The following is a 142,081-nucleotide window of genomic DNA, read 5'->3' as shown; positions in this document are numbered from 1 at the left end:
TATATATATATATATATATATATATATATATATATATATATAATTAAACTAGAAAAAAATCACCTGGATTATCTGGTACAATGTTATAGGATGCAGAATATTTGCCACTTTGAAATGATATATGCATTAGAGGCCAGATCCTTAGCTAGTGTAAATCAACATAACTCTACAGAAGGCATACCAGCTGAAGATCTTGTCCATCTTTATAGAAACCATTTTTTCTATTAAATGTAATTACTTCCCAGTGATGCTTTAATTCCAGGGCATTTTAAAGTAAGGATAGCTTGTATTACATCTAATTACTGTACTCCCCCACCCTTATCTGCTCAGTAGGGATATATGATTACCAAACTGCAGCCAAGAACATTGTGCCACACGCTCCTGATGTCTTTGCTCCCAGTGCAAGCTAGAAAAATTACACCACTCGGTTCCATTTCTTGTCACCCTATGATGTACTGACTTGGGTTTTGAGACAAAAAATCTAAAATCTACGAAATGCAAATTTTTAAGGAGATTTCACATCAGTGGAATTAGAAAACGTTCACATAGTAAACGACAAAGAACATGAGATTATACTTAATGTCTCCTTTCCCCCCCAAATTCCCTTTCCTGTACTGAGACTTCTGCAAAAACATGGCAGGAATTGGACTAGCAGTAGCAAAAGAGGGTTGGTGTTGCAAAGTGTAGAAGCAGAGAGTGGGAATACTGAGTTTTAAAACCATTCTGGAAAAGGGATTCATGGACAATATATGCAGGTATTCAGGTTCTACTCCCACATAGCTCAGACCTATTGTACGAAATAATTTCTCCTCATTGAACAACACAACCAAAAGGTAAGAATGATGGCTATCTAGCAAATCCATGCAATGAAAAGAGGATAATTCAACTGGAAGGAAGTCTCCACTTCTACTGAATCACCTCAGTGAGTGAAGCCTCTTGTAAATATATATGTATATAAGAAACAAAATGACAAGCTATGGCTCTATTGATATATATGACTACTATCTGATAATAAACTGAATAGCATGAACCTTAAACTAGTCATATTTTCCCTGGGAATATGAAACTAAACTAATTGTACAGAACCACTTTGAATGTGTTTTCTACTCTGTGTATAGTTTGAAAAACTCCTCGTCCCCATATAGCGTATTTGAGATGAAAACCTATTTTTAAGTGTTGTTTTTCTGTACACAAAGAGCAACTGCATATTTTCAGCATGTAGGTGGTTTTTACTTTAGATTAAAAAGGAACAAAAGTAAAATCTCCAGACGAGAATTCAGTGCAAAATTATTTTGCAAAAGTTTCAGCAAGTAAGTCAAAATGGCTGCTGTCTCTGCACACAGGTGGAGTTGTCCAAAATGTAAAAGCACAGAGCACAGAAAGCAATGGCAGGATATTTCTGGCTAAAGATATCCTGCAAAGTTTTGTGTGTTAAATTGCACAGTAAAGGTATTGCTATTAAATGAAAGTGGCTATTAACGGGAGGACGTGCTCAGGTGGATTCTGTGCACATGGGTATTTGTGGACGAAGGCAGGAGCCAGATAGAAGGAGAATAGTAAAAGTCTGGGCAAAGGTTTACAATATGATTTCAAAATTTTGAAAAGCATATTTGGACACTGAAATAACAATGGCTGAATTGCAAAGGAAGAAAAACGCAGCTAAAATAAACTATTTTAGCTATTTGTCTTTCTGCATAATAATGCTGCAAGGGGTCTGAAAGTTTGTGTGTGGTTGGATGAATGAAAAGAAAGGGGATAGTGTAGAAAATGACCAGTGGGAAGCCCAAAGGAACCTCTCAGTACTGTTTAATAGCTGTCTAATTCTTCTGATATTACCCTGCCGTTCGGCTGGTTACATGAATAGGGTGCTGGAACTAAGAATACTGTGGGTGTGGCAGCACCTCCTGGCTTGAACTGATTTCCATCATGTACAGGGCTTAAAGTTTTGTTAAATGGCTTTCAGCACACCCACTATACAAATTGTTCCAGAACCACTGGTTACATAGATGAAGGTCAGCTTTTATTTATAATAGAATATTGTTTTAACTTAATAAAAAGCTTTGAAGCAACTTATTCCAGAATGAGAGCAGCTCTCTATAAAAACCAGTTCTTTCACTGTTTGAACGTGTTTGCCTCTTCTACAGTATCTCTTTAGCTCATATTAGACAAGTATCCCGACTATCAAAATGGATCAAAACAAATAGCCCCTGTTCCTCATCATTTAACTGACGCTGTCTCCCTCAGCAGATTTCTGCACTGACTTTTTGCCTCTGGACACCTACTGTAGTTCGTGAATTTAGTTTCATTCGTAGTGCACTTGTTGTTTGTACAGATCACAAAACCTCCAGGCAGTTCAGCGCAACAAGCAGTCAAAAAAAGCCTAAAGGCAGAATAGCAGGTGTGTTTGAGATACACTTACAAACTAATATATACAGGAATTGTTCCACATAACTAATTATTATACCTGACTGTAGCTAGCTTGATTAGTCCCTCAATTCTGTGTTTAATAATCCCAAAACTGCAAAAATTATACATTTTAAGTACTTGCTTTACAAGTGCCATATATGGCAGGAGAATATAGTTCTTTCTACCTAGTAGCAGCAATGTATTTAAAGGGGAGAGAATAAGACTGGAAAAGGAAAATTGAAAAGAGAAGGGAGAAGTCAGTTTCTTTGTCATATTCAATTCTTAGATATCACTCACTTCTATTGCAGTAATGTCTGGTCAATGTAATCCTTCCTTCAGGGAACAGGAATTTCTCTGAATGCTAGTCTGGGTTGAGGAGGGTTATGTGCATATCACTGTGTGAATGTGCAGACCACTCCCACTTCAAACTATGCAGTCATCAGTTTCTTTACACACACTCACATGAACACATTTTCAGAGTAACAGAGACACGTCATTTCCTCAGATAAGGACCACACGTAAACATGAATTCTGTTGGTATCTTATCTTACCATTCCATCTAAAGGTTAACTGTAGGAAATATTAAAAATTAGGTCAGATAATACAACAAAAAAGTCAACAGCACCAGAGAACTCAGCCAAACCAGACTCTTGTGTTTCAAGGCTAGATCCTCAGCTGGTGTTAACTGACATTAATCATTTGATTCAGTGGAGCTACACTAATTTATACCAGCTGAGGGTCTGGCGACCCACTAGCCTAAACTTGCCATAGGCTTGTGCTGTGACCGTAGACAAGTCATTTCAGCTTCACTGTGCCTCAGTTTATCCCTTTGTAACCTGGATGCAATAACAATACCTTACCAGAGGGGGAGGTGGTGGTATACAGCTTAGTGTTTATAAAATTGCTTTCAGATCCTTAGATTAAAAGCACTACAGGAATGCCAAGTAGTTTTTAAATACTAATGACACCTCTACCCTGATATAACGCTGTCCTCGGGAGCCAAAAAAACTTACCGCGTTATAGGTGAAACCGCGTTATATCAAACTTCCTTTGATCCGCCAGAGCATGCAGCCCCGCCCCCCTGGAATGCTGCTTTACCACGTTGTATCCGAATTTGTGTGATATTGGGTCGCGTTATATCGGGGTAGAGGTGTATTTTTATTTATTGTAATGATGATAAAGTAAGAAATAGCCAGACGGTTCTCCACTGTCCCCCTACAGCATAATTTGGCATTCAGCAGGGATTGCACTGGACTGCTATCAGGGTTGCTTCTCCTCCTGATACCATGAACAGTATGTGCTGAAAGTTCTTGCTCGTTTCTCTGGCAGCTTGATCTTTAAATAGCTTATTCAACAGAAGATTAAGGGGAAGGAACAGTCTGGTATTGTTTACTGTATATTTGCATTTCTCAAGTTGAAAGGCAGTGCTGACGTTGGCCAGAATTGCAGCAGCGTGTTTGAAAGGACACTCCTCCAGCTTTGTTTTGCCTCAAGAGAGCGAGTAAGCCCTTGTCAACATACTAACTTGGTGTGGTTTAGGTAAACTGATGCAAACCCACTTACTCCAGTTCATGTTAGTTTATTTTATTTGAAACCTGTTCCTGGTTAACTTAACAAAAATAAGCCACATTCTGTACTAGCTGAAGTTATCAAACTGTTTTAGGTGTATCCCCATTAAGTATGCATTACAGTAATCCAATCTGAGACCAATTGGATTGTTCAGTTCTGGGTGCTCCATGCCTGAGCATTTTTACTTCTATTTGGTCTAAAAACTGTTACATTTGAGCCACTATGTACAATTCCTGTGCACTTCACAGTTTCTATCACACATTCAGTGTCCACGATCCCATTATTGTTGTTAGCTGCCCAGACCTAAACAAAACTTGAGGACTACCACCAAGCTTTGGTTCTTCAATTTGCTGTCCGTCTGTTTTTCCCATACTGAGTGAGGGATGATCTTTATGTACTTGTGGTACTCTGTCCTGATTGGCCTTGAATTTATAACACCTCTTTTTGTGACCAGTCTTTTCATCGTACCACCAGTTTGGTGAACTGCTTCCCTATTTTTTTACGATTGCAAATCTCTTTGGTTTTACTAAAGAAATTTAACTATTTTTATAGCACTTCGAAGATATCATTAATTGAATTAGAATCTCCTGTCTCATCATGTCTATTAGACACAGTTTTGTATGAACTGGGCTCATTTGGAACATGGTGCAACAGAGCCACCTGGTGACCTCTGCCATAAGAATAGGCATAAAACCTCCCACACAGGCAGGACTGGCTCTGGCTTTTTTGCCGCCCCAGGCAAAAAAGCCTCCTGCTGCTCCCCCCGCAGCGCGGCAGGGGAGGGCGCTGAGCCCGGCTGCGGGCTGCTCTCCCCAACCGGCCGGAGCACCGGGGGGAGGGAGGCGAGCCCGCCGCGGCTCCGCTGGCGGCCGGAGCCCTGGGAGGAGGGCGGCGAGCCCGGCCGGGGCTCCGCTCTCCCCGGTGACCAGAGCGCTGGGGGAGGGCGGCGAGCCCACTGCGGCTCCGCTCTCCCCGGCGGCCTGAGCGCCGCGCCGCCCCCCTCCAGGTGCTGCCCCAAGCACAAGCTTGGTGGGCAGGTGCCTGGAACCGGCCCTGCACACAGGGATGTTGTGAGGCCTAATTAAGATTTGTAAATGTTGATCAGCATTCTTCATGGATGCAGGGAGCAGGACTAACCAGGGCACCGCTCTCCTGCACGTAGGAGGTGCTTAATTCCTAGGACTGGCATCATTAATCATCTGCTGCATAGTTGCTAAACGCTGTATAAATGCATTCCAGTGGTATGAGCACCACACGTTACTTTCCTCCCCTCCCCACCCTCACTATCCCAACCTCTGACAGCAAAGAGGAACTTGATACATAGTCAAGCTTCACTGCAAGGGGCTGGTCTACACATAGTTTTTGTGCCAGATGCATAATAAACCTTAATTCTGGTTTCACAGCTTCCATATGCTGTAAATGTAGTTTTTGTGTGTGATATCAATATAGCTTGGTAACCAACTGTATACTGCTATAACTTCAAGCTAGGTGACATTTTTCAGCCAAAACTTTTCCTTTTTTGGCCAAATAAATGCAGATTCGGGTCAACCATAATGTTTTGTGAATTTGTGTTGATTTCAGCAACTTGTTTTGATCAAAACAAGAAAATAAAAAAAATTGTTAATGTCAGAACAGTTCCTTTAGACATGTGCAAAATAAAATACTTGAATATTTTTGGGTTAGCTTTGGATGCCATTCAGAAAACCAAGGAGACAGAGAACCTTCTGTCCCCTGGTAACCTCTGGTCCAGTGGTTTGGACACTCACCCAGGATGTGGGAAATCCAGGTGTGAGTCCCCACTCTGGAGCAGGGACTTTGAACCTAGTTTTACCCCCTCCCAAGTGCGTGTGCTGACCCTCAGCGTCTCGAGTATTTTGGGCCAGGTCTCTCCTGTTCAAGCTGTCCACTTTGTATATAATTAAATATTCATTGGACCAGAGAGAGAGAGACTCTAGCCTGGTGGTTAGTTCATTTATTGGAGAGTGGGAAGAACACATAGTTTCCAGTCCCATGTGAAGGGAATATTTGATTATTTATACAAAGTGGAACAACTTCAACAGGAGAGGTTGAGGGAGCTCTTCTCCAGAATATGGTACAGCCTGGGAGTCAGGCTATATCCTACAGCCTGGGGGACTAGGAATGGGTTCATGTCCTTGCTCCAGAGCAGGGATTTGAACATGGGTCTTCTATGTCCCAGGTGAGTGACCAAACCACTGGGCTAAACGCTTTAAGGGGACCGCTACCACCTCAATTTTGTGAGTCTAGCCTCTCATATCCTTTAATTTGGTTAAAATGCACAAAACAAAATGTTTAATTTTGTCTCAAAAAGACTTTTTTCCCCAACGTTTTTGATTGGCCAAAAGTGCTGAAAAAATTGGTTTCAGTTTGGGTTGACCCAAATGTTTGTTTCTAGTTGTTTTCAGATCTGGCAACAAAATGAAGAGAGACAAGGTGGGTGAGGTAATACCTTTAGTTGGACCAACTTCTGTTGGTGAGAGAGGCGAGCTTTTGAGCCACACAGAGCTCTCCTTTCCCAGACCTGCAGGTACTCCCAGCATCACAGCTAAATGCAAGATTGTTTAGCATAAGTAGTTAGCACATAGTGTAAGGGATCATTCAAGTTAAAGTGGCCCATTAACACCTCTGCAGAGTTAGGACAAAAAGAAGGGGATAGTGGGTTACAGATTATTGTAATAAACCATAAATCCAGAGTATCCAGTCCATGATTTTTAGTGTCTAGTAATGAATTTAAGCTCCCATGCTCGTCTTTTGAAAGCGTTGTTCAGGATTTCCTTGATAGGTCAGATATAGAGTGATCATTTTGGGAATGACCTATCAAGCCAGGATTTCACCTATGTTTTAGTCTGTATAACTGTGTCCATGTTAAATGGAACCCACCTTCAGCCCCTTGTACAAGAAACCTACATAAGTAGAGTCTTCCCCCACCACAGTTTTGAAAGTCCAGTGGGTGAATGGAGATCTTGATCATGCAAACTGTTACGTGTGCATTAACACTCCCATTAACTTCAGTGGCACAATTTGGACATGTAAACATTGCACAGGTCAGTAAGGGTTTTTGCCGGATCACACAGTAGACTTATCATTCTGAAGAATAAAATAATCCCTTTTTCTGTTCGATTCTGATCATGCACAGCCCCAGTGATATCTGCTTAATTTATTTGAGGACAATGAAGTAATTACACTAGATTCCTGAAACTGGAATGATTTATACCATTAAGTTTAAAACGATGCAGTTGGTAATGCAATGAACTGATTTAGACTTAGCTTCCTTTGATAATGATTTCCTACAGTTAAAGCTCTTTATATATTTTTCCATTTCAGCTTACAACAGATGTTTACAGCATGAAAAAGAGCACTGAACTGCCTACTTCTACAGACCAGTAAAGCAGAGACTGTGATTTACAATCTGGAGCAAGAGATGCTTCATGTAAGGGAACTTTTACTAGTCTCCAAATTTATGAAGGGTAGACAACTTTATCACAGTTGCTAAAACAAGGTGGCAGTCTATTAAAATAAAAATACACGGACTTACTCTAGTAAGTAAGTAAGGACTTACTCCATCCAAATCAGTCAACTTAATGGCAGAGCTATAACAGGTCTTTAATTATGAGAGGTCTCTACAAACGCCACTGTTTCTCAGCTTCTAGATTTAACCTATTGTGACGATACTGCTTTCACCTCAGCAGCTTGTCTTTCGGATACAGAACGGGGCCCTGGTTCCTTGTGGTGCGAGGGCAGAACTAATCAAAGTGGGCCGAAACTCTCATTAACACAGCAGCATGAGCAATGTCAGAGGGTGACTTGCTTAGAGATGATGTCGCTCAAGTCACAGTGTCAGCTAAATGCCGTATTTGAGACTGCATGTGAAGGATGTATTAAGGGAGATGAGGACATTAATTAAATGACATTCTTTCTTGATGAATTCTGGGGCTCTTCTCTTTATTGGAAAGCCCTAGATAAATCCAGAGGAAGTCAGATGGATTAAAATTAAATCCAAGATTTAGTTTGGCAGATGTCTATTTCAGAGGGTTCGTGGGCTATTATTGGATTGCTAAATCATGCTACAGTTCTACAGCCCTTTTTCTCCATGTTTCTGTAAATATTATTGAATCACTATCCAGATCCCCTTCCCAGTCCCACTCCACCCACACTCGGCCCTACTCCTCGCCCCAATATTAGCAGTTAAGCAATGACACAACATAGCTGTCTTTCTTGGGACACGTGGTCTCTGTTATCGAACAGCTTGTTTATCAGGAGGGTTCAATTCTCAAGTGCAGCAAAGCTCCAGTTGACACAGCTGGGGTGTGCAAAGGTGGGATTAATTCACATCTCCAGTACCATCCCCCTTGAGTTGGGGGATGCTAAGGTACTATTCTGACCTTAGTGCAAGTTAGAGTAGTCCTAGGTGCAGTTATGTTGGCAAGAATCACCAGAATTCAGAGTGCTGCAGCCCCAGACCCTCCCACCCTCTACAGTGGGGGATCCAGGAGCCAACATACCCAGGGATTGTTCTATGGAAGGGGAATCCACAGGTGACCCTTTAGTGCAGCTTTAATTCATCTTTGTGCTGTCAGGATGTCACAAAGGGCATTAAGCATGGGGTAGAATAGGCCTTTAAATTCTTAAAATGTTACTGCCATCGCTTTCCATATAAATGACGCTAGTAGGCTGCCAACTAGTATGTCTGACTACATTTGCATGCATGGGAGAGTAAAAAGCCAAGTTTTGTAAACCTTTAATTAGCTGCAGCCATCTACCAATCTTCTTTAGAACCAGGAGTAACCTGAGAGGAAAACATTAGTTGATTTGGGCTGGAGTATGTAAGATCACGTTTCTAATATTAATTTATCAGGGTTTATTTTGGGCAACAACAAATTGTCAGTCCTTTTTTAAGTTCTCCCTTCCACAGGTTCCCCAAGAGTGAAATGCAAAAGTATCGAGTTACGAAAACAGCCCATTTTTTTAAATCACTATCCTTAAACTCTACCCTCTGTACTTCAGTGTAGTTCCTATCACTGATGAATCCCTGGGCAGTACAGTAGAATATTTCTTATAGCAGACTCCCCTCTCTTCTGATACAAACAGACCTGAGAGAAGGGGTGGGGAACTCCCTAAAATCTATTTATTTCTATGACTGGGATATTCTCCGAAGTCAGCCCAATACTCTACTGAATTCATTTTAACTTTTCAGTGTTTCACAGGTGCCATTTAAAGACCTGAATTAAACAAGCATACACTGTTTTAAGCTGGTGATACAGAACTGAAGATTTATTCTAGATTCTGGCCTAGAATCTGATCCAAGCTTCTTAAATGTTCAGGGGTGGTGGCATTAGTGTGTAATTTCTCCCCCCACCCCCAATAGTTGACTTATAAAATGTACCACGTTGGCTCTAGCAATGTTGTCTGGGGACAAGGTTCCCAGGTGTTCATTAAAGATGATTCCTTAAAAGAAACATAGTCGGAGCCATAGCCTGATCTTAGCTATGCTGGTGTAGAACCAGAGTAACGCCAAGTCAGTGGATTTACACCAACATAACTGAGATCAGAATCTGGTTCAGGGTTCTCTCTTCATTTTTATCGTCTGAGATCCAATTTCAAAAGAGAAGCAGTTTTGTTGAGTTCTCCCCTTCCCCCTAAACATAGTCCTCTATTCTTGTTGTTTAATAATATAATAGTTTCATATTGTAGGTTAGTTTTTTAAGTAGGTCATTGTAGAGTATAAGAATTGAGTAGTTACCCTTTAGATAGTTTGTAAGCCCTTTAGGATCCATCTGCACTGCAAAAATCAAAACCACAAAACCCCACAGCTGCAAGTCTCACAGCCTGGGTCAACTGACTCAGGTTCACAGTGCTCAAGCCACAGGCTTAAAATACTAATGTAAATGTTCCAGCTCTGGCTGGAGCCTGGGCTCTGAGACCCAGCTCCTTCACCAGGTTTCAGGGCTCCGGAACCTCTCCACTTACTATTTTTAGCTCGGTAGCATGAGCCTAAGGCTTGGTCTACACTAACCCCCCAAATCGAACTAGGGTACGCAACTTCAGCTACGTGAATAACGTAGCTGAAGTTCAAAGTACCTTAGTTCGATCTTACCTCGGTCCACACGCGGCAGGCAGGCTCCCCCGTCGACTCCACGGTACTCCTCTCATCTAGCTGGAGTACCGCAGTCGACGGCGAGCACTTCCGGGTTCGACTTATCGCGTCCAGACAAGACGTGATAAGTCGAACCCAGAAGTTCGATCGCTCGCCGCCGAACTACCGGGTAAGTGTAGACATACCCTAAGTCAGTTGACCCGCGGTCTGAGACTCGCTGCCAAAGGGTTTTTTGGTATTGGGTTTTTTTTTTTTGCGGTGTAGACACATGCTTAGTTTCTATGCTTAGAAACCTGCCAAAGCAGCAGTGTATATATGTAATTAATCATTGAATGTTGTATGTAGTTTATAAACATAGTTATGTGGACGTCACCCGGCCCGTGTGGTTCCTTCATTTTATCTTTGTTGTGTAAAGAGCAAGAGACCACATTCATTTGTGTTTTTATTGGGGAAATGACAAGTCTTGAACTTCAGTTTTATTCCTGAACCACCTCCAATGTTCACTGCAGTTTGATTAAATTACACCTATCTCCCTATAGCCTTAACCACCTTACAATTAATAAAGTACTGAGGGATCTTTGCTGGGCCTAGGACTATCTTGCATTTTAAATACTATGCCGCTTGAAAATTTCATCCTCGGAGCTGAAACTAACAGGGAAGCCCTGAAACATCATGATACTTAAAGGAAGAAATACTCCAAAGCCCAAGAGAGAGACTTTTCTGAGGTGATATGTGTGGTCGGAAGAGCATGGTGGTTTGATTGATGAAAGAGAAAGGGATTTTGTGACCCTGGATAGAAAGAAAGAAGAATGTTTCTGGGACCCAGAAGGGAAGGACAGGACATATGGTACTGGTCTGTAAAAGAATTGGGCAGTATGGAGCTGGGCCTGAAGAAGAGAGAAGTTTACAGGACCAGAAGGCAGGGTGCTTTATGGACCTCTACTGGATGATCAGAGTCCCGTCAGGAAAGAGAAAATGAGTCATTCAGGCCTGGTCTGGCCGGAGGAAGGAAGGTATAATGTGAGCCTTTTATGTAGGTGGGACGATCACAGTGACTTCTTGAGAGAGAGAGAGGGCCCCTATACGTTTGGATAAGCACCCAAACATTTGAGACTTTACCCATCAGTAATTTTATTAATGTTTATTTATGCAAAGGCTGAGCTCCATAAATTGAAAAAGGAGCCTCATTGTGGGTGCACCTATCATAATGGGTGCTCACAATAGATGAGAGCTAGTCACCTCTTTTCTCTTTCTGTCACTTGAATTCTTGTGCCTCTACGGCAAGCAAAATGTTTTTCTCTCCCTTTCCTGCATGTTTTGGCGTGCATAACGGGGAAGGTGACGTTGCAAGAATTGCAAAATTCTGTATTTGCAGGATATGAGAAAAATCCTAAGTAAATGATGAATGACCTTTTTTTTTCAAGGCAGAGGTTACTGGTTGGCAGGGAAGGGAGGAAGCTCACAAATATTTTAGAATGTTGAATTTTTTTCTTAAAATTTTTTCCTTAAGTGTCTATTAAGTGCTGTGAGCCAAACACAGCCTTGTTGTAAAGCTACTGAACTCAGAGGCCACTTACGCTACAAAGGCTAAATTTGACCCTGTATCTGTATTTACCATCAGCTGCTGCTACTTCCCATTTGGCTGCCGTTTTCCTCGGATCTTAGCTGGGATCTGTTTCATACTTTAATTTGCCATTAGTCCTGCCTTCTTATCCTTGTAGCTAGTTACTGATGATTCCCCTTTGGGTAGTTTAAGTTTAGTGTGTAATTTAATTCAGTTGGTGTTTTCTTATTCTTCATGGCTACAAAGTGGATTATAATTAGCATAGAGTAAAAATGACAGAGTGGTCTAAACAAAGAGATCTCAGCTAAGCGATCTTGCAAGATTACAGAGAATATCCTACCAGTTGCTCCTGTCAATATGTTCCTCACAGAGATGTGAGTTTTTCCTCAAAATATTATATTAATTAAGAAAACAGTAAAATATATTTTTCATTAAATTTCAATTTAATTCCAGGCTATTTCATGGCTCAACTGAAGTGTAAGAGGTGTGTGTGTGTGTGTGTGTGTGTGTGTGTGTGTGTGAGAGAGAGAGAAATATTTGTGAAAACATTTGGTGCTCTTCACACTGATAAAGACATTTAAAAATTTGCTTCAGTGAGGCAATATATCTTTGGAATAAAATTTAAAAACTCAAAATACTGGGTTTTCAACTTAGTTAAAATTAGGCTTAAATTTGAATAACAGTAAGAAAATACTAAATTGGTCCAGTTTAATCATTTACTGTTCTCTCTGTGTGCTTGGTCACCTAAATTACATGGCATTGTTTCTATTTGCTGATGGAACAATTCCTAACCTTACAAAAAAGTCAAGGTGACTGCTGAATAATACAGCATAAATGCCTATCTGAATACAAACTTGTTCCAGTATTCACAACAGTCAGTCTCTCTCTCTCTCTCTCTCCCTTCCCCCCCCCCCCTCTCCAAACAGTCTTCCAGACAAAAATTTGCTTGTACTTATGTCTGTGGGAAGCAAATAAAAGGGTCTGGAATACCTCTGAAACAAATCTGCAGTTCTTAGTCAAACAAATGGGAGTAGCATTAGCCCAATTGTAGTAATAGGCCACATTTATAATTATTAGAATCTCTGTGACTTGACATTTACTTTCAAAATTAGGCAGGTTGGGGAGGTAACCTGACGGGTAGTGAAAAAGAGGCCTGTAAGTTTAATATTTTGGGGGCTTTATTGTTTCACGCATTGCACAGTATACAGTATCTGTGCAAATGTGCTGTCTAGTAGATTCACAGCAGTATGCATAGCAATAATTTTGTAGCCTGTCATCTGTATACTTCTGTGCTGCACACCCTTAGGGGTGAGCTTTGCTGTCATTTGATGTCTGTGTTTGGTTGCTGAATCCTAAAATATAATAATGCCAATAAAAAGAGAGCCTAGCACATCAATCTTTTTGTGTCTCAGAGCAAACAATTCTACTCTCAGCTTTAGGCCAGCAGTTTCCACAGCAATAATAATTCACAAAGGGTGAAATCTATTCCTGGTGCACAGGACAAGCCTCACAATGGGGTTGTTAATGAGTGCCACTAGCAATGGAGGTGCACCCCCATCTCAATGAAAAGTGTGTACGTAAGCTGGCATGGGTAACCTGGGGTGGGCCACAGATCCAGTGGCCTCATTGCCTCATGAAATTAGTCTGGAGGGGCTGAGGCCATCATTAATGTCTGGAGAAAGATTACAGGAATGAAGGGGAGGATTTCACTCCTTTTCTACCCCCACAGAGTTTGAATACCTGAGCACTCTGTAGGTAAACTACATCTCACCCAGAATGAGAGAATGCAGTATTACCAACCCAAAGTATTCATAACATCCCGAGAGAGGCTTAAAAATCAGCTGGTTTTGCTAGACACATTTGTGATTTCAACATTTGCAGTAACCCACAAACCAAAGGAAGCAAGAGGAAAAACGTAATCATCTCCCTTCATAAAAGGGATAGGTGGTGGTAAGTTGACGTGTCTCTTTATTTTTCTCATGTTGTGCAATCAACATTTAAATATGAAACTCATTAAGAGTCTTTGTGTTTTCGCAGCTAATTCATTGGGTTTCTTGAACTTCTGCAAGTTAACGTAATTTTGTTACACTGCACAGGAAACTATACCAAGAAGTAAAATATGCTTTACAAATCTCTGATTCGCAGAAGTAGGTCAATGCAATTAGGTTAATGTTGAGCTTTGAGCTAACGTATTGCATAAATTCTCACTGACTTAGCTTCCACCAGTGTCAAAAGGGACAGAGTTTCAAAAATGTGGGGCATAACAAGCAATTATCAAAAGCTTTTAAGGGGGTCCATCATAAAAAAACGGTGTTTCATCTATGTCAGAAACAGGTGCTGAATGCTCTCACGGGTCAAAACCAGAGGGGCAGCGAGCACATATGGACCCAGCTTCTCTGTGGCACACTTGACAAGTTGGCTCATTGCAAATGTGTCCATTTGAAAACTGGTGATGATTACAAATCAACCCTTTTAAAACTTGAGATTTCCGCTCACATCACACTAGGCACTTTTTGTGATGCAACAAAATGCACCATCCTGTGAACGTGACAGCTACCACAGAAATCCTGCTGGCACATGGAAGGACGGTAAGTGAAGGAATTGTTTCTTTCAGGTTGCCGTTCGGGGCCCATGCTTTGAAAAGTTCACTGTTCCTGAAAGTAACTGATGTGGCCTGCCAAAATGTAAGTAGCACGGACTGGAGGCAAAAGATCAAACCATTAGTCTTATTACCATTGTGTTTTAGCAGCAGACAGCTCATAAACCACTCAAGTTAAAATGAATACTTTATATTGCGGGAAGCTGGGATTCGACTTTTAAACGGAACAAAGCACAGAACTCTAACTCTAATAGTTCTTCAGACAGCAGCTGTTCAAAGCAAAGTGGAAATCAAATAAGCCTGAATCCATATTCCAAATCCACATTGACTTGGGGAACACTAGGACTTCAATTACCAGATCAGAAATGATCTGACTCTGGAGCCAACCCAGATCTAAAACTCACAATGGGCTGTCTGTCTTCTGAGTTCTGAATCCAAGACATGCCCTCCACAGATTCCTCTTTCTCTGTACTGCTCTTTCTTGCTGGCTCTCACAGACTTTTCTCCTCACCAGTGTGCATCATCACTAGAAGCCTTGGAAGAAGATGGGTCTTCAGACCTTCAACCTCCTGCCGTCTCCCCAGATGGTTGGAAGCGGGCACCAGCTAACTTATTCTTCATACTTCCACTTTCCCCCAGCACTATTTTCAGGCGATCAGCTCAGGCTGTCACCTTCTCTTAATCTTTGTGGTATTCTGCTTGAGCTGGTAGGTGGCCCAACCTTCCCCCCCCCCACCAACCTCAACATACACAAACAGCAGGAAGTAGAACAGTCTGTGCCTTGCTGCAGCCTCTGCCATCCCTAGTAGACTGCAAATCTGAGAGCCTTCTTCCACAAAGTTGCCAATGGCAGGAGAATGGCTAGTGGGAATTCCTGGAATCCTTAGCAACCTGGGGTGGGATCCTCCTTATGAAGGGCTTCTAGTGGTGAGTGACTGGCATGTTGTAGGCGAGAGTCCTGGGTGCGGGGGTTGGGAGGAGGAGAGAGACAAATCTTGCAAAAATCAAACCTGTGATGCATGAGATTTTCACCATGTTCATTTGCTAACTGGATCTGAACTGATGTCATGGTTCAGATAAAAATCAGAGCTTTGATTTTTAACTCAAGGTGTTTCTGGTTGGGAACAAACACCTCGCCCTATTTCTAAACATAACCAGGAACAATTACTTTATGCTATGCTGTTGTAAAAGAGCGATACAATCCCCAGCTTTCTAGCGGTGTAAAGCCTTTTATTTTTCACCTTGACTTCTTGGTTTACAAGATGCTAGACATGAAGGGTCAGATTTTCAAAGGGGCCTCAGATCAGCCTCCAGTATTGTGTGCCATAATTTATCCCCCTACATTTTTGGGAACTTTCCTTTCAATGCCTCTAAATTTCTGGATGCAGAAAATTCAGGTGTGGGTGCAGGTAGATAGCAATATTCCCAGTTTGCACATGCAAATATGTTGCATATCCACATTTTCAGCTTCCAAAATGTAGGAGTCAAAAAGGACATACCCCAAATCAAAAGGGTACAAAATTAGGGCCACAAACTTGGAGGCTGCATCTGAAGCATTGATCCTAAAACTTTTGCTGCTGTCTCTGTCTAGCAGTGCTTACTTGGCAGTTTTCCAGGCCCAGGACTCAATATAGCAAACTGAGTGTCTTGGTCAAGTGAATCAAACAAGCTGCAATAGGGGCATGGCTAGAGATATGGTTGTTGTGGTTTTCAACACACATTTGTTATATTTTTATACCCATTGAGCTCACTGGTCAACTCCACATTCCAGCAGGATTTCTTTGTTGCCTGTAATGCCTCAGAATAACACATTCTGGAGCCTCATGGTAGAGCTAAAAGCAGCATAACACTGAGAGATCTAAACAAAAAAAAGATTAGTTTTTAGTTGATGTGCTGAATGTCCCTCTAATCCTGATTAGCGGGAGGCATTCAGCATAGACTTCTGAAGCAAATGAAATTTATGAATTTTATTTTCAGGTCACCTTAAGGTAAAAGCTTGGGGCTGAAAACAAACCAGCAGTTGAAGACCTAAAGCTCATTCTACTCTATCGGAAGCTTACAAACCATTAACATGATAAGGTTTCAAGCCCTTGAGTGCCTCAGAGATCCATAATATAATTTTAATGTCAAAATGGCATCTTAAAGCAGCTAGTACTCAGAACACAGAAGAGACTTTTGTGCTCTTTATGATCCTTTAGACATATGTAAGCATCACTGCGGTAGAAATTTGATCTAATTGAAGTTTAGGTGCCAAATCCTTGGTTAATGCAACTTGCAAGGGGATACAGTTGTAACAACAGGAAAAAGGGGAGCATGGCTGAAGGAAAGAGGGGGGGGCCGAGATACTCCTATGATACGCTGCAGTCATCCAAGTTTTTGAGCCCTTGTGGCCATTGCTACCCTGAGTAAGTTAGAGCAGTACTGAGGCTGCTCTAACTTGGTGCAGGGGAATAGGTTACCCAGGGGAATAGGTTACCCAGAGCAACTCCGTGTTCAGGGGAGTGCAAAGGTGAGGTTTTTTGCCACTATCTGATCTGAGCTCTCTTCAGTTTAGCCACACCCAGGTTCTGCCTCATAATGCCTGAAATAGAAAATGATTCTTAAAGTCCATGAAAAAAGTGTAAATCAAACATTACTATATTTTGTTTATATGGCATTCTGAAATGTTTCTTGTGGTTTGTAGTGATGCTTTTGGGTAGTAATATGTATATTGTGACAACAGTGCTCTCTAATATATTCACTACATTGTCATTTTACTCTGTTTAGTAGATGTACATGTAACTACATTATGAGGCATATTGTACAAATACAATTAAGAGTATAGAGGTTTTTCACATGTGACCTGAACATGTTGCACGTCTAACCCTTGAAAGGATTCACTCTTTCAGCATCATCTCTCAGCTTGGTTCTCTTTGATATTTGTGGCTGCTACTTAACCCTGGTTTTGGCAAGGGTCTGGAAAAGACTGAAGGGAGAGCAGCCATTTTGAATGGTGTGTGTGGGGTAAGTGTGAGAGTGTATAGACCTGAGAAACAGAGGCCAGATGGGCTTTGACCAAAAGGGTCAGATTTTGGCTAAGTCCAGAAGAGGCCTGACAGACTCTGGCTATGTCTTTGCTGGAAAAATATGTATTTTTATGAGATACCTACCTTGATTAAATACCTAGTCAAGACAAAGCAAAAGTAGTTTTTGCCTTGAGGTTGGTAGGTGAGGTCAGCCCTATGAAATCCACCTAGCATTGCCAACCCTCCAGGATTGGCCTGGAGTCTCCAGGAATTAAAGGTTAATCTTTAATTAAAGATTATGTCATGTGATGAAATCTCCAGGAATACGTCCAACCCAAATAGGCAACCCTACCTCCACTTCAGGTTTACCTCAAGTAGCTATGTCTACCTGTGCCTTGTCTCCATTAGGATTTGACAGTGAGATAATTATATCAATGTGAAAAATGCATCTTTTTTTTTTATTTTTTAAATCAAAACAAAGCCGGTGTAAGGGAGACACTGAGGTTGAGGGGTTCTGTCACACAGGGCTGATGGCTGTGTTTGCAGCAGGGCACCTCAGTTTGTACAGAATGAAATATATATATATATATGGTTTGGTTCATATTTCTATTTCTTCGCATTATATTACTGTTATTATTTGATTTTAAGTATTCTATTTTCTCAGGCAAGTACAAACTGATATTGCATCTCACTTCATTCACTGACAATTAAATTGAAGCTGAGGGTCACACGCCAGGAGGGCTCGCTACCTTATCTGGAACAGGAAGTGGGAAACAGATCATAGCTCTGTATCAGTGGCAACAGGGTTCCAGGAAAAGGAGTTACATAAGCACAGAAATGTATTGAATTCTATGTTTTGAAAAGTTGAGTTTAGAGATATTGTAGTCAGGGTTAAGATTGCTATGTGAATTGTTTTGATTCATGCTTACACATGAGTGTATTGATTGAGGTATTATGTTTGGAAAAGGAAATGATGCTAAACTTTTGTGAATGAACCTTGACTTGGAATTTCCTGCATTTTGTGTTTCTGATATTTAGAGTCAGTTAACACAGAATCAATAATGTGTTTGTGACTGTGTTCCTTAGAAGCGACAAACCAATTATTGAGTTATGCAGTTAATTCAAACAGAATGTCACAATCTACAAGGAAACCCTGGACCTTGTCTACACTTAAGACTTGCCACTTTAACTATTCTGGCATAGCTAGAGCAACAAAAACACCTAGATTAGATGCAGTTATACTGATAGAAAAGTGCCTTTACTGGTATAGCTCATTCTGGTTCAGCAAAGTGAAATAAACTATACGAGTGTAAAACACCTTATTCTGGTATAATTGCATATACATGAGGGCTTTTACCAGAATAACTATGCCAGCAAATGACACCCCTAACCGACATAGTTATGCTGGTAAAACTATTAATTGCAGATTGACTCATATTATAGGGGAGCTGGTCAAACTAGAGGTCCTGAGACCTCGCAGAAGTCTGGGCCTTCACATGAGCTCAGTGTTTTACAGCTGCTGAGCTTGTGTCCACAAAGAGGCCTGAGCCTTGACATCAGCCCAGCAGACTGTAGCTGTGGAGACAGTGGTGTTGCAGAAGCTTTTACCTCGACAATTCACTCAGCATGCTAGATGTGCTGAGCCAGTAACCTTACAGAGACCAGACATTTCTCATTAGACGAGCATTCTAGCAACTCTAGCTGAGCTCAGTGAGCCCACAGAGACCTGTGCCTTGACATCAACCAGCAAACCACAGTTGCTAAGTAGGTACCAAAGGGGGATCATGGGAAAGTGTAACACCCACTCCTCTTCTTTACTTCTGTTCAGTTTGGGGAAGCTCAGATGCTTCAAGAATTTTCTGCCTCTGTTGTCTTCACACTGTCTAGTGAAATGAAGTTTCATTGGGCAGGAGAATCCAAGTTGGTGTTTGGCTGAGGAATTCATTTCAGAGCCTTTCCTACTAGAAGATGGAAGAGCCCCAGAACCTGCTGGGAGAAGTTGAATTCTCCAATCTGGGAGTACCTTATCTACCTCCTTTTTACTGTATTATTTGTCACCCTTCTGGTCCTTGCTCCTCTCCAGTGGACTGAGAAGGAAGAAGCTTTCTGCTTCTAGCTCTTCCTCCCATCCAGGGGAAATGGGAAGGCCCTGTCCTTTCCTTCTACCAGTTGGATTCTAGAGGAAACAGAATGGCCCTCTGAGTTTCCTCTTCACTGCAGGCACCAAGATAGGTGATTCAGAGCAAAATTATGTCCCCCAACACCAGTGGGGTCCAACTTTCTCAGCCTGATGGCTGAACACATTGTTTCCAAAAGGTCAGTGATCACAATCAATATGCTCTCTTGTAAACTCTGTACAGAACAATTGTCCTACCTTATCCTCCCCTTGCTTTGCTTGTCTCTCACCTGTTCATTTCTGGCTGAATTGGAAATGTTGTCCAATGCACCTTGGCTAAGTTCACCTAGGTGAGTCATGACCAATATTTTATTATTAGATAGCTGAAAATGTTTGTTCACAGAAGTAGTAATTTCCAAAGCAACTAATGTAGCATTGAGTGAACTTACACAGCTGGTAAACAGTCACTTTTAGGTAAAAATTTCCCAGATGAAACAAGTTTGTCAGACGACTTTTTGTTTCCACCAATCCATCATACTTTTCCTTCAGTGCAGAATTACACTTCAACACTAGTATTTCCATACGAAGGCTGGAGACCACTTTTGTTTTTTATCTTCTGTGGCATACAGGAGAATATATTTTTGAACAAACATCACTTTCTAAAGAGAAGCCTTCAAAGCAGAATTGAAACTTTTTTGCAACATTTTCTTGCTATGGTCAAAGTCCATTTCATATTGCAATAGTAAATGCTTGAAATGGTGAATATTCTTGTTTTGCAAATGACTCAAAAAGAAGGTTAGACTAATTCTGAATGTTTCATCATCACCATTGGAGAGGTGAAGAAAATATCCCCTTCATATGATTCAAGTGTGAGGTAGTATCTGTGAGGAATGCAAAATCATTCAAATAGTCATCATCCTCTAATACTTTCAGTTCCCCAAATTCACATTTTTCTTTCATAAGCTGTATGATTAATTTTTAAGAAACCCAAATCAAGAGAGAGCCTTTCACCTTTGGCAGCATTCTCACTTTACAATGTATTAACAGTTCACCTCCACCAGCTTCCATTTCTTCAGTGACATTGCCCAGCTCATTGATTTTAGGCTTCTGCATATATTCTGCCACATTTGATTATGACAATTTTCTGTGAAGCTTGAATACTTGCTACACAGAGATTTTTGATGCAAAATGCAATGGTATTTGAACAGCAAACTGTTGAGGAATTTTTCCAAGAACACATTCAGAATGTCAGTCAGTAATCGTTGGGGCCCCATCATTCCAGATGCTTCCAAAATTTTCCAGTGCATTCAACAGAAACACGTCGTTCTTCAAACAAATATTCTCCTTTTGCTGTTTTGTGTTGCAATTGTAGGTCAAGAGGTGGTTGGGTGACATCAGAAATGTTGTCATTGCACCATATGAAAACATCGAGCTGTGTCATTTTGCAGACAATATTTTTGTCGACTCCCAGTGAAAAAAATGACACATTGACCCAAATCATTTGACTTGGTCAGACACATCTTAAGCCAATTCATCCAACACCCTGATTGTATTACAAGAGAGCAATTTCCTTGAACTGCAACTGCACTGAGGTGCTACCGACTTCATTTGCTGCAGTCATGAGGCTTTATTTCCCAATCTCTTCTTCATCCATAAATCCATGTTTCTTCTTAGCCAAAAATAATAAAATTTCCTATGAAGCTTTTGTTCACAGAAATTGCTTGGTGAATTTGAAGAAATTTGCAAACTGGATACCATCAGATTACGCCTGAATAAAGACTGGGAATGGTTGGGTCATTACAAAACCTAAACTTAATTTCCCCAATACTAATTTTTCCCTACTGTTACTCACACCTTCTTGTCAACTGTCTGTAATGGGCCACTCTCTTACCACTTCAAAAGTTATTTTTCATCCCTTCATATCCTGCTGTTAATCGATTTATCTCGTTAGACTGACCTCATAGTTGGTAAAGCAGCCCCCATCCTTTCATGTATTTATACCTGCTCCTGTATTTTTTTCACTTTATGCATCTGATGAAGTGGGTTCTAGCCCACGAAAGCTTACGGCCAAATAAATGTGTTAGTTTTTAAGGTGCCACAAGGACTCCTCGTTGTTTTTTCTTCCATTTAGTCCCTTGTGGAAGTCTGACCCAATTGGGTACTTATCATCACACGGTGCATGGTTTGGCTTATAACCATGTTCTACACTGAGCATCTGTGCAGTGTACATATGTAGTCCACAAACGAGATGCAGGTGTCTTGCCCTGTGCACTTATAAATAAACACTGCTCTTCCTACACAGGACTGAAATCACGGCTAAATAAATTGTCTTATTTTCATTTGCTAGTGATTTGTTTCTTGAAAGTCATGCTTAATCACTACTAGTTCAGACAATGCACCTTTCTGATTCCAGTGACTTGCTGACAGATGTACGGAACCAAAGAAAGCAGGTTGTAACACGGACCTTTGGAAGGTGTAGAAAATTGGATGTGTAGTTGTGCCAGCAAGGTGTGTACTTGGCAGATGTAATAAAAAATAGGTATCTCCCCAAACTTAACTTTCAAACTGAGTCTTCTTTCCAAGTGGGCTGTTGTTTCTCAGCTTCTTCTCTTTACTTTTCTCCTGGACTGCCTTGGCAGGGAGCCGTCCTTTGCCAGATGCTCCCCTAGCCTCAAACAGAGTCACTTAAGCTCCCAAACTCCCATCCTGCTCTCCCTGGAACTCTCTCATCCTGGCAAGGAAGCAGGCACTGGTGTAGCCAGAACAACTTCTCTTCCACATTGATGTGGAAGATGGCTGTAGGAAAGGGACAGCAGCTGCTCAGATCTGGCTGCTAACTCCTCCTGAAGTTGCAGGGGAAGCAGTTGCAGACAGCTGGGGAGGGGCTCCCTATACCACCTATGCATTGCAATGGACCCAATTCAAACACTTGAATTTAAAAAGAACTATATGACTCGGAACACATTTTCAATTCATAATCAAATGCAAACATAGAAACTTGTGGGCCTATGGGTTGGACACCGTTGTCCTCCACGGCACCACATTGTATGTGTGAGCAGACACTCTCTCTGTTCAAGTGGCTGTGGTCTTGCTTGGGGATGTGGACTCCTTTCTGATAAATGTATTCCCTCTTTCCCATTCTCTTCTCCCTGTCGTATTGCACCAAAAAAATGATCAAATGCCACCACCAAAGTGACATGTAACTACTAGAAATGGTGAACTCCTTCTCCTTTAACCACTACATATGCGGTTGCATATACGTGCATGTCCTGTCTGCAGACACACAATAGCATGGTGTGACAGAGGGCTAGTTCAGGGGTGGGCAAACTACGGCCCCAGGGCCGCATCCGACCCTTCAGATGTTTTAATCCGACCCCCGAGCTCCCGCTGGGCAATGGGGTCCAGAGCTTGTCCCACTCCAGCCAGGGGCTTACCCCGCTCCACGTGGCTCCCGGAAGCAGTGGCATGTCCCCCCTCTGGTTCCTATCCGTAGGGGCAGACAGGGGCTCCGCACGTTGCCCCCACCCCAAGCACCACCCCCACAGCTCCCATTGGCCGTGAACCATGGCCAATGGGAACTGCAGGGGCAGCGCCTGCGGATGGGTCAGCGCACCGAGCCACCTGGCTGTGCCTCCATGTAGGAGCCGGAGGGGGGACATGCCGCTGCTTCTGGGAGCTGCTTGAGGTAAGCACAGGATCCTGGACCCCTGACCCACTCCTGCACCCCAACCCCCTGCCCCAGCCCTGATCCCCCTCCTGCCCTCCAAACCCCTTTGTTCCAGCTTGGAGCACCCTCCTGCACCCCAACCCCATCCCAGAGCCCATACCCTCAGCTGGAGCCCTCACCCCCCTCTGCACCCTGCCCTAGCCCGGAGCCTCCTCCCATACCCTGAACTCCTCATTTCTGCCCACACCCCCAGCTGGAGCCCTCACCCCCTCCCAAACCCCACTTTCGTGAGCATTCATGGCCTGCCACACAATTTCCATACCCAGATGTGGCCCTCGGGCCAAAAAGTTTGCCCATCCCGGGCTAGTTGCAGCAGCCTGGTGGCTGAAGTTGCTGCAGCACAGAGATGAGTGAAGGTTTAACTGGAGCCAATCAACCTGTATCTGTTAGGGATTGCTGACGCTTGATAGTAATTGCTGGGCTAATGAGACAATTGGTTCAGTAACTGGGAGGATATATAATTGGGAGGAACAGGAGGGGGAGGAGAGAGGCTGTGTGGAAAGCTCCTCCTGCTGGATACCTGCTCTACATCCTGCCCTGTTTGAAAACAGAGGATTAAAGGTACATGTGATAGAAAAGAAATAAAGTGTGTGTGTGTGTGTGTGTGTGTGTGTGTGTGTGTGTGTGTGTGTGTGTGTGTGTGTGTGTGTGTGTGTGTGTGTGACTGAGATCATGAACACAGGCTAGGCAGTGCTGCTGCCTGGGTAGCTGAAAAAGTACCCTGTGACACATGAGTAATAATTGAGAAAAAATGTTGGTAATAAGCACATGCGTCATACATTCTGGGGATGGCACTATTTCTTGTAAATTCTCTTTTGTCCTGAGACTGCTACTCCTGCCAAAACCTCAGCAATCTTACTAAATGTGAAGGATTCTTTTTCTCAGCCAGAGAAGGAGATTAATATAACTACTGTACTGTGCATGCTTTTGGTAACACATTTCTCTTTTCCTTTAAAGAACTAGCAATTAGCACCCAAAAGGTGTTCTAAGTTTTTATGCTAGTATAATGAATATTGAAAAGATTTTCATTTTCTTGAAGGTTAATATAATGTGTTTAAAGGTTTTAAAAGTTGGAGAGTAAAAGTAATGAAGATGCAAGTCCCTTGGTCATTTATAAGGAAGATATTGCAAAAAAAGGGGGGGAGGGGTACAGTCCTGTTTCCCGCACTTCCTACACCAGTGCTCCTTTACCATGAGTTGGATCACTCTGATCTGGAAAGGAGCGGGGAAGCAGTTCATGGATTACATGCAGGCCAGAATTTGATGGCGCTGATTTTTTTTTTTTTTTTTTTTTTTTGAGCTGCTTTTAAGAGATTTTATTCTTAATACAACAGGCAGGAAGGGGAGGTTCCCTGCAGGAGTCAGCCACAGTTTGGGCCTAAACAATGTAGGATAATGCTATTACGCTATCTTAATATTTTGATGGTGCTGTAAAGAGGTTAATGGGTTGGATGAGACTATAATCAGATTAAATGCAATGTTCTGGAGCCCAAGCACACTGGGATTTTATCAGTGAGTGACTGTATGTGTGGTAGAGCTTAAACATGACGATGAACTTGATTATGATTCGTCACATGGAGCATTGATCTCAACATTCAGAAGTACATGAGTTGACCAATTACTCTCTAACTCAGGAATTAACATGCATCTGTATTCTTTCTTCAGGAAAAAACATGACAAATATTCCGGCACTCTGGCATGGTTCACAGCTTTGGCAAGGTTTACTTAACACAGAGGTTTGTATGCTCTGTAGCCAATGTAATCACCAGCCACCACAAGGGACCCCCTTCCAACACAGTGTGCTGTTTTGAAAGAAAAAAACTGACCTTTTTATGACTTTGGCTGCACACATTTTAACTGAACAGCAGTGCAGCAGATGACAGGTTTGTTCCATTGCTGCAGCTATCTTTGACCTAGATTCCTGAAATTACCCACCAACTCAGAGCTAATCAATGAGAACTAATTGTAGTTACTTGTAGTACAGTGAAAGCTACGCATGATGTGTAAATCAATGTGTTCGTATGTGTGTGTGCATGTGCAAGAAAATGAACTGTAGTAGGTCAGATATTATATTTGTTTCGTTGTGGTGCTACCAAGTACAGTCCAAAGAAAACAAAAACTTGAAACTGTGCTTTTTCTTGAAATTGGGTTTTATGCTGTCCCCAGGTTCTGGCAAAAGGTTAGTTAGTGTCCAGCAGTTTGAGTGAAGTGGACAAATTTAGGACCTGACTCTATAAGGTGTCGCACACCCTCAACTCTTACAGAAGCCAATGCAAACTGAGAGCGCCCAGCACTTCGTAACACTGAGCCCTAAAAAGGGCTTCTCATTCCGCTAAGCTACCCTACTCAGCTGTAACCTACAAATAGTCAGCCTGTTTGTAAATACCCGGACCCACCGTCCCAAATTAGCTTACAACTGGAAATATTTTTTCTGAAGTGCCGTCATCGTAACAGTCCAACAGGTTTGCCTGATACTGTGGTTATTGCTTTGGGGTTTACCACCTCCTTGAAGGAGATTCCTTGTAATGTTGTCTAAATTGGCACCATTCACCTGTTCAGAAAGCTGGCCAGATACAATTTTTTTTTTTTTTACTACAAAAGACCGTTGTCAGTCAAAAAAAAAATCTTTAAAAATTATATACATAAAAATTAGAGCTGGTCAGAGATTATTTGACAGAACTTTGATTCATCGAAACAAGAAGTTTCCATGGAAACGTATCTGTTTCAACAAAACTTTGGTTGGGAAGGTTCCTCAAGTCAAGGACAGACAAAAACAAAGAGAGACACAGAGATCAACCCATATCAGAATAGCCAATAGCCCTGTGGTTAGGGCACTCACTGGAGATGTGGTTCAAATCACTGCTCTACCTAATTTGCAGCAGGGACTTGAGTGAGTCTCCCACATTCCAGGTGAATGCTCTACCCATGGGGATGTAGAGTCTGTCTGAAAATAAATATGTAACTATTTATACGAAGTGGAACAGCTCCAACTGGAGAGACTGACTCTGGCCTAATGATGCAGGCACTCTGCCTGATTCAGAGCAGGGACTTGAACCTGCCTCTTCTACATCCTAGGTGAGCACCCTAACCACGGAGCTATTAGCTTTTTTAATTTGGGGGGAAAGGAGAGAAGAAGGGAAGTCTCATTTTATTGTATTTTTTACAACAATGTGAAAGGTCTAGGTTTTGTTCTGATGCAGCACAAAATGAAATATTGAAAACTCAATATTTTTGTGAACCTGAACTGTTGCTTTTCAACCAGCCCTAATATAAATGTGTAGTTAACTAACTAATGTGACTCTCACTGAGAAAATGTCTGTTGTAATTCCACCAAAGTCAGTGGATTTCCATTACAGATGGATTTGCTTCATTGCTTCTAATGATGGAACATGGAAACAGTTCAGAGGTCTATCTTAAGAGCTGTCATTAGGATGACTTATCTCCATTTTGTTTATGATCTAATTACAGCTTTGGAGTCTCTGGCAAATTTTGAGTTCTGTTTATTAGCATCGTAGGAATTGGCACTATGTTTTATTTAGTGTCTCTATAATGAAAATCCAATCTATAAGGGAGGGAACATTATCATTTTATAGAAACTGAATAGCTTTCAGAAGTCAGTAAATTACATGAAAACAATTGAATGGTGACCAAGTATATAGTTCTTGTGTCTGCCTTTCCCTAGAGGCAACCATACCCTTCAGAAATCCTTTCTCAGAATTTAAATGTATTGACTTGGCAATCTCTGATCAAACAGAGGCATAATACTGTATCCGGTAAGTATTAAACCATCCTTCATTGATGTTGATTCATATTAGATTGGGCAGTTCACAAATTGTTGTCAAGGGCAGGTTTATCCAGTTCTAGAGACAGGTGCAGTGCTGTTTCATTTAGATAAAAAGAAAAGAAGAACGTCTGCTTGGGTGAGTAATCTAGAAACACGGGATTTACAAAATACTTCTCACCACAATGAATTGTTGCTTAGCTTCTCTTTTCCCAAAGAAAACAAATGCAACTGCATACATTCTGTCCAGACACTCAGCTAAGGAGGAAAGTTCTGAAACTGGGTGTGCATCTGAACACTTTGCTATATGAGACTCTCCAGACAGCCAAATAAAGGTATTAATAATGTGGAACTCTTCTGATATATAATCTGTATATTGTATCAGACTTTCATCATATTACTTGTGCTTCCTATTTTTAATAATAGAAACATTGATGGCTGCTGAAATAAAGTGCAAAGAAATCCATGGAATTATGCTAATTTGTAAGTGCAAGCAACCCTGATTCACTGGGGTTTAGTTAAGCAAATGAGAATAATTTCAGGATGATTTTGGCACAGCGTAGTATGATTTTTGTGTCATCAAGCTCACTGTAGTTACTGCTGTTCCTCTAAAAAATATATCTGATTTGACCAGTCATGTTCTCTAGTCACCTAGACAAGATCCATGAACAAATTCTTGGCAATTTACTAATAATACACTGATTTATTTTTAAGTGAATCATGGCAAATCTGCTGCTTCCTGTTCAACACTAGACCTAAATTTAGATCTGCCCCAGCACAGCTAGCTGCACAATGTGCTGCCGGTTGAACAAAGCTGGGTGTACCCTGTCCTAGATCCCGAATTAACTGTCCCTCTGCCCCTTCATGGTCTGCTCAGGGGGTGCCCCTTTAGGTCTCAGGCCTCCAGCTGTCATCTCTCTGTGGGCAGGGACTTATGTCCCTCTCCCTCCCAGACCTGGGGTTTGGGCTTGCAGTCCAACTGTACTTCACTATGACTGTCCAAGTAGATCTGACCTTAGTCCAGCTCTTGTGATTTGCTTTCTCTCAAGGGAAAGTGACTGTTTTTTCTAATGACCAGCTAGCTTTCACAAAGCACAGTATTCTTTAAACAGGTGATACTGGTCACTATGTGTCAAGGCTGCTTCCCCACTTTGAACTTTAGGGTACAAATGTGGGGGCCTGCATGAAAACTTCTAAGCTTAACTACCAGCTTAGATCTGGTCCGCTGCCACCACTCCCAAAACTAATTCCCTTCCCTGGGTAGCCTTGAGAGACTCTCCACCAATTCCCTGGTGAATACAGATCCAAACCCCTTGGATCTTAAAACAAGGAGAAATTAACCATCCCCTCTCCCTCTTTCCACCAACTCCTGGTGGGTCAAGATCCAACCCCCTTGGATCTAAAAACAAGGAAAAATCAATCAGGATATTAAAAAGAAGGCTTTTAATTAAAGAAAAAGGTATCCTTTTACAATTCTCTCTGTAAAATCAGGATGGAAAAATAACTTTACAGGGTAATCAAACTTAAAGAGCTCAGAGGACCCCCTTCTAGCCTTAGGTTCAAAGTACAGAAAACAGAAATAAACACTCTAGCAAAAGGTACATTTACAAGTTGAGAAAACAAAGATCAACTAACACGCCTTGCCTGGCTGTTTACTTACAAGTTTGAAATATGAGAGACTTGTTCAGAAAGATTTGGAGAACCTGGATTGATGTCTGGTCCCTCTCAGTCCCAAGAGCGAACAACTTCCCAAACAAAGAGCACAAACAAAAGCCTTCCCCCCTACCCCCAAGATTTGAAAGTATCTTGTCCCCTTATTGGTCCTTTGGGTCAGGTGTCAGCCAGGTTACCTGAGCTTCTTAACCCTTTACAGGGAAAAGGATTTTGGAGTCTCTGGCCAGGAGGGATTTTATAGTACTGTACACAGGAGAGCTGTTACCCTTCCCTTTATAGTTATGACACTATGAAAGACCGGATACTGAAATAGATGGACTCTGGGTCTGATTCAGTATAGCAACTCCCATGTTAATGGGGAGATATCTAAGAACTACTTTGAACAGGAGTTGCAGAAATGATTTCTACCTTTTAAAAAAGGGCAGGGTTGAAGGAATGGGACATTGCAATAGACAATCTCTCTGCACCACCCTTATGCAAGATAAGTTTTCAGCAGAAGACGTACAAAATTAAAATATTTTCCTGAAATAGATTTAGTACAATCTCTGTATATTAAATTTGCTTCCTGACTAATATTTTAAGAATCACAGAAGTAGAGAATAAGTTAAATGATTCACAAGTAAAATTAAAGGGTAGAGATAGACCATATTGAATACCTCCAATCAAGTTAAGAGTCAAGGATGAGTACGCTAACTCAGGAAACAAAATGTAATGAAACTCTAGATTGTGCATAGTAATTGGAACTGAATCTGTAACTCAACTTTAAAACTGGAGAGAATTATACCTCACAGGGGTATATGAGTGCATATATTTTAATGTTTGAGAAACTACCACAGTGGTATGTATGTAGATAAACTTGTTGGAACAATATATGACAGCTATAGAGAAAGCATTTCCAATTCCACTGAAATCACATCCTCCAGACAGAACTGCTTCTGAAGGATTCAGATACTTAAATATTGGTTTTTATGCCACCAGAGTAGAAGGCAATGGCCTGGAGTATTAGGATCTGATTTCTGTCCTGTCTGTCTGAATTCTGAAGCTTTTTTTTACTTTAATAGTAATTTATCAAGGATAAAATTTTATATTTCTGGATTATATCTTTTGAGCAGTTAGAACCTTTGAAGTGTCGTAGCATAAGCAGGAAATAAAGGCAAAATTGGAAAGTAATTTGAATCAGGTTATTGCTGTTGCAAAGATTTATTTGGACCAAACAGATATTGGAAATATTTTTTCTCTCATTCTGTACTGGTTCAGGTGATTTTTAGAGTTTTTAGATAGGCACTAAAAGCTCTGTTCCTGCAAACAGTAAAGCACATGCTTAACTTTACTACTCTCAGTAGTCCCAGATAGGGATGGTGAAAGTTTTCTGACAGAACCATTGTTTCCTTGAATGGGACTTAAACCCATGCTTGAGATTGCCAAGAATGCCCATGCTTATGTGCTTTGTTGAATCCAGGCCCAAATGACAAACATACCTGTGTACAGTACAGTACCATTACTATTTCCTTCAAATGAAATGAAATGAGGAGACAATTGGAAAGTCCTACCTGTGTGTAGGGCATATTTTCCCATAATCATCCACATTAAATAGCTCTAGTATTTTTAATTCCTTATGAAGTATGCAAAGAAAGATAAGCTCTCGGCATTGTTTGGTATGGTGTATCCTGTAAAGGTCTGTGTGTCTTATTCATGCTGACTGTTGTTTCATGCTTAGGTTTGCTTAGCTTCTAAAATATCTAATGCACTGAGCAGATGTAGTTCACCACAGAAAACAGATTTAGAGACATCTATAGAAGATTGTGAGATGAAAGAAGAGGATGATGATAATGCGTATGTGAATTACATACCCTGCCATTCTAAAACAAATAAATATATGAATGACAGGGTATGTCATTCACATATCCATATATCTGTATGTCTTTGACGATTCTGTGAAACAGCAGGTATGCAGGAAATGCTCGAAGGCTGGTCCAAGTGATCATGAGGCTTTGCATTGACCAGATAAACTCTGATTTCTGGTATCATTTCATGGCTACTGCAGCCTTTGAAACAAATGCCATTTTCACACACAAACAATTGCATGTCCAAAATACGTTTAGCTGGACAAAATATTTTGGCTGACTACTATCTTTTGAATATCCAGCACATGTTTTATAAATAACTCATAAAATGACTAAGCAATGAAACAATGAATTGATTTTCTAATAAACCCATGAAATCAAATAAAACTTGATAGGATTGAGAGGAACTGATGTCTGATCTCATTAGGATCAATGCCATTAGCTGTTTGTTGGAGCCCAGCGGCTATTAGTGAAGAAGTCATTAGCTTTATTAGTTGCACTCCAATAATTTAGTAAGTTTTACTTAGAAAGACCAGTCACTGGAGTTTGTCAGTTACTTTAGGGTTCTTTGCTGAAATACTGTACAAAATCTCATTGTTGTCTTGTTGTGACTGGACTTATAGTGATGGAAACAGTGGGACTGCAAAGCACTTAAGCAGGTGCACAACCGTAGACATATGGTGAAGTGCTCTGCTGAACAGGACTGGGAAATTACTCACAGGCATAATGTTAGGCACTTGCTTATGTGCTTTGCAGAATCAGAGCCATATGAGGGACAGAAATAAAAAAGTAAAATGCAGAAGGAATGTAAGTAGTGTAGACTCCTGAGTTCTTTGTCTAATGCAAATGTAGCTCCAAGACTATTTTCAAGTAAAATAGGCTCAAGGAAAACACAACTCCTTAATCTTTTATGCTTAGGTTTCTTTGCTTGGTGCCTCAGTGGCTTCAGCAAACAGGTCTACAAAAACTAGGGAGAGAGGAGTCCAAGATCATCAGGGCCCTCTTCCTGAAAGCTGCTCTACACCTCCTCACCCTGCCCCACTGACTTGCTTGCACTATCAGGACATAATTTAGCCGCCTCCTTTTAAGACCTCTAGCACTTATGGGACCATATGCAGAGATCCTGGCACAGGGAGGTTTAAATGGTACCAGTCTAGCCTCCTGAGCCCAAGTGTTGAATGGGTTTTTCACCCTGAAGGATGGGAAGGCAGGGTTACTTACACAAATCCTAGGGTGGGTTTAGCTCATTGTCTTCAATGCTGAGAGAGAGAAACAGATAGATTTGTAGCACGCCGGTTCAGGATTTATGGTCAAAAGTGTTTATTAGACTACATGCTCTTTCCTCCTCAAGTTCTCACCTTCAGTGCTTTGCATGACTCTGCACTCCTTTCACCCTATATTGTGTTTTTGCCCATTACCCTCCTTTTTTCCTACTCTCTGAGTGCTTCTTTTGGGTCTTTCTGTTTTTGACTGTGTCCCACCTGCATATGTTTGAAACAACTTCTTTCTGAGAGACACATTGCAAGTTTTAACACAGCATGCAACTTTCATCTTTCCTGACCTGGGGCCCGTACAATTCCTTCATCGTTTTCTTTTGTCCCCAAAATGGGGGACTCACTGGAGACGTCATTATTGGCCAGGCTGGTAAGAGATTATTTCTAGTGTTATGGTTATTTTGACCACTGGTCAAATCAAGTCTCCTTTCTGACTTCACCAAAGTGTATCTATCAACCAAATAACAATTCCACTAGCAGCTGACTCTGGAGGCTTTGTGAAGTTCTGTTGGATTCCTTTCACAGCTAAACTAGTAAGAAAAGTCCCTTCCAGTAGCCACGCTGCATAGTCACGTGAACTAGCAAAATAACCTCTTTCTCTCTAAAGAACACAGATGGAGGGTTATCTGAGGAAAGTATGTATACAGGTGATAGCTCTGACTGACTAGCTCAAAGAGAGAGAACAGTTAGACTTTAGAGAATTTGAATGCCAAGTTACGATATAATGGAATGAGTTGAAAGCACTCTCTTCTATTTTCACCCAGAAGTCCCCATCTTCACCAGAGCTGATATGTGATCCCATGCATGGGGATCAGGTATGGAAAGAGAAGCTCACCGATCATCGGAGCAGAGGCAGAGGTGAGGTGAGGGGGGAAGGTCGGGAAGTTGCCAATTTTTCCCGGTGGGTGCTCCAGCCCCGGAGTACCCAGCCCCGGAGCACCCACAGAGTAAGCGCCTATGCTCATAGGTCATGTTTTCTAGACCTTTAATCATTTTTGTTGCTCTTCTCTGGGCTCTCTTCAATTTGTTCACATCCTTCCTGAAATGTGATGCCCAGAACTGGACACAATACTCCAGTTGAGGCCTAATCAGTGCAGAGTAGAGCAGAAGAATTACTTCCTGTGTCTTGCTTACAACACTCCTGCTTAATACATCCCAGAATTATGTTTGCTTTTTTTGCAACAGCATTACATATTTAGCTTGTGGTCCACTATGACTCCCAGATCCCTTTCCGCAATACTCCTTCCTAGTATTTCCAATTTTGTATGTGTGCAACTGATTGTTCATTCCTAAATTGAGTAGTTTTCATTTGTCCTTATTGAATTTGATCTTATTTACTTCAGACCATTTCTCCAGTTTGTCCAGATCATTTTGAATTTTAATCCTATCCTCCAAAGCATTTGCAACTCCTCCCAGCTTGGTATCATCCGCAAACTTTATAAGTGTACTCTCTATGTCATTATCTCTGGGAAAGGTTTTCTAACCAGTTTTGCACCCACCTTATAGTAGCACCATCTAGGTTTCATTTCCCTAGTTTGTTTATGAGATGGTCATGAGAGACAGCATCAAAAGCTTTACTAAAGTCAAGATATACTATGTCTACCACTTCCCCCCCCCATCCACAAGGCTGATGGGTCTGTAATTCCCTGGGTTATCCTTATTTCCCTTTTTATAGATAGGCACCATATTTGCCCTTTTCCAGTCTTCTGGAATCTTTCCCGTCTTTCATGACTTTTCAAAGACAATCACTAATGGCTCAGATATCTCCTCAGTCAGCTCCTTGAGTATTCTAGGATGCATTTCATCAGGCCCTGGTGACTTGAAGACATCTAATTTGTCTAAGTAATTTTTAATTTGTTCTTTCCTTATTTTAGCCTCTTCTGATCCTACTTCATTTTCACTGGTATTCACTATGTTAGAGGTCCAATCATCACCAACCTTCTTGGTGAAAACCGAAACACAGAAGTCATTAAGCACTTCTGCCATTTCCACATGTTGTGTTGTTGTTTTTCCACCCTCATTGAGTAATGGGTCTACCCTATCCTTGGTCTTCCTCTTGTGTCTAATGTATCTATAGAATGTTTTCTTGTCACCCTTTGTCTCTAGCTAGTTTGATCTCGTTTTGTGCCTTGGCCTTTCTAATTTTGTCCCTGAATATTTGTTTATATTCAACTTTTGTAATTTGACCTATTTTACACTTTTTGAAGGACTTTTTTTTTATTTTTAGATACTTGAAGATCTCCTGGTTAATCCAGGGTCATCTCTTGTCATACTTCCTATCTTTCCTACACAGTGGGATAGTTTGCTCTTGTGCCCTTAATAATGTCTTTTTGAAAAACTGCCAACTGTCTTCTATTTTTTTTCCCCCTTAGACTTGCTTCCCATGGGATCTTACCTACCAACTCCCCGAGTTTGCTAAAATCTGCCTTCTTGAAATCCATTATCTTTATTTTGTTCTCCCTCCTACCATTCCTTAGAATCATGAACTCTCTCATTTCATGATCACTTTAACCCAAGCTGCCTTCCACTTTCAAATTCTCAACCACTTCCGCCCTATTTGACAAAATCAAATTTAGAACAGCCTCTCCCCTAATAGCTTTCTCCACCTTCTGAATTAAAAAAAAAATTGTCTCCAATACAGTCCAAGCATTTTTTGGATAATCTGTGCCCTCCTGTGTTATTTTCCCAACAGATATCTGAGTAGTTAAAGTCCCCCATCACCACCAACTCCTATGCTTTGGATGATTTTGTTAGTTGTTTAAAAAAAACATTGCCTCATGGAAGTTGTCGTTTTGGAGCCTGATGCCTCCATCCTGCCCAATGGTCTGAATTTTCTGTTGGCAAATTTTGATTTTGTGGAAACTGTGTTTTCCATCAGAAATACATTTCCACAGAAAACTCCTGACCAGCTCTAACTATTATATCAGAAAGTGCTATGGAGATTTTCTTTTTCCTATTTCTGAAAATTGACTTATTTTATTGATCTCTTGTGCTTAAAAATTCCTGAGATGTTTTGAGAAATATTTTTATTTTGTACTAACTCTTTTTAAAAATTGTTATTAACTTCTTGAAAGTATAAACAAGATGAAATGTTAAATGTATTAGAGATTTAGCCTGATGAAACTAGTGATGTGAAGTACATTTCAGAAAACAGCAGAGACTTCTTAAGTGACACCTAGCAAAGAAGGAAATGTGTTTATATAGTAAAACAATGGTGCATTAGGGTTATTCATTTAACCAGTTTCTAACATATTTGTAATTTGATTTGCAGCTCAGAACCAGCTTTGTAGTGATTCATCCTCCACTTAACCAGAGGCTTTTAAAGTCAAGACAGATAAGTGTTTTGACATTCTCAGCTGGGAATCATGCCCTTAACTCTCATATTTATACATAGTCTCTTGACTGCTTGGATAGTATAGCTGAGTCTTTATCCAAGGGCATAATTGTCAGCCAGTGATGGGTTTTGAAGGGCAGTCTGCATAACATGTCAAGTGTTGTCTCCTCTGCGAGAAGTCTCTCCTCAGTGACAGCGCTGTCATAGTGGCACCTTGTGGCAATCTCTTTACAATGAAAGAAACCAATGGCTTTTTCTCAACTTTCTCTTTTTACTTGCAACAGTGCTCATCAATATGCATATGGAAATGCCACGATCTGGGTAGCTGATTAGCTAAGGAGGTAGGCCACAGGTTAAGTCTGGCCCAAGGAAAGTAGGTTCTGTTATATGTCAGTCAACCTATTATCAGATGATCCTTTGTCACACCCAGATATTTGTTTTCTCTTGTGATGGTGATGGTGGCATGGCAAGAGACACTGTATCTCCCATCTTCAAAATTTCTCTTAACAAGATCACTAATAACTGTTGTTTCTTTTGTACTACCTCGACTGGAGGGCAATTCACTCAAGTTATCAGCTCACCCTTGGCGACTGAAGATAGCAAAGCTGGATTTTTATAAAACATCTGTAAGTCCCCCAGTGGGCCAGTGGTTGTGCGCTGTAGACAAGTACTTCCCATTCAGTGGGGTGTGACCTAGATGCGGGTCACCTGCCAGTGAGTCATTGTACTGGCGGATGGGGCGGCGGGCGGGAGGGGGGGAATTAAACAAAAATCCCCTCATTGCCAGGACTCAGCAGGCCCAGGAGGGGACAGAAGGAGCCCCTCTCCCCTTGCCCCTGCATGCGTTCTGATTTCCCAACACGCAGACCCAGAGGAGCTGTAACCGCTATCCCATGATCACACTGCTCCAGGATAGGGCAAGTGAGCACTTAAGAGACTGAAGTGCTAGCTCTGTAGCTTCTTGAAGCAGTGACTTCTAACTCCCAGATTTCTGCGTTGTTCAGGCTGAGGTGAAAAGGACCTACAGCAGCATCCAGTTTCCACATACACGCACGAACTCCAGCATCAGCCACTGCACCTGTTACCCACCAAGAGCCTTGCCAGTCACCACCAGCCCCCCCATCATTTTTACTGACACAAATCCCACAGTCCTTTATGGCAAAGAAATGTGGGTAGGGTGGGTCACAAGGTGAAGTCATGATCATGTGGGGGGTTGCAATCCAGAACAAATTGAGAACCCCCTGCTGTAGACTTAGACTAGAACATGGATCATGCAGTGCTGAGTTGTAATGTCATAACTGGATTATTTTTTTCCTTCTTCCTGCCACCTTTCCTCCCTCTTCTCAGTCTGTCATGTTTCATTGGTATCTATTGTATCTAAATAGTGAGCTCCCAGAGGAGGGACCTTGTTTTCTTACTTGTTTGTAAAGCATCTTACATACCAACGATGCTATAAAAATAACAAAATCTGGCTCTGACAAAATACATTCTGGGCTGCTACACTATTTATTTTGTATTCCACTGGTAGGCCTAGAAGCTGGGCAAGCTTTTCTTTCAAATAAGAATTTTTCTCTCATAACAGATAACTTAGTTGTACCTCAGCCTCTTGATCTCAGTACAATAAGCTTTGGAGCCAGTCTGCAGATTGTTTCCAGATTCAAGTATTTAACTTCCAGTATACTTTTTATATGACCTCTGTTTCATGAATCTCAGATACCAGAGGATTCCAGGTTAATCAGCGATGTATTTCTTTAGTTAGCCACATACATCGAAAAGAAGTTTGCAGCAATTTTTTAAAAAGTGGACTTAGCAGCGGCCTTTAAAGAAGATTTAGTTTTACTTAGATAACTGCACTGGAGTTTCTTGGATTTCATTAAGAGTGTGGAGAATGTTTCCTTTCATTTTAATTAAATTTAAGCTTTATTTAAGGATTGACCGTTCTGAGAGAGACTTTATTTCAGGTCCAGACCGTTCACCGGGATAACCTTCCAACTGCTTCTATTAACTTGTACATAATACAGATCCTCAGCTGGGTGAACATCATTAAAGCGCCATTGATTTTAGCCTGGCAGTACTGTATCTTTCATAGTTTGGGATATTTTGGGAATGAAAGGCATTGTGTAAATGTAAAATATTATTTGACTCAACTTCAGAAATGGAACAAATTGTACCATTGGCAATTAGCTCTACTTGCTTCTGATGTGAAGCCTGATTCCCTGCCCTGGAAGGCCTTGTCTTGACTAGGATTTTAGGTGTGGTGTTAACGCATGTTAGCTAACACATACTAACATGTATGTTTTAAAGAGCTACTTAGAAAAGTCAAGCTGCCTGTGATGTGAATTTCACAATGTTTTTGTATCGTCACAGTAAACTCAGAATAATTTTTTGCGTTTTAACGAGATATGAAGTTGTATCAACTCCAAACAAACAAAACAAAGAATAAGCCTCTGCAGTAAACTCAGATTTGAGGCCTCATACTTTTTTGGTGAACCTGTGGCTTTTCAGAAATTGTGAGTGATATGTACTATAATATTTGGATATGTAAAAATTCCTGCACCCCCATTCCCCAATTTTCCTGCATAATCCATTCCTCTAGCTGTTGAAAAATACAAAACAGTTAAGTAAATAAATCAAGCACTACTAAAATAGATTGCTGAAGAGATTTATTAGTCAGCGTACGCCAAAGATAACCCAAGGGGAGGAGCAAACTCATAAAAAGATTTAAAAAGTGAAAATTCAATAAAAATATCCTCTCTCTGGGTAGCTTAGAAAAGTCTAGGGGTGTTAACTTTTTTTTAATGGCTTTCCAGAATCTGTGCTCCAGCTAATAACATTTTCCTGATGACACTTGTAAAGGTTTTATCACTAAATAGCTCTGACTCCAGTTCTTCAATGCACTAAAACTCGGCATAAAGAAAGTTACAGTTAGGTCTATGGAACATGTGCATTAACCCTATTGTTAAACTGGTAGGATTATTTGGGGGCAACCTCTTCATGTTTTCCCAAAGTCCTAATCACAGATTTCCTTAACATTGAACTATTTTATTCTTGTAATAAGCTAATTACTATCCAGTACCAGGTATTCTTCTAAAAGGCTTTTGATGGCTCCAATCATTCCTCCAAACTGGGACCAAGAAAGTGTTGGGGAACTCCTCCTTTTCCTATGAGCTCTCACTTTCCATCACTGATGAAAACTATGAGAGTGCTTGGGAAATCTGAGAGACACCATTGCCAACAGTACATTGATAGATCGAATCTGTTCTGAACAGATGTGTCTAATGCCATCACAAAGACATTATAATGCTTACATGAGCTCTGCACCTGGATGAAGAAGACTTTGTTCAGACTGAACTTCAGCAGGCCACCCAGAAAAAACTCATCTTTCACGTGAATCCATTTAGTAACCATTACATTGCACTTCTCTGTATAACACAATACACCTGTGTTCCAATATTTAGCCTGTATTTACTGTAGTCATGTCTTAATAAATGATTTCCAGGTTCAACTTTTTATTTTCAAAATAGTAGCCCCAGTTAGAGGGCCTCTTATCCTATAGAACAAGAGAGAGAGAAGATCAAGAGGACCCAGATTTTACTCCAGTGCTGACACATAAACTCGTACTGTTTTACAAACCGCTCCCTCATTTCTTTAGCTAGAATGCACTGGATGTGACCCATATGTTTTGCTTTCTGCTGAACTTCCATTGAAGCATTTAGAGACTAGTGAAAAACCATGTCTCAACTAAATGTGTTCATTTCCTGTTGTTAAACCGCAGTTTAAAGATAAGCAGCTTTGCATTCTATGAATCCATTGCAAATCCTTCCCTTTTAGATGAATCAAACACACTTGCATACAGACATTTATTAGCTCCCTGAGAATTCATACTCTGTTCTTGTGAACTTTGAATCCTATTGATCTCTTCTTTATCGAATATAAAGTGTTTAGACATAGGGTCCTAGTCTTGATCTCACTAATTTTAATGGGAACAATACTGGGCTGCCCAGATCTTTTCTCTTATGTTTGGGTTTGTATGTGAGTGAATGAGTTATTTTTGTCTCACCATTATTGTTTCAAGTCCAGACCATGTCTTCCTCTTGTCTGCACTCTCTCGCTCCCCCTCCTCATGTGTGTGTATATCTCTCTATTTTTATGGTAAATTTCAAAGGGAAGGAAGAAGTGGATTTAAAAATCTAAATCCAGTGACCTAAAAGTAACATGTAGCTAAACACACAAAAACTTAGATCAGTATTCTGCTGTTAGTGATATCAAGGTAAATGCAGTGTAACCCCATGAAAAATTTACTTTAGGGTAACTGACAACAGATTGGGACAATAAAATGTCTGTCTCTTGGGATACAAACCATGTTTTGATGTTTTGTACAATGTAAAGGTTTGGCAGCACTCAATGTGTTCCTTTATTTTTAAAAAAGCCTTCATGATAAAGAGAAAATGAAGAAAGAACATTGTGATGGTCTAGTGTCAGAACCATTGACAGCACCAAGTGGAAAAGTAGAACCATCTACTTTCTAAAGAAGTTGAGAAGAAAAATCAGCGGCTGGAAGCAGTGGAAACGATCAGTTAGGAATCTCTCCACAGAAATTAGCTGGTCATCATATGTCACTTGCTGCAGAGTTAATTAACCATTGTAAATGTCTGACTTCTCGAGCAGAGGCAGAAAAGAAAACGGAAATGTGGAGTCATCATCCACACTCCCTCCAATGGTGAAGGTAGCTGTGGCAGGAGCAACTGCATTGCTTCAAATGGATGCATTTGCAGAAAGGTGATAGGTAAGAAAATGGTAATGTGACATTTAATTTTTTCTGCTATTCTCTGCATGGGCTACATTTGACAGTTACGTCCTCTGCTAGAATTTGCTCAATGAGTTTAAATTAATTAACTTAAGATTTGGTTCATTCATGGTTACATAATAACAATAACATTCAGTAATCCTTTGCAAAGCTGCTCTTGGGCTCATGGCACTTTATTGGTATTTAGAGTGTAATCTGGTTATACTGACCACTGCTTTTAGTGATCATTCTACTGTTTGGAGCAAATACTACATTCCAAAAGCGAGTTTCCATTGCGGTTAGCATTTTTATCTGTACACTGATCAGCAAAGTGCAACTCAAAGTGGGAGAGGTCGGGCTTTTTAAATTGTTTGCAAAGGCAGAAATAATTTCATACCTTTTTGATTGTCATTTGGCTGCAATTTAAAAAAAAACAAATGGTGGAAGTTCTATTCAAAGCCAAAATGACTAACCTGATTTGAATTAAAATTCCTGTTAGAACTCTGAGTCCTGGCAAGATGAAGTCTTTGTTTCTATGCACATCACTTATTTGAAAAGATCATTGCTTTCTGCATCCATACATAGTGATTACTGAGGTACAATATTCAAATAGGAGATTGCCCAGATTCATCCTTATGACTAAAGACAGGCCTGAAACAAAACCTTGGAACCTGAATTTTTATTCCAAATCCAGGTTTGGACCTAAGTTTTGCACCTCTTTTCCAAATTGCAGTTCTTTTCACTAATAATTAAAGTTATAGAAACCAAGCTAGTTAGTCTCTCTTTGTATCGCCTTGCACCACAGCTCCCGTTGCACAATTCAACTTGTCAAAGGCTTGACAGAATGGTTTGTGATTTTCACAGTGCACTGGTGAACACCAGTCTTAATAACTGTTTTCATTTATTAAAAGCAATCTTGCACCCCTTCGGCCATATCCACTGCTTGCCACTTTGTACCAATGGATATAAAGGTCTTGTCTTATACTATAGATGAAAGTCTTTAAAAGCACCAAAATGCGTTTAATTAAAACACCTGCAAGTAAATGGAGTTCAGAAATGTTTTTGCCTAGAATGCCTGGAATATGATCGCAAATGTTTCAGCATTCATGGTGTGCCCCTGATATTACATACTTGGCGATAAGGAAACTAAGCACTTCTCTGGAATCTGTAGGTGTTTCTCTACAGACATCCTTTTAGTTAATTTATCATCAAGAAAACTAAACAGGTATGTGCTGTTTCTTTATATCTGTGTCAGGCCTCCAGGAAGAAGGGTTTTGGGAAGGCTCTAGGTAGTGAAGCAGACAGCAAGTGAATTGGTTTAGGGATACTGCTACTTTCCTTTTTCTGATACAGCTCCTTTTTCATTGTTAGTAGAAAGTGACAATCTGTAATTCTTTACCATTATCATGTGGCAAAATCAAGTCCTTGTAAGTTCTTGTGTGTAACCAATTGAAATATGCCAGGCACACTTGTAAAGTGATACAGCAGTCTAGGGTATTGTAGAATCTTCAGTAAATATTTTTTTACTGTCAGCTACACCTCAGAGTCCAGATCTAGTTTACATTGCGTAAGCATTCAGACAAATTGGGTTACTTACATAAGTAATCCCTGCTCGCATTGCAAATAAATCTCCCATAGTGGACAAAGAATAGTGTAATCAGATATCATTCTCACCCTGCTCCTACCACAGTGCACATACACACTTGAAATAGTGTCCAAATGTATCCTCTTATTGGGATCTCCTTTGCTCCTAACTTAATTAACAAACAATATACATTACAGCCTGAGCTTGACAGTTTCTAAGATTGTCTCCCTGCAGAACTGCTCTATCTCTGTGCTTGCCCCCAAGTTCTCTTTGCTGTACAGAAACTCTTTTGTACTCTTAGGGTGGCATTATTAGGACCCACCTGGTCTGGCTGCAAGGATGAGTTAACAGACTAGTACTGCATCTCTGTGCTGGGCCATATTGCTTGACCTGTCGAAGAGAGCTCTTATTGTGACTGCCCTGCTTTACTTTGACCTTATAATCACTTCATATTTGGACAGACTTGTCTGGTTTTGGTAGTGTGATTATTTGTGCTGGCCAGCAATTACTTTCCATATACATTATATATATTGGAGATAATTACTCAGTAGGTCACAATCTTCATAGATTTTGATCCACTTCCTCCCAGAGGGCATGTGGCACTGTCAGGGTTTGTTAAAAACTGGCTACGTTCCAGAACAAAATCTAGATTTTGTGTTAACATTTTATGGGCCCCAAATATGCATTGATTATAGCTCTGTCAGTGTGATCCGGGCAAAGCAAATTAGGGGCTAAAATCTTAGAGAGAGAGAGAAAAGGAATTTACCTTGGACTAGGGAAACTGTATAATCTGCCGTTAATAGAAGGAGAGCCTTTCAGATGAGGCCTGTTAGGAAGTCTTAACCTGGTTACTTTCAAGTAGAAAAGCAGAACCTCTCTTCTCCCTGTCTGTCAGAAGCCTAAATTTAAGAAGCCTTAGAGTCAAGGGCCAAACTGGCTTATATACAGAGACTCTTGGTTTGATTCTCCAGTACCTTGCCTTTGGTAACCATTTACACCTGTGTGGAGTTAGAGAAAAACACTACTTACCACCCTGCACAAATGGGCAAGACAGTGAAATATCAGGTGCTTTGTCTCCTCATTGACCCAGAGAGACTGGGTTTTTCTGGGACTGAAGCTGGTATTGTGGAAAGAGCAAGTTAGGGACTTTTTTTTCCCCTGAGGTCAAGAGATTGATCTTGTTTTCATTTCCCTGAGAGGCTCTGAAGTAAGGGACCAACTAATTGATATTGTCAGGAAACATTACAAGTAGTTGACTAATTCATTCCCTTGAGGACAAGGGACTATATTTAAGGGACCAACTTTAAGTCATTCTCCCCAAAGCAAGGTCCTAGTGAGGAGATAAACCTACACACCAGTCAAAGGAAAGAAGTTGTCATTATCTTCAAGGTATTGATGATCAGAAGGAGGGTTATGTAAACTCCTTTTTAACAAAACTGGCACCTACACCCCTCAAAGGAGAGTCTTGACTTTGATTTGTTAAAATAATTCTCCAGCCCATTTCCCCATGAAAAAAACTTGCAAATGTAAATCACTTGTTAGGGTTGAAAGGAATAAGGAGCTGAGCTCCACTTCTGCAGCGGGAAGCAGTGGGTGTTGTCCAGGCAGCACATAAAGATATCTAACCCTGTCCACCCTATGTGCATATTTGAAATGGAAAAACGAGTCCGTTAAATTTAGTATTTATCCCAAAAAGGGTTTTGCCAACCCTCTCCTAAAATCTTCAGCCAGTGGTGCACAGTGGTGTGATCATGGTGACTGGAATTAGATTTTTTTTTTCAGGGGGGTGGGGGGAAGGGAAGGGGTCAGGACGTAGGGGAACAACGGCAAACCAAAAAGGAATATTGTCCGCCCTGTCCAAAATGGATAAAGCTTGTTAAAACGCTGAGCCAGTTGCTCTGACTCAGGCAGGCTGCTGCCCCATGTGTGCCTGAAGCAGCTGCTGCAAGAGGAACTTCCATCTTGCGTCTCCCATTGGCGAGTCAGCCCCACCTTCCTTGCCACTTCTCCACCAGTGCACAAGTAGGGAAGGTGGTAGAATCAAGATGCTGCCGCTGCTTAACTACTTGGGAGTTCGGCAGCATGTCCCTGCAGAGACCCATTGAGTCCCATTTTTAACAAGTCTCCTTCAAAAATGTGTGTGTGTCTGTCAGTGATTCATGGCATTTGGGTAAAATTCTCCTTGATATCAATAGTGCTGCATGCATATGCAGGTATCTGCCTGCCCTGAGTTCCCTGCAGGATCGGGGCCATAGTTTATAAAGGATTTGAGGTTCTGTTGGATGAAAATCGTTATCATAGTTGTGCCATTAGCATTGTTGTACATATTTTGCTCTCTCTATTCTCATTGAGAGCCTCATAAAACAATGCATGGAGCCACTAGGAGAACACTGCTGAACTTTATTGATCACTCACTGCAGGTGTATTCACACAGCATTAAGGTCCAAAAGTCCTGCGCCTGCATGAACTGGGCTCTTTGCAAAATTTGGAATGTATTCTCTGTGGGCAAGTCTCTCTCTCATTGGTTGTTCCAAAGTTCTGGTCAGGGAAATGGAGGGGAATACCTGATGACATGTAATTGCAAACCAGATGTTGATTGAAGTGCTCCTGCTGCCTGAACAAAGTAAATAGATTGTAACAAGTGTGCTCTTCTGGTAGCTTTGTCTTCTGATCTGTGGAGGCAATGTCTGAACAAAGAAAAGTGCAGGGACTGCTCTATTCCCTAATCTCCTAGACATGCATGGCACCCCAAAGCAGGTGGGGTAACTAATAAGAACATCTGTTTACATTGACTAGTTATGGCCATGATCGAAAGCCCATCAAAGTCAATAGGTTCCCATGGACTTCAATGGGCTTAGCAATGAAGCCTTAGATATGTAACTTGGTGGTTCCAAATTGCTTTTCTTAAATATAAATCTTGTCTCTCTATTCATTTGTGTTTTTCTTATTTATTTAGTTCCTGACATTAACTGGTGTTGGATATTTTAAGATTGTTGAGAATCCAAGGAATATAATGAAAAGAATCTTTCTCATCATTCATCCAAATCTCAGAAGTGAGGTGAAAAAGACCTACAAAAAATAGATCATTCAGTCCATCTTATTATCAATGCAGGATTGTTCCATGCAGTGTCGTTTCTGGTGTTGTGTTTTGCTGAAGCAGTTGTTAATTTTCTTGCTAGAGACAGAGATTTTTAGCAGTTCATATTGGGGATTCATGCTCAACTCCAGGCCCTACTCTGTTGAGCCCACTGAAATGTAGACCAGGTAAAGGAATCAGGTGCTTATCTGATCCAGTCTCTCAAAATACCAAACCCCTTCCTATTTACTCCTGTCATCTGTTCCTGTGAAACAAATACCTGATAAAAGAATAATTTCTGCACTAACCATTTTTAAAAGCAGCGGTGCAGGTAAGAATAATGTGATGAAATCAAGAATAGAAATTTATAGCCTACATATCAGGAAAAACTTCCTGGGAGTGAAATGTGATTCCAGGCTCTGGAATGATTTCCCAAAGAAAATTGGTAGAAACTCCATTACCTGTAATGTTTAAAGCTAGACTGATCAAAACATTAATGTCCTGCGCTGGCAGGGAGATGGTCTGGAAGGCCTAAGCGATCCATTCCATCTCTAACATCTGTGATTCATTACTGCATGACTCAAATTTGGCTGCTGATTTCAAGTAAACTCCTACCATACTTACCTGCATTAAAGTTTCAACGCTGCAAGCACCGTGCAAATATGTTGCATACCCTGGTTGCACACTCAACTCGGCCTCAACCATATGAGCCCCACAGCTTACCCCTGCAAATGACAGGGTGCAAGATACCCTTGAAATTTGTAGTTAAGCTCTGGTGTTCAATTAATTGATGCTCAATCCATTATGTGTCAGTGTGGCAGAGTTGATGGATTTTCAGTATTGTTGTCATGCTTAATAGCTATTGGAACTGACAGTTCTTTCAGGCAGTGAACCTCCTTAGTTTGCCAGTTGAAAGTCCCCTCCCAGCTCTCTGCCATGTCCACAGGGTATCCCCTCCCCTTTCCAAGAAATTCCACCTCTAACAATTCCTTCCCCTCTCCAGAATTGATTCTGTAGGTGACTAGCTGAGAGTCTTGCTCTGATGAAGCACCTATTGAAGGATGACAGCCATTTGACCAGTAATGGGGTAAGGCAGCTTTGGTGTGGATCAAGGATTGACATATCCCCTGCTTGGGCTTCAGAGTACAAACTCCAGTCTGAACCACAACTTTGAATCACTGTCTGTACAGCTATTTTTAGAGAATTGTCATGAGCCTCTCTAGCCCAAGTTTGGCAACCCATGCTGGTAGGCTTGCTGCCGTGGGACATACCATCTGGGTACAGGGAGTTAAAGCAGTGACCTCACAGAGGCTTGGGGGCAGCGGGGGGAGGAGCAGAGCCTCTCTGGATACAGAGGTGAGGTCATGACCTTACTACTTTAAAATTTTATTTCATGGCTGATTTTTAATCTTTAAAATAGTTGGTGACGACCTAATTTTCACGTGTGTAAAAAGTCGGTGCTGTAGTAATATTCATTTGTGCTGTTAATTAATGCAAATGTGTTGCAGAAATCGGATCAGTATTGCACTGTTGTTTTTAAATTCAGTGGGAAATTCAGCTTAAAATCCTAATGGCGTGACATGGCCAGGTTATGACTGCTAGCAAAAGTAGTTACAGTGGAGGAACAGGACTACCATTTATTGTATTCACTTAGAATAACTCTCTGTTTTTCATCATGGCATAGAATGATTCCAAATCAATATGGTCTCATTGATGGTTAAGAAAATGCTAGAATAGGCAAAGCCTGATTTATTTGCCATACCCTTATTGCCTATTCTCAGTGGTTTGATGTCTGAGTTTCAGATAGGGACGTAGGGCAGATGTTGAGAGTAGGAAACCTTCATGGAGTTTTAACAGAAAGGCATCATCTGAAAAAATCAGGAGCTGGGGATGGTGTAAGAGAATGTGGAAGTTCTGGCAAGGGAAGGAAAGGAGCAGAAAAAGATGGAACAATAAAATGCATAGGACAGAAGCGGTGTCAGTGATGATAAAAGCTGTGCAGAAACTTGGATTTTTATTTTGGAAACTCACTTTAATCTGGATTATCTCGACAATTAATAACTGGTTCAAATTGAATCCATCCCACTTACAAATTTTGCACAACATAAGAGGTTTCATAACTATGATCCAAACACATCATAGATTAAAAAAAAAATCAGGAAATCCATCAGTGAATTTTCTGTGCAAAAAAGTGATTTAATGGCAGTTTATTAGAAGCAGCCTTCACCAGGCTCCTGAGGCAGTGCAGAGTGGCCATCTGAAAGTATGCCATGTTTGATGTCAACGTTCTTTTTAAATCTACCCTGCTGTTCATCTTATGAACAGTGCAGAATGTAATTGCACTACAAGATGGCTTCAGTTGTTAAGAGCTAATGTTGTAGTGACGCTGATTAGCTGTAGAACTGGTAGATCCAACCACTTACTTATTTGTTGCCATTTATACTACTCAGCCACAACTGATCACCCATCCCAAACTCTGCACACCCTTGACATTGTCTTTAAAAATGAACTCTTAAAATAAACAGACTGTCAATTACCCACAGATTGTAATACCACTGCCAATAACATAAATGTAACAACCCTACAACAGAATCCTTACCAGAGTTCCCCTGACTCCACTACCCAGCCTCACCCCTCTCTTTACCAGCCAGGGAAAAAAAGATGGTCTTTGCAGCATTCCCTTAAATTTGGAATATGAACATGGAATTGGAATAACATGCTTGGAATATTAGAAGCCAAGGGGGAAAGTAAATTCCTTGGCACTGTAATGGTGAATGCCCTGCCAGCAGACCCCTTTCTCTTTTATCAATCAAATTCAAGTTCAGCTGCTATGATCACCACTGGGCAGTATCGCATGGGGAGAGACATGATCTCTTAGATAAGTTGGTAAAACCAACACCTTAAAATCAAAGGGAAACCAACAGGTAAGGATAAGACGAAAGAATGACGTCACCTTTTTCCACTACATTAGCTATTGGCTGCTGACAGAGTTGGGATATGTAACTTGATAGACCAGTATGGTACTACATTCTTAAATACACTTGGCAGTTTGTGAGCATGTGTTAGTCATATGCAGAATACAAGACACACGCTGCTTGCTTTATTTAAGTTTTTTTGGGAGAATTGCAATGTATCTGAGACTCAGAGAATTAAGAACCAACATATATTTATATTCTCCACCTGGAGGATACGCCTTGCATTGACTGACAGTGGGTGCAGTGGGAAGGCTGGACTAGACAATCTAATAGGTCTTTTCCATCTCTAATGTCTGTTATTTCTCATTCTTCTGCTACTTCCTTTTCCCCCAGAAGTTGCTGTGTGTGGAGATGCCAATCCCAGCTCTGGGAGATCAAAGGGGAGCTGTTGCTCCAAAGAATGAACCATATGATGGACGTGTGAGGTAGTGCAAGAGGGAACGATAGAGGGAGCTGTGGTCAGGTGGTGGGAAGCATCACTATGATGTGGTTCATTTGAGGATAAGGGAAGCAAGGTAAAATTAGGGTGGAAGAGCAAAAGGAATTCTTGGGGTCTTACGAGAACCCCTGGCTTTAAGAGCCTCAGGCTAAGTTCCCTTAAGAATAGTCCTGCAGCATTATTGCTTGCACTCAAGATAGGACTAAAGTCCTTCTGTGGTTACAGAAATGCTTTTAAGGGGTTATACTGATTCAGGTTAAATTTCATAAAGGGAGATGGAAGGCTTGAGTTTTCCAACTCTTCAGTGGCCTAGGGCTCTGGATGGGAAATTAAAATAGTAAACCATGTGGTTTCTGAAGGACAACCAGCTTTCAGTTGAATAGGATCAGTCAACTGAGGAGCCAAAATAGCAGTCATTGGAAGACCAGGGGTGATTTTCTGTTGAATAGAGGCGTAAATACTTTTGATTTCAACAAACGTCAGTGTGGAAAATGCACTACAACAGGAAATGATTTTTCTTGCCAAAATGAAAAGGAGAAGTCTGAACTGAGTGGTATCAAACTGATTTTATCTATGGATTTCCTACTGTGTGTGTGAGGACTGTTCTGTGCTAAGGTTCTGTTTCAGTTGACATCGAAATAGACTGTATTGTAATTATTTTCTTTCCAACATATATACAAACGCAGATTGGGCTCGCTGCCCAGGGTGCCTTATGTGTGTTTAGAGCTTTAATCCAAAATTTTCAATAGCATCTGGGACCATAATTAGGGTCTTTAAAATCTATTTTAAATATGCTAAAAATATAGATTCAGACCACCAGTATTAAGTAGAGAAGCAACAATTCACTTGGAAAGCAGGATTAAAAAATACCTTACTCAGTGCTGGAAGTGTCTCTGCTTGCTTCATCCCACAGCCTCTCCCTACAGGCCCTCAAAAAATCCTTTTATTCTCTTGCTCCTCTGTCATTTTATCATGGCTTCACCGGCTTTCTGCTTTTGAACTGTGTGAGGCTGTGGAGTAGCCATCACTAAGACAGTCAGAGCCGACTCCCACCTGCCAGGTATGCTTTGATTTGATGCTTGAATCACCCTCCCCACAGTGAAGGAGGGATGGATTAGAGATAGTTCATTGAAGCAGGAAAGTGCTGTCTAACCAAAGGTTCTAGGACTCTATATTCTCCCTCTTCTGGGGAATTTGTATTATTCTTTTGAAGGATTTTGTGTGTCAGTTTCTCTCTGTCTTTACTTTTACTATTTCTGCTATACTTTGCTCTTTAGACTCTCAAGTCAATCTGAGTAATTTTTACTGGAGACAGTAGAAGTTGTACATATATACCTGTTGCATCTTTTGCTCTTTACGTGACAAACATAAGCTGAAGGAACCACACAGAGAGGGTGGGGTCCAAATAACTTTGTTTACTGAATACACACAATCTGCAGGGCCTGGCTATATATGCATACTACTGCCCTGGCAGGGTTCTGGTGGCTTTTAAAACATAGGACATAGTGAACACTTCTAGAGGGTTCACAAATTTATTTAAAGGGATACTATCCCCATACACTACAACACCTGTGTACAGCACGGGGGGGGGGGGGGGGAGAAGGGGTGTCATTCTTTGCTTTCCTGAAACAGGTTTGATACTGTGTGTTTCATTTTGGGGAAGTGGGGTGTTTTCAGCTATTCTGTTGGACAAGTTAAACTTGTACTGGTGAGTGCTGTGCCAGATGGAATAAGGATAACACAAACTCATTAGAATTAGATTGAGCAAAAGCCCAGAAACTAAAACTACACTCTTGACAGGGAACAGTTTATATACTGGAGCTTGTCTGCTTGGTGAAGAGAAGAAGTGGATTATTTGAGAAGCCTTCATTTGCTCCTACTGGATAGATGTAAGTACATGTATTAAACCACATTACTGTGACTAGGGACGCAGTTTAATGTGTGTTTACATGCTGTTACATTTATCTACCAGACGGGAGAAAAAAACACCAGAGCGTTCCTACATAATCTATATATGTAGTACATTACCAATGCCATTGATGCAGTTTAAGACGTACTGTACTTACAGCTGTCCATCAGATAACATAAACGTTTCCCACATGATCCTATTTTTTCCCCAAAGGACTCCTACATAGTACAAAGAGCTAAAATGGTTCTACCTACCACAGGCACAGTGATTATAGTAGATCAAAAAGGAAGGGGGAACACTCCAATTCTGGTGGTACTATGATGTCATGGGTATTGAAATCATGTGCTGAAGTGGCAGTGTAAGTAATCTGTGGCTATATATAGCACATGGAAAAGAATGGGCAAAAGGAAATAAATGTACCTGAAAGGACTCCATGCCATCAGCCAGGCCTACATCCAGCCAAACGTGTGTGTGTGTGTGTGTGTGTGTGTGTATGCACATGTTCATACATATAGAATGTGGTACTGGGTAGGGCATGGTCCCCTTGGAGAAGACGAAGGACTAACTGAGGGGGCATGGAGAATGTATAAATTAAGATGCATAGGCCTTTAACAACACGTGGTAGGCCTGAAGGGATCCATGATTGGGTTCATTTCCCTGAAGAAGCCTCAGCTTTCGTAAGTTTGAAAAATCCTGATACAGGAGATGCTCCCACACACGCTTCTGTGAGGTGCAAGAAAGGAGCAGCAACTGAAAAGGCCATTCTACTGTTGCTCAGAGGTTCTGGATTTGGGAAGGAAATCTGGTGGTAGGCTCTCCTGTTTCCCACAGAGGGGAGGGCATGTTATCACCAAAATCTCCTTTTTTCCCTCTCTGGTCTCCTGGAGAGGTGTGAGAGCCAACGGGGCAGATCTCCTTGTAGTAGTGAAAAATATAGGCAAAAAATTGGGATGAATAGATGTGTTGGCCTTCCAAGGTCATCTTGTTTTCATTCAGCTTTTGGTTTAAGGATAATATGCAGATCAACTCTAACATAGCCTTTATGGGTCCTATATGGCTCAGGGAACTCAATGTTATCTATGAGACTCTTCACTTCTACATCCCTTTTGCCAAACAGTACGGGTTGGTAGTGACTTTGAAGTTTGTAGCCATTTCATGTCATTAGTTTTAATGGGAATTGCGTGTCCAAATCCCTTAGAGATGAATGTCAAGGAGAAAATGAGTTCCCCATACTATAACCCACCACAGCAAATGGCCCATCTCCTACTGAATTGCAATAGTGAAGGGTCTATGGAAACAGAGTTGGTGTCTGAACACTGAGATACTCATCAGGGCAAGGCTCAAGAAAAAGGTCTCGATGTACTTGAGCTTTTATAACATTTCTATGGAAAGTAGCACATTTAGGAGATGCTGGGTTGTTATTGGCAGGTATACAGTGAAAGCACTACACATGAAACTGATGTTTTGCCATAACGTTTGGGATGTTTGTTCCATTGGAGATCTCTTGGGTGATATTTCAAGTTCCCTAGAGTTCACACTTAACAGGAATAGAAGCTTTTCTGCTAAGTGTTCTGGGCTAAGACATTCAAGAAGTGGTACATCATTGCTGCTAAAGGTATATTCCTTTGGGATTTTAACTGTTGCCAATCTGTCTGTTCAAGGACACACTGGAGGATCTTATTTTGTATCCAAGTATACTTCCACTTGCTTTATTCTGTAGAAGTTGAAGCCTTTCTAGGTAGGTCTCCTTTTTTTTTTTTTCCTCCACTGCTCCTAATTAAATCTGTAGAGTCACGGTGTAGTTGGGAGTAAGGATATATATATCCTAAATGTTTCTATTCCTAAGGCCCCTTTTCAATGTGTATAGCATTCTGAAACTTTCACCTTTCCAGTGAAACTTTCTTAGCCTAGTCTCTACCCAAGGGGTATTTTTTTAAAAAATAAAACAATTAAAAGGAAAATGTTGCAGTATGAGAACATTTGCCTAGGCTTGGAAAACTTCAGTAGGGAGGTTGAAAGTATGACAGTCACAAGTCTTTGTCACAGTCAAAACTGCTCTGGCAGAGATTATGACTTTTAGGGCTTTTTTCATAACACCCAGGATACCGCAAGGGCCTTCATACTTAGTTGAATTGCATCCTACGGGCTTATTCTTCAAAAGTGGGTCCTCAAGTTAGGCATCTGCGTCCATAGATAAGCAGCAGTGGCTAATTTGGGTGCTTGAAATGAGTATTTAACGTCGAAAGGTGGATTTGGCTGTTTAACTTTAGGTATCCACATTGGAAAATTAATTCCTTATCAATTAAGTGCTATTCATGGAATGCTGTCTGCAAAGGGTACACATGGGCTTTAGCTTGCAATCAATACACACTAAACAGCAACAAAGCATTTTACCTCTTGCATCAAAACTCAAAGAAATACTTTCGTTTTCAGATTTGTCCAAAGTCTAGATGAGAGAGAGAGAGAGAGAGAGTGTTCAGTAGATGGGGGGGGGGGGAGGGGGGTGAGAGGAAAGCTGCTAAATGAGGAAAGTTATCGGATACATTTTGTACACTGAAGTGACTTTTTAAAAAATATATTAGTGGATTGTAGGCTCAGTGCTCTCACTGCAGTAGGAGTATCAAAAGCTGTGGGTCATGATGGCAAAAATGCTGTGAGGAGACAGAAGTCCATTGTTTTAAACATAGCAATATAAACTTACTTATTTAAACTTTGCCTTCTTGACTGACAACATATTAGGCATGGGAGTTGTCCGATCTGTGTCAGTAAAAATAAAGGTGCATGTGCTTTTCAATACACTTTGAAATACCTTTGTGTGAACATAGGGTGTAGCCTGATGGATATCCAGAAGTCAGCTAAATCTAGCTTAACAACTCAATAGGGGCTACTTGATTATAAAATACAGCCTACATGAATACACTCCCTTGTCACACAGTGGATATCCAGCTGGCTCTCTAACGCAGCAGTGACTTGGAATGCATCTCAGGAATTAGCTCTCTGTAAGGCAAAAAATGAATGTGACCTAAATATATTCCAGTTCGTACTTCTTTCATACGTTGAGCAAGGCATGCTGGCTCTTGTCAGCTCTCAATTCTACTTCTTTGAAGTGAAAATGTGGTAGAAACCTATTGAAATATGTAGAAGTATTTTGGTTTTCAGTAATCTTGACTGTGTGAGCCTTGTCACTTGGGAGCATTTGCCATGTGACTCAGAAATAATGCTCATGCTAATTGGCAGGCCAACCTGTAGCTTTCCTAAAGCATTGACAAATTTCATCTGTAGCAAATCCAACCACCGGGTCAATCCACTTTGCTCATTGACGCATGGTGGTACTCCTGTTTTACGTTTCTCTTCTGCTTTAGGCTACAAATCAACAGATGAATTTCCAAATATGCTGCTTTATAATCCCATGTGGTACAGCACATAGAAAACAAAAGGATCACAGATTATCTTGTGATCTCTGACAATATAACATTTCTCTGGCTCTCTCCAGCTCCTTTCTGGCTTTGGCTACTAAACATCCTGCGATGTCTGGAGACACCATTTCTTTTCCTTCTGTAACATAATGCACCTATTCTGTGACTATGCACTTCACATACCTAATACTATTCGACGGCTGCTTTTTGTAAGTTAATAACCAGGCTCTGCTTGTGCACATTGTCTTGCATCCGGTGAAAATAGCATCATTGACAGAGGGCAAAAACCACTTTTCTTAAAAGGAGAGACTCCTGACATTAATATGTGAAAGAAAAACTCTTCATCCTGTTGAATCTATACCCAGTAGGATCTTTTCTGTGGTTTCTGCACTGCTCCTTTGATGTCCAGTCTGTTTGACATTCCATAGCTATGCACTCCATCCTATCTGCCTTTGCTCACTGGATTAACAGCGTTCTGGGTTTCTTGATGTGTTGGTCGGGCACTGTGCTTCCAATCTTAGGTTCCACAGGAAGCAGTGCTGCTATTTCAGTTGTTGTTGTTCTTTTGTCTGAAACTCCAGTGAACTAATACCCAATTATTATGCTGGGGAAGGATAACATTTTTCTGGAGTTGCCATCCTTCAGATGAGATGGAGGAAGGATGATCTTGTGCTTAAGACACTGGACTGTCACACAGGAGATCTGAGTTCAGTTTGCAGCTCTGCCAGACTTTGTGTGACCTTGGGTTTATCCCTCTGCCTTAATCTGTTCCTTGACACTTAGGCCTGGTCTACACTAGGGCGGGGGATCGACCTAAGATACGCAACTTCAGCTACGAGAATAGCGTAGCTGAAGTCGACGTATCTTAGTTCGACTTACCTCGCGTCCTCACGGCGCGGGGTCGATTGCCGCGGCTCCCCCGTCAACTTTGCTTCCGCGTCTCGCCGAGCTGGAGTTCAGCAGTTGACGGGAGAGCGATTGGGGATCGATTTATCGCGTGTAGTGTAGACGCAATAAATCAATCCCTGATAGATCGATCGCTACCCGCCAATCCGGCGGGTAGTGTAGCTGTATCCTTACTGTCTGTCCTCTGTTCCCTATCTGTAAAATGAGGATAATATTCAAATGCTGTAGTGATGGGGGCTGTATAAGCAGTCAGTATAAAACTGAGGTCTTGACCATTGGCGATCATTTAAAAATCCTGCAATGCTTTTTGCAAGAGTTAGGTGTTTGACCTCGGGTTCTGACCAAATTCCAACTGTTAATTATATTATGCCTACTGAAGGTCCCTGCAGCTTTAATTAGATACAGTAGTCTTCACAACTTAGCCTAAGCTGTTAAACAGCTGCCACTCTTCACCCCAATGGGGATACCTTTCAGTGGCAGATAAAATGATTCCAATGTATAGTATAGCGTGTACGTCAATTTGTTAGATTTGCCAAGCACTTTAGGAACCTTTGGGATGAAAGGTGCTATATAAATATAAAATTCCATTATACATTTTAAATCAGTGTGTTCTATTTTCCAAAAATTCATACTTTCTCTCCGTATTTTGTGTGCCATTCAGGCCTTTATTCTTTTATTTTTTAAATATCTGTTTAGTTTGGTTAATCCCTTAAATTGGGGAAGCAGCATCTTGACCCACATTTATCATTTCACCTCCTTCACTTTGAAGAACCTCCTTTGGGAACTCCTCTGCCTGTTGCTGTTTTATCCTGTCTGCTGCTAGTCTAACACACATAGTGGTTTTACCCTTCCCCGTTCTGGGGCCACGTTGCTGGATAATCTTCAGTGATCTTGTGTGCTGGCTCAACAGAGCACCGGAGTCAGTGCTGTGTCTAAAACCCATCCTCGCACATTTCCCCTCAGTCCCAACCACACTTTTGGGGATTATTATTATTATTATTATTCATTTGTTATTTATTGGTTGTTAAAACAACCTATTGGTGTGTTGCCTGGGGCCTCTTTCAGCCATTGTTTTCTCATGAAATGCTCCTCTTTTCTGACGTCACTGTGTGGCCATAGAAACGTACTTAATTTTTTCCATTTGCTAGATGCTAACTTCAATGGGGATACACAAGCATGTGCTGAACTTTAAGTGTATGAGTGCTTTCTTATATCGGAGTCGGATTGCTCAGTGCTTGTAGGACTGAGCCCAAGTACTGTCTGGTTGCATTAGCTAGAGGAAAATCACCAGACCACCTTATGTCCCAGACTTTGTTAGAGAACCAACCCAAACCTTCACCAAAACTCAGTCTGAACCCAAATTAGTTCCTGAGGTTTGAAAGTTATTTTGTTTCCATGCTGAGACCTGAAGAAGAGCTCCGTGGAACTTGAAAGCTTGTCTCTTTCACCAACAGAAGTTAATCCAAAAAAAATATTACCTCACCCACCTAGTCTCTCTCACTTTGTTGAACTTTCAGCTGACTCTTTCTTTCCTGGTTTCTGTTGAACTACCACACAATGAAACCATTTTCTCTTGGGATTCCAAACCCAGCCCAAACCAGGAAATGTGCTATGATCATTAGATTTTCCACTCCTAATCTGCAAAGCAAAGAGGTTTGGATAACCATCAAGAGGCAGATCATGGAGATCAAATGGACAAGTAGAGTGAAGAAATAAAGCATCAGGAAGATGACGAGGCAGAGCTGGCTGTAAGAAATAGCTGCAAATACAAAGCCTCCATTTCATGTGCCATCTTCAGGATAGAGAACCAGAAGCTGCCAAGCGAAATAAATGAGTTGAAACAAGATGGTTCAATAGTGCATGAAAGGTGATAAGGTCAGATTATTAAATGCTGTAACTTTGTGTTGATAGTAGTTAGGGCTGTCAAACGATTAAAAAAATCGCTTTTAATCACAAGATTTTAAAAAGTTACAATTAATTGCAGTTTTAATCACACTTAATGAAAGAACACCAATTTAAACTTCTTATAAATATTTTTTATTTTTTACATTTTCAAATATATTGATTTCAATTACAACACAGAATACAGTGTATAGTGCTCACTTTATATTATTTTTATAACAAATATTTGAACTATAAAAAGATAAAAAATTGTATTTTTCAATTCATCTTATACAAGTACTGTAGGGTAATCTTTATCATGAAAGTGCAACTTACAAATGTAGAATTTTTTTAACATAACTGCACTCAAAACCAAAACAATCTAAAACGTTGGAGCCTACAAGGAGAAGCATGAAGGGGTGTGTGAATGTTTAGCATATCTGGCACGTAAATACTTTGCAATGACAGCTACAACAGTACCATGCAAACGCCTGTTTTCACTTTCAGGTGACATAAATAAGAAGCAGGCAGTATTATCTCTTGTTAATGTAAAAAAACTTTTTTGTCTTAGCGATCAGCTGAACAAGGAGGAGGACTGAGTGGACTTGTATGGGTGCAAATATTTGTAATAAAAAATAATATAGAGTGAACACTGTATACTTTGTGAAAATGTAGAAAAACATCCAAAATTATCTATAATAAAATTAAATCGGTATTTTATTATTGTTTCAGTGTGATTAAAACTACGATTAATTGACTATTTTTTAATCTAGTTTAATTTGTTTTGCTAATCGCATGCATTAACTGCAATTAATTGACATCTCTATTAGTATTTTAAACATTTCACGTATACTTATGTCTGTATATTTCCTATGTACATTTGGTGAATTTGATTTTTGCAAATTAATTTGACTGCATACTGCAGAATGTTTTTCTGTTTCCAGCAAAATACATTGTAAAGATTTTTGGTTTTGTGAAAGTAAAATACAATCATATAAAGAGAAGCTTTTTATTACTAAACACTGTCAGTGTGCTTGCCTACATTTATCTTCATACACCTAACATACATTTGTGATATTAATAAATGTTGTGACCAGAGCAAACCCTCACTTTGCAAATTTAAATATCAAAATATATTTGGTTCTACTATATTTGTCATTTATAAAAACTCTATATCTTCTCTAGGATTCTAAAACATTAAATGACTTTTAACTGAATTCCCATTACCTTTATATCATTATATGCAGAGCAGGTAACACCACTTATTATTAAGGTTGCCTAATACTTCCCATTTGAAAATCCTGTTTTCAGTTGCTTGTTATAACTTTGCCAAACTTTAACCATTCAGGCTAAATTTTTGCATGCTAGTTGTCAGCTTGACTGTTTTCCTTTTCTTTTCTTTTTTTTTTCTTTTTTTTTTTAATGCAGATGAGGCGCTGGGTGGGAATGGACTGGCTGGAAAAGAAGCCTGGAACTGAGAACAAGTGAGGAAAGGGGAAGGAGAGACAGACATCTGATGAGGAGCCAGAGTGTGCTGGAAGAACTGGGACTGGCTGGAGGAAAAAAGACTGGGGCAAGTCACTTAAACCAAGCTTTTCTCAGGTGGTCAGTAATGGTGTGTTCCTCATTTTCTGGGTACCTGACTTGAGATCCTAAGGTCAGTTTTGCAAAAGGGCTGAAGAATCATAGCTGCAACTGAAGTCAATGAGACGTGCTTTGAACATATAGAATACTATGTAATGCTAAGTACTCTGAAAAATCAGGTCCTTGGTTTCTCAAATTGGGTACACAAAATTAGTGGATACTTTTGACCTTCTGTTCTCTATGCCTTCATTCCTATCTTTATCATGAGGGTATTAATACGCCCTCACCTCGCAGGGGTATTGTGAAAATAAGTTCATTAGTATTTGTGAAATACTCAAATGCTATAATGATCACCATAGAAAAACCCATGAAGAAATTATTAATTCTGTCTTCAGGGCAGGGTTTGAGTAGAATGCAATAAATAAAGCATGGGGCTACATCCTGAAGAATGAGAATAAAGCAAAATATTGAATAGCTGCTCTTTAACTGAGCGCCATCCATCCTGTGCACTAAATGAGGTAAAGCTCTTCTGCAAAATATAATATGTGATCATGTAATTAAAAACTATATCCTAGTGTATATGCACAAGGGGCCAAATAAAGTAGGCACAGGCACCTTAATTCTGGCATTTCCTAATTTCTAAGTGCTTGTTAATGTTCTTTTAATGTAGGGTTTTTGTGTGTAATATAAATTATGTTTATCTTAGAGACTGGATAATCTAAACTTGGATGATAAAATAACTTGATGACACTCTGGTGTACACTTTGGTGTAGTCTTAGGTGCTAACAACAATGTGATTATTTCATCCAACTCCTGGAAACACTGTGCCCAAGTTTATGAAAGTTACTGAAAGATTTTGTCTATTTTCTCGTCATAACATCATGATGGTCTAAATTCTCTCAACTATACATGGAGGATCTTTGCTGTGACATTCTGCCCTTTCTATGCGTCATTAACTCCCAGGGGGAAAGTAGGATATTGAATGCCAGGTTCACCACAGGCATCTGAGATGAGAAATTTACCCTTGATATAAAATAGATGAAACAGAGATATTTAAAAGAAATTTTTCTTGGCATTCAACATGTCATACACTTTGAAGTACCTGGAACAGTTGTCCCTTACCGTAATGAAGAGTTATGACCTTAAAATGTGATTGTGGTTGGAAAATGGTTATATAAAACAGCGATAATTCTGACCCTTAAGGGCCAGCACCAGGCTTAGGAAGCACTTAAACTCACTTAGAGGAACTTAAGTGATGTATAGGCTTTGTGGTGGCCTACTGCACATGGGTAAACTTCGCCAGTAAGTGTATTCCAGTAGGTGTCTACTGACCAACGTGAAGAGTACATTTTGCTATTCTTTACTCCTGCTAGCAATGCCGATCCAATACAGCTGAAAGAGTGAGTTGGATTATTTTTTCTGGACATATGTATCCTCAACAGATGTGTTAAATAGATTCCAGCGTTGGAATCTTTATTATTCCTGGTGATGCTTAACTCAAAAGGAACAGAGTTTTGACTTTCATATCCCATGTTGAATTTGTAGAGCTGGCAGTTAAAAACTTAGCTTTTCCACTTGTCAGCTGAACCAACTTGATGTGCTTGTCATTAAGGACCCAAGAAAATTCCCACTCAAGTCAGTAGAAAAACTCCTATTAACTTGAATGGGATTTAGCTCAGGCCTTAAGGGACAAACATGGAACCCACTCAATAACCCTTCTACGAGCTCCCTTTTCATGATATATCTCCACATCATCACCTCCTAACATCAGTAGTAGCTGATCTTTAAGGGTGGACAAACCTTCTGTTGTTGGTGAGAGTGAAATCCCCCCGCCTCCTATCAACTAAAAAAAACAAACCACACAATGAAACTAATTTTGGAATTTGACATCTATTCTTTTCTCTGGGCCAAGGAAGTATCACGTAGCGTATTAATTTTAAGTGCTTTCCAGGTCTCTGTGGCATGTTTTGGGGAGGTTCCTAAGGAGGTTCCTGATACAATTAGAGCTCAGCAAAGGCTCCTTATACTGTGCACCTTGCATCAGAGCTGCACGTTGTTTCTTTTCCTGGCTCCAGGCTGAGAGCCACCTGACTGATGTATTTAGAACAAAAGGCTGAGGGTCATAGTCTGCTGAGGGGAACTACTTAACACTTCACTGAACGACTTCCTGAGATGTGGCCAGGTGGTCACTAGCACTATGGGAGACTTGTTGGAAGATTTTAGGCTATCTGGCTAAATGAATTCTTCATATTTGCTGGTGAATAAGCACCTAAGAGTGATTAATCCATCTGTGGATTAATTAGATTATATTCTCCCCCCACAGGATCACTGCTATTACCAGGTCTGTAGTCAGATGATATTTTAAAATTCTAAAGCAGTCGTCTTGATCAGAGTATCCAGAGGCATTTGTTATCCAGCCTCTGTAGTTTGTACATGTTCTAATTAAATGTCACAGTGGCTTAAAAAGAAATCAATATTTATATTCCCTGAGAAAAAATATTGGTTGGAGTGTCCAGAATAGACCTTGTTCTCGCTCTAGTATATTCAGTTTACTAACTGGCCTTCCCACAAAAGATCATTTTAAAACTTTAGATTGTTTAGCTAGTGATTTAAATTAAGATTATAGTGGAGAGAAGTGATGAAAACCATTCTGTAAATTTCAGTTGTGTTAACTAACATCTCATCCACAGATTCATAATGTGTCCATTGCTACAATTTTAGGATGTCCATTCTTAATGCTGTATGCCCTAAAATCCTTCAGAAAGTCTCTCTCATTACAACTTAAAGTAGCTACATTAAGGACTCAGAACTTGTCCACTGGAAAATTCAGAAGAGTATTTTCCTCCATATTTTTGTCAATGTTCCAAATTTGTCTTTTGTAAGAAAAATCTTACTGGTAACTTAATATTAATAAAGTTTTACTTCATTCCATCCTGAGTGGTCCCTTCTTAAAAATGACAATGAACAGACTTATATTTGTGCTAGTCTCAAATTTTTAATGATATATCTATGAGTAGTCAAATGCTTCATAATCGAGAGTCTGTCTATCTAGGTTTTTATATGCTCCCTCAGCACTGCAGTATTTGGAAATCAGTAAGCTCTTGGGTATGTCATCAGTGTCTTAACAGCATCTTGGGCCTTGAAAAAGGCCTCATACCACTTGGAGGGCTGGACAACTGAGTCTGAACATATGTGATTCATATCTTTTAACTCTGAGTAGAAAAAAGGCTCTGTAAGCATATGATAGCTATTGTCTCAAATGAAGAACTATATTAAAAGCAAAGGTAAATCAGTGTTGTTCTCAGTTCCCTGACACACTTTTCTATTTTAATTTTATTTTCCCATGTAACTGTGTGTGTGAGAGAGAGAGAGAGTGAGTGTGTGTTGTTTGTGTATATGTGTGAGCGGGTCCCATGGGAGCCAGCTGAGGTCACTCAATTAGGGTGAACTGCAAAAAATGGGGTAGACAACCCCAAAGCTCATGGATATTCCAATACTTTGATTTACCAAGCCCATTTACCTTACTGGTTACTCAGAAGTCCAAAACACAGTTCCCTTAAAGTGACCCAGCCTCAGGCCTCCACCTAGTTATTCAAGTCAGATATGATGAGGACTAATGAAAATCTTATTTCATCATATAAAAAAGTTGTACCAATCCCAAAAGATCAGGCACATTACCTCCCAGGTTAATGAATATTCCAGATCTTACCCAAATACACGCTTACAGCGAATTCTTATTAACAAAACTAAAATTTATTAAAAATGAAAAGAGAGAGAGACTATGGTAAAAAGATCAATATACATACAGACACGAGTTCAATTTTTGAGGTTCAGATTTATAGCAGAGATGGTGAGCTTTGTAGTTGCAAAGAGTTCTTTTAGAATTTAGTCCATAGGTTATAATCCAATGTCCAATATCATATTCAGGGCATGCCAGCATAACTGAGATCTCATCTTGCAACTCAAACTTCCCTGGATGAAGCTTAAGGAGATCTGAGATGACAGGATCAGTACCCAAGGATCTTTTATACAATTCCAGGCCTCCTTTGACAGGCCGGAGTGCCTTGGCTTACAATGGGCACTTTGAAGTAGGTCCATCACCGGTAATTAGCTACACAAAGTAACATAAGGCAATTACCTGTTTTTCCACCATTTGCAGATGATTGGCTATACATTTCAAAGAGAGATGAATACAGCGATATCCTGTGTTTACAGTTCATTTAAATACTAGGATGTTCTTTTGAACTCTGAATTAATAGAATACAGCATAGACTGTTGATTACATTGTTAACCACTACCAATATATATGTAAATACACAAAAACACAAACATTATCTCCCGTATGTCTTTAAGGGTTGAATTTGAGTTATTCTTCCCACAGGACGCTTAACCCTTTCTGGTCATGCGTCACAATACGTAAATATCATGTAGCTATGTCTTCTTGACTGCAAAAGTTAGTATTCTCTCTCTCTCTCTCTCTCTCCTCCCCCCCCTTTTTTTAAGGGTAAAGCTTCTCTCTTTCCTTACCATATTAAAGTCTGATAGCACTCAGTGGGTTAACTCGAATAGTGTTCTGCAGAAGTTGGTAGATGGAAGTTATGAAAAGTTAATCAACAAAATGTTATCTCAAATGGCATCACTATGGGTGCATTCTGTTAGTCCTTGAGTATCTACTTTGTATAACTCATTTTCCGTTGACATGAATATGTCTAGCTTCTCCTTGGTAACTAATATATATGCTATTACTTGTTCTTAAAGGATTTTAAATCATTAGATTCTGAAAGATAGATCAGTTTTTAAATCCTTAACTCTAGAATACGGTCTCTTGAAATGTGTTGGCATGATGAGGATCAGTAAAAGTTTAAATAGTTGTTGCTACTTCAACTAATCATTGTTTTGGTGGAATTAATTATTGATTGCATTAGACCATTGACTTCAATGGAAGACCATTGAAAATGAATCTCTAGCAAGAGAGAGCCATCTTTTCAATTATGGTTTTCAACCTGTGTGAGCTATTCAACTATACAAGTTCCTGTACCACACACACATTTGTGGTGTAATCAAAACTCCTTCTCTGATTTCCTGTTTGTTATTCCATATGACGGCTGCACCATTAAGAGAGAATTTTCACCACAAAGTATTGTTTTGGGCTAGAATTTCTCATTCTTCAGACCAAAATTTCTTAAACCATATTTGAGTCATCTCAGCATGAAAAAGGTGATGGTGGCTGTGATAGAAGGGGGTTTCAGCTATTTTAAAACTTGTTTAGAAGCTTTTGTGCACTTGAATAGCTCAACGTTTTCATTTCATTGTTTATGGTATGCTTGGTGTTTTGCAGGCAAAATTAAAAAATGAGGGCCCACGCCAAAGGAGTTTACATTCTAAAGTTACACAGAGATACAACAGACATATAGGATGCGGAGATAACAGTGCATAAAACAAGCTGGATACAGCCAGAGAGGGCACAGTGAGTGAGAGGTAAAATGGGTTACATCATGGATTTCTGGTTATAGAAGTCATTTAATCCATTCCCCTGGATATCTAGACCGTCCCTGCCAGGTGTTTGTTTAATCTGTTCTTTAAAACATCTCGTGACTGGGATTCTACAACCTCCTAGGTAACCTGTGCCAATGATTAACTATCCTTGCAGTTCAAAAGTTTTTCCTAATATCTAACCTAACTCTCTCTTGCTGCAAACAAAGCCAATTATTTCTTGTCCTACCCTTAGTGAACATGAAAAAAATTGATCATTGTCCTCCTTATAACAACCTTTGACTTATTTGAAAACTGTTATTCCCTCTCCGCTTTCTCTTATCTAGACTAAACATTCCCAATCTTTCAACCTTTCCTCAAAGTAATGAATTATGCTACAATAGAAAAGTTGAGTTGATGGGCCTTGTGAATTTTAAACTGAGATTTGAGGGAGGGACTAATCATATGGTGCACAAGAGAAAGGAGAACATTCTAGGATTATACTGCCCTATAGGGAAGGCATGAAGATTAGAGTGAGAGAAGGAAGTGAACGGTCTGGTTAATCAGAAAGCTTGAGTGGAGTTAAGCGAGAAAGTTCTAAAAAAGAACTAGACACATTCATGGAGGATAGGTCCATCAATGGCTATTAGCCAGGATGGGCAAGGATGGTGTCCCTAGCCTCTGTTAGCCAGAAGCTGGGAATGACGGACAGGGAATGTATCACTTGATGATTACCTGTTCTGTTCATTCCCTCCGGTGCACCTGACATTGGCCACTGTCGGTAGACAGGATACTGGGCTAGATGGACCTTTTATCTGACCCTGTATTATGACAAGGGGAAATAGGAAGAAATAAGTGTTGAAATGTAGACAGGAATTAAGTTATGCAGTGTCTCAAAGGCAAGAATAAAGAATTTAAACTCCTGATGCAGAAGATGCTGGGTAGTTAGTGAAGGGACTTAATTGAGACAGATTGGATGAAACCCTGGTCCTATTGAAGTCACAGGGAGGTTTGCAATTGACTCAAGTGGGGACTGAGTGTCAGGAGAAGAAAATGATTTGGGGCCGTTTGAATTCTGGGTCAATTGCAGGGGAACAATGTGAGAATCAGTGAAACCAGGGAGAAAGGAGGTGGCGGGCTGGATGAGGATGTGAGTAGTAGAAAAGGAGAAAAATGGGTAGTTCTTACATGTGCCACTCGCATTGGAACTGACACCGAAGTCAATAGGAGTTTTGCCCAGGTTCTGACTGCAGGAGTTCTGTATGCCAAAAAAAAAGGGGGGGGGGGGGTAGCAGGCTGCAGCTAGAATGCACGTAGTTAACAGCAAAGAATAAGTGCTTTGCTATGCTTATAGGAATACTGTTAACTTCAATATTTTATTAAATGACTAACTTTAAGAAAAATCCCAGTTTCTGATAGAGCTCCTTTTAAATAGTATGTTGGGTGACCAGATGTCCTGATTTTATAGGGACAGTCCCGTTATTTGTGGCTTTTTCTTATATAGAGGCCTATTACCCCCCACCACCTGTCCCGATTTTTCACACTTGCTATCTGGTCACCCTAATAGTATGTCTGAATCCTTTCTTTAAATACAGTTACAAAAATGTTTACATGGATTTTTAAATAAATAAAGATATCCTATCTCGTAGAACTAGAAGGGACTGTGAAAGGTCATTGAGTCCAGCCCCCTGCCTTCACTAGCAGGACCAAGTACCGATTATGCCCCACCCTGATTCCTAAGTGGCCCCCTCAAGGATTGAACTCACAACCCTGGGTTTAGCAGGCCAATGCTCAAACCACTGAGCTATCCCTCCCCTCTTAAGTCTTTTTCAGGAGGGGAGAAATTAACTAAGGTCCCAGTGCTGCAAACATGTATGCACATGCCTTGTATAACAGGGGAGCACTGAACCTGGTTATATCCAAAAGTGTCAAATACACAAAGGGAAAAAATTTAGGGTGTTTTTTTATTATTATTATTATTTTTTTTTTTTTTTTTTGCTAATTTCTTTGTCATCCATAATTTTAGAGGTTACTTCTAACTATTCTCAATACTAGATTTTCAAGCAAATGTTACTTTCAGGTTGACAGTGTTCCTTAAATTGGTTGCAAGATAAAGTTATAGAAGAGTGGAAATAATGTAGCACACGCTCAATACATCTTCCTCACTGATTTCAATGCACTCTGACCACATGTTGTTGTAGATGCCAACTAAATGAGTGTGAATATATCTGGATATCCACAAATGAAGTAAATATACCTATTATACACCATATATATTCATTACTTCATTTAGATATATAAAGTAACAAGAGGTGCCTGTCTGACAAATACTTAATCAGACAAACAAAAGCAAAACCCTTGGATCCACATAATGTACAATAACCAGGCAGCACAAAAATGCACTAAATTTTCCACTTTCCCTAAACATCATCTCTGATAACATTTGCTTCTTCACAGCTTCCCTCTCCCTCCCTGCCCAAGGATGTGTTTTGCAGTTATGCTCTGAAGGTCAACGGATTTGGGTTACTATAGACAAAACAGGGCTGGAGGGAGCAGATTCCAAAGGAAAGGCCCTTCACAAAGAATGCCCTGCTACCAGCTCCTCTCCTCCTCCCCCATACCTATAGACATCCAGCTCAGATTTACAGAAGTATAGCATAAAAGATAGGCTGTCAGGTGACCTATATTGGTCAACACCAGCACTTTCAACTGTATTCCATGTGATGTGTCCTTAGAAACGTCCATGCATTTGTAGAAGATTGCATATGTTAGAATGGAGTTGTACTGAAGTTTGACTTTGAGACAGCCCTAGTCACTTCTTGGATCCCAGCACATCAGAAGTGCCTTGAAGCAGCAATACATTATGCGAAACAAAACAAAACTGTTAATGAAACCCTAACATTGTAATTTTAATCACCCTCATCAGGACATTTGAAGTTTTATGTCTAAATTCTTTGCTGGGGATAATTCCACTGACTTCCCATAACTCACACAGCTATTGTAATTCAACCATACATGTGGATTAAGGCCCAAACCCTTTCCCTGTGCAAATCCTTGGTAATTAGAGGACAGAATTCTCCTGCCCCCTTCCAACCATAGCATCACTATACATGGGAGTATACTGCAGTCTCTGTAGCACCCTGTATATGGGGCTTGGTGTAGTTGGTTGATCTGAAAAATCACATATCCGCTGGTCATGCCCCTTCCCCCTCTCTAAATCCCCCCACCCCCATGAACCTTGTTGGCGAGAAAATTTACCTTAAAAGAGGTGGTAGTAGTAGTAGTAATAAAACAGTACTAATTATGCCCAAGACAAAAATCTTAATTTTGAATTTCTTGACTTTTTTGTGATTAAAATCTTAGCCATAATGGTTCAGTTATATAAGGGTGGGGTTTTCCCTCTTCTTTTTACATTTTATAAAAAAGTGGATTTCTCACTGTATTTTTATCTTGAATTTTGCATTTTAGCAAGATTTCACCTCTCTAGTCATCATACCAAATGTTTATTCTGTAAGCTGTCTGGAGTGGTTCATGACCGTGAGTGCCAATCTCAGGGCGGACTGTGAAGAAGCAGAAATCCCAAACTCACTGCAAGTTCTATAATTAGATTTCACCAACCCAGTCACAAGTGTGAACTCCTAAAGCAGTATAACAGTCTTGGCATGGAGTCACAGACAGTCCCCTTGGGCATTTCAGTCCATCTTTCCCCACCAGGCAAGCCGGACTTAGGCCATGTCTACATGTACAGCGTTGCAGCAGGGCAGTTGTACCATTACAGCTGCCCCACTAAGCTTGCCTGGTGAAGATGCTCTATGCCAACGGGAGAGAGCTCACCCATTGGCATAAAAAACCCACCCCGATGAAGCTCTCCTGCCACCATAGCGCTGTGCCCATTAGCACTTAGGTCAGTGTAACTTACATTGCTCGGGGGATAGAATATTCACGCCCCTGAGTGACATAACTTTTGCCGACATAGGCGTTAGTGTAGATATAGCCTTAGTCATTAGATAGTTGCTATACACCAAAGATCACAAAATATTCAGGTTGCTCCCAGTCCCAAGAGATCAGTCACTTAACATAGGTCAATTTGTACCTCACAGCAAAGACAATTCTTGTAGCCAATCCTATAGTAAACTAAGGATTTATTAACTAGGAAAAGAAATTAGAGAATTATTACAAGATTAAAGCAGGAAAGCCTCTATACACAAATGAGTTAGTCTATGGTTTTAAAAGGTGAGTGAGTTGTAGTGATCTGTCAGCTCTGAATGTCTTTTGGGACTAACTAACCCAGCTTGACCCTGAAGATCTCTGCTTCTATTTTATAGTTCTAGCCCTGTGAGAGTCCAAACAGCAAAAGATGAAAAAATTTGCTGTCAGCTGTTTTTATTTCCTTCTTCCAGAATTCAAGTTGTTGGGATGAGCCCTTTTGCAGGTAGCCTCTTCGTGGGTGTGAGAGGGCAACTAACAAAGTCTTTGTATTATGATATCCCACAATGGCTCATTTAGGTTTGATAGGCCTCCTTGATGGGCAGGAGAGGATCCCTCCTGCCTGGGTTCATAGTTTAAGAGCAAATATTTATTACCATTACAAAGCAAAAACTTAAATGTTACCTTACAGTATGTGATAAAGACATAAGTGAGATTAATGCATGCAGCATCTTACAAGCATTTAATAAACTCTAAACACATTGTTGTAAGTCCAATAACCATTTTAACTATACTAACACACAGGGGAGGTGGGCTGGTTTCCAGCACTTAATTGGTCGGTTCTTGGCTGAGGCCTAAAGCTCTGGCAAGAACTGGCAACTGGACTGCCAGCATCACAGTAAGTTTTGGGTCAGGGCCTATCATCTTATGTGTTTGTACAGCACCTAGCACCATAGGGTTCATGACTGGAGCTCCTAGGTGCTACCGCAATACAAATACATCATAAAGCATTTTGTGTTTTTCTTTCTCATGACTATGTTTTGAGAGGAGGGGAGAGAATTAGATCAATCCACAATGTCAAATCCTTTCTGATTTTACAATGTGGGACATTGACAGACAGCAGCAACTATTTGCATTTTCGTTAACAGGCACAGTAGATAATGAGAGGGGGAGCGGGAGGGTTACTTGGGAGGGAAAGAGAGAGGGAGACAAGGCAGAGAGAAGAAAGAAAAGAGCGTGAAAGCAAGGGGATGAGAGAAAGAGAAGACAGAGGAGCTAGAAGGAAATACCTAGAGAAGGAAAGTGGGAGAAAAAGGAGAGGAGGAAGGATGGAAAATGAGAAAAAGGAAACGGGGAAGGCTGAGGAAAGAACTCAAGAAAGAAGGAAGGGAAAACTTAAAGCAGGGGCATGAGAGAGAGAGGAGTAAAAGGAGCAATGCAGAAAGTGGGGCTCAAGGGGTCCAGGTGCCCCATTCCCGGAGGGGGGCAGGTCCAGGGGCGCACAGGTCCCTGTGCCCCAGAGCTGCGGCTAGTGGCGGAGCCTGCAGAGGTCACCTGGTGGGGTGGGGAGCAGAGGGCGGGGAAGCCCCCACCACGCTCCTCTTTGGCCGCTTAAATAGCTGCGAGCGCGCCGGGCCAGTCCCATCTCCCCCTCGCTCCCTCCCGGCACAGGCAGCCAGAAGCCGCCGGGCGACCCCTTCACACGCGCGCAACTCCGGACTCCCGCAGCCGTGGCGCTGCCGGAGTAGCAGGCGGCTCAGAGGGGCCCGAATTCCGGGGCAGCAGCGGCTGCGTCCCCGCGGGATGGAGCTGGGAGATCAATAGGGCCGGATCCTCCGCCGCCTGCCCGGCTGTGCTGAGTTTCCCTTGCGCCCGCGCTGGCTTGGATGCTCCGGGGCGCAGAGCCCAGGATGGCGGAGGCGCAGGAGCAGGTGAGGAAGGGCGCGTGGGATAGGCAGAGAGCGGGGAGGTTTCCCTTTGTCCTGCCTTGAGTGCCTCCTCTCCGAGAGTCTGTTGCGCTTCAAATGTTTAGTGGGGAGGCGGAATAATAATATCAGGCTGGTTGTTTGTGGGGGCTAATGGCACTGAACTGATGCCCCCACGTACACACAGGGCTGTCCGGCGCTGGTGGCAGTTGGAATGAGGGTTCTTGCTTTCTTATTGCTAAACCTCTTTGAAACACAGGGCAGAAATCCTCCATCCTCTGTGTGTGTGTGTGTGAGAGAGAGAGAGACATCAAACCCAGCATTTTAAAGTAATCTGAAAGGAGAGGGAGTCCTCTTCCATAGGAGTGGGATTTGGGAAGGGGAGTGTGTGTTGTGTAAACAGATTCCTCTGTTCTGTTTTGCTTTCTTAATGCTAACATGTATTTATTTTATTTATTTATTTTTGATTAATCTTACCAGTGTTGCTTTGGTTCAATACATTTTGACTGCTGCTTTTAGGAGGTGGTAATCTGACTCTTCCCGTGGGAAAACTTGCCCTCTTTATCATAAGGAACAATGATTTTATTATGGGACTCGGGCTGTAGGCTCTCTGAAAGATTCTCTGAGTTAAACCCTCTCCGTGGGACTGATGCATCAAGTGATGTCTCACACAGGTACCTGTTGTTCCTGCAGGATCTGGACCCATCAGACCTTTTTGATAATAGCCAGAAAGTGTTGATGGAGAAAAGAATATATATTAGAAACCCCAAAGCAGATTTCAGAGTTGTAATCTGTGTGTGAAGCTGATTTTAATGTAGTGTAACGCTAAGCAACCTGTGTGAAGGTTTGTACATTGTTTAAGAAAATTTTCAAATAACCCTTAGTAAACTTGTAATGAAAAGGGGGATTTGTTTGTGCATTGCAAATTGCTTTTTAATCCTTTGGAGGGAAATGGGGTAGCTTTATCAAACTACTTCTGTGATTCTTTCTATAAATTTATGTATGCTTTTCCCATCTAAATAAATTTATGTTGCTTTATAAATATTTTAGAATAAAATGTTACCTAAAATGCAGTGATCTTTAAAAGTTCCCACAAAAAAAATTTCATTAGCCAAAGTGACCATGAAAGAGATCTTGGAGTCATTGTGAATAGTTCTCTGAAATCATCCACTCAATGTGCAGTAGCAGTCAAAAAAGCAAACAGAATGTTGGGAATCATCAAGAAAGGGATAGATAATAAGACAGAAAAGATCACATTGCCTCCACCTTAATAGGTAGCAGGTTTAAAACAAACACAAGAAAGTATTTTTTTCACACAACTCACTGTCAACCTCTGGAACTCCTTGCTAGAGGGTGTTGTGAAGGCCAATACTATAACGGGGTTCAAAAGGGAGCTAGATAGATTCATGGAAGATAGGTCCATCACTGGCTATAAGCCAGGATGGTCAGGAATGGTGTCCCTAGCCTCTGTTTGCAAGAAGCTGGGATCGGGTGACAGGGCATGGATCACTTGATGATAACCTGTCTGTTCATTCCCTTTGGGGCACCTGCCGTTGGCCATTGTCCGAGGACCGGATACTGGGCTTGATGGACATGGCCTGACCCAGTATGACCGTTCTTATGACCATCACTACATCCACTAGGATAAATGTTTTCTTTTCTTTCTGTAAACTACTATTATAAAAGCCAAGATTTTAGTAACAGAAGGGGTTATGACAGTTACTAAAGTGAAAGAAATTAAAAAATGAGGCACAAATTAAGGCATGTGTCATTTAATCTAAATAGTTTGTTCTCATAGCATACCCAGATGAGTCCTTTTTGGCTGAGATTTTTTAAAATGGGCTTTTAAAATTACTCCAAGTTGATTTTTAGGCACCTAAAGTGGCATGATTTTCAAAAGTGCTGAGCCCTCAGCAGCTCACACTGAAGTGCCTAAATGCACCAAGTGCCCTGATCACAGAACAGTTGTAATCACAATGGCACCACTAAAAACTGATACTGATTTGAGGTCTTCATTTCTTATTGAATTAGTTTTGTCAGTTTGTATCAGACCTTTATTATAATATGGTGTGTATTTGTTAATAATTTTGCTAGGATATTTCATATAAAATTTATCTCTGCATTTTTTTCCAGGCCATTATATTCTTCATCATATTTTGAACAGGTCACATTGAATTTTTAGAGGGTGCCAAGAGATAATAATCAACTGTATAAGAATCTGTTTGAATACTTCAGGGTAGAATTCAAACCCAAAAGACAAAATCAGAGTTAAAGCTAAAAAGTCTTTGCACACATTTTATTGCCTTTTACATTTAGATTTGCAGCTGTCTCGGGTGATTGCATAATGTTTTTCTATGTGCTGAAATACCTAGCCACAAATGGGGTCTGTTTGAGCTGCTGTGCCTGATCCAACCGTCTTCAGTCAATCAGAATTCCAACCAAATTTAACTGGAATAGCGGGATTGGTCCCAGATAAGCAAATTATTTTGTCTTGATTTTGTGTGATTAAATCAGATTGTTGTTAATATTGACACAGTGTTTGTTTCAAAATTTTACAGTATTTAAGACAGAACAAAGTAAAAGTATTTGTACCAGCTGTCAGTGGCCCAGATGAGCCATGAAAGTAGCTGAGGAGAGGGCATAGAGACATGCTATGTTCCCTTCTCAGTGGACAGAGGCCAGGAAGGGGATGGCCTAGGACCCTAGCCAGTGGCCCTATACTACCAGAGGATTCCCCTGAGCTGATGGACTACTCTGCTGGCTAGTTAAGGTGATCTTATGGCAACCTTGAGTCATCAGAGCATCACAAAGCAACTTCAATGGACTGGAGAATCCAGCCCCTATTTGTGAATTGACCTAATTGTCTCTAACTGCCACAAACACAAAAAAATAGGCAACTGCAAATGTAAGTGTAGCATATTGCTGGAACAGATACATAATTATATAGTTTTGAGATACTTAATAGTAACCAGAATAGATAAATATGTGAACAAAAAAGTTTTACTTTTGAATCCAAAAATGGCAGGTACAGCTCCAAGAGAGAGATTATGGTTCCATCTAATGGATGGTACTTCTTAGAGACCTTCTAATTTGCAGCTCGCTGACTTGATCAAAGCTTTTGTGGTCTATTGGGTAAATGTACAGTGAGCCAGATCTTCAGCTGGTGTAAAATCAGCACAGCTCTGCGGCTGAGTAAGTGCTGTGTCAGTACAATAAGGCTCCAGTTCAGCAAAGCACTAAGCGTATGCTTAAAGTTACATATGTGCTGAATTGGAGCCTGTGTGTGTCTGCAATAATGCTTTATGAAATACATTGTGTATGTGTAGTGCTTCCTATTTAAAATGAAATAACATTTTAAAAAAAAAGTCCAGCTAGCCAAAGTAGTTACTCCATATGATGGACTAATAGCATGAACATTTTATTTTTAAATAAGTAAAGGTACTATAGAACTATTGGAATGGAAGAGAGAGAATCACTTTAAAGTGTTCTTTCTTGGACTCTGCTAATCAACAGTGACTGAAGAGAGAGTTTCATGGATGTACATTTGTTTTGTTTATTTTATATTACAAAATTAGAGGACAAAGTAGCTGTATGAAACAAGTTGCAAAAATTCCATCATCCAATAAAGAGAATTTCATTTTTGATTATTTATCCTTTGGGAGTAGTATTTTGACATAGTTTTTATACATTAAATATCATGTGCCATGATTTGTTTAATTTTTCTACCTACCTACATTAGATGTATACTGTTGATGCAATGTTCACTCTAAGAATTATTAGTAGTAATGACAATGCTCTTGTGACAGTACAGTACATGAAAACAAAAGACAATCCTCACCCTGAAGAGCATAAAGTGGGATTTTCAAAAATGCCCAGAGTTGACCTAACCATGCTCCCATTAAAGTCAACATAAATCCCACCATTGTCATCAAAGGATAAACACATAGAAGTTGGAGTATTGGAGGGGAAAAGGCTATTATTGATGAGTAAGGTCAAAACCATTGCACCAGAGAATTTGTGTAGAGCATCACTTGAGAAAGATGTACAGCACTGCAGTCTCTGTACAGGTGGAGGCTAATCATATTCTCTGTTAAAAATGCTACTAAAGCAAGAGGTGAGGAGCGCTGAATGGTTTAAGCAAGTGACAAGGATAAATATTTGCAGTTCCCTTCTTGACAGTGTGTCAAGTTTTACTTTGGAGGCTTTTAAGGGTAACTCTCTAGACCTTTAGACAATCACTAAGCAATTGGTCTATTTTATATACAGCCTCAAGAACTATAATCATACTGTAACCTCTAGCAAACAGGGTTTACTTCATCATTTGTTCACTATTAACATTACTACTGGGCAATAGTGGCAAAAAATTACTGTTAATGTGCAAGCTTCTAGCGTAACTTGGTGGACATGTAAAATTTTAATAGGATCCTTTCTTATGTGCTCATATATAGTACTCTGTTAAATAAATGGGGCCAAATTCTGCCATTATAATCCCTAGACATAGTCTCATTCCATCTATATATCTCTCCTCCCACACTGAATGAGATGGATGACTGTGCAGGAAGCATGTGTGGACTGGGCAGCCAGGTGGAGGAAGGAGGTGGGATGAGGGGTGCCATGACAATGGAACCTAGGGACATGGTCTGCATCCAGGAGAGAGGAAGCAATAAATGTAACTCTGGAATTAATCCCCAGGAACTTTGGGGAAAGTTATGGTAAGGCAAGCCCAGTGCATGCTGGAATCTTGATTGAGCTTTCTTTTGAGAAGTGAACATTCATTGATAAGTTTTAGTCAGTCTTCTTCGGGTCCTTTAGCTTATGAGCTAAGATTGTTTGAGTTAGGAGTGCTACCGGAAAATTCTAGAAGGACTGCTTTGAAGAGTTGAGTAATCTTCCATGGACTGAATTCTGTTTTAATAATATACAGAGAATCCTTGTGCTAGCAGTAAGGGCATGTTTTTCCTCTTACTTATACCTGTCTCTCACTGGTATGACTGAACTGTTTCCTTGGCCCTAATATTTTAACCTTAGTGTAACCTTTTGGATTTGTTTCTTCTCACATTCTAGTGATTGTTATGATGTGTCTTTTTGTTTATTTGCCTGACCATTTGTTAATAATAGGTTGGAAGGAAAGTAAGTTTCTGCCTGATATAAAGTAGGTTTTTGCAATGTTGTTGTAGCCCTGGTGGTCCCAGGATATTAGAGACAAGATGGAGGTGTAATATCTTTTATTGGACCAACTTCTGTTGGTGAAAGACAAGCTTTTGAGCTTACACGGAGCTCTTCTTCAGGTCTGAGAAAGGTACTCAGAGGTTACATGTACACACCACAATAAAAGATCAGCAGCATGGCTGCAGCTGGTCTGGGTTAGCAGACTTGGAATTGTTGTACTCAGGCTGCCGGGCGATAAAATTGCAGTGTAGATGTTCGGGTTCGAACTGGAGCTCAGGCTCTGAGAATCCATGGGGGAGAAGGGTGAAATGAGACAATCACTACACTCTCAAATGAACTCATACAGAAGAATGATAAAAGACAAAACCAGCATATCATCCATGGGTAAACTCTTTTCAGAAAGAGATTTTACAAAAAAAAATATTTTATCTCCATATCTGACCTCTCAGTCCCTATTCTCCAAGGAAATCTGCACACCTTTAAAAGATGACCCTGAGCGCTTAAATTCTTAACTTTGCTAGACACTAAAAATCCTGGGTTTATTACAACAATGGATTTACTACACTGGGTTTATTGTTCCACTTTGTATTTAGCAATGGCACCCTGAGTGTCTTTCCAAGACCCGAAGAAGAGCTCTGTATAAACTTGAAAGCTTGTCTCAATAGAAGTTGGTCCAATAAAGGATATTACTTGGCCCACTTTGTTTCTATTAAATAGTGTTGGAATCTCAGAAATTGCTGGCTGGTGGGTTTTGTGATGTGTCCCATAATAAAAACAGGCTCTATCTGAATTGATTTGTGGGCTTCTATTTTTGTAAAGCTCTTGGGTTTACCTTTTAAATTAAAAAAAAATGAAGATGTCTTCCATTGTAGTGTTCCCTCTAGCATTTTGTTGTAATTCTGGGCTGATGTTGGAAAACTAATGCAAGAGTTGCTTCAGGGATATAGATTCCAAATTCCTATTATGATGGAGCAATAGAAATGTCCTGAATTACTGCAGTTAAACCAACACCCATTTAGAATTCTGCTACTATAGGCTAGATTGTCCCTAGCCCTAACACAGCTGCACCAGATAATAGCAGGAGTAAGGACTCCTAAATGTCCCCTACATAGTTGCTTTAGGGCTATCTGGATGCTCCCCCAGCTCAAAGCTATGCCATTCTTTGTCTTTCATCAATGTAAAGTGTCACATGTCCCTCCAAAAGGAATGTGTTTGTGTGCTAATAAAGCTTTCTTAGTTATATAGAAGACAGTTTTAATGTATGTATATAGACACTCTTACAAGAGGTGTCAAAGTACACTTTACCGTTTGATTTAACCATCCTTACAAATCTAGCCTGTGCTTTTAATTATTCCCCAAATACACAGAAGTTTAATTTTCTTATCTGTTTACCAGCATTGTTTGAAACTTCCTCTATAAAGTATCTTTGGTGCTACATTTTACTTTTATACTTTCTATACTGTTAGCTTTTTTAATTTCAAAGAAATTTGCCTGGTTTCACTGAAACACTTGTTTATTCTCCATAAAACTCTTTCTCCCCATGGCAATGCAAAATAATCTGTTTGCACCAAGGCATGACCTAGACCTTCAAATTGTTAATTACAAATTCACCCTAGAGGTCCTTTTGTCTTCTGGAGGAGAACAGTTTTGAAATTTAAATATATAAACTAAAAACAAATAACTGTGTGTTCTTCTCAGATTAAAATCCTATATAAATTTGCATATAAATAAGCACGGTTCATCTCCTGACAAATTGCTGATTCAGCCTTCTAGACTGATAACATTATCCACTGCTGCTGGAGCATCCATTGACCTTAAACCAAAGGTTACTTGGACAGTATGCTATTTAGCCTAAGACCATACAAAGTTTTTTATATATATAAAAATCACTTAGGGACAGATTTTCAAAGGCATTTAGGCATCTAAATATGCAGATAGGTGCCTAGGCGGGTTAGGCATCTAACCCCACTAAACTCAAAAAGAATTAGGCACTTAACCTGCTTAGGCACTTAGAAAAATCCCACCTGTCTGCATCTTTAGGCACTTAAATACCTTTGGAAAATCTGGCCCTTAATGCCTACAGAATTAAAGCCACAGTGAGAGAAACTGCTACAAGAATGACCCTTCTGCCAGGTGGTGTCAGCAGCAACAAGGGGTGGGTTAAGTGTGTAGGGTTTCCTCTGAACATTACAAAACAGAATCAGCTTGTGCCTCCACCCAGAAACCTGGGGAAACTAAACACCACTCCTGGACACACGAGTCCCATTACTTCCCCACTTGTAAGCACTGAGTCTATGGATAAGAAGACAGAACTTTTATTAAGAAGAGAAGGAAGACAGCATTAATTTGGGAAACACAGCAACAGTTATTCAAAATTATACAAACAGTAAGTAAACACCCGCCCCATAGTATCTTTGGCAGTAGTCCTTTGTCTCAGTTTCCCTCCTTGCAGTGTGAAAGTCCAATGGATGAATGTCCCTTTAACATGCCGTTTCTCCCTTCCCTGCGCTGCCTCCCATTCATGGTTTGTTGTCCCAGGTCAGCAACGTCCCAGAGTCCAGGGGTGTATTCGAGTGGGTTCATCTCCTGCCCCTGAGGGAGAGTGATGGTTGAGTGGTGCCTCTGTCGCCGCCATCTCTATAGCTGTTGCCTTTGCAGCATGCTGCTGCTGCCACTGATCACTGCTGTCTATTCTGAGGTTCCATCACCTTTTCCAGTCCTTAGTGATTTCTGCTCTTTGTCATTTAACTGGGTACTGGAGAACTTCACTGATGCCTCTTCTGAGTTGTCTTTCACTGCAATGCTGTCCCCACACCAGATCTAAGGCTATGTCTACACTACACACCTTTTAGCAACACAGCTGTGCCGCTAAAAGGTGGGCCGTGTAGCCGCTCTTTGTCGGCAGGAGAGAGCTCTCCTGCCGACAAAATAAATCCACCCCCAACGAAAGGCGGTAGCTTTGTCGGTGGGAGAGCTCTCCTGCTGACAAAGCACTGTTCACACTGGCGCTTTTCGTGGGTAAAACTTTTGTCATTCGAGGGGGTGTTTTTTTCACACTCTTAAACAACAAAAGTTTTACCAATGAAAGTGCAGTGTAGACAAAGCCTAAGGCTTAGGCCCCTAGACCAGCTTATCAGTGATTTCAGCTTCAGTGATCACTGAGAAGAAACAAGGACTCGCAACTGAGTCTGATCAGCTCTGGCTTTAAACGTTAGAGGGTAGGATCAAATGGCATCTAAGAAAGTGTTTGCAACCATAAGAACACCTGTCTCCACCCCCTCTAACTTTTTCTTGGATTTGGCATAACTACACCCATTGAGTGAGTGAGATTAAATTTAGGGTGACTCCCCCTCACTTTGGGTATATTATGTACCATCCTGCTGCCCTTTAGTCATACAATAAGGATAACAACATTTCATTACCCTTTTCATGACTTAAGTGAATTTTAACCCCAAAACAGTCAAAAATGATATATTTGGCAAGCAAGCATGTCTACGTATCTAGGCAGAATAGGTGTCTATTCAAATATGGTCTGCCCTGAGCCCTTTCCCGCCAATTCATCAGTAGATGGCAGGGGAAAGCTCATTGAGACCACTGGCTTACACAGGTTAAATGGAACAAGACATAATTCTTCCTATAAAACTGTAATTCCATCTCTGGGTTTTGGTAGCATTAACATATCGATCTATCTATACAGCACCTTCAATCAATGTAGTGCCTGAAAGCTTTACAAATGTATTAAAGTGAACATACACAATTCTTTGGTTTTCCCCTCCATTATCCAGACAGTAAATCAGGTTTTTTTTGTTTATGGTGATGGGGTACAATGGGCAAGATAGCCCAGAGAAAGATCATTTTGCTCTGAAGGCTCTGAGGTTGGTTGTCATTCTGATCTCACCTGAAAGTGAGTTCCACAGTCCTGAGCCTGTTGCCTAGGGAATTCTGTTTCCTGGTCACACAAGTTTCATTCTTGAAGGTAACAGTTCCTTGGATCCAGTGGAATGGAGTTGTCATGGGTGGTCATAATCATGATGCTTTGTGAGGCAGATCCTCAGGTAACTTGGACTAATCACCTGGAGAGCTATGAAGATAAAGATTGAAACTTTGAGTCTGATGTGGTGGTCATTTGGAGCCAGTGCAGAGGTGGAAATGCTGTTGGGGGTCTTTTGTTATGCAAATTGGCTGCTGTGTTCTGAACCCATTGGAGCTTTGTTCAGGTCAGTGGTGTCATCCCTAGATTTACATTACAGTAGTGAAGTGCTTGAACTCATAAATGCATGGACACCATGACCAAGTTCAAATCCACCAGAATATGCCACCGTTTCCTGGGCAGTGATAGGTAGAAAAGAACATTTTTTGCAGCCATGGCTTTCTGGGTTATCCAAAATTGGTAAGAAGTTCAGTATATTAGTAAATATTCACTTTTATGATTTTTCTATGTTAAGCTCTCATAATTTTCTATATGCTAACCAAAAGCCTTGTTATTTTGTGTATCTATATATTTATTGCCCTATATGTATTTAAACTAAAAAGTTTTGTCCTTCAATTGAGCCTAATGGGTGAAGGGAAAATGAACTCAATAATGGAACGTGTGAAATCTTTTAACCCCTGTTTTTACCCTTACTTTACTAACATAGTCTAGGTGTCCAGGGAAAAGACCCTTCAAAGTGTCTACAAAAGAATGTTATAAATATAACAAGAGGATTGATAAGGAATATGTGTTATTGCCCATGGGTTCTGTAATGGATGAAATAATTACCTATTGAAAGATGCTTTTAACTCATTCAAAATTGTTGGTTGTCACAGCTGTTATTAATAATGACTGGATTATAATTCCTTTTATCTTATCCATCATGTAACCTAAAGATATCATAAAATAAATTCCATCAGTCATTAGAACTTATGGTAACATTTTTATGAATCACCAGCTAAGGCTAGGGCTTTTCTTGGTGCCAAAAAAAGCTGAAGTCTAGTGAACAAGCCAAGGACACAGAAAAATCAAATGGCTTGGGACAAATATATTTCAGTCCATATTATGTCTTGATTGGATTTGTTCGTTATATTGGCATACAGTCTGGTTTCTTTTGACAGTATTGTGATGGGGCACTATTAGTAGCACCCTTGTCATTGATGTTGCTGCAGAAGGTGCAGGCTTAGCTATGAGCAATTAAACACTTTCTGTTGGTGGATTATGATCACCTGGGTGGTAATCACTGGGCTAATGATTTAATTGGGGAGATATAAGTGGAAGGAACAGGAAGTAGGGGACTGAGAAGGAAAGCTCAGAGGGTGAGCCTCAGCTGAGGAGTGAGGGCTGCGTGGAAGCATCCTCTTGCTGCAAGCTTGCATTACACGATGTTGCTTTGTAACAAAAGAGTAAATACATGCTTGGTAAAAGGGTGACAGCCTAGTGTGTGTTTGTGACCATGCAAACTGGCCAGGCAATGAAGTACACTGGGTAGCAACAGAGGCGCCCTGTGACACATACATTAACATCTTCTAACACTAAAATATTGTAAACTTCTGAATTTACTTGGTACATTGAATATATAGGTAGTATTTGAAGTCACATAGCATAGGAAAATCTCCAAGTTCCCCACTTGAAGGAGCCATGATTCAGCCCAGGTTATACAGATACAATGCCTATCTCAATGGAGCACTATGATAATTCAAATAATAATAATATAAAGGTACAAGTTTAAAATAATGGGATATTCTTTTAATGTTGGGAGGGTTTTAGAAGATTTTTTTTTTGTTCTGATACCAGAGATTTTCCATGTATAACCTGCAATTTCTTATTTCACAAAATGACCACTGTACATTTATTCTCATCACTCTATATTAACCCAACAGTGTTGTCTTCCTCAAAAGTTCTTAAGTAATTGAACATGGCACTTGGATTTGACGGTATATCTCCTGCATTTGAAGTTTGTTGTTATAGTGATAGTTCTGGATGGGAACATCATCAAGGACCTTGGAAAATATATTCTGTTTATGATGTAAGTATGTACTCCACCTCTGGGGCAGCCTTGATCCCCAAGCATAGTAGAGTCCTTCCTCCAAGTGGCTCTGTGATCCACCTTACGACCAATGGGACCTGGGTTCTTGGGGCCCAGTGCCTCTACCTACTGGCTGCAGACATAAGCAAACAACCCCTGTGGCCTCTAGGACATTACTGTTAATGATGAGAGGAAATCAAGGCCCAACAGATAAGGATAAACAACATTTTATTCCCAGAAAGGAGAGGGGTAAATTAAAAGAAAGGAAAGAGGACAGGCAAAGGAATTAATGATGTAGCAAACAGATGAATAAGCAACCAGTCCTATAGCAATAATTGGACACGAAATGCCCATAAACTAAGTAAAATAACAAAAAATGCCCCCACATCTTCCTACAAGCTGTAGCTGTCTGGTGGAGATGTAGGTCAATCGGAAGGACTATTGTCCTTCACTGGGAAGCCAGTTGCTTTCTTTTTTGGCTGGAGTGGGTCCTTAACTTCCCTGGCTGTCTCCTAGCTCCTGCTGCAGGACAGACCTACAAGGTTGCCTACCCCTGTGATACACCAAAGGTTTGCAGTACCAGTGGGAGCACCCTAGGCACTTAGTAGCACAAGCCCCACTGACTTGCAATGAAATGTAGGTTCCTAAGTCACTTAAGCACTTTTAACATTTTACCCTTAGTTTGAAGTTCCTATTAAATGTCTTAAGTTTAATGGCAGAATTTACCTTTAGTTAAGATTTTCAATGGGAAACCAGCTCTTTCTTCCATTAACTTGGCACTTATTAATACTCCGCTTCTTTATGCCTTGAAAAGTCATAGAAAAAGTGAACCTTCTCTCTAAACTTTGGTGCTTTAACTTGAAAAGGTCTGTTGGTAAATTAGCATGTCTCACTTTCCACAAGTGTTGCTAGAGGGTGTTTGCTCTTACAGGATGCTAAAGCATGTATTCATTTAACGTGAAAACAATCTATACAGAAATTCCAAGAGAAAATCCCAAAGATTTTGTACAGCAGCAGGATGCAGCATCTCTTTTCCTGGGGTAAGAAAACTTCTGTAAAAGAAAACATGGAGGATAGAGAGAAGCAATCATAATAATAGTAAGCATTATTTATATGATGTTAGAGTTGATCAGGTCTGTCAGAGTACACAACTCTGCTCTCGTATATGCATCTGAAAGTAATATCAGATGCAAAAAGACTAGAAATCCAATGTTGCGTGTTATGAGGGAAATGCCCTAGCTTCCATCTCACGGGCCTGGTCCTGTTGCCATAGAAGTCAATGAGAGTTTTGGTAATGGGAGCTGGATTGGGCCCCCAATTCAGTCAAATATAGATAGCAATGGATAGTATTCTGTTTCTAATTTGGCTTGAGTTATTACTTTCAGACTCTGTTCCTATGCTTATCATTTTTGCTGTGTGTTGGGTTAGGTTTTGATGAGTGAGTTAAAAAATATACGCAAAGTTGCTTCAAGATGAAGGAAGACTTTCTATAAATTTGTGCTGATCACGAAAGTGCATCTTAGATTATGTCTATTTGGATTCTTTGGATGTTTTATGTATAATTTCTTTGAGCTGGATGGGTGCATGTGACATGCCGAAAAGTAAATGTTTGATCATTTAAATTGTCTTTATTTGTAATATAAAATAACATTTCAATGGGGTTGTATTCTTGAAAATTGGCTAGGAAATGTGCTAATTCCATTTTTCCCACAAAATCTGTACTACAAGTCTGTCACCTATGTTAGACCCCACATGCATAAATTCCCTCTACCACATTTCTTACATGCTTGTCCATCTGTGTATATCTACTTTGAGAAATGGAACATCCAGTTAACCAGAGCAGTCAAAGTGCTTTGCATTGAAAACCAGCTGCAAAGGAAGGCCATATGGTCCTAGTCAGCTTGACCCTGTCCACACTATGGCTTAAAATAATCTTTGAAACTCTGCCCAACAATAACCTGTGTGCATATTCTTAAATAGTGCAGGCGCGATTTAGGGAAATGCACATTTTGTTACCAATTTCATTTACTGAATAGGCATAAACTTTTATCAAATATAGGGAAGATGGAAAAATACATGTACAGTGTAAAAGGTCCTCTTTCTTATCCTGCTCAACAGAAAATATCTTCTGTGTACTTTAGAGTCTTAGCATTGGTCACTTAAAAAAAATGGCAGTATAGAATTGTGTTTGTCTCAATGATTTCCAGATAAACTATGGTTACTTGGAAAAAACATTTATTTTTCCCTAATTGCCAGCATCAGAAAGTCCACTTGGGATTTGCAGATAAATCTGAATTAATTCTTTCTCACATACCATCATCAATGATAAAGGCTCTGCAGGTCAGATCAGGCTCTCAAGTAGCATCTGTGGCACCATATTGCTTTCAGCTGGTTACTACAGGTGTAATGGCTGTATAATTGGAACTTAATAAAGAATGCTATCGTCATGCCTCTACCGAATAGTATCAAATGTCGGGGCCTTACAAGTCCGTTTCTGGCTGGAGGAGAAATCAGTTGTGCAGACTGAGTATATTCTTAGTGTAACTTGGTTTTTTACACATATACACAAGTCTGGAAAGAGAAGTGGTCACAAACAGCATGCAAACAATCCTCTCTTTCAGAACTCTCAGACAAACACGAATGCTCAGTTCTCCGGGAGCAACTCTGCCTCAAGAACTGACTATAGTTAGAGATTAAGGCAGAAAGCAAACGCCGTAGCTGCTTCCTAAAGGAACCACAACAGAACAAACAACACAGCATTTCTTCCAGGACTAAAAACTTGCTCATATGCTAAGAAAAATAACTTGTAAGGCCATGTCTGGACATCCCTGTCATAACACTGCTGATAATGTGCAAGGAGGAGGAGAATCCAAATCATTCTCCTATCTGTGCTGACTTTTCAGGAATAATAGAAGTAAAACATATTTTTATCACCGTCAGCAGATATGATTCTGAATGCACCCAGAAAGCAGATCTGATGCCATTTTTATATAATTTTCAGAGTAGAATTTGCACTTTAAGGCTCTGTTAGACAAACTTCAGAGGCATGAAAGTATGCATGTGGAAAAATTAGACAGTTTTATAACAGACAAAACAAAATGATAAACTTCACCAATCATTACATTTTCATTTTTATTGATTAGTTCTGTGAACTGTGAAGTCTTCATGTGAATCACATTTAAAGCTGTCAAGTCCTATTAATTGCAAAACAACTGAATTTAGTAATTTTCCCTCCCCACATTGAGTCATGAGCCTGGGTATGCAGGGAACTTGGGGTTACTGATAGGTGATGTTGAGGATATAACTGGTTTATTCCTAAGGCATTGTCAATTTTTTTAGATTGTATGTTTGTTTTGGGAATAGTTAATCCACTGTTGCACTTTGTTAGATTCTCTTAGACCCACATGCATTCTCCTGTCAATATATAAAGGAGTTTGAGATCCTTTATATATTGTAACACAAATACAGAGGAACTGGAAGAAAATGTAAATTAAAGTGGGGTTATAGCCACTTTTTCATAGAGAAGAAATTGCCATGATAAACATAAAATCATAACAATGAGTGACCAAATTAACTGTGCCCCTGAGGCTGCTCTAACCTGTGCTGTAGAGGTGGTGGTGGTGGATAGGGGAGAGTGGAGCATGTTATTTCAGTCCTTGCAGCAGCTCAGAATCTGGGAGGCACAAAAATGGTTTAAGGCTGCCTTTGTCCCCCCAGCCCTCGGGATGAGTCTTCTGTGCTGTGCCACTCAGGAGTCACAAAACAGAATCTGTCCCTAATTAAGTTGTGAATCCCAAAGCCAAACATAGAGTACCTTTTTCATTGCTGTGGAGGTTCAGTTACAGCCCAAGAGCATGTACTCTGGCATAAAAAGTCTATGTTGTATAACAAGAAAAAAAAGCCTCAGATGATTTTGAAAGCTTCTCAAATTCTTTGTTTTTTCCACAGTCAATAGGGGCAGTTAACGGGATTTTTTAACTGTTTAAGATTTCTGCTCAGAAACCCAATCAAATCCAAAAGAGAAGCCACAAATCCACTCACAACTTCTGTCTTTTAGAAAAAATCTCCAGTACCCACTGTCCTCATTTTCTGTCCAATCCTGCAAGGTTCTTAGTGTGTCTTGAAAGTTTCTGAGCAACCTAGTTTTCTATCATGGCCAAGGAGCACTGAGGTTGCTCAGGAACTAACAGCAGGAACCCACACGTTGCGGAGTTGGACTAAATCCTCTTATAGATCCATAAGAGGACCATCACTCAATTTATGTCTGCAACGTGGATCAATATCGGCCTGGGTCTGGACCATATGGCGGGCATGGCGTTTCTGCTCATCCTTGCTAATGGGTTAGTTGTACAATACAGTACCTGCTCATTGGCTGTATAATAAGTTATAACTTAACAGCTCTCATTTTTCAGTTCAGAAGGTGGAGAAAGCTACTAGGAGAGAGGCTGTTTTAATAAACAAACTAAGGAAATACAGCCTAGATGATAGTGATAGTGGCAGTAATGGGAACGTCAGAATTATTTAAAGAGCTTGTACTGACACAAGCATGGCTACAGGTGCTGTTTTTCCTCTTTTCTTCTAGTTTTTACATGTAGAGTTCTCAGTACCGTCCGTCAAGAGGACTGGGGGGAATATAAACATAGGAAACTTTAGTCTTTGTACTTCCCACGGTCAACTGAAGGGATATGGTTAGAAATAATGTTGACAGTTGGCAATGCTACTAATAAAAGCAGAGGCATGATGAGCTTTTGTTTGTTTGTTTTATTGAGGATATATAGCTTTTGTTTGTTTGTTTTATTGAGGATATATAGAATGCACATTAATTTAGTTTGGGTTGTTGTTTCAGAAAATATGATGCCTTTTTATATGCCAACATATTTTTGCCTTTTTCATATCATCAGATTAATCTCATAATTCCTAACATGTATGTTGTGCCTCTAACAATTTTTAAAATGTTTTCCTCTTATTGAAATCTGTATTGTTTAACCCAAAAAAGGTCATTCAGGCTTATGATGGAAATTTAACTCCATTAAGAGGTGACCTGAACAATTTTTAAAAAGATTGTATGCATTTATTTTCGGTAGTTCCTTTTGGGCAGGTACAGTACTTTCAATTCCCTATGTAAAGCAACATGCACATGTTGACATACTAGTCAAAGACCATGATCCCATTGTGCTAGGCACAGTACAGGCATAAAAAAGACAGTCCCTCACTCAAAACACTTGCAATCTGCAGTCAGGAGACAAAACAAACAGAGAGGATGGGGCGGGGGGTTTGAGAGGATGAGGTTACAAAGCTTCGCAGACAAGTAGAGGCCTCAGCTTGCCATCCAGATAGGTAGTGATTTGCAAGCATCATGGCACTTGACATAAATATTAAATAATATAAATAAAAGAGGATTTTATTAGGAATTCTCCTTAAACTCCATATTCTTCAGCTTTATCCACATGTTCCCCAGCAAAAAAGTAAGTATCTAGATATATTTAGCGCCAGTTTCTTATCCTAAATGCGAGACTGTTCTTGCAATCTTTCACATAATCCAGTAGTTCATTTTTTCCTTACATTTGTGTATGCTATTGTGAAAGGTGCTGGATAGAGAGGCTTGGAGAATGAAGTGCTCTGTTTACGCATAGTACGAATATAGCATTGTCAATGGGAAGGCCAAATTTTCTACACAGTCCTACAAAAGTATGTAATAGTATGTAAGAATACCATTGGTATCTCAATGGTATGTAAGAATCTGGCTTTAATTTGTAACATGTGTTTAAGGAGATACAGTGTATAGACTAATTGTCCCCTGGATTAAAAGCATTGACTGTGGTAAGTTTTATTTTTCCTTTGCTTTTCTTTCCAGATCCTGGATATGGGAACTCGTCACCACACTGTGACAAAAGCAGAAGTTCCTGATCATATCCTTTACATTACTGGAACCTGTGTTCTTATAATTGGATCTATTGGAGTTATAGGAAACCTTTTAGTTCTCTATGCATTTTACAGGTATAGAAATTCAGTTCCAGACATGGTTGATTTAGCAAGCCCAATGACTTGAGCTTGTACAGTAGTGTGTGTGTGTGTGTGTGTGTGTGTGTGTGTTGTGTGAGGGAGAATAGTCTGAATCTGTTTCCTCTCTGCACGTATTTGTTGATGATGTAAGATGCAGAAATGGCCATGTGCATATCATCACTAGGAGCATCACTGTAAATTCTTTTGCCTTTGAGTAATTCAAAACTATGAGAAAATAAACACCTGGGACTTGTTTCATGATGGACTAAAATTACAGATTTGAAGAAATGATTAATTGCACCATTATATTCTCTCTCTCGCTCTCCCTGACTCCCTTCACCCTCTACCACCCAAGAATATGTAAAAGATACTGTCAAGATTTCCTCAAACAGTCACCCGAAGGTGCGGGGGGGAGGAGGGGGAGGAGTTGGATCCAGGAAGCACCCTGGTACATGAAATGAGGCTATGCCATCAATGCTCTCCATGCCTGCAGGCAGAGAGTAGGATTCCTGTCTGTATTTATACGTTGATGGCGCATGACAATGTAAAGCAGGGAGAGCTCTCCCGTCGACATAATAAAACCAGCTCAACAAGCAGCGGTAACTATGTCAGCAGGAGAGCATCTCCCATTGACATAGCGATGTGCACATCAGCGTTTAGGCCGGTAAAACGTATGTCACTCGGGGGTGTTTTTTCACACCCGTCTGGGAGGGCTGGTTTAGTGGAGAACAATGGCACAGGGAAGTGGTCATCCCGTCCCATGCCAAGAGCCTAACACCTATGAGAAAGTTTTCAGACCATCAGGAGAGACAGGCAGAGCATGGTGTGGAGCCAGCACTCGCAGTTTTTATACCTTCCCATCCAAGATCTGAAGGCTTCATCATCTCTTTTGCTCACAGGAGCAGAGGGGTGAATCTGGGCCAGCTGTCTGCAGGGCCGGATTTCCAATTAGGCACGGTAGGATGCCTAAAAGTTAAAAGTGGTCTCCTAGCACAGGTTGGTGGCTGCCTAGCATGTGGGGCTGGAGCAGGGTGAGCATCTGAGTCAGCCCGCATGGGGGCACAGTGAGCCATGGCCGGGATGGGTGGCTGCTGCAGGTGCTTGGAGCATCCCAGCCACTTCCCAATCTCAGCTGCCTCTGCCCTGTGCCTGGGAAGGACAGGGAGGGGCATGGCTGGCACCCCATTCACTTGCACGGGCAGAGCCGGAGCATGGCTGCCACGCTGGGATGTGGGAGGGACGGAAGACTCCCAGGGACTGCTCACTATTGGGAGAGGTACAGTCCCCCCCCTTGCACCTTGCCTAGGGTGGATGCGCTGCACCCTGGCTGGGGCTGGGAATGCCGTGCGTAGCAGAGGTTCTTGTGCCTTCCTGGGAAGGCTGTGCCCTGGCTGCTCCCGCTGCACTGAGACTGCTCCACCAGCAGAGCAGGGGGCTAGGAGCGGGCTGTGCTGCTTTGAGGGGCTGCTGCGGGGAGGAAAGGGGCCAGTATATTGCGGCTGGCACGAATTTGATACAATACACAATATGTTTCACGCATATTGGTGCAGGGTCAGCTGTAGGCAGGGAGGGCACTAAAGATGCTGTTCCTAGGGGCACGGAAGGTGTACATCCAGCCCTGGCTGTCTGAATTATGCCAGCCAGACTGATGTTGATACACTTTTCCCACAGCAAACTATTGCAAACTGCAACACTTACTATTTTGCCCTTCGTACAAAAATTTAAAAATGGCTCAACTTTGAGACTTGGCCTGTTAATAGAGCTCCATCAGCCAGTGAGTTCGAAAAAAATATTGGTTAGATAATATTACTATATACTCTTGAAAAGTCACTTCTGAACATGCTCATTAGATATGTTATAAGTAAAATAGATCATGCAAATTTTTCTTTGAAAAATAGCTTTTTTAACATGGCAGTGTTTAATGTCAGGAACAGAAGAAAGTTTTGTTTTGTGAAAGCTGCAGTTCTAGCAATTTCACACATTTTGCTGCATTCTGCAGTGTTCTGCAAAATCTAAGCTTTCATTTAAAATGTTTTTTTCCAGTTTCCATAATAAAGCCACCTGTGCGTCATCAGCATAGTTCTGCTGCCCTGTTCAATCAGACCTGGAGAACACTATCTCCAGCAAACAATCGCAACAGCAAAGGTCTGAACTGTGACCTCCTACAATCTATTCACTGCAGCAAGTTGTGAATTTCAAAACCTAATTGGAACCATACAAACATTATTACTCAGGAGTGATTTCTTTCTCGGTTTTTACTTCCTTTTTTAAAAATTAAATTAAATTGACGATAAGTATTTATCTTTGGTAGTCATCAAAAACCAGGTACTATACAAACAGAAAACAGGCAAGTGCTGACTTGAAGGGTTTACCATCTAAAGGTGTTGGAGGAAACCTATATTAATTAATTACTTATACTGAACTAATTAATTACTTAGATATTGGCATAGAAAGTATGCTTATTAAGTTTGCAGATGATACCAAACTGGGAGGGATTGCAACTACTTTGGAGGATAGGGTCAGAATTCAAAATGATCTGTACAAATTGGAGAACTGGTCTGAGGTAAACAGGATGAAGTTTAATAAAGACAAATGCAAAGTGCTCCACTTAGGAAGGAACAATCAGTTTCACACATACAGAATGGGAAGAGACTGTCTAGGAAGGAGTACGGCAGAAAGGGATCTAGGGGTTATAGTGGACCACAAGCTAAATATGAGTCAACAGTGTGATGCTGTTGCAAAAAAAGCAAACGTGATTCTGAGATGTATTAACAGGTGTGTTGTGAGCAAGACACGAGAAGTCATTCTTCCGCTCTACTCTGCTCAGCTGGAGTACTGTGTCCAGTTCTGGGCACCGCATTTCAAGAAAGATGTGGAGAAATTGGAAAGGGTCCAGAGAAGAGCAACAAGAATGATTAAAGGTCTTGAGAACATGACCTATGAAGGAAGGCTGAAAGAATTGGGTTTGTTTAGTTTGGAAAAGAGAAGACTGAGAGGGGACATGATAGCAGTTTTCAGGTATCCAAAAGGATGTCCTAAGGAGGTGGGAGAAAACTTGTTCATCTTAGCCTCTAAGGATAGATCAAGAAGCAATGGGCTTAAACTGCAGCAAAGGAGGTTTAGGTTGGACATTAGGAAAAAGTTCCTAACTGTCAGGGTGGTTAAACACTGGAATAAATTGCCTAGGAAGGTTGTGGAATCTCCATCTCTGGCGATATTTAAGAGTAGGTTAGATAAATGTCTATCAGGGTTGGTCTAGACAGTATTTGGTCCTGTCATGAGGGCAGGGGACTGGACTCAATGACCTCTCGAAGTCCCTTCCAGTCCTAGAGTCTATGAATTTATGAATAAAACCCATCTCCACGAGACCCAAGCACTGAAGGGTGCATAGCTAGAATGAATAATGTTAAGTTTTTCACAGACCACCTGAGAGACTTTGAACATTAAATTTGTTTTCTATTTTTGTTTAATCCCATGTTAGGTCACTATTTTTTCTTACAGCTAAGAAGTTTTTATTTTCTCTGGTCCATGATTCCTCCTGGTCATGACAAAATGAAAGTGATTGTAAATTCTTCCATTCTGAAACCTTCCAGTGCCATCATCTTTGATTTTCCACCATTGGTAACAGAGTACTTGGCATTAGCACAGGGGTCGGCAACTTCTGGCACGTGGCTCGCCAGGGTAAGCACCTGCCACGTCCTCAGGTTCGGCCGATCGTGGCTCCTACTGGCCATGGTTCGCTGCTCCAGGCCAATGGGGGCTGCAGGAAGTGGCGCAGGCTGAGGGATGTGCTGGCCGCGGCTTCCTGCCAGCCCCATTGGCCTGGAGCAGTGAACTGCCGCCAGAGAGAGCCGCGATTAGCTGAACCTGCGGACGCGGCAGGTAAATAAACTGTCCCGGCCCACCAGGGTGCTTACCCTGTCGAGACGCGTGCCAGAGGTTGCCGACCCCTGCATTAGCATATTCTGCTTTCACATTTTAGCTTTCTAGTGTCAGAAAAGGACTTTCCAGCTACTAATTCCAATCAGTGAACATTCTTGAGCTTCACTGGAAACATACAAGGCTGCTGATGGACTGGCTGAAATAGGTTCTCTTGCTTTACTAAAGACATATCAAGGATGACATCCTATTGGAAAAATGTCAATGGAGTTTTAGGGGTTGCTTTTTAAACTTGTTCAAGACCAAAAAATTAACATGTAGTCTGCGATTCAGCTGTGACTTTTTCTTGAAGTGTATCTTATTACATCCTTTCTAATAGTATTCACAGTCAGGATTGGCTGTTTATATATATATATGCATCCTGTGGATGTAATCCTGAAATACTAAGAATTATTGCAGATGGATTCTGAGAACAAAAATAAAAAAATAATACTGCATACTCCTTATATCTTGTAGACATGTGATGTCACCTCTTTTTATATTATATATTCTTAATCCTGTGAAAGGGGCTGAATTCAAATACTAGAAACAGAAGCCTTCTATTTGTCCGCATGATTGATACAATAGAAATCGCAGTAGTGAGCGCTTTCAGAGTAGCAGCTGTGTTAGTCTGTATCTGCAAAAAGAACTGGAGTACTTGTGGCACCTTAGAGACTAACAAATTTATTTGAGCATAAGCTTTCGTGGGCTACAGCATCTCTCCACAGTGAACTTCAATCCTATTCTGGGTGAATCACCCATAGGATTGAGAGGATGCGGTAGTTAGTCTCCATGCCTTTTCAGTGTATTCAGATTGCCATCCAGGGTCCCAGTAATAGTGCTGTTTTCTGCATGAGCTGAAACCACTAATTTTTATGTAGTCCACTGACCAGGAGTCAATTGATGATGACTTTTGGTCTTACTAACAGGAATAAATTCAACCCAGTGACCTAATGCAGAAGTGAAAGGTTCCATTATCTCTTTACCAGTCCCTTGAGCCCGTCAGACTCCAACTTTAATATAGAATGGCATTTGTAGGCTTTATAGTACAGAATCACATGCCACCCCTTGGGAGATCATAGCTTAAGGTCTGTCTCACAAGTCAGTCTTTGGGCCAGAGCATAACAGTGCATGAAAACAGCACAGCAGATTATTGCAGACTTGATGCTTGTATCCAGCTAAGGTGGACAATTAGTATATGGCTTCTATGAAGTACCTTCTGATAACTGAAGGGTGGGTCCATTTGGCACAGCTAAAATTTTCAACAAAGATTGAGTGGAGAGAGAGAGAGAGAGAGAGATGAGATAACAGTATTTATAGTAGGCAGAAAATGTAGGTCACATCTTGGTCAGGCTTTTCTAGACAAGTCGCTGCTTTAGAAAAGCTGAGTGCCACTTTTGTCATTTGCCTTGAATTTAAATGAATTTGCAAATGAGAAACTACACAGAAAATCATTGAGATGAAAACTCCATAGTGCCACTTTTACAGTCACTTTCCAGTTTAATGATTTTAGAAGCCAAAAAAGAGTAGAATCAGCACTGTATACGAACTTCTTTACAATGGAGGAGTCAGATATAATGGTAGCCACAAGGATACTGTAGTTATAAATTGCTTCAGCTTCTTTGCTGAAGACCATCATAAAGATATCCTATTGCAATATTAACCCATCTGTGATCATTATGGTAGGTACACAGAGCAGTGCTGAGTGTGTATTTTGCCCCATGTACCTGTTATATTAGGTGGCATTGAAGCAGTTAAAATTGTCTCAGAATTTCCATTTTGCATGTATATCCTCAAGGATTTATAACTGGGATGTAACAATTCTCCCAGGCAGAAATTTGGCATACAAGTAAGGCAAATGTTATAAATACTACAGTGCTAGTTGGAAGAAATGAAAATATGTAATTGCATCTTGTGGTACTTTGTCTCTTTACACACCAGTGACTGTTTTAATTATAAGTATGTAGTCTATAGTTTTGCTTCTTATAAACAGCTCTATAATGTGAGACTCCAAAATGAATAAAATGTCATTTGGTCTTGTGTATCTCCTTCGATGCTCAGGTTATCAAAAATCACTTGAAAAAAAGTGAGTTTGGTCCTGCTAATACAGAGACTGACTGAACCAGCACAGCAGTATTAAAAATGCAGTGATCGCCCACATACAGCCTTTGACACTGTACTCTCCATTAGGGTCTGACCCTGTGAAATGGTGAGCACTCTCAACACTTAGGCTGGTCTACACTTAGTCCGGACTTCGGACTAAGGTACGCAAATTCAGCTACGTTAATAACGTAGCTGAATTCGAAGTACCTTACTCCGGACTTACCGCGGTCCAGACGCGGCCGGAAGTCTCCCCCCGTCGACGCCGCGTACTCCTCTCGGCGAGCTGGAGTACCGGCGTCGATTGTGAGCACTTCCGGGATCGATCCCAGAACATCGATGGCGTGCCTCCGGACCAGCCGGTAAGTGAAGACTAGGCCTTACTGCTGTCAATGGCAACTGAGCATGCTCAGCACGTCAGGATCTGGCTCTATGGAGCAAAAACATGTTTCTCGGGAAATTTAGAGTTCTCTCCTACTCTGTTAAAATGGAGTTTGGTAAGTATGAGTATATACAATATAGTTCTACATCTATTGATAAAATGTTGGAAAATAGATCCTTTCCTCTTCCCCTAGTCATTGTTCCAAAATCCTGACATCCATAGCTGTGGTAATGGATTGATGAATGAAGCATAAAATTGTAACCTAAAAAGTGTCCGATTCTTTGAGTAAGTAAACAGTAAAAACAAACATAACTGTCTGGCTTGTATTTATTTGTTTTATTTATTGCATTATTTTTAAGCAACAAGAAGCTGAGGACACCGCCAAACTACTTTATAATGAATTTGGCTGTGAGTGACTTCCTGATGTCTGCTTCACAGGCCCCCATTTGCTTTATCAACAGTTTGCACAAAGAGTGGATACTTGGAGAAATAGGTACTTTTCAATACTACTTCAATACTCCCTCTGTATGGGAACCTATCTTAGCCATCAGCATGTGGCATGGAGGCAGCAGCATCATGACTCTTGTGGCACAAGCCAGAGTCTTGACATCATCAACCAACAGGACTGGCACAAAGTCACTGAATCCCGACCCTCTTGTGTTTTATAGGTTTGGTTCCTTCCCCTTCCAGTTCTTTGAATGAAAGGAATCAAACCTCTGGCTTCAAGAGCAACACCATAGTGATCACATGGTCACTTAGCATGTAAGGCCAGTTACCATGCTTGATGATGGGTAGAATAATTAATAGGTAGAATAATTTTGTTAAGCCATATATAGAGTGTTTTTCTTTTTCTTGATTGACAGTGAATTATGTATTTATTTGTTTAGAAATGTATACCTGGTACCCAGTGCGAGGCCCCTGGGAGCATTCAATCAGTAAAAAGAATCACAGAATAAGAGAGCCAAATGATGGCCTCAGCTGCTTCTCTCTTCCCCAAAACAAGGAAACTTGAGGTCTAAACTGTAGCTCCTTTGAAAATATTGCAAGCTCTGATTAAAGGCCTGATTCACAATTGCATTAGTTGTGCTTTTAGGCTGGCATAACTCCATTGGTAGCAATAGAAATAAATCAGCATAAAACTGGAGTAGCACAGTGGTGAATCAGGTCCTGAAACAACCTATTTAGTACCAGCAGAAGAGATTTATTCATTGGGCTCACAATATTGTTTGTCTCTCCCACTTCGCTATTTAGATATCGGTACAAATCCTGCCTGCCATGCTTACACAAGTCATCCCATGATCATAAATGGGACAGTCTGCATGAGTGAGACAAGAAGGATTTGGTCCATTAACTCCATGCTCTGACATTGACATGATTACTTTTGGTGTCAATTGTGTCATTTTGAACTATGTGCTGTCTCTAGCATACCATCATGTTTCTCTAGTGTACCATCATGTGTGATGACACGGTGTCACAGAAAATCCTAAGAAACGACTATTTGACACTGATTTCCAGGTCAAATTATTCAAATTGCAACTCTGTCTGTCTTTGTCTATTAGCAGAATATACAAAGGAAAAATCATTCTGCCTCAAAGTGAAAACTGTAACTTAAAATAACATTTTGTACCATATTTCATAGGACCAGTGGCTGTGTTTTCCATATAGGCTTTTAAATTGGCATGGAGTCAAAAGCACCTCTGCATTTTTAATTCATATAAAACATAGGTAGATACACAATGTGGGTGAAGTTTTATTAGACGACTGCTGTTGGTGAGAGAGATGAGCTTTCAAGTTACACAGAGCTCTTCTTTAGGTCTGTGAAAGGTACTAGTTTGTCACAGCAAAATGTAAGATGGAATGAATTGTTAGCATGAGTATTTAACACATATTTCAAGGGAACATTAAAGGTGACGTGCCCATTAACTCCTCTCCAGTCATACGGGGAAGGGGTTGGGGAAAGAGTCTTTGGGTTGGGGGGTGTGGGAACTAGAGGTGCTGCAGCACCCCAGGTTTTACGCAGGCTCCTGCCCGGGGCTCCCAGTTGATGCCCGGGTCCTGGTTGCTGGCCTGGGGCTCCACTCCTGGTCCTGCTCCCACTCCTGCCCCTAGCTGTGGCTCCATCTTCAGACCCCTTACCACTGTCTGGGTCCCCCTCTCCTGGAGACACGTCCCTGCTTCCAGGCCCAGCTCGGGGGTGGGGGGAGGACAGGGCCCACTATTAAAAGTGGTTCCAGCACCACTACGTGGGATTAAGTGGGTTACAGATTGTTGACATGAACCATAAATCCAGTGTCTGTGTTCAGTCCATGATGGTTAGTGTCTAGCAGAGTTACAAATTTAAGCTCCCAGGCTCTCCTTCTAAAGGTGTCCCTTTTTCCTTTGAGGATGAGGGCTGTGAAGTCAGATACAGAGCAATCATTTTGTGAAAAGTGAAAGGTGATACAGCGTTTTTTGTCTTTTATCATTTTCCTATGTGAATTTATTGATGAGCATAGTGAGTCTCATTTCACCCACATAGTTGTTACTGGGGCATTTAATACATTGGATGAGGCCAACCACATGTTGTGATAGGCATGTGTTGGACCCATGGATCTTGAAAGGTTTGTTGTGAGGAGTGTTGATCATCATAGCAGTGGAGATAAGTCGATAGAAGTGGTGGGCAACCTGCGGCCTGTATATGGCCCATCAGGGTAATCTGATTGCGGGCCACGAGACATTTTGCTGATGTTGACCATCCGCAGGCACGGCTCCCCCACAGCTCCCACTGGCAGCGGTTTGCCGTTCCCGGCCAATGGGAGATGCGGGCCACAGGAACATGCTGGGAGCTGCGGGGGGCCATGCCGGCAGAAGGTTAATGTCAGCAAAATGTCTCGTGGCCTGCAATCAGATTATTCTGATGGGCCGGAGGTTGCCCACCACTGGTCTATAGGTTTTGCATCTTTTGTTCTGGCAAGGTCTGGTGCCACTATAAGTTGGTGTGTCTTGGTCTATGTGGAGCTTGTCTGATGGTGAGCTTGGAGAGGTTGGAGGGTTGTTTGAAGAGGGGGTTCATCCTGATTTCTTTCACGATGTGGTCCTCATTGAGTATGGGTTTTAATTGTTGTTGATATCCCTCATGGGTTCCAGTGTGGGGTGGCAGTCGGAGGGATTTTATTTCTGTATTGAATTAGGTTCTCTCAAGGTATTTGGGTGGCCCTTTCCCCCTGGACTGGAGAGGTGCTAACGGGCCACTTCACCTTGAATGGTCCCTTGAAATAGGCGTCAACTATTTATGCTAAACAATCTGTTCCACCCGGTCTTTAGTATTTAGCAGTGACACTCTGGGTATGTCTACAGTGCAATTAAAAACCCGCAGCTGGCCTGCGCCAGCTGACTGGGACTCACGAGTCTCAGGCTGAAGGGCTGTTGAATTGCAGTGTAGAAGCTCAGGCTGGAGCCCAGTCTCTATGACCATGCAAGGTGGGAGGATGCCGAAGCTTGGAGTGTAGCCCGAGTCCAAAAATCTACACCACATTTAAATAGCCCTGCTTCTCACGTCCTGTGAGCCTGAATCAACTGGTTCGGGCTAGCCATGGGTTTTTAATTGCAGTGTAGATTTAGCCTCTGGCCTGGTCCACGCTAACCCCCCACTTCGAACTAAGATACGCAACTTCAGCTACGTGAATAACGTAGCTGAAGTCGAAGTACCTTAGTTCGAACTTACCGCGGGTCCAGACGCGGCAGGCAGGCTCCCCCGTCGACTCCGCGTACTCCTCTCGCGGAGCAGGAGTACTGGCGTCGATGGCAAGCACTTCCGGGATCGATTTATCGCGTCTAAACAAGACGCGATAAATCGATCCCAGAAGATCGATTGCTTACCGCCGGACCCGGAGGTAAGTATAGACGTACCCTCTGAGTAAAGTTTCCCAGACCCGAAGAAGAGCTCTGTGTAGCTCAAAAGCTTTTCGCTCTCACCAATAGAAATTGGTCCAATAAAAGATATAACCTCACCCATCTTGTCTCTCTAATATCCTGGGATCAACACGGCTACAACAACATTGCATAAAACGATGTTCATTTTTTGATGTATTCTTTTGTCTCTAGGAGACAAATGTCTGTTTCAGCGTAGTTAAGGTCATTATATTGGGCAGCATTCCAGGAAAATGTAACTTTAATTGTATTGGATTTTTGTTGAGGCAGTTTTCCATTGACAAATGATTCTCAGTCATAGCATTCAGTAGAGGGTCGGACATTTTTCCTGCTTACTTTTATATTAATTTTGTATTTGCCCTATTAAACAAAAATAAACTACTAATGCAGGAAGGCCGTATAAATTCCTATGATGAGAGAAGTGTCTTGAGTCAAGAACAGCATGATCACAAATGGGAAGTTTATTGCATCAGGCTGTAAGAGAGAGTTCTACATTTGTTTAGAAAATAAAAAATCTTACGTTCCACTTTTCTGTTTAGGTTGTGACCTGTATGCTTTTTGCGGGGCGCTCTTTGGAATAACCTCAATGATGACTTTATTAGCTATTTCCATTGATCGATACCTTGTGATCACTAAGCCTCTGCAATCCATGCGGTGGACTTCCAAGAAACACACATCGCAGATCATTGTTATTGTCTGGCTCTACTCGCTGGGATGGAGCGTGGCTCCGCTTCTTGGGTGGAGTACGTTGTTTACTCTTTTGTGTGTGTGTCTGTACATTATGGCGCTTTTGCTTTGTTGCAGATGTGTAAAACGGCCCATAGGCATTATTGTTGAGTGTATATATGGCTAATGCCTGGGGGGTTGCTATAGTATAGTATATCTGTGTCTACAGCAGTGCAGGTGTTCTTTTTTTTCCAGGTATGCTCAAGCAAAACAAATCCCCCAATGGCATAATAGGCATGTATCAGTACTTCTCAAGTCAGGAAGGGTAGGTACCTTCTCTCTTCAGCAGTAGTTGTCAGCACACTCTTACTTTCTCAGTCATCTTTTATGTCAAGAGATAAAGGGATAGATTATCAAAAGCCTGCCTGCCCTTCTGAGCTTGAAAATAAAGGCAAGAGTGACTAATGTCATGTAGATATCTGAGGTGAAGATGCAGCCTGGTAGTTGGTTATCTACATTGAATCAATAGCAATCTCGGTTATTTGCACATGCAAAATTGTGTGTGCAAAAAGGGAGGACACGTTGAGGCAAGGCTGACAGTAACCCCTAATATTTTTCTTCCTTCTGTACTGGCCTTATATAAATAAATTGAAGTGACTATCTCAGGAGGAGTAAAATATTAGTGTTCCCACTTTTAAAACAAGTACACCTCTACCCCGATATAACGCGACCCGATATAACACGAATTTGGATATAACGCGGTAAAGCAGTGCTCCGGGGGGGTGGGGCGGCGAGCTCTGGCAGATCAAAGCAAGTTCGATATAATGCGGTTTCACCTATACTGCGGTAAAAAATTTTGGCTCCCGAGGACAGCGTTATATCGGGGTAGAGGTGTAGCTTTGAAAGATAATATTGAAAAATAGTATGTCTTCCTATTCAATGAGAAAAAATTGTCATCTCCATTTCAGCCTGAACAGAGATTACATAAAAAATAATAATATAATATTTAAAGTCTTTTTGAGTTCTTCTTCAAAGTCCCCTGAAGATAGGAGGACTCTATTGACTTTAATGGTGTTTGGATCAGGACCTTAAATTCCCGCTACCTTCTTGTCTTTGTTAATGAGGGAATGACCAAACTGGCAAATATTGACCCCTATTGTCCACTCCCAGCTTCTGGCTATCAGAGGCTAGGGACACCCAGAGCATCTTGGCTAATAGCCATTGATCAACCTATCCTCCATGAACTTATCAAATTCTTTTTTGATCCCCATTATAGTTTTGCCCTTCACAACATCCCCTGGCAACAAGTTCCACAGGTTGACTGTGCATTGTGTGCAGAATTTATTTCCTTCTGTTAGTTGTAAACCTGATGCCTATTAATTTCAGTGGGTGATTCCTGATTCTTGTGTTATGTGAAGGCGTAAATAACACTTCCTTATTCATTTCTCCATGCCATTCATGATTTTATAGACCTCTACCATATCCTCCCTTTAGTCCCCTCTTTTCCAAAATGAAAATTTAGATTTGCATCTAAAATCCATCACTGTTTGCTTGCTTCCACTTATTTAATTTGGAATTAAACTTTGATCATAAATAATTGTAGCTTCCTGTGCTTTTAATTTCCTTTCTCTTTCCTTTTTTAAAGGCCTGCTTTCTTCCTATCCCCAACTTTTCCTTCATTCTCTTTTCCAAATGATCTCTCCCTCCTTTCTCTTCCCGCTGTCCCTTCCTTCCCTTTCTCCACTACTTGCCACAACCTTCTCTTACTGTCTGCTACTAAAACTTCTCCAGACACATGCACGCACACACTCACACCGCATACTTACCTGTCCCCACACCCCATACCTACCTGTCCCCACACCCACCCACAGTTCCATCACTCGCCAAATATCCTCCCCATCACACATACATCCAATCACCCGCTAGTCATTACTTCCTCCATCTGTTGAGTCATATACAGATTTCTCTCCACCCTCAACCTCTTATGCTGGGACATTATGAGTATCTATCTCCCCTTCTGTCCACTGCTTGGTGTCTCCTTACCCCTTCTCAGACAGCCTAGCTAAGTATGATGGGGACGTGAGAAAAGCGGGGGAAGAATAGTCTTCTGGTGAAGGCACAAACCTTTGAGCCAGAGAGCCACAGCTGATAAGGGTTCTATTCCTAGACTCTCCACTCCTGACTGATCTTGTCCAAACACTTGACCTCAGTCTCTTAATTTTTATGTCTGTAAAAATGGGATAGCACTACTTACCTATCTCATAGGGCTATCATTTATTAATATTTGTTAAGCACTCTAAGATCCTCAGCTTAAATATGCTACAGTGAAGGAAAATAATATTTCTGAAGGCCAACATTTTCAAAAATGACTATCCCTTTTGGGTCCTGGGTTTTTTGTGTGTACCCAATTTGAGACATCTTAAAGGATTTTTAGTGGGTGGATACTCAGCACCTCTGAAAATTGGGCCTCTTTAAAGCATCCAAAAAATCAAAGCACTCAGAATTATTGGTGGCCTCTGAAAATGTCAGCCTTAAGTAACAATAATATTAGTTTGGTCTTCTGTAGCATATTTCATCTGAGGATCTCAAAGAGCTTTACAGATTTTAAGGTGTCATTAGCCCCTCTTGAAAATCTTGGTCTAAATCTAAATATTTAGCACAAGTCAGATTTTTGGTCTTAAACTTTGATGGTATTGTCCCTTTGGCTGTAAATTTCTCTACTTCTGTGATTTTACCTCATGATCTTAAAGTGAGGTTTCATTGAGAGAAACGACCTAGTAAAAATTATACCTTCTTATTCAACAGAAATATTCCTTGGGTCAGATCTTCAGTTGACATAAACTAGTGAGGCCAATGTGATATACACTTGTTGAGGATCTGACTCCTTGTGTTTATTCAGTCATATCTACTGACTTTAGTGATAGAAATAGCATCTTACTGCTTTTGAGCCTGTTTAGCCCAGGTAGTGTCAAAACAGATGGATGAGCTGGATTTCTGCTTATTATTGTGCATCATTCACAGACATGTTTTGTTATATCCCATCTGGTTAAACCTGTGCAGTGGGGATGCACAGATGTAACAAAGGGTATAATTTAGCCAGCAGGACATTTATTGTTGTGGTTGTTGCACAAAAAAGATAAAAATGAGGCTGAGTTTGCAGCGCTGATAGTTGGGGGTAGGGGTGTGGCGGGAATGGATTTTTACTTATAGGCAGAGCAGCTTTATTATGGAAATTATTGCGAGACCATGACATTGTGTTCACAGACACTTTTCAGAGTAGAACAACACTTGAATATTTTGAATTAGTGCATTTAGGGTTTGAATAAGCAGAAAAACCTCTTCATACTTAACAAGAGTGTATAATCTCATCACAAATCGTAATGAAATCTATTTACTCATATTTTCTTTCAGGAACTGAGACAAGCATGCCACTTTCTGCTTGAAAATGTTTTTGTATTTTTAGAATTGACCTTTTTTTTTTGGTCAAAACAAAAAGTAATCTGGATTTTGTGGGTTTTCTCCCTTTCTCTGTCTTTTGTCCCCTTTTCTAGTGTAGAACCAAAAATGGAAGGGGGGAGGGGATCATTTCTGTTTCAATCAAATTCAGATGTTTGATTTTGAATGAAAATGAATTTTTGTTTGATTTCAATGAAAAATTAAAACCTGCCACATTTTCAAACAAACAAACCCATATTTTATTTTATTTTCTTAATTTTTCACTGAAAATGCTTTCTATTTTTGGACCAGACCTAATATTATCCTAACTATTCATTTACTACAAAGGCAGAAACATTTCAGCCTTCTCGTCCCCTTCATCAGAATCTTATGAAGCCTGATTTAAACTCATGTTATTCCTTTCACTGCAACTGAAGCAGCAATATAACAACTGACAATAGCCTTTTTGATTTAATATTAAGATAACATAATTCCATGCCTTGTTTCGCTGTTCTAGTTTTCTGTATTGATTTGTTTATTAGCTAGCTTTATTTTAAGATAACCAATTAGGTTAACATTAGATATCCCAATAACCACATTTTTGTGTCATCATTGCTGTCTTACAACTCTTCTGTTACCAGTATCTAAAACTGAATTAGTGTGAACATAGAATATGGCATTTTTCCTGCAGTTGGGCTTTAAATTGAGCTGCAAAAGGCATCTGCCTGTAATCAATAGCTTTACAGCTGAGTATACTGTGTAGGATTTAACTCAGAATAAGGCTTTAGCATTGATATCTGGGGCAATTAATTCTTGTAATAGTAAGTAATGATCTGCTTAATTGAAAGCCTTGGATATGTCAATAAAATAACACACAAAATTATTGCCTTTAATCAGGCTTGCAAATTTTATTCACTCGTTTGCCTGCGGTAAAATTTTGCAAAGTCTTTTAATCATAAGTGCCACCATAACAACAATAAAAATTGGGTCTGAGTCCCATTTACACTAAGAGATTTTTCATTGAAATTTATACTGAAGCCCAATGGTCAGGAAGTAAATCCTTAGCAATGTGGTCTGTTAAGATGTGGGAGGGATAGCTCAGTGGCTTGAGCATTGGCCTGCTAAACCCAGCGTTGTGAGTTCAATCCTTGAGGGGGCCACCTAGGGATCTGGGGCAAAAAATCAGTTCTATGAGATAGGTATATCTCCATATATTAATGTGGAATTTTCTCGCAATGAAAGCTCCATCACCTGAGTTCTGTAAAATTCAACTGGGTGAAGCAAGTAGAACAGTGCTGCACTGACAGGGTAATTGCAGTGTGACTTGATAGTTCTTTTCCATCTCTAGTTCCTAATATATGAGTTAAAACAATTATGTGCCATCAGTAGAAGAAAATAAACCAGATCAGCCTTGCAGTTGCCACATCTGCTGATTTCCCAAAACACGGTTGTCATAGTCCAGGGCTATCTGTACCTTTGACAGGGCCACCCAGCGGATTCAGGGGGCCTGAGGTCTTCGAATTGCCACAGAAGACCTGGCGCTTCGGCGGTGGGGTCCGAGGGTGGAAGGACCCCCCGCCGCGGGTTTCGGGGCACTTCAGCGGCGGGTCCCGGAGCGGAAGGACCCCCCCACTGCCAAATTGCCGCCAAAGACCTGGAGCAGAAGAAGCTCCGGGGGCCCAGGCCCCACAAGAGTTTTCCAGGGGCCCTGGAGCGAGTGAAGGACCCCGCTCCAGGGGCCCCGAAAAACTCTTGTGGGGGCCCCTGCGGGGCCCGGGGCCTGGGGCAAATTGCCCCACTTGCCCCCCACCGGGCGGCCCTGACCTTTCAAGCTGCTTAGTTTTTCTGAGCCCACCCCCTTTGGGTTACAAGCCTATGTCTTTGCTTCTCAAGGTGAAGTTGCACAATTTTCCCCCTCTCAAACTGGTGCACCTTGTGCACCAACAGTATTTCCTTAGCAGGCACGAATGGTTTGAGCCCTACAAATCTTCCCGTCAGGAGTTGTGACCAGTGTGGGAACACAGTGACATATGGGATGGGATATTCACCCCCACACAAGGCAGAGCAGGGTAAATTAGGTTAATTTACCTGATAGGCTGCACCTGAGGGAGAACTATAGTTTGAGACGCTGATTGATGATGGAGCCCAGCTGAGAAGGAACATGTAGGGCTGATATAAAGCCAGAAAGCTGGCAGCAGAAAAGAACTGCAGGGGAAGTTGTCTGCAGTTTTCCTGTGAAAGAAGAGAGGTGTGTTTGGGGGTTACAGAGCTAAGTAGTGTGCAGTTAACCCGTTGGTGGAGGGAGTGTGGGCGGGTTGACTCAGAGAGAGGAGAGTTAGAAGATGTAGGAAGGAGTCTAGGGAAAGAGCAACAGGGTCTGGGAGAAAGCAGAACACGGTTGGCTAAACATAGTCCCTGGTCTGGAACCTGGGTTAGTGGGTGGGCTTGGGTTCCCCTACTAGCCACTGGGGGAAGTGGCACAGACTGGGCAGGGGAGCAGAAGACTCTCTGGGATAGTCATGTAATCAGACTTTAAAACCCCATAAGGGACGCACTGTAGTGAAATGCCTGGGAGAGCCAAGCCATGACGAGAGATCACCCTGAGTTGCACAGGGCAGTAGGGTGCATGCACGAGTGACAGAAGGAGCTGTTGGACCTGGAAGGAGCTAATCCCCAGAGTAGCCAGGAGGAGACACCCTACTAGTGAGGGGACCCCATGACAACATAAAACAGTTTTTCCAAAGCATAGTTTAAGCTCAACAGTAAGAACAAAGCATAACAAGAGTGAAGCATTTTTAAATTTAAAAACCTGTCTACGTGCATAACTGCCTTACCTAAAGCTTATGTATGCAGTGTTGTTGTAGTTGTGTTTGTCAAAGGATACGAGAAAGACAAGGTGGGTGAAGTAGTATCTTTTATTGACCAACTTTTGTTGGTGAGAAAGAGACAAGCTTTCAAATTTACAGGGAGTTCTTCTTCAGGTCTGGGAAACTTAATCAGAAAGTCACAGCTAAATATAAGATGGAACAGATGGTTCAGCATAAGTAGTTAACACATTTCATGGGACCATTCACGATAAAGTGATCCGTTAACACCTCGCTGGTAATAGGGAGAAAAGAAATGGGGAGGTGAAGCATCTGGGAGTGATTACTGATAATGGGTTTTAGATTGTTGTAATAAGCCATAAATCCAATGTGTCTATTCAATCTGTGATTTTTAGTGTCTAGCAAAATTATGAATTTAAGCTCCCAGGCTCATCTTTTGAAAGTGTTGTGCAGGTTTCCTTTGAGGACGAGGACTGATAGGTCAGATACAGAGTGATCGCTTTGTGAGACGAGTTCACCCACAGGTGATGTGGTATTTTGTCTTTAAGAATTCATCCAAGAGCATAGTGATTGTCTGGTTTTGCTCACATAGTTGCTATTGGGGCACAGTCCTTAGGTAGGCCTAACTTGTCTATACTCCCCCACATCTGGTACTGGGGTTCAGTCTGCTTCTCGGTGAGGGGGGTGTCCCTCCTCTAGGGACTGCATTCCTTTATCCATCCCCAACATCCTTTGGCTTGGTCTACACTACAGAGTTAGATTGACATGCGCTGCCTTATGTCAACCCATCTCTGTAAGTTTCTACACTAAAATGTAGCTCCCCCCGATGTAACTTACCCATTACACCGATTTAATAACTCGACCTCACCAAGAGGTGTAGCGCTTAAGACAACTAAGGCCTTGGCTACATTTGTGAGTTACAACTCAATAAAGCCGCCCACAGCACTGTACTTCACTCCCCGACCACACTGGCAAGGCACGTACAGCACTGTCTCTCACTGGCTACAGCGCTGCAGGTGCTCCACCTCCCCGAGAGGCATAAGAGATGCAGCGTAGTGGCTACAACTCCCGGGTGTCAGTGTGAACAAGGAGTTAACTTGCTGCTCTGTGATAATCCCTTTATTGAGTGGCCACTCTTCTCATTGTTGTGATGGCTCCAGGAATGCGGAAGTGCCATTTCAAAGCTCCGTACCAGAGTGAAAAAGCAAACATTTTGCTGTTTGCTTTGAGTGAGTGAATGAGAAGCAGGGAGAGCAGGGGGGTCGGAACTTGCAAGGCGTGTGCTGACACACTCTCCGCACCCCAAAGCCCACTCTCTCTCCCCCCACACTCCCTGTCACACTCCACCCCACCCCTTTTGAAAAGCACGTTGCAGCCACATGAATGCTGGGATAGCTGCACATAATGCACCGCTCCCAATGCAGCTGAAAATGTGGCCACGCCAGTGTGCTGTCAGCTGTCAGTGTGGATAGACTGCAGCACTTTCCCTACTCAGCTGTACGAAGGCGGGTTTAACTCTCAGCGCTGTACAGCTGCAAGTGTAGCCATACCCATAGTTAGGTTGCCGCAGTATCAGTATAGATGCTGCATTGCTTATGTCGACTGTGATTGCTTTTCAGAAACCATCCCCAATGCTCCACCCTGGTAGTCAAATCGGTGCAAACATTCCTGGTGAGGATGTGCACCGCGGACACAAGGACGTAGTGTGAATGTGTAAAACTGATTCAATTACTGCAGTGGCTGTATGTCAACGTAATTTAGGTAGACTTCATTTTGTAGTGTAGACTTGCCCCTTGTCTCCCTGTGTCTCTTGACCCTGTTTAAACTGGTTTATGTGCCCACTAGGTGGGAGTTGTTGTCAGGCAGCACACAGAGGGAACACATGCACGCAGCCGACTTATCAACATTGAGCAGAGCAGAGCACCACACCAGTGAAGTCTGACAACAGGAGACAAGGATAGACATCAAAGCAGTTGGTTCTCTGCATGGCCTTTTAAGATATATATTGGTAAATGGGTGTCTGTGAGAAGTGTTTGACCACTTTCCTGTTTACATGCATGTGAGCTGGTGCCTGAATTACCTCCTTGAAATCATATAGCATACAATACAATAAAAATCAAACACACACTTAATATTCATAAAATATTACAGGCGTCTCACACTTCCTTCACAGCAGTGACTGTGCCTTTGTTAGAAGTGCATTATATCAATATATCATTGCTCCCTGCACAGGGAGGAATACACTGGTATGCTAGTGATCTTTCTCTAAAAACTTTTTAAAAGAGTGCAGCTGACATCATCCACTGTTGTTCAGCTTTCCTGAGTGAAGAAATAGAAGTGGGTAATGAGTGATATTTTTCTTTTTTGTTGTTGGTAGTGAAAGCCAGGCAGTGAGAACAAAAAAAAAAAAAAAAAAGGCTTAATTAATATGTTGAGTTTCCCTTTTCTTGTCTCTGGAAAGCAAAAACAGTACAGGTTTACCCTGATGGTGAGAATACTCTAAATTCTGTTAGCATAGTAAGTTAGCCAGCATGCAAATGCTAATTGAATTACTTTCATTGAGTGTAGAGGATTTTCTGATGCTAAAAGGGTCAGACAATGAAGAAATCTCATTTAACATGCAGTGAAGAAAAATTATATTGAGCATCTTCAAGCTATTTTCCTTTGCCTTCATTGATTTTTTTCTTCTAATTAGCATCTCTGCTTATATCCATTCCAAAGCTTGGACTCGCTCTCTAATCACCACAGCTCTGCTTTTGATATTCAGCACTGTGTGTCTTATATTTACAGCTCATAATCAAGAAAAGGAGTTAGGTGGAGCAGTGGTTTTTACTGCATAGCCCGTTAGGATTGTTTCCTATTTGTTAAGCAATGCCAGTGTGTGTCACACTCCATAAGACAGAGCGGTCACTGCTTAGGCTGTATCCTAAAGTGTTTAAAATCAAAGGCCCAATCCTACAGGCTGATCCATGAGCCTGCACGTTACCCTCTTCAGCGTGGGCGGCTCTATGTATTTTGCTGCCCCAAGCATGGAAGTCAGGCGGCTTTCGGCAGCGCGCCTGCGGGAGGTCCGCTGGTAACGCAGATTCGGCGGCATGCCTGCGGGAGGTCCGCTGGTCCCGCACCTTTGGCGTACCCGCCGCCGAATTGCCGCCGAAACCGCGGGACCGGCGGACCTCCCACAGGCATGCTGGCGAAGGCACCCTGACTGCCGCCCTCACAGTGACCGGCAGGCCGCCCCCACAGCTTGCCGCCCCAGGCAAACGCTTGGTGCGCTGGTGCCTGGAGCCGCCCCTGCTGTTCAGGGTATGTATTCACAGCAGTTGACGGTGTGATTGCAGCTCAGGTGCACACACTAGCTTCAGTCTAGCTAGCATAGGTAAAAAGAGCAGTGTGACATGGTGGCAAGGAGCTAACAACTAGAGTACATACCCAGCTTCCCTTGGTTGCTAGTCTGTGCTGAACCTCATGCTGCCACATCTGTTACCTGCACCAGCTAGATTAAAGATAGCACACAAGTGTGACCATACTACAAGCACACATACATTTGCAGTATAGACATACCCTTAGTGAGGCTAAGCTGGAGCATAAGGTTCTGACTCCACTAGTCAGCTTGCAAGATCAGGGCCTAAGCCCCTGACTGTGCCAGGGAATCTGTATGGGCACATGCCTGCACCTGTACAGAGTCCCATAGACCTCAGCAGAACTCCATGTGGGTGTAAGAGTCTGCCTATGCAGAGCTCAGGCCTTCCACTGACCTAAGGTGAAAGTTCTGAGTGACTGGAAGGGAATGGTTAGGAAATGCTTATGCAGTCTTAACTACAGCAGTCACTGCTCCTCCTGCTCTAATACACACGTACATAAACCCAGAATTAATGCAATATCCTGGGGGCAGATATTTACTAGGGTTACCATATCTAATAAATAAAAAAAGAGGACCCTCCACTGGCCCTGGCCCCGCCCATTTCCCCGCCCCTAGCCCCGCCCCAACTCCTCCCCCTCCCACTCCCAGCCACGGGGAAAGGGCTGCCCCAGCGCTACCGGCTTCACGGTTTGCCGGGCAGCCCCCAGACCCTGCGCCCCCGGCCAGCGCTTCCCCAGCGCAGCTAGAGCCTGGGAGGGGAAGCGCCCAGTCGGGGGCGCAGGGTCTGGAGGCAAGGGGGCTGCCTGAAGCCCATAGCGCTCGGGCAGTTCGGCTCTTAATGGCTTCGGGCAGCCCCCGTGCCTCCGGACCCTGCGCCGCCGGAGCCCGGGAGGGGAAGTGCCCGGCCGGCAGCTGGGGTCCGGAGACAAGGGGGCTGTCTGAAGCCCATAGCGCTCGGGCAGCTCGGCTCTTAAACAGAGCCGAAGAGTCAGGGGAGGAGCAGAGCCACCATTTTCCCGGACATGTTCAGCTTTTTGGCAATTCCCCCCGGACGGGGGTTTGAGTGCCGAAAAGCCGGACATGTCCGGGAAAAAGAGGACGTATGGTAACCCTATATTTACCATTTCACTGGTGCAAAGTACAATTGCAGCCATTTCATGCCAGCTTCAGAGGATTCACCCAGCACAAGGAAATCCTCAGCCGGCAGAACGCTGCTGTAGCAAGCTTTGTGCTATTCTCTCCTGCTTCACTCTCAGCATAGACATGTTTCAGATGCGGGGAGCAGGAGTGGAGCGCACACACTGAGCAATTTAGGTTGCGCAAAATCCTAAATTAGTGCCAGTAAAAACCTTCTAGTGCACCACACCATCAGGCATTTTATATGCAGATGTTGCAAGAAAGCGGTTTTAGAAATGCTTCGGAGGGGTTTTGAACATTTTATTGGGACTAGTTTTGACATCGGTCTTGTGTAAAATGAGTCCAGTTTTAACCACCACACACCTATCCCACACACAGCCCCTTCCCCCTGCCTTTCCCTGAGGGTGATTGCTGAGATCCATCATAAATACCTCTTTGCAGAATCTCTGGATCTCCTGCTGTCCCTCCACATCCAACCCACATCTTTTTAGGACATATCAATTTATAAAGTAGGGGTAGGGGAAGTAGCTTCTAGGATGAGACTTCGCAAAGATTCAGCCTGTATCAAATTTGCACAGGTAACATTATGAATCCCTTTAAATGAGAGGTTTCAGAGTAGCAGCCGTGTTAGTCTGTATCCGCAAAAAGAAGAACAGGAGTACTTGTCTAATAAATTTGTTAGTCTCTAAGGTGCCACAAGTACTCCTGTTTTTCTTTAAATGAGAGACCGTCTCCAAAGTAATCTCAAAAGACCCTCAATTACAGTGGTTTCAGCAGATGCGCCTTTAAAACACATCTGCTGTTATTAAAGATTCTTAAACGTGTCTGCTGAAAATGACCTTCTTGCAAGTAATTGAGAGGTGGAGGGAGCAGTTGGATAGATTCTCTCCCCTAGACAGTATTCAAAATGCCATCATGTACCACTTGGAGTACTTTAAAAAGTTGCTCATGGAAGACTGACAGTTAAGAACATAAGAACGGCCATACTGGGTCAGACCAAAGGTCCATCTAGCCCAGTATCCTGTCTTCCAGCAGTGGCTAATGACAGGTTCCACAGAGGGAATGAACATGTAATCAAGTGATCCATTCCCTGTCTCTCATTCCCAGTTTCTGGCAAACAGAGGCTAGGGACACCATCCCTGCCTGTCCTTGCTAATAGCCATTGATGGACCTATCCTCCATGAATTTATCTAGTTCTTTTTTGAACCCTGTTACAGTCTTGGCCTTCACAACATCCTCTGGCAAAGAGTTCCGCAGGTTGACTGTGAGTTGTGTGAAGAAATACTTCCTTTTGTTTGTTTTAAACCCGCTGCCTATTAATTTAATTTGGTTACCCCTAGTTTTTGTGTTATGAGAAGGAATAAATAACACTTCCTTATCTACTTTCTCCACACCAGTCATGATTTTATAGACCTCTATCATATCCCTCCCATTAGTCATCTCTTTTCCAAGCTGAAAAGTCCCCATCTTATTAATCTCTCCTCATATGGAAGCCGTTCCATATTCCTAATCAGTTTTGTTTCCTTTTTCTGAACCTTTTCCAATTTCAATATATCTTTTTTTGAGATGGGGCGATGACATCTCCACGCAGTATTCAAGATGTGGGCATACCATGGATTTATATAGAGGCATTATGATATTTTCTGTCTTATTATCTATCCCTTTCTTAATATTTCCCAACATTCTGTTCATTTTTTGACTGCTGCTACACATTGAGTGGATGTTTTCAGAGAACTATCCGCAATGACTCCAAGATCTTTCTTGAGTGGTAACAGCTAATTTAGATCCCATTATTTTATACGTACAGTTGGGGGTTATGTTTTCCAGTATGCATTACTTTGCATTTATCAACACTGAATTTCATCTGCCATTTTGATGCCCAGTCACCCAGTTTTGTGAGATCCTTTTTTAGCTCTTTGCAGTGTGCCTGGGACTTAACTATCTTGAGTGGTTTTGTATCATCTGCAAATTTTGCCACCTCACTATTTACCCCTTTTTCCAGATCATTTATGAATATGTTGAACAGGACTGGTCCCCTGGAGATACCAATCTTTACCTCTCTCCATTCTGAAAACTGACCATTTATTCCTATCCTTTGTTTCCTATCTTTTAACCAGTTACCAGTCCATGAGAGGACCTTCCCTCTTATCCCATGACAGCTTAATTTGCTTAAGAACCTTTGGGGAAGGACCTTGTCAAAGGTTTTCTGAAAATCTAAGTACAGTATATCCACTGGATCCCCTTTGTCTATATGCTTGTTGACCCCCCCTCAAAGATTTCTAGCAGTTTTCTTATTGTCTGTGCATGATGCAATTTTTTTAATGAGTTCAGACTAGGTGGGAGACAAGATGCATGCCAACTTTGTATCTGTGCTCTCCGTATTCTGGAACTGGCTTGTACAATACAGCAGCTAAGTAATTATGCTGTACAGGATGGCCAGTGAGGGTCACATGTATAGTATTAGCATTTGCTTGTTAACTGTCCAGTTCTTAAACCTTGACCAGTAATTGTACAAACTATGTGTGTGTATCTATGTATATATATATATATATATATTTACTTTTCATGTTTCTTAGGTTCCTATGTGCCAGAAGGGTTGATGATATCTTGTACATGGGACTATGTAACCTATTCCCCAGCAAACAGAAGTTACACCATGATGTTATGTTGCTGTGTGTTTTTCATTCCCCTGGTTATAATATTCCATTGCTATTTATTCATGTTTCTGGCCATAAGAAGTACTGGCAGGTAAGCAGGGTAGCAAGAGTAGTTAAATCTCTTGTCTTCTTGCTGTAAAGCGTACTTTAAAGCTCCTGGCTGAAAATCAAGCTGGGCAGTAGATATATTAATGATGCTGCTTACACTGAATCTGTATTCTCCTTTGATGTCCTACAGAATTACAATACAGAGAACTCCCTGCTTACATGCTCCAGATAGACAGCTGGGTTAGATAAATAGAAGCAGAAATGCTATTTTCTCATATTCAGCTATTTTTCATTTTCTTCAGTGTTTGGGTTCATCATCTAAGCCCCCGGGAGGTTATGACAATGAATAAATCTGTTATACAGCAAAATGGCCATCACCTGATTTTGGCGCACTCCACAGACTTAAGTCCTTATACCTCAAGAGTTTCATTTATTGTAGACATTCCAGAAATCACAGCTTTTACAGCTGAACTCGGGGAGATGAGATGGGCCATGGTGCACACACATCTAGTTGTGCATGCATTTGACCAAATTTCATGCAAATATACAGGCAGGTACAAATTGTTTTGCACATGACTCAGCCTCTTCTTGTAATATTTGAACTAAAAATTTGGCCTGATCAGAGATCAAAAAGGGAACTCTCTCTATTGTTTTGCCTCTCAATTTGTACATATTACTCATTCGGGGCCTAATCCTAATCCAGTTGAAGTCAGTCAGAATCTTTCCACTGACCTGAATGGGATCAAGCCTTGTTGTCTTGTTTCAGCAAAGTAACTAATCACATGCCTAACTTTAAACACATGTTTAACCCCCATCGACTACAATGAGACTTCAGCACATGGTTAAGAAGCTTTGCTGAATAGGGATGGACTTGCATAGGTGCTTACCCTTACAGTTAAGCACTTGCTTATGTGCTTTTCTGAATAGGGGGTTGTGAATGCTCTCTGCAATTGCAAATTTGATAACAAGGAATGGTAACTTAGTCCTTTAAGCAATATCACTGCATATGAGCATTCAGCACAGCTGCTGCAAGAATTGAATATGTATTCTACTGGCTAACATTGTCTTCTGCAGGCTTCTTCCATAGTGCATCTATTTGTGTATTATCATTTTATAGAAGCAGCTCATCACAGTGCTGATTTGCATAGTGGCCTTCCTTTTTAAGTAAATCTTCACTAAAATTTGTTTATTTTTATGCTAAATCCTGTCAGACCAGTTTACTATAAATTGCAGGATATTAGTTGATTTTGCTGGCATAAAAAAGTGATGATGGTATCTGAAGAATCCCCACACAATAGCTGTGAGAATTTCTCCAGGCTTGTATTAATGATTCCTTCAGAATATCTGCAGCTAAACCACGATCTCCAAAAATTATCTCTAAGTAAAAAGAATGTCATCTCTCATTGGCTCAAATACCACTGTCCGATGGATAAACCTGCAGGAATGTAAAATAGCCCCCTTAAGCATTATGTGCCAGGTTCACCAGTGCTCTTGCTTTGCAAAGTAGCCAGCATACAATACCAATATACCTGGCTCAGTGAGTTGGAATCTGTGGAGTTCATTTGACATCATCTCCTCAAGAGACAGGGAGGAGTCAGTGGAAGTGTGTAGGCAGCAAGGAGCGCTGCCCTTGTGAGGAGTGAATCCATGCATAATACATGGAATCCTCAGAGATGAGATCAGCCCTGATGACAGCTCTGCTGTCTGGCCACCCACCCAACCCTGGCAGCATGGTTCCTCAAGGAAATGAACTATCATTGAGTAACCCCCTTGTGCCTCTGGCAATGTCGCAGAGGGCAAGGAGTGGGATTTCCTGCTCATTCGCTACTGGAGATCTGTCTGGTTCCAAAAGGACCATGCTACTCCCCAGCTGTGTTAGCCCCATCCCTCAGAACTGCAGAGCCCCATCTGGGCTATTCTTGAGGACGAAGAGTGAGCATGTCACAGAGGCAATGTCTTTCTTCCTGCTTACTCCTCTTGGCTGTTTTGAGGCCATTTTGCATGTTTACTCCCCTTTGCAGGGTGTAGCAGAGTAAGATCTTTATCCTTAAGATATTAAATAACTGAGTATATTTGGGCAGAGAAAGATAAAGTGTGTGCTCCATTTTAGTTATTGCTAATAATACATTGTGCGTCTTGTACCAAACATTTTCTTACACTGGGTGACTTCCCTTGTTCTTCTTCTCACAGGGATGTTCAGAAGCTAGGGTCCTATGGTCGTAAATCCTACCTCTCGCATTCCATGAAGAATGAATGGAAGCTGGCAAAAATTGCTTTTGTGGTCATCGTTGTGTTTGTCTTGTCTTGGTCTCCATATGCTTGTGTCACCATGATTGCATGGGCGGGGTAAGTAGAAATCTGGTGGCCCTTAGTCAAGATAAGTTAGTAATGAGGAGAAAGTGATCTAGCCTGAAGCTGCCCTGAGATATTTCATATAAATCTGACTCCTCTTTGGACTGTAAATGAGATTTAACTATAATCAGTGTTGTCACCCATAAGGAGTTAATCTTCCTTTTAAAAGGAGTTAAAATAGACACCAGATTAGAGGTGAGATATCATTACTCAGGATAGCCCTTTGGATAAAAGAGAACAAGATTAGCTAGTGTCTATTTCATTTCTTACATGAAACTTTGTGTGCTTTTTTTTTTTCCTGAGCACAGATTTTTGTTTTCACTTCCTTCATGCTGCTTTTTGTGTGTGTGTATTTTGATTTTATGCAGAGTAATCCTAGGCATCTCAGCAGATGATCACTCTCCTCATATCTGATCTCTCAAGAATCCCCCTCCTCAAGACAGTGACTAGGTGACTAGTAGAGAGAGAGAGTCAAGAGACTTTTTTCCACACCTTTTTAAATTCAGAGCTCATGTCCTCCTCCCCTTCCCAGCTCCCCCTGTAGGGAGACCTCTTCCCCTGTTGATGCACATTCAACTTCACTGATATTAGTAGGAGTTACATGATCAATGGAAATTAGACTCCTCTTAACAGCTGGGAGAGTTTGAGGCAAAAACAGCTAAAGCTGATCTCGGCCCACTTCCCCTTTTTCACGCTCCTCCCTTTCTTTTTGGACACTGGAATTTCAGTCTCCTTGATGCCCTTTGGTGTGTTGAATGAAATTGATACTATGGGGTGGCAATATGAGATTTTCATTCTGAATAGTTTTTTGTTATTACCATTCCATATCTATCTTGTTCTCCACATTAATAATCTCTCCTCCTGCTTCTGACTAGCAGAACAACAAAGAAATAAGTGATTGTGTGTGTTCTGGGTGCTTGTCATTCTTAAAAACAGAAAAGTCATTGGTTGATGGCCATTCAGCTTCTCCAAGTAAATGTAACCAGTATGGCACCAAATCATGGTGGTCTTAGTCTCACCAAGGAATGCACTGAAACAAATTAACTTTTCAAAGCTATTTGTTGTCAGACGATCACAGCACATAGTCAATCAAGAAAGAGTAGTATGTTTTGGTAATTTAGTTAACACACATCCATTAAATACCTTTGTGTTTTGTTTTTGTTTAATTTTAGCCATGGCAACACTCTAACTCCATATTCTAAATCTGTGCCAGCTGTTATCGCCAAAGCTTCTGCAATCTACAATCCTATCATCTATGCAATAATTCACCCAAGATACAGGTACAGTAAACACAGTACAATTGTCTGTCAGTACACATACAAATGTATACATTCATAATAATCCCTTCTACTGAGGGCACTTCACTGCAGGAGTAAGTGGGCACAGTGCCATTGAAATCAGTAGATCTGTGCCCCCTTTTGTCAGTGGTGTATATGGCCCAATAGCTGTAAAATGTGGGCCACAGGATAAAGAAGTTATTGCAATTGCTCAGTGTTCCCTAATTTTTTCCATCCATGCACGGGATGAATTTTGTTATGTGCAATATCAAGGTAATGTACAGATGGCCCTGCCGCCATTCTGAGCTCCAAACCCTGCCCCACTCCTGCACTTCTAACCCCTGCCCTGTGCTCCCTTCACTCATAACTCCTCCACTCACCTCCTGCGCCCTGAACCCCTGCACTNGTGCTCCCTTCACTCATAACTCCTCTGCTCCCCTGCTGCACCCCGAACCCCTGCACTGTGCTCCCTTCACCCATAGCCCCTGCATCTCCTTCCTGCACCCATGTGGGGAAACTGACCTGGATGCACAGGCGGAGCAGCTGGCATTGCTGCTCGTTCCCGCACTGGACTGCTGCTCCCTGCCCCGCGCACCCCTAGGGAACTGTGCAGGGAAGCAAGGAGCAACGTCAGGGCTCCCTGCATCCAGGTCACTTTGTCTGCCTGGGCTGTGAAAGGAGAAGGCAGAAGAGCAGCACCTGCTGATGCTTGCCGCACAGCACAGCACAGCCCAGGTGGGGAAAGTGACCTGGATGCAGGGAGCCCTGGGGGTGTGGGTGAGTAGGTGGGTGTGAGAGAGCGAGAGAGAGACACTGTGTGAGAGAGAGAGAGAAAGAGTGTGTGTGTGTTGAGGGGAATGTGTAACAGAGTGTGTGTGTGTGTGTGTGTGTGTGTGTGTGTGTGTTGAGGGGAGTGTCTGTGCACCTGAGTGAGTATATGAGCATGCTGTCTCTTTAAGAAAGCACTCAGGTCAGGAGCCTGAAAGCTTTTTCAGACACAAGCAGCTGCCAGCAGCTCTGGACCTAGAGAGGCAGTAGCACAGATAGATTCCCCCTGTCATGTCACCCCAGCTCAGTGGCGACTGCATACACAGGCGGGGGGAAGGGGACACCCCACATCAGCCTTCCCCTCACCCCCCACACAGCACACAGGAGGATGCTCCCAGTCTGGAGCAGTGTGGCCTAGAGCGGCTCCGGGGGAGGAACGGGTGCATGGGGGAGAAACAGGAGTAGCGGTGGCTGCACACAGCACGGGGAGGAGGGGCACCCCTGCTCCGGAGAAGTCACCTGGCTCGGCTGGTCCTTCGTCAGCCCAATTGGCTCTCAGCAGGTTAGGGGGACTGAGGCAAACCCTGCACAGGGCGCCCTCTTTGGCGGGCCTCCCTGGGCCCCCACCTGGCCCCGCGCAGCTGTAATAATCAAGTGCGCAGCACTTGATGGACTGTTGCACAGGTGCGCAGCTTAGAGGAAACACTGATTACAGGCCAAGGGGGTTGCACTTATGACAAGTGAGAACTTTTCAGTCCCAGGGTTAGTACTTCACACTGAATTTGTTGGGAAATGCGGGTATTATTTTGTTGTTGTAACTTTTAAAATAAATCTTATGTGGAGAATTTTCTGAAGGGGGATGAACTATTTGTGCTATGCCATCTTGCTTTTTGAAATCCAAGTATACCTAAGGGCAGTAAATCTGCTGTGTGATTGTCGTGAATTGTTTCCTGATTTATTTCTTTTTCTCCTGTTTCTTTCCTTGCTGGTTCCTTCACAACTGGTTTATGGGTTTCTGAGCTGAAGTTTTTGAATTCTGTTTTACACACCACCTCTGACCTCAGTGAAACAGGGGTTGAGGGGGTATAGTGACCATCCATTCCCATTGAAATGAGAACATTATGTAGGTGATAGGTGGGGGGAGGGCAAAGGGAAGGATTTTACCCAGTCACATGGATGGGGAAACCCATAAAATTAGGGTGAGACTAATTGGGGAGAGGCACATGTGGGTTAGGATAGTACTTAGGAGTGGGTGGAGGGATAATGTGATAAATCTTAGGCAGACCTTCAAAAAACCAAACTTTCTTTCCTTCTCAGCACAGGGCCTGTTACAATCTCCATTAGTGACTCCTTCATGGCCTCCACAAAGTTCCCACAAGATCCAACTTGTTCCTCCCCTGCTACCATAGGAAAAGCCTGGGGAAGCACACATCATGCTTTTCGTAAAGCTCATTAATCTGGTCTTTGATCTGTAAATGGTTGAAACACTGCTGTTCCGTAATAGGTGATTTTTTTTTAAATGCTGAAAATCCTTTAGCCGTCTGAAAGGAGTCTGTTCCACAAAAGCACTGCCTCATCTTATACAAGACAAAATATATCAAAGGGCTGGGGTCTTTCGGTGGTATAGTCTCAAAAGATATTAAAAAGCACTAAACCCCAGGGTGGGCTAGTGAGGAGTCCAGCTGAATGGTGTCAAACTAGCACATACTCACACTGCATTTCCTAGCAGCAGCTTAAGCCTTGGGCTTCCTTTAAGCCAGAGGCTTTGCTGAGAGTTGCTGTGAAATTTCATTCCAGTTAGACTGCTGGCCTTAATGATGGCACGGATCCAAGAACACCCAATATGGCTGATTGTCATCAATGATTATGTTGGATATGGTATAATTGTTCCAGCTAACAGTGGGAAAGCTCGCTGGCTGATGGTCACTTAGATTTTGCCTACTACAAACAGATATAACCAAGATCAAGCACTAGCTCAAATGCAGCACTTTCAAAGATATTTAGCCTGTTTTATATCCATCAACACAAGATTCATCTCCATGGCTAAAAGAAGAGGACCGTGAAAACTGAAAACAAACCCTAAACTGAAATGGGATTGCAATGATATTTTTTCTATCAAATTGGGATGTGGAAGGAAGATTCCATTGTATATTTTTCTGCTCACTATTCTTTTCTGGTTTGTTTTCTAGAGTCCAGGGGCGGTTTCTACCTGTAAAAGTTCTAAAATGTTTGATTTCTAAGAATCCTGTGAAAACACTTCTTTTTCACACAACTTTCTGTCCAAATACCTATTTTCAACAGAAAATATGTGACTCTTTAGAAGGAGAATTTCTTCTAACCATAATTGTTTTTCAATATTTCACATGACTCGCCAACAATTCTTTCAAGGCGTATCTCTTACAAAGCGACCGTGTATATAATAGCAAGCCTTTGAACAAAGTAAATGTGTGAGGTGATGGTAAATATATAAAGATTTGTACCACTAGATGGCAGTGTAAATTGTCTATAAGATTTTATTGTCAGGAGAGGGGGAAATTGCAGCATTGTCTCATTTGGAGCTCTGATTTTTCCCACAGTTGGATGCTGGGAAAACCCAGATAGTTAATTACTTTGAATATCTGATATGTAATTAATGAAGATATTGGAAGAAAAGATTCATACAAAAATGAGAAAATATTTTTCTGAAAATTAGACTCCAAATTAGACAATTTTGCACTCCCAACATTTTGATTTCCTGCTTAATTTCAGAAGACTGTCAAATGTCTTGACTGTACAATAAAAATGTTTGTACCACTTTACATCTTAATTGGTTTTCACTAGAGGTGACTAGCCTTTCTGCGCTCATTTCTCTGCCTATGGGGACCAAACTATTGAAAGTCTGGAGAAGAGAGAAATAAACAGAGAGGGAGTCTATTTCCTATAGGAAGCATAACTCTTAAAAATAAAGAGCTAGTGAAGAATCAAAAATTGCCAATATCTTTTTGGAGTGGGCATCTGCCCAGACTGCTTAGAGGGGATATGTCAGATTTCCCTGTCTACTTTCAGAAGTCACCAGCCTTCATTGGTTTGCGGAAATAGAGGAAAGTATAGTATGAAGCTGGAATTTCTGACCCAAAGTTATTTCTTTCCATTATTTCATATTTATATTTTATGTTTGTAAAGAAATATATTACTGTTCCCTAAATAAGCACTATACTGTAGGAACTGCTTCTGAGGGCTGATCTACACTAGGGAGGGGAATCGATCTAAGATACGCAACTTCAGCTACATGAATAGCGTAGCTGAGGTCGAAGTATCTTAGATTGATTTACCTTGGGTCCTCATGGCGTGGGATTGACGGCCGTGGCTCCCCCGTCGACTCCGCTACTGCCGCTCGCTCCGGTGCAGTTTTGGAGTCGACGGGGAGCGCGTTCGGGGATCGATATAGCACGTCTTAACGAGACGCGCTATATCGATCCCCAATAAATCGATCACTACCCGCCGATATGGCGGGTAGTCTGGACGTACCCTGAGAGTCTTTGTATATTGAGTAGAATTCCTGGACCAAAACATTATGGGGCAAGGACTTTTCAAATGTGCTCAGCTTTGGCTTAATTTTATTCTCTTTTAAGTTAGTGGAAATGTTCCATTTATTTAAATAGGAACAAAGTTAGGCCACCATTGAGCACTTTTAAAAATCCCATCCCTTCTTTCCCATCTGTATTTCCATGACTGTTGACACCAGAAGTGTTCATGAAATCATTGTGAAAGCACTTTATGGGTCTGAGAATCATCCAGTCAGAGAGTAGAAGCAATATTACGTCACTTAGGAGAATGAATCATGCAGACCAAATAGAAAGTAACAAATAGCGAATAAGTAGACACAATGAATAGTTTGCAAGCAGTCTATTGAGGAAATATATTTGCATATATCATTCCCCAATAAGTCTGACTAATGAGCAAATATTCCAAGATCAAAGTCTGTTTATGGATAATTCACAAACGGTGAAATGGGTTGGATTAATCAAATCATCAATCCAACTCTAAATATCACAAAGATGAAACATTTTGTTCAGTTTTTGACTATGAACAAAAGAAAACAATTTTGTCTTTGATCTTCTGACTTGAGTGAAACCAACTTTTCCCTTTTTGACTTTGATAGGTTTGGATGGTACACGTGAGTCAGAGAGTTCAGGAATAGTGAACTAAAGAGTTCTCACACAGTTCAAAATGATAGTGTGATGCTCACAGTGCAGGACATTTCCTTGTGCTGAGAATTGCTGTTGGTAGTGGGATGAATTTAAAAAAGAAATCAAAGAAATGAAACATACCTATTTACAATATATTTTTACATAAGCCAAAAAAATGATTGCATATAACAGAGAAAATAGTGCTGACTCGAATTACAGTCATAGAAATGTCAGGAATTTCTTTAATAATCATGGCATGTGTGTTCTTTTTAGTCTTGCTGAGGTCCAATAAATCCTGTGGAAGTTCATTAGTTGGACTGATCAGGTGTTTATTCCTAGAACTTTTTAACTGCAGATACCTGCTGAAAAGGCACTGTCTGAACACTGACTTATTCATTATTGGATCACCAGAAGTTCAATCAATTTGAAATGATGATTTTGTATCCAGAATTATCTTGCTGTTAAATCAGGATCTCAATATTACATCTGGTCAAAATTTTTCAAATTTTCAAATTTTTGTCAGTTTTTTGTTTCAAGTGTCAATGAAAAACATTTTTTTGCAAAATGTTTTTCATTTTTCAATCAGCTTCACTTGAGATATGAACAGCTACATTTCCTAATACATCTCATCATTTTTCTCTATGCCAGTACAATAAGCTATAGTATTATGTGAAAGAACTAGACTTGAAATCTGAATGTTAATTCTGATAGCCTTGAATAAACCATCTCTCCATGACAGAGATCACTGGAAATAACAATTTTTTTTGAAAACCACTAAATACGGAGAAAAACTGTACACAAAACTAAACAAATATTACTTAATAAAAAAAGGTTAGCATTCATTTCATTTTAGAATCATTGCTGTTACTTTCATTGTGATTTGAAGGGATTTTGTTTAAATGATTGATTGACAAAAATTTTCCTTTCTGTGTTTAAACTTAGAGACTAACAAATTTATTAGAGCATAAGCTTTCGTGGGCTACAGCCCACTTCTTCGGATGCATATAGAGTGGAACATATATTGAGGAGATCTATATACACACATACAGAGAGCATGAACAGGTGGGAGTTGTCTTACCAACTCTGAGAGGCCAATTAAGTAAGAGAAAAAATCTTTTGAAGTGATAATCAAGCTAGCCCAGTACAGACAGTTTGATAAGAAGTGTGAGAATACTTACAAGGGGAGATAGATTCAATGTTTGTAATGGCTCAGCCATTCCCAATCCTTATTCAATTCCAGCTCAGCAGTCTCTCCTTGGTCCGGCCATTCAATGACAGACCTGCGGGTGGCTATCTTACAACAGAAAAACTTCAAAAACAGACTCCAATGAGAGACTGCTGAGCTGGAATTGATATGCAAACTAGATACAATCAACTCAGGATTGAATAAGGACTGGGAATGGCTGAGCCATTACAAACATTGAATCTATCTCCCCTTGTAAGTATTTGGCCTCTCAGAGTTGGTAAGACAACTCCCACCTGTTCATGCTCTCTGTATGTGTGTGTATATATATCTCCTCAATATATGTTCCACTCTATATGTATCCGAAGAAGTGGGCTGTAGCCCACAAAAGCTTATGCTCTAATAAATTTGTTAGTCTCTAAGGTGCCACAAGTATTCCTGTTCTTTTTAAGAATGGCACAGGTGGTCTCCCAAGTAACCTGCTCCTAAGCCCATTCAGGTCTTTGAAAGGTTACAATAGATGTTAAATTCTTCCTGGAAATTCACAGGCACCTAGTGCAGTTCATGTAGCTCCAATGTTTAATAAGCAGGTTGCCACCAGCTTTAGTTACTGAATAGTGATGGGAGAGTGCATTACAACTATATATTCCCAGTGTGACAACGGCATGAATTATGGTAGCAAAGAAGTGGTTGCACTTCTCTTCCTAGCTGCAGGCAGAAAACAGTACTCTTGGCCACAGGTTCTGTCAGACAATTCAGCAGCAGCCTGGGGTCCAAGAAAACATCTCAACCATGAACCTGTATCACAGTCACTGGTTGCATTCCCTCAGCTACCAATAAAATGGTTGTTAATTCTTCCAGTTATTTCTTCCACCCACTCAGCGTTACTTCTGTCTCACCTGGATTAAGGCCTCAATCCTGCAATGAGCTCCACAGGGGCAGATCCCTGCATTCACTCAGCGCTACTGAAGTCAGGGAGGGGCTCTGCTATTGCATAGGCAGGACTCATTGCAAGAACAGAATCTAAGACTCAGCCAGCTAGCAGTCATTCGGGCCCAAATCTCCTGTAGACATTAAGGCTTCCATTCCATTGTCCCAGTCAGGTCTGTAGACAAAGACTACCAAACATGCTGCAATCTGTCTTGGATTCCCAGAACATATGGTACATTTTTGTTCCTTATTCATGTAAGAGTATCTTTCAGAATCAGATTTCTGAGGCCTCTGTGCACTTTTACAAATATAATATTTTCTTCTTGAATATTGGAGTATTTGCTGAAAATTCACTATTTCCTCACACATTCCTGCATGCAAAGTTGTTCACTGTTAAACTTACAGGAAATGGGCAATGGGAACAGGGGAGCAAACATAAACAAACAAATTTGTTTAAAAAGTTGAATTAATGTTCAAGCAATTTTTTGTTGTTGTTGCAATATTCATCCAGCTCTAACATGTGCTTCTGGAGTTTAATATATGTCTTCGCTTCCTTCACTGATATGTGATTCACAAGTGCACAGAGCAGTAGTGGTTGTCCATTGTATGTGTGACTTGTCCTATCTTATTCCTTGTCTTTGTGCGTTTCTGTCTGTAGCAATATTTGCTGGTATTTTGTTGATTGCGCTAGAATTAATCTGGAGTGATATGAGGTTGTAGATTTATTATACCAAGTACAAAGGCATTGGGCCAGATTCTCTGCCCTTGAACCATCTGCTTTGCACAACACAGGCAGCCTCAAGGAGCTGGAATCGAGTCATCGCTAACCAGCTGACAATTCCCTCAGCAAGGAAGAACCATCAGTTGGCTTCAAGTCAACATGCCTGGCTCCTGTGCCAACTGACCACCCCATCACGGGGAGTGGGGGTGGCTGGGCGAAGGACCAGAGGGCTCTGCCTATTCTCATCTGCCAGTTTTCAACTGGCATATGGTCCCTTGTGGAGTGTAGCCAACTGGCGTGGATTAGTGGAGCCCCCTAGGCTGCTCTAATTTATGCTGGGGCTGAGCCAGCACAGATCAGCCCAAAAACTCAGGGACCCATAACTGTTACTTAAGGCCTTTCTGCATGGTGCAACAATGTGCATGAGAGGGGTGTGAATTCTGAAGCACGCCAGTGCGTTGCACACTAAAGGTATGGCTACACTGCAATAAAGACATGCAGCAGGGCTGCAGTTGGCCTGGGTCAGCTAACTCAGGTTCATGGGGCTCATGCTGATGGACTACAAAATTGCAGCGTAGCTGTTCAGGTTCGGGCTACGTCCTGAGCTCTGAAACCTCATGAGGACAGTGGGTTTCAGAACCCAGGCGCCAGTCTGAGCCCAAATGTCATACTGCAAGTTTTAGTCCTGCAAGCCCAGGTAAATGGACATGGTCTCTGACACTCGGGGCTACAGGCTTTTTATTGCAGTGTACATGTACCCTAACTGGCCCCATGTTATGCTAGCGTGCTGGGGAACTTTTAGTTCATGCCAGCAGGTCTGTACAGGCTTGTTCATGCACAACACATCGGTGCACTGTAGATTCACTCCCCTTTAGTGTCAATGGCAGATTAGCCACTGGGCCCATGTCCAGGCGCCCCGGCCAATTGGAGGTCCCCAGAAAAATGGGCATCCCTGTAAATGGGCATTTCCACTGGAGAAGCAGTAAGTCTTTCTTATTTCCAGGGAGGAAATTGGTTATAAAACTTGCCTGTCTGAAACAAGTCAGGTCCCCAGTTAATTCTCTAAAAATGTATCCAAAGTCATACTTTGGCATCTGTTTCTGAAAGCCTTGGAAGGACCTCCTCCGCCTACCCATCCACCCGATGCTCCTGCGGTGGGTTGGGGCACAAGGGCTTGCCCCACTCCACCCGCCTGCCTGGCACTCCGGTCGGGGCATGGGGGCTTGCCCCACTATGCCATCCACCCGGCACTCCTGCCAGCTCCATTCCCCAACAGGAGTGCTGGGAGGGTGGGGGAAGCCCTTGCGCCCCAACCCCATTTCCCCTGCAGGAGCGCCAGGGAAGGAGGGGGCACTTGCTCTGGCCCAGGGCCCCAAAAATCCATAATCAGAATCTGTCTAGTGTGCATTGCCATGCTGTGTAGACAGGCCCTTAGATTGCTACTAAACATTGTGCAGATTGTAAATGCTTGTAGATTGTAAGCATCTTTTTGTTCTGTGTTTGTACATTGCCTAGCACATTAAGGTCCTGGTCTGTGACTGAGGCTTCTAGATACTACCATGATACAAATAAATAATAACTGGCTCCCCAAGGCTGCTCCCCTTCTCCCATGCACAGAACAGATCTCATCACAGGAGAGAATCTGACCCATTATGGTTCAATAGCTTTGTATGTTTGCAGTATTAATCATTTATTTGCAATTAAATTAACTAATCATTTTTTAAATTGAACATATTACTAAAAATTGATTGTATTTTCAATTCTCACTACTCATCCATGCATCCTTTAAATCCTTTTGGTTAAAAGGTGCTGAATCCATGTCATGTCTTTCCTTTTGTCTTGTTAACAGTTCACATTAGCCCTAACAAGCTACTTCCAAGTAATCTTTAATCTTTATAAAACAAAACCAAAAGCTTTACTGAGATTACCGAAAGAGAGAGAACTTCTGTCAGATCATTTTCCAAACAGTGCTGCTAGTATTTGTGGTGTTACACAGCTTGTAACTTTTACTTTCCTGTTTCCCTTTAGAAAAACCATTCGCAGTGCTGTTCCTTGCTTGCGATTTTTCATACGGATATCAAAGAGCGATCTCTCATCAGGTTCTATAAATGAATCATCATTCAGGGCCTCTGTCTCCAGCCGTCGCTCTTTTGCCTCCAGGAACAAGAGTAGTTGTGTTTCATCAGTTTCCACTGGAGAAGCAGTAAGTCTTTCTTATTTCCAGGGAGGAAATTGGTTATAAAACTTGCCTGTCTGAAACAAGTCAGGTCCCCAGTTAATTCTCTAAAAATGTATCCAAAGTCATACTTTGGCATCTGTTTCTGAAAGCCTTGGAAGAATAAAGTTGTTTCTGTATGGGAATAATCACTGTGCTTCAGGAATATTATCGTTTGATTTATTTATCCAATTTTTACCATGCATTCCAATTTGGTTGTTTTGTAGAAGTGGAATCTTGGGCGTCGTAGCAGCTGGTGCTCTGCCTGGGGTATAGCTGTGACAGTGCAGAGGGATTTTATGTGGAAAAATCATGTATATTAAATTAACATTAATTTTACAAAATGTATATATTTTTAGTTAAATTATGAAAATTAATGCTTTCAGACTTTTAACTCTTTATCTGTCATGTAAAATTCAATAGAGCCCAGGCCTTGTAGGTTTCATATCCATAGGACCAGACAGAATAGTACTAAAAATAAAAAGTTCCTTTGGGGGCTCTCACATCCCCCAGACTGACTTCTTACCATTCCCCCCAACTCCTGAAAAGTCAGCCTCTTCTGCATTGACACTGTGCCTATTAGGGCATTACTCAGCACATCAGTGGTCTGCATAGGGCAGTGTTTCCCAAACTTGGGACGCCGTTTGTGTAGGGAAAGCCCCTGCTGGGCCGAGCCAGTTTGTTTACCTGCCGTGTCCGCAGGTTCGGCCGATTGCGGTTCCCAGTGGCTGCGGTTCACTTGGTCCAGGCCAATGGGAGCTGCTGGAAGTGGCGCGGGCCGAGGGACGTACTGGCCGCCACTTCCTGCAGCCCCCATTGGTCTGGAGCAGTGAACCACGGCCAGTGAGAGCCGCGATCGGCCGAACCAGCAGACACGGCAGGTAAACAAACTAGCCCAGCCCGCCAGCGGCTTTCCCTAAACAAGCGGCGTCCCAAGTTTGGGAAACACTGGCATAGGGGATGCACTCAGCCAGTGCTAGCCCTCTCTAGGGCCCTACTCTATTCAGCTCTTTCACACTGCGCTGAACCAGCATAAGAAAGTTCACTCAGCTCAGACTATCATCTAGAACATTTACAAAGATGATAATCACTGTGACAGGTTGAACTAAGAGTAAGTTAGGCTTTTACCCCAGGGCTGTCCTTTAGGCTGGAAGACAACAGTCTAGGCAAGGATGAGGACTCACGGATGTGTAGTGTGTCACTTGCAAGCTATTTATTTCAGGGTACTAATATCAGAGTCAAAATAACATGACCAGGTAGCCAAATTTCAAAAGAGATGCTTTAAATCCTTCCGATAAGATAGATTTTGAAAAAACAGTATGATCTAGGAAGTGGGTTGATGAACATCAACAAAACAAGGGAGCATAACAAATCTGGCTTGAAGATGATTCTTTTCCCCACAGGTTAGAACATAAAGTATTCAGAAACTGGATCAAAAACTGTCCATTCTGTTTTATCAAACCACCTGAATGGCTTTCTTCTGCTACATAGTGTTACTTCTCAGAAAGCAAATAAATACCGAACTTTCATAATTATTCATAGTAACACTTTATTTCCCAGTTCACCAATTGATTTACAATAGTTTCAAGTTGTAAATGTCTGAGTAGAAACTGTAAATATAGCACTTTATTTTCTACTTTATTCTCCAATCCACCTTTAGAAATGTGAGATCCTGCTTCTCAGTGAACTGATCCCAGCACCAGAAAGATTTTTAAACAACTGTGTTGTAAACAGATGGTAAAATAAACATACATGAGTAAAAAGACAGTACTCACTGGCAAATTGAAGAAATCCCAATCAAGGGTGCAGAGGGATCACAAAATCTTTTGTTATAGATTTCTGGTCACCTATCAAAGGGAATTGCCCCACTCCCATGCACACATTGAACTACTGTGTAACTTCATAAGTACTAACAGAAAAGCTGTGTTTGGTTGCTGTGAATATAGTTAGCAATGTTAGCACCAAGCATTGGAAGAAACCACTCCTAAGTACTTTCTAACACAGTCCAAATCCTCCTATGTTTTACACATATGATCCTCTCCTCCCACATTCCAACCAGTCCTGAAAACACTCAGAGTAGTCAAAATATTTGTTCATTGGAGCTCTAGACTAAATTGACTGACTATCATTTTGCACTCAAGCTAAGTCTATATTAATCCTTTGTAGATCCAAATATTTGACATTAAGTGCATCTTATGTTCTTTATTCTCTTTAAATCCATGATGGACACCAAGGTTTGATTCTGCAATTGAAAGCACAGACAGACTGCTGCGTCTGCTTAGAGCCCCACTGAAGTCAGTAGGGTTCTGTACTGCAAAACACTCTGCCCATGGACTGTTAATTGCAAGATCAGGCCTTTAATTTGTAAAAATCTTTTTTTTTTTTAACTAAAAACAGAACAGATAGTGAAATGATTTGTCTCTTCCCTTAAGAAAAGATCTGGTGGTAATACCACAATCAAATAAACCTATCTGTCATTTAAAATTATAGACCAGATTAAGATATGTCTGAAGCCCATTGCTTTTGCAACTCTTCCAGACAGACCATGCAGTTATTTTAATTAGACATCCAACTGAAATGGAAAATTCTGTCTTACGAGGTACTTTCAGCAGTAGAATTAACTTCAATTGTAAACTCTTTGGGTCAGGGACTATCTTTTTTTTTTTTTTTTTTTTCTTCTGTACAGCATGTAGTACAATGGTTTCCTGGATCATGATTGGGGATCCTAGATGCTACCATAATACAAACAAAGAATAATATGGCAAGAACCACAAGTGACATACATGAGTCTTGTCACTAAATGCACTCTTGGAGGGCATTCAAATACCATGGTGACCGATATAATATAATAGAACACAACTACCGGTAATTGTTCGCCAGCCCTACTTCATTGTAGAACTATACATTTGGTAATACATAATTGGTAAACTTTGTCCCTAGCTTTTATATAATATATTTACAGCAAAATTTCTTTTTAATTTAAAAGAATAACAGATGCTAAGTTATTGTATTTTAAAAATTAAATTACATAGCACCACCGACCTGCAGTGTTTTTCCTGTTGTTATTTTGCAGGCTAAGAGTTGTATTTGATAGTATTCTACACCGGTTTGTTGTTGATACAAAAGCTTTGCCTATACTAGTATTTTGGACGGAACCTCCCACCATTACAGGTAGCAGCTTTTGTAAACAGGGCACAGTCATTTTATCACTCTATCATTTAGATCTGCCCTGAGCCAAACTAACTTAGGAGTGTGCACTGGGAACCTTTCAGTCTTCTGAAAAATCAGGACAATAAAGTAGTAAAAACCTATCCCCTCCTTACATTAGCAATCTGTCATATATAGCTGTTTCCAGTGGAGTTGCACCAGTTGTCTGAAAAACGCTAGCGCAGACATAGCCGCAGGAAACTACACACCTAAATCAACATACACTGAACTGAGAATATCTGTACCCTTTGAGATTCTTGTGTGTGGTCAGAAAATCTTCCTGCTTCAGAGCTAAGGTAATGAATACTGTTATCATGTAAAAGCACTAACTGGTGTGGGTCAGGGCTACCTGAGAGAATGCCTCTCCCTGAGTGCCTCACGGCAACAATTACAATTGCTTCCAATGCTTTCACACTTGCTGAATGGAACAGAAGTTTCCAGGAGGAGTATTGTCTGCAGAACACCAATGCCTTGGGAACTTGCTCCTTCATATGGCCCTGACCTTAAAATCTATAAGTCTGTGTGATCCAGAGTTTTTCAGCCTTCATGGCAAATTTTAAGGCTTCCCTGTTCAACCAGGCATTTAACTGATTGTCACAGTGTTAGGATGAAGGACCTTAATGTGGTAGAAACATTGCAGCAATTGTTTATTGAACCATCTCTATGAATCACTCATTTTTGTATTTATTGTGCAGTGCTACGGATGCCATGGCAACAGGAGTTGTTAAAAAAAAGTATCAGTAATTCTGTTATAATGTAAATAAAATATGGAAACTTTTGCCCATTGAGCTAATTTACACTCACAGGCCATTAAATTTCTGACTATAGGGATGATACATTAAGGTATTGTTCATGAAGATGGATGATAATGTAATTGCCCTGGAGATTCTGTGGAAGCATTAAGATTATTCTCAGAAACCTAGGCTATTGTATAAAATATATGAAGCATTCTGACAAGAAAAGCAGGTACATTTTCTGCTGTAAGATACATATCCAGCAAAGTCACTGGGACTACTCACATGCTTAGAGTTAAGCACATGCTTAAATGCTTTGCTAGATCAAGGCCTACGTCACTAGTTGTACATAGCGCTTATGCAAGGGTGGCACTGGAAATACGTTGTTTCTGGAGATGATAAAATAAGAGTTTTTTTTTTTTAAAAGGAAGGCTTCTAAGTCATTTCTTTTACCCTCTCCTATGTATCCTCCTGTTCCTTTCACCTTTCCATTTTCCTTGACTCTCATTTTCTCCTTTATTTCCCTCTCAACAATTTTTTTTTATGAATGAGTAGATTAGTGGATGCTAAATGAGATTCACTGTAGTCATTTTATAGCATCTTACATGTCCCAACCTGAGCCATTTCTTTTGTTCTGTAAGTCACCATTAATTTTCTGTAAACTCAGTTGAGTCTTTTTGTTTTGTTTTGTTTTTAAAGTATTCTCCTTTCTAGGCATGGGATAATGTTCTTTAAAGGTGTCAGCCTTGGCCTAACCTTTGCTTATAGGTCTCAAACAAAACTGCTGCTGCTGCTGTTGTAATGCAGTGCTGTGTTGATTTGACATTGCCAGAGGCAATTATTCTTTCAGTGACTGACAGGAAACATGGTTTTAAAATGCCAGTTCAGTGCAGCTGGGTAGTTGCCCTTTGAAATAAAAGCTTAACACAGTGGCTTTTGCATATTGCATGGTAGCAGTTCATGGTGAAGTTTTGTAACACACTTGCTAATGCACAAGTTGGCAGCACCAAATAGGAAATGTAGCTGTTTCCACCAAACAAATTCTCGTCTGAGTGTTTTCCCGTTTCTAATGTAAATAAAATGGCATCTGTAGTTTTAATTATACAAAGAAGGAAAAATGAAAAGACAATTCATAGCTGAGGGAACGAAGTGATCCAGTGATGTTCATGCATTAGTTTCATACCTTCATGGACCTCATTTCAAATCCTCACTTAAGTGCATGTGGAAAACAGTTTGGTCTCCGCCTTTTGTCCGAATCACAAAATCAACATATAATTTGTCATGATTCACAATCTTTGCACAAGATAGGTCCAGAAATGGAATATCTGGATTGTAGCAAATCAGGATTGAGCTCCATTCCTAGTGAGGCACAGGAAAAATAAGTGGAGTAACTGCCCACATTCCAGACTGTACTCTCTCTCTCTCTCTGCTACTGGACATCTAACGCTTAGGTGCCACAAGCATACTACAGAGATCAAAGGTGAGTAAAAAGTCTGGGTAAAAATGGATGCACTGTGTGTTACAAGCTCTGTGGTTCCAAAGAGACAAATCCCAGGAGAGCAGTAAGATTGAAAATCAAGAGTATGTGAAATAATTCTTGTCCAATGGGGAATTCATCAGGGCTGGGTATATGGCCCATTTTAGAACACTCTCATTTTGTCTACATGCAAAAGCAACCTGCTTACCAGCAGATGAAAAAGAAAATTTAAAAAGTTAGAAAGAATATAACTGTTGGAAATAATTCTCACCTGGTGTTTAGGCTTGGAGTGACGTAGAGCTTGAACCAGTGGAGCCAGTTCATAAGAAACTGCAGCCTTCCAGAAGTAACTCTTTTTCATCATGTCCGAGACAAGAGGAGAAGAGGGAACTGCTTCTGAAGGCCCACAGCTGCAATGCAATAGCTGAAGAAAAGGTAAAAGAAGGACTTAGTTGTTTCTTGTTTTTATTGTATAATCTTTCTTTGGCAAGTCTTCTCTGGTTTACCCCTTCAACCTTGATGCTCAGGTGGATACATCTTGAAGACCTCACCCATATTTGTGGTTTTGAAGGTTTCTCCCACCCCACCATTACAGCCCCTATGAATGCTTTAGCTCTTTTCCCAGCAGCTTTGCCTTTGCTGGAAAAGCAACCTACCATTCCAGATCAAATGCTGACTTGTAATGCAGTTAGTGGGGATGAATTTAAGAACCTGACCGCTTTATCTCAGCATGTTTACCTCCTCCAGTCCTGGTTGATCTCATCCCACTCCCAAATCTAAAGAACTCACCTCCATGTTGTGGCAGACTCCATTTGCTACAAAATCACGGTTTCAAGTCAGATTCAGAAGTAGTGGAAGCCACTTTTTTTTGCACGCTCATTTTAGTATACATTCAAAAAATGTTTTATCTTTGTTGAGGGGGAAGAGGAGAGAGAAACTCCCATTTCTCCCTGAGAGTGGGAAATTCTGGCAGCTTGCCCCCCTTCTCTCACTGAAACTGGAGATGGTGAGTACTGAGTGCATCTCTTGTGGATGCAACAAAACTACAAACCAAACTGCTGCAGTTTGGTGTCATTTTCTCAGAAGTGTCACTTTTCCAGAGGTGGAACTTCGGAAGATGACCTCAGATCACCCCTGAATCAGCTCTTGCCAATACTTCAGTATCACTGGACTTCCAGATATAGTACTGCTGTGAATCACATGGAAAAATATGCCAGCGCTACACCTTCAGTAGACAAAGGCATAAGACTTTCAATACCCAACCTACTAGTACTCCCAGGTTAGTAGGTACCCAGCTCCTCACGGCTGTATCTACGACATGTCTAACTGAACTAACAATACACCATAAGAAGTGTCACCTGATACAGTCACCTTTCTTTCCTTCTGGATCTCTGGTTCTTTTTCTAGAGACAGCATAGTTTGAGTGAGAAGCTATCCCGGGAATCACAGCAAACTGAGCTCCCTACTCCTGAATGCATCCACTCACTCGTCCTTCAGGTGTCTCTTTCATGTCGCTTCTTCCACAAGGCCTGGAAAACCTTAGTCCTCCCCTTTATAAAGCGTTGACAAAGCAGGCAGTAGAAAATAATTTTTGGGAAAAAAAACAGCGTTAGAATGATTGCATCACTGACAAGTTGTACAGTATTGTTAGCGCGTTCTTTTTGATCCCATCTCTGCACTTCATCTATGTGCTATCTGTTTAGGTTGCATGTTCTCTGAGGCATGGACCCCCACTCTCATCCTCATTCACATTTGTGGCCCTTGTATGCTGCTCAAGCAATGTAAAATGAACTTAAAGTAAGTGTAAGGCCCCTTTACACTACACTGCTAGGGTAGTGTAAAGGGGCCTTAATGTAAATGGGAATCTGGCCCAATAAAACATTGCTGCTGGCTGCAGAGTAACATTAATGCTGTATGGAATCTTGGGCAGGGTAAATTAAATAATTTAGTGTGCTGTGATACCTTCTTCTGTTCAGGGCCGGCTCTAGGCACCAGCAAACCAAGCACATGCTTGGGGCAGCACGTTTTCCGGGGCGGCATTCTGGCCACCTTTTTTTTGTTGTTGGCCTAGAGCCGGCCCTGGCAGCAGCAGTGCATCGTGTGTGGGGGGCGCCCGGGGGCCGCTGAGGTTCGCACCGCGCGGGAGCAGCGCCTGCACCTTGTGGCTGGGCCGGGTGGGCTCTGAGCAGGGGACACTGTGGCGGGGGGCCGCCCCGCGGAGCCCACGGAGCCGCTTGCAGGTGCCACAGGGCGGCCGTCCCCCAGCGCTGCAGCCCGGGTGGGTGAAGCAGCCCAAGCCGCCCATGGGCTGCGGCAGGGTGGCCAGAAGCAGCAGCAGGGCCATAGAGGGAGGGGTGCTGCCGTGCGGGGCCCTGCCGTGCGGGGCCCGGGCTGTGTCCCGCTCTCCAGGGCTCTGTTCCCTCTGGGGCTGCCCTGCCCCAGCTCCTTAGGCCTCTGCCAGGGCAGTCCCCCGGCTCTGCCCTCCCGGGTCCCAGCTGGTCCTGGAGGCGGGAGCCCTGGCTGGAGGGACCCTGGGCTGAGGTGTGGCCTGGGAGCCCTGCTGCTTATCCTGACTCTGCCAGCGCCGGACTGGCTGGAGGCGAGGGGGGAACGGGGGGAGTCAGCACTGGTGTGGGGGAGCCCAGGGCTGGGGCGGCAGGGGGTGCAGGGGCGGGAGAGCCCAGGGCTGGGGCAGCAAGGGGTGCGGGTGGAGGAGGGCACTGGTGGGGGGGGGGGGGTTGAGAGCCCAGGGCTGGGGGCAGCCAACATTTTTTTTGCTTGGGGCAGCAAAAAACCTAGAGCCGGCCCTGTTCTGTTGACAGAATAATCCTCACTTTTTCATTCCAAGTAGTGCCACTGCAAAAGTCACATCAATCAGTTTCATTACTTTAAAACCAAAAAAAAAGACAATGATGACAGAGATCACGTGCCACCACTTAGGCCAGCGTTCTGTAGCTTGGTGAGCCAGTATGGACAATGAGTAGGTCTGCTCCTCAGGTGTCAGTAAAGGACCTATTGGGAGCAAGAGATTTGGTGCCAAATCCCACCTCTGTCATGCACCCTGGGCCACATCCTTACCTGGTGTGAACTGGCATATTTCCGCTTAAATCAATGGAGCTACTTTGATATATAACAGTTGAGGATTTGGCCCTCTGTGCCCAGACCTCCAGTTTGTTCCTGTCTCTTGGTGAGGAAGGCAGCTAGGGTTTTATATAGAGGTGCTATATTTAGGCCTTGGCTTTGGAAGATATGGAAACAGTAGAGGCTCACATCCTCTGTGCAGAAGAAAGTGGGGAAAGGGCCCTGACTGTGAAGTCTCTGTCTAACCCTCAGTCACAAGGCAGGGTGTCTGAAATGTCCAGTTCCTGCTGGCAGGAATGGACCCAAACTGGGTGACCTCACCTTGCTGCAGAGCTCCCTTGCTAAATGCATGTCTGGACATAATGCCTAAAACAGTGGAGAGGAAGAAGAGTTAGGGGATTCCCTCCAGACACCCCCAACTCCAAATTCAATCTCTTCTTTTTTTTTTTCCTCCTTTTTTTTTTTTTTTTTTTTCCCCTGAGAGAGAAGTGGAGGGAGGAAATCTGAGGTTTTCTTCATAGACATTTTGACCCATAGTAATTCATTATTTTAATGACTGTAACTCAGCCACACTGTCCTCGAAGGATGGCTGTCTAGTAGTTTTGATAAGTAGCCCTTGATTGGGTTCCTGCACTCTATTGCTCTCAGTACTATTCACTGACATATGTGGTTTATAATGCTGCAGACAGGCGCTTTCACAATATTCACATTGAGTGTCCCAGGTGCAGGGTGTGAAGCTCTTCTTTGTGCTGCTTACATGCACAAGCATATCTCAGTAGCTTCCAGCATGTATCCTCTTGTCAAGATCAATGAGAGCACTTCAACATCAGGTCTTCTGGTTGCCCTAAAAACACAAAGTTGACCTTATAGGCATTTACTTTAGACTTCTAGATAGCATGACCAAGTTGTCTACAACAGATTTTGGTTGCAATATTTTAAACCTACTGTTGATCTTGCTGTGAGTTGGAGTCAGGTCAAGGATCATTTTGTCCATGTATTTATCAATATAGTAAAGTTTCTGAGGCAGAGAATAATCTCACTTTTCCTCTGCTCCACGTTAAAACAAAACAAAAAACAAACTGTCCATCCTGTCAAGATTGGGAAGCTTATTGTATCCTATGATATCTTCTTCGTAAGTTGATTCAGATCAACATTGCTTAATGCAAAATTGCAGGTGGGCTGCTGACATATAGCCAAGGCCAGAGTGTGGCAGCTAATTATCACCCCAAGGGGCAATGCCTCCCAGAGCTCCCAGCATGTTGGGAGAATGTGCTTTCTGTGTCAGCACCTGGGAGTGATGAGACTAATGGCCTATGGCAATGGACTGACATGATTACACATCAAATCTGGAATGACACTAAAACATGTGAAAGACAAGGGGGGTGAGGTAGTATCTTCTATCGGACCGACTTCTGTTGATGATAGAGACAAGCTTTTGAGCCATAGAGAGCTTTTTCTCTGGTCCAGGAAAGTGATGTGTCATGTGACAGTGACCATGTTGGTAGTGTGAAATGAGGCTCTAATCATAAAATTCAGACCATTACAATGATCTCACAGGGCAGTCCCCATACCTGCTTTGCACACCTACGCTCCCAAAAGAGAGCAATATCTACTGTACCTACATATCTGTAGATTAAAAGGCAAATATTGTTAGCTGTATCCTATGACATCTTCTTCGTAAATTGATTCAGATCAAGACTGTTTAATGCAAAATTGCAGGTGGGCTGGAAAGCTTATGCTCCAATACATGTTAGTCTTAAAGGTGCCACAGGACTCTCTGTTGATTGTTAGCTGAGATACAATGGGGATGGGCACTACAGAAATACCTGTGGCAGAGAAACAATAATGTATACTGAGTGTAGAAGACCTATAGGCATACTGAAGGTCCATATTTTAACACTAGTCCAAATGGTACTTTTTTAACAATTCCCCCTAGTCTTGGAAAGCCATGAGACTTCAAAGACAAGGACTGACACAATGCTATCGTTCAGCAAGGTATCTTGCTGGCGCTAATGTCTTTGTTGTCACCCCATTAAACTGTTCTTCTGTTCTCCCTGCTCTTTACATTATTGTGAGTCTGCAGGAGTTGAAATTAACAAGAATTCTGCTGTCCTAGCACTTTAAAGAGCAGGATTTCTGTTATTTATAACAAGCAGCCTGCTCACAGGAGCAGGGCAGGCCCACCAACCTGGGAGATGGTGCTGTGAGCGCACACAACCATATTCACTACAAACACAGAGCTCTGATGTGGGGTGAATGGTTTATGCAGCTGGGGAGCTGGAGTTTTAATTCTCTAGCTGGCCCTGTTTGGAGAACTGGACTTTCCTTCTGTGTCAGGATCCTTAAAGTGTTCATTTAGGGAGTGTCATAATCTGGTTTTGTCCACTTTGAGTGCATCCCTTTAAAATGACCATCACTGTAGCTGCAGAAATCATTATAATTAAATTAAAATTATTAATTCCTGTCTATGGAATTGGAATATATTGTTATGTTATAACATAAGCTATAGGCATCCAATGTGATACCCAAAGGGAGGGAGAGATGGACAATAGCATCAAACCTGTCCTATCCCCATTCCCACAAATGCAAAATCTTTTGCTCAAACATGAAATATCTTACAACCAGGTTGTCATGATCTAAAAGCATGAGCATCGACAATTTTGAGCTAAAGAACCTAGTTCATCAGCTCCGAGGCTTTAGCAGATTCAGAAAACCTCTTTGTACATAGTCCAGCCACTAGAAGGAGATAAAGATACACTTGGCCATCATGTTGCAGTGTACTAATGTTATGAGCTTAAGTACTATGGTTTATCAGTGCTAGAGAAATACCTCCAATAGAAGAAAGTCACTTAATGTATGTTGAGAGGAGGAGACCTAAGGACACTCAAGGTTAATAATATAAACATGTATATATTACCATAAATGTACAAGATGCTTTATAAAACAAAGAGCAAGACTTGTTCTCTGCCCTGAGCTACATCAGTTTTCACAGAAATATCCAAAGGAGTGAAGTATTCATTATATTTTTCTTTTTCATATTCCTTCTCCTTGCCAGAGAGGGGTTTCTATTTTTCTTTAACCACTTCCTTTCTATTTCTCACTAAGTATTTTTATAATCATCATTGCAATTATTTTAGGAAAGCCAATATTAATATTTCATGCTTTCCATGTTCAGAATGTGAAAACATTTACTAACTAATCTTCATAGCATTCCTGTGAGGAATTGCCATAATTTTGGACATGGCAAAACTGAGGAAAAGGGGTTATGCCACATGTCTAAGGTCACTGAGGGAGTCATTGTCAGAGCCAGGTTTAGAACTCAGGAGTCTCTGGCTCCCAGTTATGAGAAAAAAAGGGAAATAAAATAGGTTTTCAAAAGGACATTCTCTGTCTTTTTCTCTCCCTCCTGTTTCTTCGGATGAGCTAATTAAAGGATTTAGATGTTCTCCCAAAAGAACACAAACCTGTTTACTTAAAAAATATTAGTCTGATTACAAAAACTTGCTTTATTATTATTTACATTAATATTAGTCTGATTACAAAAACTTGCTTTATTATTATTTACATTTTTTAAAGCATTTGTGTTGGTGGTGGTTGATTTTTATACTCCTGATGATGATTGGATTGCTCTTTTGAGAGTCCTAGGTAAACTAAAATAGTCATCATGAAATTATAGATTGATCAGAGTGAATAGAAAGTGAAGAGCTTCTGAAGCCAAAGAAGTGGAATTATTTTTCTTTTCCCTATTTTTTGTTAAATATGTTACTATCTATTTTTCTTATGGTTACAGTGCCACCTACTGTGAGGACAAGGTACATAGGAAACATCTCAGGACATAACTATTGAAATTGTTACTGTGGTTGTGGCAGGGAAAATGGAATTTAAAGAAAATAAAGATACAAAGAATCAAACTGTTCTATATAAATATCTAATCTGAGATCCTCCTTTGTTCATTATACAGAAAAAAGGTTCAGGATGTGACAGGTTTCATGCGTTAAAATGTTTGAGAAATAACATTTAAAGCCTGTATGAGGCATCTGATGCAGGATTGGAACTTTCTTAAGGGTGGGGGCAGAGACTATTCTAAAACCCTGAGGGTATGTCTACACGGCAATAAAAATCCCGCAGCACCAAGTCCCTGAGGCTGCAGGTCTACAAATAGCTGTGTAGACATTTAGGCTCAGGCTCTGAAATCCTCCCCACCCACCAGGTCTCAGAGACTAGGCTCCAGCCTGAGTCTGACCATCTACATTGCAATTTTTTAGCCCCGCAGTTCAAGCCACATGCTCCAAACTCAGCTGACCTGGGCCTGCTGGGCCTGTGCACTAGTTCTTTTATTGCAGTGTAGATGTAGCCTCTGATACTACAGCGACGAGAGCAGTATTAGAGCCTGTCTAGAACACAATGAATAGAAAATGTTGTGAAATAAACTCAGTTTTATTCTGAAGAGCGAGCACATGGAAGTTTCTACTTTCATCCCCAAAGAGTTTTGATGCAGCAGCATAATACTGTGTTACTACTGGGATGCCTGAAAAAAAATCTCCCTTTTATATATCAATTTTTTCCTTGGAAGGTTTTTGTTTTTTTTTTTTAAACAGGAAGTCGGTCAGATCCTTAAATAGTGTAACTTGTCCTAGCTCCAGTGAAAGACAACGGAGTTGTACTGATTTGCAGCAGCTGAGGATTTAGCCCAGTAACAGTAAAAACTTATAGCAAAATGGGTACAATACAGTTCCAAATTAATATGGATAAATAATGCTTTATTGTGTTTCAGAATGTGCTTCTCCATTGATCATAGCATAAAATGGGATAATGTCCATTACCTACACATTTCTGAAAATGTTTGACCAAATATGCATCTCTTTACTTCATTTAGTATTTTGTTGTGTATGTTGTGCATTACTAAAAGTGATAGTTGGGTAAATTTTAATACATTGATCACATGATACCGATTTTATTTTGGGGCAGTGGCTCAAATATTAATGGGAAACAGCTCAAGAGAACTAGCACCTAAAAGATAATGGACTGGTACAAGAGATTTCAAACATCAGTTTCAGTGGGGTGAGATAACCTATGGTTGTTATATGTCAAATGATGGTACTAAAGATTTAGTGTTGTTTTTACCCTAGGTTTTGCTCTCCTCCAGCTACTTGCAGAAGCTGCTTGGGAGGTCAGTCCTACAGAATTCCCCTAAAGCAATTGTGACCAGTTCCTTAAAAGCAGCTTCTCTTCCCGTTGGCTTGAACAGCATCAGCAAAGGAAGAGGCTCAGATACCTCACAAAGGGAAACTCAAATAAACAGAGGCCTGGACCCCATCATTAGTACTGCAGTCCCACGTATCATTGTCATTCCTACTTCTGAGACCAACCTCATTGAAGGACAAGAAGAACATGAAAATGGAGAGGAGGAAGAGACTGATTTATTCCACTTTCGTGGCAAGAATAATTTGTTGGGCATAGACGGGCTTAGCTCTTCCACAGATTTCCTTGAAGCATTTGAGAAGTTTCTGTCATAAGTATAAAAAAGACAACTTTCTGGTCATTGTTTTCTTGGCTGCTTCTCCACATTATTATACCAAATAACTAAAGCCTTCTAGATTAAATCTTCAGACTTTTTGTATATTTGTATTATAGTCACTAGGCAGTCTTTGAATCCATCTTTGTTCAGACCGCTTCAGACACTGAAACAACCTTTTAGATGGTGCTGCTAAAATGAGCAGTGGAATATCTGGCAGCAAACTAGAATGGCATATTTCAAGTCAACCTGCCGCTTCATGGTTTTTAACATAGATGGGTGGATGCCAGCAAAGAAATATCTAGCACCCAATGAATACTTCTCCCTACCTGGGTGCCCAGGATGCAGTTTCATGATTCAACATCATTCCAATACTATTATCTCTAGAAGGCAATAGTTCCTGGAATGTCATCACAGGATAAGCTATGTAGTGTCTGCATACACCAAGATTTGTTCTTGACGGTATGAACTTCAGAAGCAGTACTGCCCAAAATTATGGCAGACAGTATAGCAGCACCCACTGAGTTGATTAGTAATGTGGACACCCTGTACCAGTCTCTCTTGCAAATCTCTGTACAACCTCACAATCAGAAGCACCTATATCTTTTTGACAAGTCTTTTATTTTCTAGTAGAAAGTTTTCTGGACTAGCTAGATGAATGGATCACTCAATACAAAAGTGATTATTTGTTTAGAAGATAATAAGGGTAAGCAAGAGAGGCTTGGATTTCAGCTGAGTATTAGGACAGCCACCATGCCCATTCAGCAGATTACTGACAGGATTAGAGGTGTTATACTGCCCCAAAAACAAATTTTAAAGGCATTTTAGAGTATCTTGGGGTGCACAGTATTGTTTAAGCATGTGTGAACTGTAATGACTCCTATTCAAAGGGTGGATTCTCACAATTGGCTTGAAGACTCATTGATGAAAATAAAACACCAACTGCTACAGTTCAGTTTTCTTGTTGGTGGCGTACAAAGGCGGTGGGCAGGTATTAAGAGCTTTTTTTCCTCTCAGCTGCCAGTGAGAAAAAGAACAGGGATGCATAAACTTTACTGTGAGGACTAACTTTCCAAAGTACCTCAGATGGATTTCCTACCCCAACCTGAAGAAGAGCTCTGTGTAGCTCGAGAGCTTCTCTCTCTCACCAACAGAAGTTGGTCCAATAAAAGATATTACCTCGCTCACCTTGTCTTCCTATCCCAACTGTCATTTCCCAGCTGCCCCAGTGGGGATTGAGTATAGTAGCATAGGGCTACATCACTGTAAATGTGGGATTTACTGCAGGATGCCAAATCACATATTTACTTGTGGATAATGGTTTTGTTTGTTTTATCTTTGATTCATATTAGTTCCTTGTGTTCAAAATACCTTCCTAGCTTAGCATTTTGTTCCTTGTGGTTTTGTTTCTTTCCCCATTTTTCTTTTTTTAAACATATCCTCCAACTCTTTCTCATTCCGTCTGTCACACCCACAGATGGGATGCACAATGGATTAAATTCTGCTCTATTATGTGGGTTTAACTCCATTGAAGAAAATAGTTACTGGTGTAACAGAACATAATTTGTTTAACAGACTTCAGGTCAAGCAAACAGCTGACCTTGAGAATTTGTTTTCATAGTCTTCATAAAAATGTCCTGTTTTATTCCAGTGACTGTGTTGTACATTAACTGAGAGCATTTCCCGGTTCTATGCACACACTAATAGCTTTTATGAGCTATTTCTTGCTTTTTCTTTTTTTCCCCCCTCCTGATGTGGAAACCTTGGAGGCTTCTCTTTTTAAATGAAAAACAAGCCACATCTAGTTTGCAACTGTGTTAACAGTAAGTTAACTAAAGTATAAACCACAACTGACCAATCAAGGTGGGGGCTGGAATGCATCCACAATGGCATCATGTAGAATGATGCTAGGTGTCAGTAAGAAATGTTGAGAGACTTGATGGGATAGCTGAGGGTACTAGAGAGGTCTCTCTAGCTTCTTTGGTGCATGTGGTGCTATCACTGGACACACAGTGCTACCATGACTTAAAATAGCATTGAATGCTATAAAATGCTATTATGAACTCTCAGGATACCTTATTAGTATTAATTAATACTTGTATTACAGTAGTGTCAAGATGCCCCAGTCAGGATCAGGGCCTCATAGTTCTAGGTGCTATTAAAAGACAGTCCTTGCCCTGCACAGGTTACAATCTAAACAAACTTGGAAACTGTTTTAACCAGTTATCATTAGAAAATACCCTCCAGAGGATGCTTTAAAATAACACGACAATAATTCATTTTGAAGTTCATGATAATTTGTTAGGAAGTACATTTGAAGTGCCCAGGACCATGACTCTTTCTCCACTTCCACGCACCTGGAGCCAGCACTTTCTAGAGGTCATTCTAGAGTCTCCCTTCCACCAGAAAAGTGGCATAGAGATGTACACTGTTGTGGGTGCTGTCTGTCTCTGGAGGTGATCCATTACCTACAGTAACTTTCTCTGCAATTCCATCCCTGAAAAGACTTTATTCATTCCATCGTAGATGCAGTTCAGACACACCTCAGATTCCACTGAACTGGCTGGGGCATCACTGCTACAGAAGATTCCACGGGTCACCCCAGGAATTGAAGATTTCCAGCCAGTTGAGCTGAAAACTATGACATTTTCTTGGAGCTGATACTTACTTGGGACAAGTAAGGACAGAGCCGTCCGGGGGTGGCAAGTGGGGCAATTTGCCCCAGGCCCTGGGCCCCACAGGGGCCCCACAAGCCCTGGCCCAGCGGTGGTCCCAGTCTTCGGTGGGATTTCAGTGGCGGGGGGCCCTTCAGTCGCTCCCAGTCTTCGGCGGCATTTCCGCGGCGGGGGCCCTTCAGTGCTGCCAAAGACGCGGAGCGACTGAAGGGCCACCCCACCGCCGAAGACCCGGACCGCCACCGGGTGAGTACAAGCGCCGCAGCTCCCCCGCTTTGCCCCAGGCCCCCTGAATCCTCTGGGCGGCCCTGAGTAAGGAACCTGGTAGTTTGCTAAAATGAGTGAGGGGGAAGAGGGCAAGGCCAAAAAGGTCCAACCATTTAAGGTTTTGGGACACCAATCTGTAGTATCCACACTTTTCACCTTCTCTCTTTAGCCCTCCTAGCATTTTCCCTTATGACTTCATGTTGTCCATCATGATTGTCTTGTCACCTATCTATCCAGTGCCTGTCAGCAACTTTGTTCTCCACCCAGTTTATGCTTTTTCCTGCAGACACGTTAGAGCCAAATTCTGCCTTCAATTACACATGTGCAATTCCTGGTGATAACATTTGATGGCAGGAGGGACCTAGACACAGCACAACCAATGCAGTTCTATGAGGAGGCAGGCTGCTGAAGCCTGTGCAGAGTGTCCACATTCTCTGCATACCAAGGAGCAAAGTTCTATATGAGAGGGTTTTGGAGCGGAAATTATGGGAGAGGAGAGGAGCTAGGACTTACGGATCCACAATTACACAGATCCAGCAGGCCATTTCTCCTTCCAAAAACCAGGGCAGTCAGAAGCAGCTACAAAACAATCTGTGGGACTGGGGAAAAGCATTCCTTCATTGGGAACTCCGTGCACCTAGTACTCGGATGGAGGGCCTGAGGTTTGGGGCATATATGTGTAATATAAATACCAGTGAAATGCAGTGTGTGTGGAAGTGGGGAACAGTTGTAATCCTGTTCTGGTTTTGCCCTTGTATCTTCTCTAGTTCGTTTCCTGAAACAATTTGACTATGCCTGTTGATTTTATTAGCGTCATCTATGCAATCAATAACTTTATCTCCTTCAGTATTTAATAGCCTCCATTATTTCTATCCCCTGTCTCCATTGAACAGGTTTTGGAAGTATCCTCACCGACTCTCACATTCCTCCATGGATTTTACATGCCCCATACTTCCTACCCCTTATTGCCTTGATTACTGACCATAACAATGACCAACGCATTCAGTGTGAC

The 142,081-nt window shown here is 41.5% G+C and overlaps 2 protein-coding genes and 1 long non-coding RNA gene across 4 annotated transcripts in view; 2 read left to right on the top strand and 1 right to left on the bottom strand.

The window, feature by feature from the left end:
* Positions 1 to 2,796, bottom strand: part of HPGDS (hematopoietic prostaglandin D synthase) — a 70,985-nt gene extending 68,189 nt beyond the window's left edge. For both annotated transcript variants that reach the window (XM_034771066.1, XM_034771067.1), the window contains exon 1: positions 2,704 to 2,796. The gene's annotated coding sequence lies outside the window, so the exon portion shown is untranslated. The remainder of the gene's footprint in view (positions 1 to 2,703) is intronic.
* A 32,027-nt stretch (positions 2,797 to 34,823) lies between these two features.
* LOC117878254 lies at positions 34,824 to 39,038 on the top strand. Its single transcript, XR_004645936.1, has 3 exons — positions 34,824 to 35,631; positions 36,967 to 37,081; positions 38,064 to 39,038. It is a non-coding gene; the product is annotated as an uncharacterized LOC117878254 (long non-coding RNA).
* A 29,589-nt stretch (positions 39,039 to 68,627) lies between these two features.
* LOC117878571 (melanopsin-like) lies at positions 68,628 to 140,786 on the top strand. Its single transcript, XM_034772893.1, has 10 exons — positions 68,628 to 68,892; positions 85,909 to 86,051; positions 92,817 to 92,950; positions 96,906 to 97,109; positions 110,370 to 110,541; positions 112,689 to 112,844; positions 114,023 to 114,130; positions 123,927 to 124,101; positions 129,814 to 129,966; positions 137,742 to 140,786. Exons 1-10 carry the CDS (start codon positions 68,848 to 68,850, stop codon positions 138,126 to 138,128), a joined length of 1,677 nt encoding a protein of 558 aa, XP_034628784.1. The 5' UTR covers positions 68,628 to 68,847; the 3' UTR covers positions 138,129 to 140,786.
* The last annotated feature ends 1,295 nt before the right edge of the window (positions 140,787 to 142,081 follow it).

Source organism: Trachemys scripta, chromosome 5, assembly GCF_013100865.1.
Source record: "Trachemys scripta elegans isolate TJP31775 chromosome 5, CAS_Tse_1.0, whole genome shotgun sequence".
NCBI lineage: Eukaryota > Metazoa > Chordata > Testudines > Emydidae > Trachemys > Trachemys scripta.
The sequence above is the reverse complement of the archived record's forward strand: the minus strand, read 5'-3'. Positions and strand labels throughout refer to the sequence as shown.

Bases quoted from the DNA above. Each gene is read 5' to 3' on its own strand.
- LOC117878571 (XM_034772893.1), top strand. From the start codon at position 68,848: ATGCTCCGGGGCGCAGAGCCCAGGATGGCGGAGGCGCAGGAGCAG. The intron at 68,893-85,908 runs GTGAGGAAGGGC...TTTTCTTTCCAG, and splicing joins TGGCGGAGGCGCAGGAGCAG to ATCCTGGATATGGGAACTCG. The intron at 112,845-114,022 runs GTAAGTAGAAAT...GTTTAATTTTAG, and splicing joins ACCATGATTGCATGGGCGGG to CCATGGCAACACTCTAACTC.